This window comes from Mytilus edulis, chromosome 6, assembly GCF_963676685.1.
Source record: "Mytilus edulis chromosome 6, xbMytEdul2.2, whole genome shotgun sequence".
Taxonomy (NCBI): Eukaryota; Metazoa; Mollusca; class Bivalvia; order Mytilida; family Mytilidae; genus Mytilus; species Mytilus edulis.
This window is the reverse complement of record NC_092349.1, coordinates 7,843,502-7,973,112: the sequence shown is the minus strand read 5'-3', so window position 1 is coordinate 7,973,112 and position 129,611 is coordinate 7,843,502. Positions and strand designations below refer to the sequence as shown.

General features: G+C 32.3%; 7 protein-coding genes and 1 long non-coding RNA gene across 8 annotated transcripts; 5 read left to right on the top strand and 3 right to left on the bottom strand.

Annotated features, from left to right (window-relative positions):
• The first annotated feature begins 66,005 nt into the window (after positions 1-66,005).
• Positions 66,006-66,581, top strand: LOC139529044 (tyrosinase-like protein). Its single transcript, XM_071325280.1, has one exon. The coding sequence runs from the start codon at positions 66,006-66,008 to the stop codon at positions 66,579-66,581; it is 576 nt and encodes a 191-aa protein (XP_071181381.1).
• A 122-nt stretch (positions 66,582-66,703) lies between these two features.
• Positions 66,704-67,360, top strand: LOC139529043 (uncharacterized). Its single transcript, XM_071325279.1, has one exon. It carries the CDS (start codon positions 66,704-66,706, stop codon positions 67,358-67,360), a length of 657 nt encoding a protein of 218 aa, XP_071181380.1.
• An 8-nt stretch (positions 67,361-67,368) lies between these two features.
• On the top strand, positions 67,369-67,929 carry LOC139529042 (uncharacterized). The gene has a single exon (XM_071325278.1). The coding sequence runs from the start codon at positions 67,369-67,371 to the stop codon at positions 67,927-67,929; it is 561 nt and encodes a 186-aa protein (XP_071181379.1).
• A 4,672-nt stretch (positions 67,930-72,601) lies between these two features.
• LOC139527043 (sulfotransferase 1C4-like) lies at positions 72,602-82,982 on the bottom strand. Its single transcript, XM_071322294.1, has 7 exons — positions 82,883-82,982; positions 81,439-81,492; positions 78,932-79,141; positions 77,236-77,553; positions 75,562-75,671; positions 74,700-74,877; positions 72,602-72,872 (listed from the first exon to the last, which is right to left on the bottom strand). Exons 2-7 carry the CDS (start codon positions 81,470-81,472, stop codon positions 72,748-72,750), a joined length of 975 nt encoding a protein of 324 aa, XP_071178395.1. The 5' UTR covers positions 81,473-81,492; positions 82,883-82,982; the 3' UTR covers positions 72,602-72,747.
• Positions 82,983-84,630: 1,648 nt separating this feature from the next.
• Positions 84,631-86,191, top strand: LOC139527042 (uncharacterized). Its single transcript, XM_071322293.1, has 2 exons — positions 84,631-85,447; positions 85,963-86,191. The coding sequence occupies exons 1-2, from the start codon at positions 85,045-85,047 to the stop codon at positions 86,082-86,084; spliced, it is 525 nt and encodes a 174-aa protein (XP_071178394.1). The 5' UTR covers positions 84,631-85,044; the 3' UTR covers positions 86,085-86,191.
• A 1,041-nt stretch (positions 86,192-87,232) lies between these two features.
• LOC139529041 (kinesin heavy chain-like) lies at positions 87,233-88,438 on the bottom strand. The gene has a single exon (XM_071325277.1). It carries the CDS (start codon positions 88,436-88,438, stop codon positions 87,233-87,235), a length of 1,206 nt encoding a protein of 401 aa, XP_071181378.1.
• Positions 88,439-104,581: 16,143 nt separating this feature from the next.
• LOC139525965 (uncharacterized) lies at positions 104,582-112,621 on the bottom strand. The gene is made up of 4 exons (XM_071321156.1): positions 112,431-112,621; positions 106,813-107,382; positions 105,764-105,864; positions 104,582-105,060 (listed from the first exon to the last, which is right to left on the bottom strand). Exons 1-4 carry the CDS (start codon positions 112,567-112,569, stop codon positions 104,974-104,976), a joined length of 897 nt encoding a protein of 298 aa, XP_071177257.1. The 5' UTR covers positions 112,570-112,621; the 3' UTR covers positions 104,582-104,973.
• Positions 112,622-120,419: 7,798 nt separating this feature from the next.
• LOC139527041 (uncharacterized) lies at positions 120,420-123,389 on the top strand. Its single transcript, XR_011665248.1, has 3 exons — positions 120,420-120,530; positions 121,456-121,606; positions 122,977-123,389. It is a non-coding gene; the product is annotated as an uncharacterized lncRNA (long non-coding RNA).
• Positions 123,390-129,611: the final 6,222 nt, after the last annotated feature.

Below are 129,611 nucleotides of genomic sequence, written 5' to 3'. Positions count from 1 at the left end.
GATTATCCAGATTACGAACTTGTAGATTTAAAAACTGATTTGGCTTCTGAGCAAAACAATTTATCGTGTAAAATTAAAGAAGTCGGTATCAAAGTCAAGAAAGAAGGGAACAGTATTCAATATCCTTCCAACGATGAAATTCTGACCGGGCTCCATGATACAATTCAAAAAAAGGACCCCTCTTTAGATTCTCCCACTAACAGTATTGTGTCTGAGCTTATAATTAAAGTAAAAGCTAGGAATAGGTCGATAAGGATCGCCGATAGCTCTGCAGGGGGCTGGACTACAATGCGCGAATATGAGTCAAATACCTCCGCTGATAGCTCTGACGATGAAAAGAAGATTAGACAAGCCAAAAGTCGTGCAGTTAAGTCAATTAAAGAGAGGACCAAACTAACCATTCTCCGTACAATATTAGCAACAGAGCTACCCAAATTGCTAGACCAGCTGAAACTGCCGAATCCTACTTACCAGTGTAACCAGTTTGGACATTGGCACAAGAACTGCCCACTTAACAGGGTCCAGGCATTTCAGCACAACGCTTAAGGACAACATGGACAAGCAGCCCAACGATGTTAAACCGGTATTTAATGATAAGTATTTAGATTGTGAATCATATTTTCTGAATGGGGTAATGAAAACAATATTAATTTTAATCTTTATTTCAAAATTACACCCATAAGAGTCAAGAAATACAATCAAACAATTTTATACAATACAATGCAATACAATGTAATACAATACAATATATAGAATAATAGAACATATTTTAATAGTTCAATTATAAATTTATGTAAAAAAACACCATCATAAGCTTTTCTGACATGGGTCTGACTCCCTCAGTTCTAAAGACTGTTTAATAATGACTCTTATATGACAAACAAGTTCATGGATGGGGTTTAGAATGTGTTTTAGTTTATTAAATGCATCAAGATGTTGAAATAATGGTACATAGTCTTTTAGATAAGCAAAAAGATTAGAACGCAATGATATGTTAATGTCACAATACAGAATAAATGGAATTCGTCATCTAGGACTCCACATTTTTTACATTATCTTTGTGCTCTTGGAATGTTTCTGTACCTTCCTAATTCAATGCCTAGGGAATTATCACTTAGTCTAAATTTAGAGAGTAACTGCCTATGTATAAAATTATTACAATTTAAATTTTCCTCAGACTGACAGTTATTTTTTAATTTCCCATAAAGACAAAGATTGGATGAGGAATCCATTTTTGAAAGTTTATTTAAAGTAGTTTTTTTCATATTTCTCTGAAACACACTTTTTTATATTACATTTTAGCACGTTTTTTGATTGTTTAAAAGATACATTACTGAGTGTTCTAAAAAGTTTAGTATGTTACAATTTCCCAAAGTATGCTTATTTTTTTAACATCTAAGTTATCGAGCACACAAGTCTGCTCTTGTCACTTGTAAATTCAATAAAGAACTATTCTTTTTTGTGAATATAAACATTTGAAAGTATGTCTTTGCCGGTTAAAAATATTAAGATAACTTTTATAAAAAGTAGTTATCTTTCTACTATTTCGTACACAATTTTAATAAGAGGTCATCTCGAGTTTTGTACATTATTTGCGGTCTTCTCGAGTTTTGTACATTATTTGCGGTCTTCTCGATCTATTTACATTCAATGTTTACATCGAGATAATGTCTGTTTGATTTTGCTTAATAACTTTATTTAAAAAGTGTCAATCTTTGCAGCATATCAAATCGATTTCTTTGGAATTTCGTTCCAGACTTTCTCGGCTGTAGCTGTATATATTTATATATATATATATGTTGTGTATAAGTTATCATTTTGTACAAATTATAATTTGTATTTTGACTTTGTACAAATTGTAAATTGTACAAAAAGTGCCTGTACAACTTACAATTTGTACAATATTTGACGAAAATTCACTTATAACTTGTACAATTATTAATACTATGGATTTTGGTGAAAAAAGCATTGATACACGTCATTGTTATAGAATTACCATACAGTACATCTTATTCAAAAATACAAAATTGTTCTGTATGATTGGTTTGGGCAGGTAATTCAATTATGACATCGGGATTTGCATCTTTTGACTTTCACATCTCTTCTTAAACACTTTGCAATGGATAATTACGTTGGGGTTGATTGCTTTAATAAGTTGCCAAAAGTATATATCCTAATATTTATTATTTACACTCTTTTATATATTTAGTCGTTTACTCAATTGATGTATTAGTCTAAACATGGATGGTATTGTTGATCACAATACACAAGAAGAAATTTGTTCAAAATGTTCTGGATCTAGCATGGAATGATAAGCGAAAGAACAATTGTGTGTACACCAAGGACAAGCAAATGGGCTTGTAGTGACGTTACGCGCGATGTTCGTACCTCATTGAAAAAATTGACGTGTTCGGCAAGATACAGGTCTCAAAATCGCAATTTTGTTACTTAAAATAAATTTCTGTTGTAAGCATTTTAAAATATAAGGTTTTTCAAAAGAAAAACGAAGAAAATAATTGTATATACTATGTTTTATGTTATATGCGACAAGCTTCAATTTAAAAAAACGGGATTTTTTAGAGTGTCCCGTGTTAGGTAGCAATAAACAGTTAGGACAAAATACTAAAATTTGCCCTTATGAATTTTACCATCCCCTTTTCATTGCTTTCTTGCAATATCAAGCTTACTGTTTGTGTCATATATGGGCATATGTATGTAATCAGAATCTTCCATAGATTTTATATCCAGTATATAAAATGGTAAAATATAATTCTTTTTGGTGTATCCATGGCAACAATCTGCATTTATTTGTTATTAAATATTGCAAAAAGGGGGGTAAAGATGTCACATTTCCCCCCAAAATTTGGCTAAAAGTAGAATTTCAATCGCTTGAATTAATACCTTTTCTGAAACTGTGTACATATATCATTCAGCAAATCCAATGAAAATCATATGTCTTTCGTCTCATTTTTTTGTAAAATTGCGTCAAAAACTTCGCGTAGAAAAAGAGTGTTTGTAAACAGTACATTAATTTCTGGACCGATGGCCGGTCTAGCTATGAAAATACGGATTGTCAAACAGAAAACAGCCCATAAAACATGTAAAAAATAATCTTGATGCACTTATAAACCATCTTTGAAGGCTAAATTAGCACTCATCTGTCTAAAAATGAATTTTATTACACAATAACTTTCCTATTTGAAAAATCCACAGGGGCCAAAATGCGAAACTAAACTCCTAACTGTGTATTGCTACCTTAATAGTAAATATTTTTTTCAAATTCTCCCTTCCAAATTATTTTCTGAGTTCTACTAGCTAATACGAGTAAAATGGCCTTTTATTTTTGAAAATTGGTTGAGTAATGAATATTTTCTGAAGGTTAGCAGTTGACACTGAAACGCGACAAAAACTGATTTTAAAGAAAGGTGCCAAGTCAAAGTGTAAAATCTTGTCTCTACCTCAATTTTTAGCCAAATCTTAAAAACTGTACCTCTTTTGTCAGTTTTTTAATGTTGAATATCTTAATAAGATCTCTGATGATGCAACATTGTATAAAATTTAGCAAGTTCAAGCATAAACATGTTAATCTTTATGCTTATTGCATACCAAAGACTTGATTAAAAAACTTGGTGATAGGGAATCAATTTCTTACATTTGATTTAACTTTACATTTAATATATGCCAAAATGTAACATGAAATCTTGATAAAAACAATAATTTGATATATTCGCAAGAAAAAAAACAACACGTTCAATACTTAGGCTACTACATGCAGCCCAATCCATCAAAAGCAAGAGTTAAGCCGATAGAGTACAAATATAAGCCTTGTGTCAAAATGTCTAATTTTGGTTGCTAAGGACTGTAAACAATAAAATTGACATATATTGTCATTCTTAAACACTTAATTTACTCAGAAGTTGATTTAGAATCTAAATATCAATAGATTTGTGGCATGAAAAGTCTTTAATTATACAATTCTGAGCTTGGTAAGTATGCCTTAATAGTAAATATTTTTTTCAAATTCTCCCTTCCAAATTATTTTCTGAGTTCTACTAGCTAATACGAGTAAAATGGCCTTTTATTTTTGAAAATTGGTTGAGTAATGAATATTTTCTGAAGGTTAGCAGTTGACACTGAAACGCGACAAAAACTGATTTTAAAGAAAGGTGCCAAGTCAAAGTGTAAAATCTTGTCTCTACCTCAATTTTTAGCCAAATCTTAAAAACTGTACCTCTTTTGTCAGTTTTTTAATGTTGAATATCTTAATAAGATCTCTGATGATGCAACATTGTATAAAATTTAGCAAGTTCAAGCATAGACATGTTAATCTTTATGCTTATTGCATACCAAAGACTTGATTAAAAAACTTGGTGATAGGGAATCAATTTCTTACATTTGATTTAACTTTACATTTAATATATGCCAAAATGTAACATGAAATCTTGATAAAAACAATAATTTGATATATTCGCAAGAAAAAAAACAACGCGTTCAATACTTAGGCTACTACATGCAGCCCAATCCATCAAAAGCAAGAGTTAAGCCGATAGAGTACAAATATAAGCCTTGTGTCAAAATGTCTAATTTTGGTTGCTAAGGACTGTAAACAATAAAATTGACATATATTGTCATTCTTAAACACTTAATTTACTCAGAAGTTGATTTAGAATCTAAATATCAATAGATTTGTGGCATGAAAAGTCTTTAATTATACAATTCTGAGCTTGGTAAGTATGCCATAAGGTAGCAATAAACAGTTAGGAAAAAATACTAAAATTTGCCCTTATGAATTTTACCATCCCCTTTTCATTGCTTTCTTGCAATATCAAGCTTACTGTTTGTGTCATATATGGGCATATGTATGTAATCAGAATCTTCCATAGATTTTATATCCAGTATATAAAATGGTAAAATATAATTTCTTTTTGGTGTATCCATGGCAACAATCTGCATTTATTTGTTATTAAATATTGCAAAAAGGGGGGTAAAGATGTCACATTTCCCCCCAAAATTTGGCTAAAAGTAGAATTTCAATCGCTTGAATTAATACCTTTTCTGAAACTGTGTACATATATCATTCAGCAAATCCAATGAAAATCATATGTCTTTCGTCTCATTTTTTTGTAAAATTGCGTCAAAAACTTCGCGTAGAAAAAGAGTGTTTGTAAACAGTACATTAATTTCTGGACCGATGGCCGGTCTAGCTATGAAAATACGGATTGTCAAACAGAAAACAGCCCATAAAACATGTAAAAAATAATCTTGATGCACTTATAAACCATCTTTGAAGGCTAAATTAGCACTCATCTGTCTAAAAATGAATTTTATTACACAATAACTTTCCTATTTGAAAAATCCACAGGGGCCAAAATGCGAAACTAAACTCCTAACTGTGTATTGCTACCTTAATAGTAAATATTTTTTTCAAATTCTCCCTTCCAAATTATTTTCTGAGTTCTACTAGCTAATACGAGTAAAATGGCCTTTTATTTTTGAAAATTGGTTGAGTAATGAATATTTTCTGAAGGTTAGCAGTTGACACTGAAACGCGACAAAAACTGATTTTAAAGAAAGGTGCCAAGTCAAAGTGTAAAATCTTGTCTCTACCTCAATTTTTAGCCAAATCTTAAAAACTGTACCTCTTTTGTCAGTTTTTTAATGTTGAATATCTTAATAAGATCTCTGATGATGCAACATTGTATAAAATTTAGCAAGTTCAAGCATAAACATGTTAATCTTTATGCTTATTGCATACCAAAGACTTGATTAAAAAACTTGGTGATAGGGAATCAATTTCTTACATTTGATTTAACTTTACATTTAATATATGCCAAAATGTAACATGAAATCTTGATAAAAACAATAATTTGATATATTCGCAAGAAAAAAAACAACGCGTTCAATACTTAGGCTACTACATGCAGCCCAATCCATCAAAAGCAAGAGTTAAGCCGATAGAGTACAAATATAAGCCTTGTGTCAAAATGTCTAATTTTGGTTGCTAAGGACTGTAAACAATAAAATTGACATATATTGTCATTCTTAAACACTTAATTTACTCAGAAGTTGATTTAGAATCTAAATATCAATAGATTTGTGGCATGAAAAGTCTTTAATTATACAATTCTGAGCTTGGTAAGTATGCCTTAATAGTAAATATTTTTTTCAAATTCTCCCTTCCAAATTATTTTCTGAGTTCTACTAGCTAATACGAGTAAAATGGCCTTTTATTTTTGAAAATTGGTTGAGTAATGAATATTTTCTGAAGGTTAGCAGTTGACACTGAAACGCGACAAAAACTGATTTTAAAGAAAGGTGCCAAGTCAAAGTGTAAAATCTTGTCTCTACCTCAATTTTTAGCCAAATCTTAAAAACTGTACCTCTTTTGTCAGTTTTTTAATGTTGAATATCTTAATAAGATCTCTGATGATGCAACATTGTATAAAATTTAGCAAGTTCAAGCATAGACATGTTAATCTTTATGCTTATTGCATACCAAAGACTTGATTAAAAAACTTGGTGATAGGGAATCAATTTCTTACATTTGATTTAACTTTACATTTAATATATGCCAAAATGTAACATGAAATCTTGATAAAAACAATAATTTGATATATTCGCAAGAAAAAAAACAACGCGTTCAATACTTAGGCTACTACATGCAGCCCAATCCATCAAAAGCAAGAGTTAAGCCGATAGAGTACAAATATAAGCCTTGTGTCAAAATGTCTAATTTTGGTTGCTAAGGACTGTAAACAATAAAATTGACATATATTGTCATTCTTAAACACTTAATTTACTCAGAAGTTGATTTAGAATCTAAATATCAATAGATTTGTGGCATGAAAAGTCTTTAATTATACAATTCTGAGCTTGGTAAGTATGCCATAATAGTAAATATTTTTTTCAAATTCTCCCTTCCAAATTATTTTCTGAGTTCTACTAGCTAATACGAGTAAAATGGCCTTTTATTTTTGAAAATTGGTTGAGTAATGAATATTTTCTGAAGGTTAGCAGTTGACACTGAAACGCGACAAAAACTGATTTTAAAGAAAGGTGCCAAGTCAAAGTGTAAAATCTTGTCTCTACCTCAATTTTTAGCCAAATCTTAAAAACTGTACCTCTTTTGTCAGTTTTTTAATGTTGAATATCTTAATAAGATCTCTGATGATGCAACATTGTATAAAATTTAGCAAGTTCAAGCATAAACATGTTAATCTTTATGCTTATTGCATACCAAAGACTTGATTAAAAAACTTGGTGATAGGGAATCAATTTCTTACATTTGATTTAACTTTACATTTAATATATGCCAAAATGTAACATGAAATCTTGATAAAAACAATAATTTGATATATTCGCAAGAAAAAAAACAACGCGTTCAATACTTAGGCTACTACATGCAGCCCAATCCATCAAAAGCAAGAGTTAAGCCGATAGAGTACAAATATAAGCCTTGTGTCAAAATGTCTAATTTTGGTTGCTAAGGACTGTAAACAATAAAATTGACATATATTGTCATTCTTAAACACTTAATTTACTCAGAAGTTGATTTAGAATCTAAATATCAATAGATTTGTGGCATGAAAAGTCTTTAATTATACAATTCTGAGCTTGGTAAGTATGCCTTAATAGTAAATATTTTTTTCAAATTCTCCCTTCCAAATTATTTTCTGAGTTCTACTAGCTAATACGAGTAAAATGGCCTTTTATTTTTGAAAATTGGTTGAGTAATGAATATTTTCTGAAGGTTAGCAGTTGACACTGAAACGCGACAAAAACTGATTTTAAAGAAAGGTGCCAAGTCAAAGTGTAAAATCTTGTCTCTACCTCAATTTTTAGCCAAATCTTAAAAACTGTACCTCTTTTGTCAGTTTTTTAATGTTGAATATCTTAATAAGATCTCTGATGATGCAACATTGTATAAAATTTAGCAAGTTCAAGCATAGACATGTTAATCTTTATGCTTATTGCATACCAAAGACTTGATTAAAAAACTTGGTGATAGGGAATCAATTTCTTACATTTGATTTAACTTTACATTTAATATATGCCAAAATGTAACATGAAATCTTGATAAAAACAATAATTTGATATATTCGCAAGAAAAAAAACAACGCGTTCAATACTTAGGCTACTACATGCAGCCCAATCCATCAAAAGCAAGAGTTAAGCCGATAGAGTACAAATATAAGCCTTGTGTCAAAATGTCTAATTTTGGTTGCTAAGGACTGTAAACAATAAAATTGACATATATTGTCATTCTTAAACACTTAATTTACTCAGAAGTTGATTTAGAATCTAAATATCAATAGATTTGTGGCATGAAAAGTCTTTAATTATACAATTCTGAGCTTGGTAAGTATGCCATAATAGTAAATATTTTTTTCAAATTCTCCCTTCCAAATTATTTTCTGAGTTCTACTAGCTAATACGAGTAAAATGGCCTTTTATTTTTGAAAATTGGTTGAGTAATGAATATTTTCTGAAGGTTAGCAGTTGACACTGAAACGCGACAAAAACTGATTTTAAAGAAAGGTGCCAAGTCAAAGTGTAAAATCTTGTCTCTACCTCAATTTTTAGCCAAATCTTAAAAACTGTACCTCTTTTGTCAGTTTTTTAATGTTGAATATCTTAATAAGATCTCTGATGATGCAACATTGTATAAAATTTAGCAAGTTCAAGCATAAACATGTTAATCTTTATGCTTATTGCATACCAAAGACTTGATTAAAAAACTTGGTGATAGGGAATCAATTTCTTACATTTGATTTAACTTTACATTTAATATATGCCAAAATGTAACATGAAATCTTGATAAAAACAATAATTTGATATATTCGCAAGAAAAAAAACAACGCGTTCAATACTTAGGCTACTACATGCAGCCCAATCCATCAAAAGCAAGAGTTAAGCCGATAGAGTACAAATATAAGCCTTGTGTCAAAATGTCTAATTTTGGTTGCTAAGGACTGTAAACAATAAAATTGACATATATTGTCATTCTTAAACACTTAATTTACTCAGAAGTTGATTTAGAATCTAAATATCAATAGATTTGTGGCATGAAAAGTCTTTAATTATACAATTCTGAGCTTGGTAAGTATGCCTTAATAGTAAATATTTTTTTCAAATTCTCCCTTCCAAATTATTTTCTGAGTTCTACTAGCTAATACGAGTAAAATGGCCTTTTATTTTTGAAAATTGGTTGAGTAATGAATATTTTCTGAAGGTTAGCAGTTGACACTGAAACGCGACAAAAACTGATTTTAAAGAAAGGTGCCAAGTCAAAGTGTAAAATCTTGTCTCTACCTCAATTTTTAGCCAAATCTTAAAAACTGTACCTCTTTTGTCAGTTTTTTAATGTTGAATATCTTAATAAGATCTCTGATGATGCAACATTGTATAAAATTTAGCAAGTTCAAGCATAGACATGTTAATCTTTATGCTTATTGCATACCAAAGACTTGATTAAAAAACTTGGTGATAGGGAATCAATTTCTTACATTTGATTTAACTTTACATTTAATATATGCCAAAATGTAACATGAAATCTTGATAAAAACAATAATTTGATATATTCGCAAGAAAAAAAACAACGCGTTCAATACTTAGGCTACTACATGCAGCCCAATCCATCAAAAGCAAGAGTTAAGCCGATAGAGTACAAATATAAGCCTTGTGTCAAAATGTCTAATTTTGGTTGCTAAGGACTGTAAACAATAAAATTGACATATATTGTCATTCTTAAACACTTAATTTACTCAGAAGTTGATTTAGAATCTAAATATCAATAGATTTGTGGCATGAAAAGTCTTTAATTATACAATTCTGAGCTTGGTAAGTATGCCATAATAGTAAATATTTTTTTCAAATTCTCCCTTCCAAATTATTTTCTGAGTTCTACTAGCTAATACGAGTAAAATGGCCTTTTATTTTTGAAAATTGGTTGAGTAATGAATATTTTCTGAAGGTTAGCAGTTGACACTGAAACGCGACAAAAACTGATTTTAAAGAAAGGTGCCAAGTCAAAGTGTAAAATCTTGTCTCTACCTCAATTTTTAGCCAAATCTTAAAAACTGTACCTCTTTTGTCAGTTTTTTAATGTTGAATATCTTAATAAGATCTCTGATGATGCAACATTGTATAAAATTTAGCAAGTTCAAGCATAAACATGTTAATCTTTATGCTTATTGCATACCAAAGACTTGATTAAAAAACTTGGTGATAGGGAATCAATTTCTTACATTTGATTTAACTTTACATTTAATATATGCCAAAATGTAACATGAAATCTTGATAAAAACAATAATTTGATATATTCGCAAGAAAAAAAACAACGCGTTCAATACTTAGGCTACTACATGCAGCCCAATCCATCAAAAGCAAGAGTTAAGCCGATAGAGTACAAATATAAGCCTTGTGTCAAAATGTCTAATTTTGGTTGCTAAGGACTGTAAACAATAAAATTGACATATATTGTCATTCTTAAACACTTAATTTACTCAGAAGTTGATTTAGAATCTAAATATCAATAGATTTGTGGCATGAAAAGTCTTTAATTATACAATTCTGAGCTTGGTAAGTATGCCTTAATAGTAAATATTTTTTTCAAATTCTCCCTTCCAAATTATTTTCTGAGTTCTACTAGCTAATACGAGTAAAATGGCCTTTTATTTTTGAAAATTGGTTGAGTAATGAATATTTTCTGAAGGTTAGCAGTTGACACTGAAACGCGACAAAAACTGATTTTAAAGAAAGGTGCCAAGTCAAAGTGTAAAATCTTGTCTCTACCTCAATTTTTAGCCAAATCTTAAAAACTGTACCTCTTTTGTCAGTTTTTTAATGTTGAATATCTTAATAAGATCTCTGATGATGCAACATTGTATAAAATTTAGCAAGTTCAAGCATAGACATGTTAATCTTTATGCTTATTGCATACCAAAGACTTGATTAAAAAACTTGGTGATAGGGAATCAATTTCTTACATTTGATTTAACTTTACATTTAATATATGCCAAAATGTAACATGAAATCTTGATAAAAACAATAATTTGATATATTCGCAAGAAAAAAAACAACGCGTTCAATACTTAGGCTACTACATGCAGCCCAATCCATCAAAAGCAAGAGTTAAGCCGATAGAGTACAAATATAAGCCTTGTGTCAAAATGTCTAATTTTGGTTGCTAAGGACTGTAAACAATAAAATTGACATATATTGTCATTCTTAAACACTTAATTTACTCAGAAGTTGATTTAGAATCTAAATATCAATAGATTTGTGGCATGAAAAGTCTTTAATTATACAATTCTGAGCTTGGTAAGTATGCCTTAATAGTAAATATTTTTTTCAAATTCTCCCTTCCAAATTATTTTCTGAGTTCTACTAGCTAATACGAGTAAAATGGCCTTTTATTTTTGAAAATTGGTTGAGTAATGAATATTTTCTGAAGGTTAGCAGTTGACACTGAAACGCGACAAAAACTGATTTTAAAGAAAGGTGCCAAGTCAAAGTGTAAAATCTTGTCTCTACCTCAATTTTTAGCCAAATCTTAAAAACTGTACCTCTTTTGTCAGTTTTTTAATGTTGAATATCTTAATAAGATCTCTGATGATGCAACATTGTATAAAATTTAGCAAGTTCAAGCATAAACATGTTAATCTTTATGCTTATTGCATACCAAAGACTTGATTAAAAAACTTGGTGATAGGGAATCAATTTCTTACATTTGATTTAACTTTACATTTAATATATGCCAAAATGTAACATGAAATCTTGATAAAAACAATAATTTGATATATTCGCAAGAAAAAAAACAACGCGTTCAATACTTAGGCTACTACATGCAGCCCAATCCATCAAAAGCAAGAGTTAAGCCGATAGAGTACAAATATAAGCCTTGTGTCAAAATGTCTAATTTTGGTTGCTAAGGACTGTAAACAATAAAATTGACATATATTGTCATTCTTAAACACTTAATTTACTCAGAAGTTGATTTAGAATCTAAATATCAATAGATTTGTGGCATGAAAAGTCTTTAATTATACAATTCTGAGCTTGGTAAGTATGCCTTAATAGTAAATATTTTTTTCAAATTCTCCCTTCCAAATTATTTTCTGAGTTCTACTAGCTAATACGAGTAAAATGGCCTTTTATTTTTGAAAATTGGTTGAGTAATGAATATTTTCTGAAGGTTAGCAGTTGACACTGAAACGCGACAAAAACTGATTTTAAAGAAAGGTGCCAAGTCAAAGTGTAAAATCTTGTCTCTACCTCAATTTTTAGCCAAATCTTAAAAACTGTACCTCTTTTGTCAGTTTTTTAATGTTGAATATCTTAATAAGATCTCTGATGATGCAACATTGTATAAAATTTAGCAAGTTCAAGCATAGACATGTTAATCTTTATGCTTATTGCATACCAAAGACTTGATTAAAAAACTTGGTGATAGGGAATCAATTTCTTACATTTGATTTAACTTTACATTTAATATATGCCAAAATGTAACATGAAATCTTGATAAAAACAATAATTTGATATATTCGCAAGAAAAAAAACAACGCGTTCAATACTTAGGCTACTACATGCAGCCCAATCCATCAAAAGCAAGAGTTAAGCCGATAGAGTACAAATATAAGCCTTGTGTCAAAATGTCTAATTTTGGTTGCTAAGGACTGTAAACAATAAAATTGACATATATTGTCATTCTTAAACACTTAATTTACTCAGAAGTTGATTTAGAATCTAAATATCAATAGATTTGTGGCATGAAAAGTCTTTAATTATACAATTCTGAGCTTGGTAAGTATGCCATAATAGTAAATATTTTTTTCAAATTCTCCCTTCCAAATTATTTTCTGAGTTCTACTAGCTAATACGAGTAAAATGGCCTTTTATTTTTGAAAATTGGTTGAGTAATGAATATTTTCTGAAGGTTAGCAGTTGACACTGAAACGCGACAAAAACTGATTTTAAAGAAAGGTGCCAAGTCAAAGTGTAAAATCTTGTCTCTACCTCAATTTTTAGCCAAATCTTAAAAACTGTACCTCTTTTGTCAGTTTTTTAATGTTGAATATCTTAATAAGATCTCTGATGATGCAACATTGTATAAAATTTAGCAAGTTCAAGCATAAACATGTTAATCTTTATGCTTATTGCATACCAAAGACTTGATTAAAAAACTTGGTGATAGGGAATCAATTTCTTACATTTGATTTAACTTTACATTTAATATATGCCAAAATGTAACATGAAATCTTGATAAAAACAATAATTTGATATATTCGCAAGAAAAAAAACAACGCGTTCAATACTTAGGCTACTACATGCAGCCCAATCCATCAAAAGCAAGAGTTAAGCCGATAGAGTACAAATATAAGCCTTGTGTCAAAATGTCTAATTTTGGTTGCTAAGGACTGTAAACAATAAAATTGACATATATTGTCATTCTTAAACACTTAATTTACTCAGAAGTTGATTTAGAATCTAAATATCAATAGATTTGTGGCATGAAAAGTCTTTAATTATACAATTCTGAGCTTGGTAAGTATGCCTTAATAGTAAATATTTTTTTCAAATTCTCCCTTCCAAATTATTTTCTGAGTTCTACTAGCTAATACGAGTAAAATGGCCTTTTATTTTTGAAAATTGGTTGAGTAATGAATATTTTCTGAAGGTTAGCAGTTGACACTGAAACGCGACAAAAACTGATTTTAAAGAAAGGTGCCAAGTCAAAGTGTAAAATCTTGTCTCTACCTCAATTTTTAGCCAAATCTTAAAAACTGTACCTCTTTTGTCAGTTTTTTAATGTTGAATATCTTAATAAGATCTCTGATGATGCAACATTGTATAAAATTTAGCAAGTTCAAGCATAGACATGTTAATCTTTATGCTTATTGCATACCAAAGACTTGATTAAAAAACTTGGTGATAGGGAATCAATTTCTTACATTTGATTTAACTTTACATTTAATATATGCCAAAATGTAACATGAAATCTTGATAAAAACAATAATTTGATATATTCGCAAGAAAAAAAACAACGCGTTCAATACTTAGGCTACTACATGCAGCCCAATCCATCAAAAGCAAGAGTTAAGCCGATAGAGTACAAATATAAGCCTTGTGTCAAAATGTCTAATTTTGGTTGCTAAGGACTGTAAACAATAAAATTGACATATATTGTCATTCTTAAACACTTAATTTACTCAGAAGTTGATTTAGAATCTAAATATCAATAGATTTGTGGCATGAAAAGTCTTTAATTATACAATTCTGAGCTTGGTAAGTATGCCATAATAGTAAATATTTTTTTCAAATTCTCCCTTCCAAATTATTTTCTGAGTTCTACTAGCTAATACGAGTAAAATGGCCTTTTATTTTTGAAAATTGGTTGAGTAATGAATATTTTCTGAAGGTTAGCAGTTGACACTGAAACGCGACAAAAACTGATTTTAAAGAAAGGTGCCAAGTCAAAGTGTAAAATCTTGTCTCTACCTCAATTTTTAGCCAAATCTTAAAAACTGTACCTCTTTTGTCAGTTTTTTAATGTTGAATATCTTAATAAGATCTCTGATGATGCAACATTGTATAAAATTTAGCAAGTTCAAGCATAAACATGTTAATCTTTATGCTTATTGCATACCAAAGACTTGATTAAAAAACTTGGTGATAGGGAATCAATTTCTTACATTTGATTTAACTTTACATTTAATATATGCCAAAATGTAACATGAAATCTTGATAAAAACAATAATTTGATATATTCGCAAGAAAAAAAACAACGCGTTCAATACTTAGGCTACTACATGCAGCCCAATCCATCAAAAGCAAGAGTTAAGCCGATAGAGTACAAATATAAGCCTTGTGTCAAAATGTCTAATTTTGGTTGCTAAGGACTGTAAACAATAAAATTGACATATATTGTCATTCTTAAACACTTAATTTACTCAGAAGTTGATTTAGAATCTAAATATCAATAGATTTGTGGCATGAAAAGTCTTTAATTATACAATTCTGAGCTTGGTAAGTATGCCTTAATAGTAAATATTTTTTTCAAATTCTCCCTTCCAAATTATTTTCTGAGTTCTACTAGCTAATACGAGTAAAATGGCCTTTTATTTTTGAAAATTGGTTGAGTAATGAATATTTTCTGAAGGTTAGCAGTTGACACTGAAACGCGACAAAAACTGATTTTAAAGAAAGGTGCCAAGTCAAAGTGTAAAATCTTGTCTCTACCTCAATTTTTAGCCAAATCTTAAAAACTGTACCTCTTTTGTCAGTTTTTTAATGTTGAATATCTTAATAAGATCTCTGATGATGCAACATTGTATAAAATTTAGCAAGTTCAAGCATAGACATGTTAATCTTTATGCTTATTGCATACCAAAGACTTGATTAAAAAACTTGGTGATAGGGAATCAATTTCTTACATTTGATTTAACTTTACATTTAATATATGCCAAAATGTAACATGAAATCTTGATAAAAACAATAATTTGATATATTCGCAAGAAAAAAAACAACGCGTTCAATACTTAGGCTACTACATGCAGCCCAATCCATCAAAAGCAAGAGTTAAGCCGATAGAGTACAAATATAAGCCTTGTGTCAAAATGTCTAATTTTGGTTGCTAAGGACTGTAAACAATAAAATTGACATATATTGTCATTCTTAAACACTTAATTTACTCAGAAGTTGATTTAGAATCTAAATATCAATAGATTTGTGGCATGAAAAGTCTTTAATTATACAATTCTGAGCTTGGTAAGTATGCCATAAGGTAGCAATAAACAGTTAGGAAAAAATACTAAAATTTGCCCTTATGAATTTTACCATCCCCTTTTCATTGCTTTCTTGCAATATCAAGCTTACTGTTTGTGTCATATATGGGCATATGTATGTAATCAGAATCTTCCATAGATTTTATATCCAGTATATAAAATGGTAAAATATAATTTCTTTTTGGTGTATCCATGGCAACAATCTGCATTTATTTGTTATTAAATATTGCAAAAAGGGGGGTAAAGATGTCACATTTCCCCCCAAAATTTGGCTAAAAGTAGAATTTCAATCGCTTGAATTAATACCTTTTCTGAAACTGTGTACATATATCATTCAGCAAATCCAATGAAAATCATATGTCTTTCGTCTCATTTTTTTGTAAAATTGCGTCAAAAACTTCGCGTAGAAAAAGAGTGTTTGTAAACAGTACATTAATTTCTGGACCGATGGCCGGTCTAGCTATGAAAATACGGATTGTCAAACAGAAAACAGCCCATAAAACATGTAAAAAATAATCTTGATGCACTTATAAACCATCTTTGAAGGCTAAATTAGCACTCATCTGTCTAAAAATGAATTTTATTACACAATAACTTTCCTATTTGAAAAATCCACAGGGGCCAAAATGCGAAACTAGTCCTAACTGTGTATTGCTACCTTAATAGTAAATATTTTTTTCAAATTCTCCCTTCCAAATTATTTTCTGAGTTCTACTAGCTAATACGAGTAAAATGGCCTTTTATTTTTGAAAATTGGTTGAGTAATGAATATTTTCTGAAGGTTAGCAGTTGACACTGAAACGCGACAAAAACTGATTTTAAAGAAAGGTGCCAAGTCAAAGTGTAAAATCTTGTCTCTACCTCAATTTTTAGCCAAATCTTAAAAACTGTACCTCTTTTGTCAGTTTTTTAATGTTGAATATCTTAATAAGATCTCTGATGATGCAACATTGTATAAAATTTAGCAAGTTCAAGCATAAACATGTTAATCTTTATGCTTATTGCATACCAAAGACTTGATTAAAAAACTTGGTGATAGGGAATCAATTTCTTACATTTGATTTAACTTTACATTTAATATATGCCAAAATGTAACATGAAATCTTGATAAAAACAATAATTTGATATATTCGCAAGAAAAAAAACAACGCGTTCAATACTTAGGCTACTACATGCAGCCCAATCCATCAAAAGCAAGAGTTAAGCCGATAGAGTACAAATATAAGCCTTGTGTCAAAATGTCTAATTTTGGTTGCTAAGGACTGTAAACAATAAAATTGACATATATTGTCATTCTTAAACACTTAATTTACTCAGAAGTTGATTTAGAATCTAAATATCAATAGATTTGTGGCATGAAAAGTCTTTAATTATACAATTCTGAGCTTGGTAAGTATGCCATAAGGTAGCAATAAACAGTTAGGAAAAAATACTAAAATTTGCCCTTATGAATTTTACCATCCCCTTTTCATTGCTTTCTTGCAATATCAAGCTTACTGTTTGTGTCATATATGGGCATATGTATGTAATCAGAATCTTCCATAGATTTTATATCCAGTATATAAAATGGTAAAATATAATTTCTTTTTGGTGTATCCATGGCAACAATCTGCATTTATTTGTTATTAAATATTGCAAAAAGGGGGGTAAAGATGTCACATTTCCCCCCAAAATTTGGCTAAAAGTAGAATTTCAATCGCTTGAATTAATACCTTTTCTGAAACTGTGTACATATATCATTCAGCAAATCCAATGAAAATCATATGTCTTTCGTCTCATTTTTTTGTAAAATTGCGTCAAAAACTTCGCGTAGAAAAAGAGTGTTTGTAAACAGTACATTAATTTCTGGACCGATGGCCGGTCTAGCTATGAAAATACGGATTGTCAAACAGAAAACAGCCCATAAAACATGTAAAAAAATAATCTTGATGCACTTATAAACCATCTTTGAAGGCTAAATTAGCACTCATCTGTCTAAAAATGAATTTTATTACACAATAACTTTCCTATTTGAAAAATCCACAGGGGCCAAAATGCGAAACTAAACTCCTAACTGTGTATTGCTACCTTAATAGTAAATATTTTTTTCAAATTCTCCCTTCCAAATTATTTTCTGAGTTCTACTAGCTAATACGAGTAAAATGGCCTTTTATTTTTGAAAATTGGTTGAGTAATGAATATTTTCTGAAGGTTAGCAGTTGACACTGAAACGCGACAAAAACTGATTTTAAAGAAAGGTGCCAAGTCAAAGTGTAAAATCTTGTCTCTACCTCAATTTTTAGCCAAATCTTAAAAACTGTACCTCTTTTGTCAGTTTTTTAATGTTGAATATCTTAATAAGATCTCTGATGATGCAACATTGTATAAAATTTAGCAAGTTCAAGCATAAACATGTTAATCTTTATGCTTATTGCATACCAAAGACTTGATTAAAAAACTTGGTGATAGGGAATCAATTTCTTACATTTGATTTAACTTTACATTTAATATATGCCAAAATGTAACATGAAATCTTGATAAAAACAATAATTTGATATATTCGCAAGAAAAAAAACAACGCGTTCAATACTTAGGCTACTACATGCAGCCCAATCCATCAAAAGCAAGAGTTAAGCCGATAGAGTACAAATATAAGCCTTGTGTCAAAATGTCTAATTTTGGTTGCTAAGGACTGTAAACAATAAAATTGACATATATTGTCATTCTTAAACACTTAATTTACTCAGAAGTTGATTTAGAATCTAAATATCAATAGATTTGTGGCATGAAAAGTCTTTAATTATACAATTCTGAGCTTGGTAAGTATGCCTTAATAGTAAATATTTTTTTCAAATTCTCCCTTCCAAATTATTTTCTGAGTTCTACTAGCTAATACGAGTAAAATGGCCTTTTATTTTTGAAAATTGGTTGAGTAATGAATATTTTCTGAAGGTTAGCAGTTGACACTGAAACGCGACAAAAACTGATTTTAAAGAAAGGTGCCAAGTCAAAGTGTAAAATCTTGTCTCTACCTCAATTTTTAGCCAAATCTTAAAAACTGTACCTCTTTTGTCAGTTTTTTAATGTTGAATATCTTAATAAGATCTCTGATGATGCAACATTGTATAAAATTTAGCAAGTTCAAGCATAGACATGTTAATCTTTATGCTTATTGCATACCAAAGACTTGATTAAAAAACTTGGTGATAGGGAATCAATTTCTTACATTTGATTTAACTTTACATTTAATATATGCCAAAATGTAACATGAAATCTTGATAAAAACAATAATTTGATATATTCGCAAGAAAAAAAACAACGCGTTCAATACTTAGGCTACTACATGCAGCCCAATCCATCAAAAGCAAGAGTTAAGCCGATAGAGTACAAATATAAGCCTTGTGTCAAAATGTCTAATTTTGGTTGCTAAGGACTGTAAACAATAAAATTGACATATATTGTCATTCTTAAACACTTAATTTACTCAGAAGTTGATTTAGAATCTAAATATCAATAGATTTGTGGCATGAAAAGTCTTTAATTATACAATTCTGAGCTTGGTAAGTATGCCATAAGGTAGCAATAAACAGTTAGGAAAAAATACTAAAATTTGCCCTTATGAATTTTACCATCCCCTTTTCATTGCTTTCTTGCAATATCAAGCTTACTGTTTGTGTCATATATGGGCATATGTATGTAATCAGAATCTTCCATAGATTTTATATCCAGTATATAAAATGGTAAAATATAATTTCTTTTTGGTGTATCCATGGCAACAATCTGCATTTATTTGTTATTAAATATTGCAAAAAGGGGGGTAAAGATGTCACATTTCCCCCCAAAATTTGGCTAAAAGTAGAATTTCAATCGCTTGAATTAATACCTTTTCTGAAACTGTGTACATATATCATTCAGCAAATCCAATGAAAATCATATGTCTTTCGTCTCATTTTTTTGTAAAATTGCGTCAAAAACTTCGCGTAGAAAAAGAGTGTTTGTAAACAGTACATTAATTTCTGGACCGATGGCCGGTCTAGCTATGAAAATACGGATTGTCAAACAGAAAACAGCCCATAAAACATGTAAAAAATAATCTTGATGCACTTATAAACCATCTTTGAAGGCTAAATTAGCACTCATCTGTCTAAAAATGAATTTTATTACACAATAACTTTCCTATTTGAAAAATCCACAGGGGCCAAAATGCGAAACTAAACTCCTAACTGTGTATTGCTACCTTAATAGTAAATATTTTTTTCAAATTCTCCCTTCCAAATTATTTTCTGAGTTCTACTAGCTAATACGAGTAAAATGGCCTTTTATTTTTGAAAATTGGTTGAGTAATGAATATTTTCTGAAGGTTAGCAGTTGACACTGAAACGCGACAAAAACTGATTTTAAAGAAAGGTGCCAAGTCAAAGTGTAAAATCTTGTCTCTACCTCAATTTTTAGCCAAATCTTAAAAACTGTACCTCTTTTGTCAGTTTTTTAATGTTGAATATCTTAATAAGATCTCTGATGATGCAACATTGTATAAAATTTAGCAAGTTCAAGCATAAACATGTTAATCTTTATGCTTATTGCATACCAAAGACTTGATTAAAAAACTTGGTGATAGGGAATCAATTTCTTACATTTGATTTAACTTTACATTTAATATATGCCAAAATGTAACATGAAATCTTGATAAAAACAATAATTTGATATATTCGCAAGAAAAAAAACAACGCGTTCAATACTTAGGCTACTACATGCAGCCCAATCCATCAAAAGCAAGAGTTAAGCCGATAGAGTACAAATATAAGCCTTGTGTCAAAATGTCTAATTTTGGTTGCTAAGGACTGTAAACAATAAAATTGACATATATTGTCATTCTTAAACACTTAATTTACTCAGAAGTTGATTTAGAATCTAAATATCAATAGATTTGTGGCATGAAAAGTCTTTAATTATACAATTCTGAGCTTGGTAAGTATGCCATAAGGTAGCAATAAACAGTTAGGAAAAAATACTAAAATTTGCCCTTATGAATTTTACCATCCCCTTTTCATTGCTTTCTTGCAATATCAAGCTTACTGTTTGTGTCATATATGGGCATATGTATGTAATCAGAATCTTCCATAGATTTTATATCCAGTATATAAAATGGTAAAATATAATTTCTTTTTGGTGTATCCATGGCAACAATCTGCATTTATTTGTTATTAAATATTGCAAAAAGGGGGGTAAAGATGTCACATTTCCCCCCAAAATTTGGCTAAAAGTAGAATTTCAATCGCTTGAATTAATACCTTTTCTGAAACTGTGTACATATATCATTCAGCAAATCCAATGAAAATCATATGTCTTTCGTCTCATTTTTTTGTAAAATTGCGTCAAAAACTTCGCGTAGAAAAAGAGTGTTTGTAAACAGTACATTAATTTCTGGACCGATGGCCGGTCTAGCTATGAAAATACGGATTGTCAAACAGAAAACAGCCCATAAAACATGTAAAAAATAATCTTGATGCACTTATAAACCATCTTTGAAGGCTAAATTAGCACTCATCTGTCTAAAAATGAATTTTATTACACAATAACTTTCCTATTTGAAAAATCCACAGGGGCCAAAATGCGAAACTAAACTCCTAACTGTGTATTGCTACCTTAATAATAGTAAATATTTTTTTCAAATTCTCCCTTCCAAATTATTTTCTGAGTTCTACTAGCTAATACGAGTAAAATGGCCTTTTATTTTTGAAAATTGGTTGAGTAATGAATATTTTCTGAAGGTTAGCAGTTGACACTGAAACGCGACAAAAACTGATTTTAAAGAAAGGTGCCAAGTCAAAGTGTAAAATCTTGTCTCTACCTCAATTTTTAGCCAAATCTTAAAAACTGTACCTCTTTTGTCAGTTTTTTAATGTTGAATATCTTAATAAGATCTCTGATGATGCAACATTGTATAAAATTTAGCAAGTTCAAGCATAAACATGTTAATCTTTATGCTTATTGCATACCAAAGACTTGATTAAAAAACTTGGTGATAGGGAATCAATTTCTTACATTTGATTTAACTTTACATTTAATATATGCCAAAATGTAACATGAAATCTTGATAAAAACAATAATTTGATATATTCGCAAGAAAAAAAACAACGCGTTCAATACTTAGGCTACTACATGCAGCCCAATCCATCAAAAGCAAGAGTTAAGCCGATAGAGTACAAATATAAGCCTTGTGTCAAAATGTCTAATTTTGGTTGCTAAGGACTGTAAACAATAAAATTGACATATATTGTCATTCTTAAACACTTAATTTACTCAGAAGTTGATTTAGAATCTAAATATCAATAGATTTGTGGCATGAAAAGTCTTTAATTATACAATTCTGAGCTTGGTAAGTATGCCATAAGGTAGCAATAAACAGTTAGGAAAAAATACTAAAATTTGCCCTTATGAATTTTACCATCCCCTTTTCATTGCTTTCTTGCAATATCAAGCTTACTGTTTGTGTCATATATGGGCATATGTATGTAATCAGAATCTTCCATAGATTTTATATCCAGTATATAAAATGGTAAAATATAATTTCTTTTTGGTGTATCCATGGCAACAATCTGCATTTATTTGTTATTAAATATTGCAAAAAGGGGGGTAAAGATGTCACATTTCCCCCCAAAATTTGGCTAAAAGTAGAATTTCAATCGCTTGAATTAATACCTTTTCTGAAACTGTGTACATATATCATTCAGCAAATCCAATGAAAATCATATGTCTTTCGTCTCATTTTTTTGTAAAATTGCGTCAAAAACTTCGCGTAGAAAAAGAGTGTTTGTAAACAGTACATTAATTTCTGGACCGATGGCCGGTCTAGCTATGAAAATACGGATTGTCAAACAGAAAACAGCCCATAAAACATGTAAAAAATAATCTTGATGCACTTATAAACCATCTTTGAAGGCTAAATTAGCACTCATCTGTCTAAAAATGAATTTTATTACACAATAACTTTCCTATTTGAAAAATCCACAGGGGCCAAAATGCGAAACTAAACTCCTAACTGTGTATTGCTACCTTAATAGTAAATATTTTTTTCAAATTCTCCCTTCCAAATTATTTTCTGAGTTCTACTAGCTAATACGAGTAAAATGGCCTTTTATTTTTGAAAATTGGTTGAGTAATGAATATTTTCTGAAGGTTAGCAGTTGACACTGAAACGCGACAAAAACTGATTTTAAAGAAAGGTGCCAAGTCAAAGTGTAAAATCTTGTCTCTACCTCAATTTTTAGCCAAATCTTAAAAACTGTACCTCTTTTGTCAGTTTTTTAATGTTGAATATCTTAATAAGATCTCTGATGATGCAACATTGTATAAAATTTAGCAAGTTCAAGCATAAACATGTTAATCTTTATGCTTATTGCATACCAAAGACTTGATTAAAAAACTTGGTGATAGGGAATCAATTTCTTACATTTGATTTAACTTTACATTTAATATATGCCAAAATGTAACATGAAATCTTGATAAAAACAATAATTTGATATATTCGCAAGAAAAAAAACAACGCGTTCAATACTTAGGCTACTACATGCAGCCCAATCCATCAAAAGCAAGAGTTAAGCCGATAGAGTACAAATATAAGCCTTGTGTCAAAATGTCTAATTTTGGTTGCTAAGGACTGTAAACAATAAAATTGACATATATTGTCATTCTTAAACACTTAATTTACTCAGAAGTTGATTTAGAATCTAAATATCAATAGATTTGTGGCATGAAAAGTCTTTAATTATACAATTCTGAGCTTGGTAAGTATGCCATAAGGTAGCAATAAACAGTTAGGAAAAAATACTAAAATTTGCCCTTATGAATTTTACCATCCCCTTTTCATTGCTTTCTTGCAATATCAAGCTTACTGTTTGTGTCATATATGGGCATATGTATGTAATCAGAATCTTCCATAGATTTTATATCCAGTATATAAAATGGTAAAATATAATTTCTTTTTGGTGTATCCATGGCAACAATCTGCATTTATTTGTTATTAAATATTGCAAAAAGGGGGGTAAAGATGTCACATTTCCCCCCAAAATTTGGCTAAAAGTAGAATTCCAATCGCTTGAATTAATACCTTTTCTGAAACTGTGTACATATATCATTCAGCAAATCCAATGAAAATCATATGTCTTTCGTCTCATTTTTTTGTAAAATTGCGTCAAAAACTTCGCGTAGAAAAAGAGTGTTTGTAAACAGTACATTAATTTCTGGACCGATGGCCGGTCTAGCTATGAAAATACGGATTGTCAAACAGAAAACAGCCCATAAAACATGTAAAAAATAATCTTGATGCACTTATAAACCATCTTTGAAGGCTAAATTAGCACTCATCTGTCTAAAAATGAATTTTATTACACAATAACTTTCCTATTTGAAAAATCCACAGGGGCCAAAATGCGAAACTAAACTCCTAACTGTGTATTGCTACCTTAATAATAGTAAATGTTTTTTTCAAATTCTCCCTTCCAAATTATTTTCTGAGTTCTACTAGCTAATACGAGTAAAATGGCCTTTTATTTTTGAAAATTGGTTGAGTAATGAATATTTTCTGAAGGTTAGCAGTTGACACTGAAACGCGACAAAAACTGATTTTAAAGAAAGGTGCCAAGTCAAAGTGTAAAATCTTGTCTCTACCTCAATTTTTAGCCAAATCTTAAAAACTGTACCTCTTTTGTCAGTTTTTTAATGTTGAATATCTTAATAAGATCTCTGATGATGCAACATTGTATAAAATTTAGCAAGTTCAAGCATAAACATGTTAATCTTTATGCTTATTGCATACCAAAGACTTGATTAAAAAACTTGGTGATAGGGAATCAATTTCTTACATTTGATTTAACTTTACATTTAATATATGCCAAAATGTAACATGAAATCTTGATAAAAACAATAATTTGATATATTCGCAAGAAAAAAAACAACGCGTTCAATACTTAGGCTACTACATGCAGCCCAATCCATCAAAAGCAAGAGTTAAGCCGATAGAGTACAAATATAAGCCTTGTGTCAAAATGTCTAATTTTGGTTGCTAAGGACTGTAAACAATAAAATTGACATATATTGTCATTCTTAAACACTTAATTTACTCAGAAGTTGATTTAGAATCTAAATATCAATAGATTTGTGGCATGAAAAGTCTTTAATTATACAATTCTGAGCTTGGTAAGTATGCCATAAGGTAGCAATAAACAGTTAGGAAAAAATACTAAAATTTGCCCTTATGAATTTTACCATCCCCTTTTCATTGCTTTCTTGCAATATCAAGCTTACTGTTTGTGTCATATATGGGCATATGTATGTAATCAGAATCTTCCATAGATTTTATATCCAGTATATAAAATGGTAAAATATAATTTCTTTTTGGTGTATCCATGGCAACAATCTGCATTTATTTGTTATTAAATATTGCAAAAAGGGGGGTAAAGATGTCACATTTCCCCCCAAAATTTGGCTAAAAGTAGAATTCCAATCGCTTGAATTAATACCTTTTCTGAAACTGTGTACATATATCATTCAGCAAATCCAATGAAAATCATATGTCTTTCGTCTCATTTTTTTGTAAAATTGCGTCAAAAACTTCGCGTAGAAAAAGAGTGTTTGTAAACAGTACATTAATTTCTGGACCGATGGCCGGTCTAGCTATGAAAATACGGATTGTCAAACAGAAAACAGCCCATAAAACATGTAAAAAATAATCTTGATGCACTTATAAACCATCTTTGAAGGCTAAATTAGCACTCATCTGTCTAAAAATGAATTTTATTACACAATAACTTTCCTATTTGAAAAATCCACAGGGGCCAAAATGCGAAACTAAACTCCTAACTGTGTATTGCTACCTTAATAATAGTAAATATTTTTTTCAAATTCTCCCTTCCAAATTATTTTCTGAGTTCTACTAGCTAATACGAGTAAAATGGCCTTTTATTTTTGAAAATTGGTTGAGTAATGAATATTTTCTGAAGGTTAGCAGTTGACACTGAAACGCGACAAAAACTGATTTTAAAGAAAGGTGCCAAGTCAAAGTGTAAAATCTTGTCTCTACCTCAATTTTTAGCCAAATCTTAAAAACTGTACCTCTTTTGTCAGTTTTTTAATGTTGAATATCTTAATAAGATCTCTGATGATGCAACATTGTATAAAATTTAGCAAGTTCAAGCATAAACATGTTAATCTTTATGCTTATTGCATACCAAAGACTTGATTAAAAAACTTGGTGATAGGGAATCAATTTCTTACATTTGATTTAACTTTACATTTAATATATGCCAAAATGTAACATGAAATCTTGATAAAAACAATAATTTGATATATTCGCAAGAAAAAAAACAACGCGTTCAATACTTAGGCTACTACATGCAGCCCAATCCATCAAAAGCAAGAGTTAAGCCGATAGAGTACAAATATAAGCCTTGTGTCAAAATGTCTAATTTTGGTTGCTAAGGACTGTAAACAATAAAATTGACATATATTGTCATTCTTAAACACTTAATTTACTCAGAAGTTGATTTAGAATCTAAATATCAATAGATTTGTGGCATGAAAAGTCTTTAATTATACAATTCTGAGCTTGGTAAGTATGCCATAAGGTAGCAATAAACAGTTAGGAAAAAATACTAAAATTTGCCCTTATGAATTTTACCATCCCCTTTTCATTGCTTTCTTGCAATATCAAGCTTACTGTTTGTGTCATATATGGGCATATGTATGTAATCAGAATCTTCCATAGATTTTATATCCAGTATATAAAATGGTAAAATATAATTTCTTTTTGGTGTATCCATGGCAACAATCTGCATTTATTTGTTATTAAATATTGCAAAAAGGGGGGTAAAGATGTCACATTTCCCCCCAAAATTTGGCTAAAAGTAGAATTTCAATCGCTTGAATTAATACCTTTTCTGAAACTGTGTACATATATCATTCAGCAAATCCAATGAAAATCATATGTCTTTCGTCTCATTTTTTTGTAAAATTGCGTCAAAAACTTCGCGTAGAAAAAGAGTGTTTGTAAACAGTACATTAATTTCTGGACCGATGGCCGGTCTAGCTATGAAAATACGGATTGTCAAACAGAAAACAGCCCATAAAACATGTAAAAAATAATCTTGATGCACTTATAAACCATCTTTGAAGGCTAAATTAGCACTCATCTGTCTAAAAATGAATTTTATTACACAATAACTTTCCTATTTGAAAAATCCACAGGGGCCAAAATGCGAAACTAAACTCCTAACTGTGTATTGCTACCTTAATAATAGTAAATATTTTTTTCAAATTCTCCCTTCCAAATTATTTTCTGAGTTCTACTAGCTAATACGAGTAAAATGGCCTTTTATTTTTGAAAATTGGTTGAGTAATGAATATTTTCTGAAGGTTAGCAGTTGACACTGAAACGCGACAAAAACTGATTTTAAAGAAAGGTGCCAAGTCAAAGTGTAAAATCTTGTCTCTACCTCAATTTTTAGCCAAATCTTAAAAACTGTACCTCTTTTGTCAGTTTTTTAATGTTGAATATCTTAATAAGATCTCTGATGATGCAACATTGTATAAAATTTAGCAAGTTCAAGCATAAACATGTTAATCTTTATGCTTATTGCATACCAAAGACTTGATTAAAAAACTTGGTGATAGGGAATCAATTTCTTACATTTGATTTAACTTTACATTTAATATATGCCAAAATGTAACATGAAATCTTGATAAAAACAATAATTTGATATATTCGCAAGAAAAAAAACAACGCGTTCAATACTTAGGCTACTACATGCAGCCCAATCCATCAAAAGCAAGAGTTAAGCCGATAGAGTACAAATATAAGCCTTGTGTCAAAATGTCTAATTTTGGTTGCTAAGGACTGTAAACAATAAAATTGACATATATTGTCATTCTTAAACACTTAATTTACTCAGAAGTTGATTTAGAATCTAAATATCAATAGATTTGTGGCATGAAAAGTCTTTAATTATACAATTCTGAGCTTGGTAAGTATGCCATAAGGTAGCAATAAACAGTTAGGAAAAAATACTAAAATTTGCCCTTATGAATTTTACCATCCCCTTTTCATTGCTTTCTTGCAATATCAAGCTTACTGTTTGTGTCATATATGGGCATATGTATGTAATCAGAATCTTCCATAGATTTTATATCCAGTATATAAAATGGTAAAATATAATTTCTTTTTGGTGTATCCATGGCAACAATCTGCATTTATTTGTTATTAAATATTGCAAAAAGGGGGGTAAAGATGTCACATTTCCCCCCAAAATTTGGCTAAAAGTAGAATTTCAATCGCTTGAATTAATACCTTTTCTGAAACTGTGTACATATATCATTCAGCAAATCCAATGAAAATCATATGTCTTTCGTCTCATTTTTTTGTAAAATTGCGTCAAAAACTTCGCGTAGAAAAAGAGTGTTTGTAAACAGTACATTAATTTCTGGACCGATGGCCGGTCTAGCTATGAAAATACGGATTGTCAAACAGAAAACAGCCCATAAAACATGTAAAAAATAATCTTGATGCACTTATAAACCATCTTTGAAGGCTAAATTAGCACTCATCTGTCTAAAAATGAATTTTATTACACAATAACTTTCCTATTTGAAAAATCCACAGGGGCCAAAATGCGAAACTAAACTCCTAACTGTGTATTGCTACCTTAATAATAGTAAATATTTTTTTCAAATTCTCCCTTCCAAATTATTTTCTGAGTTCTACTAGCTAATACGAGTAAAATGGCCTTTTATTTTTGAAAATTGGTTGAGTAATGAATATTTTCTGAAGGTTAGCAGTTGACACTGAAACGCGACAAAAACTGATTTTAAAGAAAGGTGCCAAGTCAAAGTGTAAAATCTTGTCTCTACCTCAATTTTTAGCCAAATCTTAAAAACTGTACCTCTTTTGTCAGTTTTTTAATGTTGAATATCTTAATAAGATCTCTGATGATGCAACATTGTATAAAATTTAGCAAGTTCAAGCATAAACATGTTAATCTTTATGCTTATTGCATACCAAAGACTTGATTAAAAAACTTGGTGATAGGGAATCAATTTCTTACATTTGATTTAACTTTACATTTAATATATGCCAAAATGTAACATGAAATCTTGATAAAAACAATAATTTGATATATTCGCAAGAAAAAAAACAACGCGTTCAATACTTAGGCTACTACATGCAGCCCAATCCATCAAAAGCAAGAGTTAAGCCGATAGAGTACAAATATAAGCCTTGTGTCAAAATGTCTAATTTTGGTTGCTAAGGACTGTAAACAATAAAATTGACATATATTGTCATTCTTAAACACTTAATTTACTCAGAAGTTGATTTAGAATCTAAATATCAATAGATTTGTGGCATGAAAAGTCTTTAATTATACAATTCTGAGCTTGGTAAGTATGCCATAAGGTAGCAATAAACAGTTAGGAAAAAATACTAAAATTTGCCCTTATGAATTTTACCATCCCCTTTTCATTGCTTTCTTGCAATATCAAGCTTACTGTTTGTGTCATATATGGGCATATGTATGTAATCAGAATCTTCCATAGATTTTATATCCAGTATATAAAATGGTAAAATATAATTTCTTTTTGGTGTATCCATGGCAACAATCTGCATTTATTTGTTATTAAATATTGCAAAAAGGGGGGTAAAGATGTCACATTTCCCCCCAAAATTTGGCTAAAAGTAGAATTTCAATCGCTTGAATTAATACCTTTTCTGAAACTGTGTACATATATCATTCAGCAAATCCAATGAAAATCATATGTCTTTCGTCTCATTTTTTTGTAAAATTGCGTCAAAAACTTCGCGTAGAAAAAGAGTGTTTGTAAACAGTACATTAATTTCTGGACCGATGGCCGGTCTAGCTATGAAAATACGGATTGTCAAACAGAAAACAGCCCATAAAACATGTAAAAAATAATCTTGATGCACTTATAAACCATCTTTGAAGGCTAAATTAGCACTCATCTGTCTAAAAATGAATTTTATTACACAATAACTTTCCTATTTGAAAAATCCACAGGGGCCAAAATGCGAAACTAAACTCCTAACTGTGTATTGCTACCTTAATAATAGTAAATATTTTTTTCAAATTCTCCCTTCCAAATTATTTTCTGAGTTCTACTAGCTAATACGAGTAAAATGGCCTTTTATTTTTGAAAATTGGTTGAGTAATGAATATTTTCTGAAGGTTAGCAGTTGACACTGAAACGCGACAAAAACTGATTTTAAAGAAAGGTGCCAAGTCAAAGTGTAAAATCTTGTCTCTACCTCAATTTTTAGCCAAATCTTAAAAACTGTACCTCTTTTGTCAGTTTTTTAATGTTGAATATCTTAATAAGATCTCTGATGATGCAACATTGTATAAAATTTAGCAAGTTCAAGCATAAACATGTTAATCTTTATGCTTATTGCATACCAAAGACTTGATTAAAAAACTTGGTGATAGGGAATCAATTTCTTACATTTGATTTAACTTTACATTTAATATATGCCAAAATGTAACATGAAATCTTGATAAAAACAATAATTTGATATATTCGCAAGAAAAAAAACAACGCGTTCAATACTTAGGCTACTACATGCAGCCCAATCCATCAAAAGCAAGAGTTAAGCCGATAGAGTACAAATATAAGCCTTGTGTCAAAATGTCTAATTTTGGTTGCTAAGGACTGTAAACAATAAAATTGACATATATTGTCATTCTTAAACACTTAATTTACTCAGAAGTTGATTTAGAATCTAAATATCAATAGATTTGTGGCATGAAAAGTCTTTAATTATACAATTCTGAGCTTGGTAAGTATGCCATAAGGTAGCAATAAACAGTTAGGAAAAAATACTAAAATTTGCCCTTATGAATTTTACCATCCCCTTTTCATTGCTTTCTTGCAATATCAAGCTTACTGTTTGTGTCATATATGGGCATATGTATGTAATCAGAATCTTCCATAGATTTTATATCCAGTATATAAAATGGTAAAATATAATTTCTTTTTGGTGTATCCATGGCAACAATCTGCATTTATTTGTTATTAAATATTGCAAAAAGGGGGGTAAAGATGTCACATTTCCCCCCAAAATTTGGCTAAAAGTAGAATTTCAATCGCTTGAATTAATACCTTTTCTGAAACTGTGTACATATATCATTCAGCAAATCCAATGAAAATCATATGTCTTTCGTCTCATTTTTTTGTAAAATTGCGTCAAAAACTTCGCGTAGAAAAAGAGTGTTTGTAAACAGTACATTAATTTCTGGACCGATGGCCGGTCTAGCTATGAAAATACGGATTGTCAAACAGAAAACAGCCCATAAAACATGTAAAAAATAATCTTGATGCACTTATAAACCATCTTTGAAGGCTAAATTAGCACTCATCTGTCTAAAAATGAATTTTATTACACAATAACTTTCCTATTTGAAAAATCCACAGGGGCCAAAATGCGAAACTAAACTCCTAACTGTGTATTGCTACCTTAATAATAGTAAATATTTTTTTCAAATTCTCCCTTCCAAATTATTTTCTGAGTTCTACTAGCTAATACGAGTAAAATGGCCTTTTATTTTTGAAAATTGGTTGAGTAATGAATATTTTCTGAAGGTTAGCAGTTGACACTGAAACGCGACAAAAACTGATTTTAAAGAAAGGTGCCAAGTCAAAGTGTAAAATCTTGTCTCTACCTCAATTTTTAGCCAAATCTTAAAAACTGTACCTCTTTTGTCAGTTTTTTAATGTTGAATATCTTAATAAGATCTCTGATGATGCAACATTGTATAAAATTTAGCAAGTTCAAGCATAAACATGTTAATCTTTATGCTTATTGCATACCAAAGACTTGATTAAAAAACTTGGTGATAGGGAATCAATTTCTTACATTTGATTTAACTTTACATTTAATATATGCCAAAATGTAACATGAAATCTTGATAAAAACAATAATTTGATATATTCGCAAGAAAAAAAACAACGCGTTCAATACTTAGGCTACTACATGCAGCCCAATCCATCAAAAGCAAGAGTTAAGCCGATAGAGTACAAATATAAGCCTTGTGTCAAAATGTCTAATTTTGGTTGCTAAGGACTGTAAACAATAAAATTGACATATATTGTCATTCTTAAACACTTAATTTACTCAGAAGTTGATTTAGAATCTAAATATCAATAGATTTGTGGCATGAAAAGTCTTTAATTATACAATTCTGAGCTTGGTAAGTATGCCATAAGGTAGCAATAAACAGTTAGGAAAAAATACTAAAATTTGCCCTTATGAATTTTACCATCCCCTTTTCATTGCTTTCTTGCAATATCAAGCTTACTGTTTGTGTCATATATGGGCATATGTATGTAATCAGAATCTTCCATAGATTTTATATCCAGTATATAAAATGGTAAAATATAATTTCTTTTTGGTGTATCCATGGCAACAATCTGCATTTATTTGTTATTAAATATTGCAAAAAGGGGGGTAAAGATGTCACATTTCCCCCCAAAATTTGGCTAAAAGTAGAATTTCAATCGCTTGAATTAATACCTTTTCTGAAACTGTGTACATATATCATTCAGCAAATCCAATGAAAATCATATGTCTTTCGTCTCATTTTTTTGTAAAATTGCGTCAAAAACTTCGCGTAGAAAAAGAGTGTTTGTAAACAGTACATTAATTTCTGGACCGATGGCCGGTCTAGCTATGAAAATACGGATTGTCAAACAGAAAACAGCCCATAAAACATGTAAAAAATAATCTTGATGCACTTATAAACCATCTTTGAAGGCTAAATTAGCACTCATCTGTCTAAAAATGAATTTTATTACACAATAACTTTCCTATTTGAAAAATCCACAGGGGCCAAAATGCGAAACTAAACTCCTAACTGTGTATTGCTACCTTAATAATAGTAAATATTTTTTTCAAATTCTCCCTTCCAAATTATTTTCTGAGTTCTACTAGCTAATACGAGTAAAATGGCCTTTTATTTTTGAAAATTGGTTGAGTAATGAATATTTTCTGAAGGTTAGCAGTTGACACTGAAACGCGACAAAAACTGATTTTAAAGAAAGGTGCCAAGTCAAAGTGTAAAATCTTGTCTCTACCTCAATTTTTAGCCAAATCTTAAAAACTGTACCTCTTTTGTCAGTTTTTTAATGTTGAATATCTTAATAAGATCTCTGATGATGCAACATTGTATAAAATTTAGCAAGTTCAAGCATAAACATGTTAATCTTTATGCTTATTGCATACCAAAGACTTGATTAAAAAACTTGGTGATAGGGAATCAATTTCTTACATTTGATTTAACTTTACATTTAATATATGCCAAAATGTAACATGAAATCTTGATAAAAACAATAATTTGATATATTCGCAAGAAAAAAAACAACGCGTTCAATACTTAGGCTACTACATGCAGCCCAATCCATCAAAAGCAAGAGTTAAGCCGATAGAGTACAAATATAAGCCTTGTGTCAAAATGTCTAATTTTGGTTGCTAAGGACTGTAAACAATAAAATTGACATATATTGTCATTCTTAAACACTTAATTTACTCAGAAGTTGATTTAGAATCTAAATATCAATAGATTTGTGGCATGAAAAGTCTTTAATTATACAATTCTGAGCTTGGTAAGTATGCCATAAGGTAGCAATAAACAGTTAGGAAAAAATACTAAAATTTGCCCTTATGAATTTTACCATCCCCTTTTCATTGCTTTCTTGCAATATCAAGCTTACTGTTTGTGTCATATATGGGCATATGTATGTAATCAGAATCTTCCATAGATTTTATATCCAGTATATAAAATGGTAAAATATAATTTCTTTTTGGTGTATCCATGGCAACAATCTGCATTTATTTGTTATTAAATATTGCAAAAAGGGGGGTAAAGATGTCACATTTCCCCCCAAAATTTGGCTAAAAGTAGAATTTCAATCGCTTGAATTAATACCTTTTCTGAAACTGTGTACATATATCATTCAGCAAATCCAATGAAAATCATATGTCTTTCGTCTCATTTTTTTGTAAAATTGCGTCAAAAACTTCGCGTAGAAAAAGAGTGTTTGTAAACAGTACATTAATTTCTGGACCGATGGCCGGTCTAGCTATGAAAATACGGATTGTCAAACAGAAAACAGCCCATAAAACATGTAAAAAATAATCTTGATGCACTTATAAACCATCTTTGAAGGCTAAATTAGCACTCATCTGTCTAAAAATGAATTTTATTACACAATAACTTTCCTATTTGAAAAATCCACAGGGGCCAAAATGCGAAACTAAACTCCTAACTGTGTATTGCTACCTTAATAATAGTAAATATTTTTTTCAAATTCTCCCTTCCAAATTATTTTCTGAGTTCTACTAGCTAATACGAGTAAAATGGCCTTTTATTTTTGAAAATTGGTTGAGTAATGAATATTTTCTGAAGGTTAGCAGTTGACACTGAAACGCGACAAAAACTGATTTTAAAGAAAGGTGCCAAGTCAAAGTGTAAAATCTTGTCTCTACCTCAATTTTTAGCCAAATCTTAAAAACTGTACCTCTTTTGTCAGTTTTTTAATGTTGAATATCTTAATAAGATCTCTGATGATGCAACATTGTATAAAATTTAGCAAGTTCAAGCATAAACATGTTAATCTTTATGCTTATTGCATACCAAAGACTTGATTAAAAAACTTGGTGATAGGGAATCAATTTCTTACATTTGATTTAACTTTACATTTAATATATGCCAAAATGTAACATGAAATCTTGATAAAAACAATAATTTGATATATTCGCAAGAAAAAAAACAACGCGTTCAATACTTAGGCTACTACATGCAGCCCAATCCATCAAAAGCAAGAGTTAAGCCGATAGAGTACAAATATAAGCCTTGTGTCAAAATGTCTAATTTTGGTTGCTAAGGACTGTAAACAATAAAATTGACATATATTGTCATTCTTAAACACTTAATTTACTCAGAAGTTGATTTAGAATCTAAATATCAATAGATTTGTGGCATGAAAAGTCTTTAATTATACAATTCTGAGCTTGGTAAGTATGCCATAAGGTAGCAATAAACAGTTAGGAAAAAATACTAAAATTTGCCCTTATGAATTTTACCATCCCCTTTTCATTGCTTTCTTGCAATATCAAGCTTACTGTTTGTGTCATATATGGGCATATGTATGTAATCAGAATCTTCCATAGATTTTATATCCAGTATATAAAATGGTAAAATATAATTTCTTTTTGGTGTATCCATGGCAACAATCTGCATTTATTTGTTATTAAATATTGCAAAAAGGGGGGTAAAGATGTCACATTTCCCCCCAAAATTTGGCTAAAAGTAGAATTTCAATCGCTTGAATTAATACCTTTTCTGAAACTGTGTACATATATCATTCAGCAAATCCAATGAAAATCATATGTCTTTCGTCTCATTTTTTTGTAAAATTGCGTCAAAAACTTCGCGTAGAAAAAGAGTGTTTGTAAACAGTACATTAATTTCTGGACCGATGGCCGGTCTAGCTATGAAAATACGGATTGTCAAACAGAAAACAGCCCATAAAACATGTAAAAAATAATCTTGATGCACTTATAAACCATCTTTGAAGGCTAAATTAGCACTCATCTGTCTAAAAATGAATTTTATTACACAATAACTTTCCTATTTGAAAAATCCACAGGGGCCAAAATGCGAAACTAAACTCCTAACTGTGTATTGCTACCTTAATAATAGTAAATATTTTTTTCAAATTCTCCCTTCCAAATTATTTTCTGAGTTCTACTAGCTAATACGAGTAAAATGGCCTTTTATTTTTGAAAATTGGTTGAGTAATGAATATTTTCTGAAGGTTAGCAGTTGACACTGAAACGCGACAAAAACTGATTTTAAAGAAAGGTGCCAAGTCAAAGTGTAAAATCTTGTCTCTACCTCAATTTTTAGCCAAATCTTAAAAACTGTACCTCTTTTGTCAGTTTTTTAATGTTGAATATCTTAATAAGATCTCTGATGATGCAACATTGTATAAAATTTAGCAAGTTCAAGCATAAACATGTTAATCTTTATGCTTATTGCATACCAAAGACTTGATTAAAAAACTTGGTGATAGGGAATCAATTTCTTACATTTGATTTAACTTTACATTTAATATATGCCAAAATGTAACATGAAATCTTGATAAAAACAATAATTTGATATATTCGCAAGAAAAAAAACAACGCGTTCAATACTTAGGCTACTACATGCAGCCCAATCCATCAAAAGCAAGAGTTAAGCCGATAGAGTACAAATATAAGCCTTGTGTCAAAATGTCTAATTTTGGTTGCTAAGGACTGTAAACAATAAAATTGACATATATTGTCATTCTTAAACACTTAATTTACTCAGAAGTTGATTTAGAATCTAAATATCAATAGATTTGTGGCATGAAAAGTCTTTAATTATACAATTCTGAGCTTGGTAAGTATGCCATAAGGTAGCAATAAACAGTTAGGAAAAAATACTAAAATTTGCCCTTATGAATTTTACCATCCCCTTTTCATTGCTTTCTTGCAATATCAAGCTTACTGTTTGTGTCATATATGGGCATATGTATGTAATCAGAATCTTCCATAGATTTTATATCCAGTATATAAAATGGTAAAATATAATTTCTTTTTGGTGTATCCATGGCAACAATCTGCATTTATTTGTTATTAAATATTGCAAAAAGGGGGGTAAAGATGTCACATTTCCCCCCAAAATTTGGCTAAAAGTAGAATTTCAATCGCTTGAATTAATACCTTTTCTGAAACTGTGTACATATATCATTCAGCAAATCCAATGAAAATCATATGTCTTTCGTCTCATTTTTTTGTAAAATTGCGTCAAAAACTTCGCGTAGAAAAAGAGTGTTTGTAAACAGTACATTAATTTCTGGACCGATGGCCGGTCTAGCTATGAAAATACGGATTGTCAAACAGAAAACAGCCCATAAAACATGTAAAAAATAATCTTGATGCACTTATAAACCATCTTTGAAGGCTAAATTAGCACTCATCTGTCTAAAAATGAATTTTATTACACAATAACTTTCCTATTTGAAAAATCCACAGGGGCCAAAATGCGAAACTAAACTCCTAACTGTGTATTGCTACCTTACATGTTTCGTTTATTGTTACAACGGAACCATGATTTGTATCTTAACCATTAAATATCTAAAAAAACGGATTTTTCCATTGTCTTACAGACATGTTTCTTCAGTCATTTACGTAATATTTTATGATTTTATTAAAATTCCATAGGAAAAAATGCGTTCCATACAACTAAGACATTTCTGTCCCACTGGGAATTTTTAGGGGGATTACAGTTTTCAGAGTTCAAAAAAAATAATAAAGAATTGAAAAAAGTTAGAATTTTTATTTCTACGTCAATGTTATTTTGCTTAATTAAAATTTTTTTTAGACAAATATTCTAAAAAATATAAAATGATGATTTATGGGCGATTTTTCAAAGGCTTACAATGTTGTCGCACTTCCATTTTTTGGCATAAAAACGAACTAAACTCAAATTTACGGCAATTTTTTACTAACCCGTCCTCTGATAAAATCGAATTGAAATGAATTTTCGAAATTTTATCATTCTCAATTTTCCAAAAATCTAAAATACATCAATTTCCTATTATTAATTCAAAATCACCGTCCATTTTTTCGGAGTCTTACTAGAATGTCGCACTTGCGTAAAAACGACGTTTCAGACTCAATTTTGACGTAGACGTTACAAATCATTTTCCTGATTATTCAAAAGATTTTGAAAACGGTTAAAATATACGACTTTTTTATATTCTACCACATGCCGTTGCATTTTGTATTTAAAATATATTGTTTGACCGAAACCCTGGCATATCTTAACCTAAACGACACAAAGTCTCATTATTGAAGGAAGCGGATATTCAGGTTTGTAGACACAACAAATCTTGATTCGGTTCAAATTTTTTAACCTCCTAGTGGATACAAACTTCACATTAAGTTTTTACTCACAACCGGACAAGTTAATAAATATTTTATGTTATTCATGCGACGAATGTATAATTGAGAATTATGACACGTATACTAGTTAAAAACTCAATTGCATGGTAGCAATGAGGTCGTGCCTTTATATATTGATATTTGACCTGATGAAAAACATACTGATGCAGACGACAAAACTGACACTAAATATGCAATGACTGACTTAATTGCAGAGAGAACTCTACTGCCCTATAAACAGATGAAGAAAATGCAAAGTACTATTTATTTTGCGCATTTACTTGCCCTGAAACTGTCAGAAAAATTGAAGATGACGATTTCGCGGGGCGTTTCTTTTACAGAAAAAATCCTTCATAGACATTTGAAAAGATACGAAATAGTCGTTATTATGCTATCACAGCAGTTAGTCTCCAGTTAAGAGTTAATTTCCGATTTTTACCTACGTCCCGCAGCCGTCCGTTTGGACTCTCGTATTAGAAAAAATGGAACTTCAAGATAAATTATATATGCAATAAATGTTGCTATGACAAAATATGATTTATGATCAATACAGACATAAAAAAAACCATCAAGATTAACATAGACTTATAGTTTCTAATACATATCCTTAGGAATGTCATTGTTTTCAAAGGTGAAATAGAGATTGAAAATATAAATGCGATACAAAGCAATACGTTCCAACAAATAAAGATACATTTATCAACCAAGCTCCAGATTCTTGATATCGTTTTTGTTATACCGAAACGCTAATAAACAGTGAAGGAATTAAAAGACTTATTTAGTTATTGGTCCATGTACACACCAATAAAATGGAATGTATTGATCACAAACAATTAAACAAACACGCATTAATCATTTGTAAATAACATAAACGTTAGTAAAGTTTAACTTTTTTAAAAGATAAGCTTGTTTACTGAAAAAGTCGCGACGTCGTGTTACACTTGTATGTACGAAGATCGCGCGTAACGTCAGTTCAATTGGGTAAGACAATGCTATTGAAACTGCAATGTGTGGACAACAGATCCAAGACTAATAGCTTACCACGAAAACAACCAGTAACTATCATAACTTGTTGTTTAGGGTTTATGACATTATACATATTCTCAGTATGATCGTGTCCAAACCTATCCTCGATACATCTAAGGCGTAATTGGTGAATCTGGAGATTTGGTGACGAAATCGGAAAAGCTGTATAAATGTTAACAGGATATTCATGTCTTAGATTTAAATTTAAGCTCTGAAAGACAAATGTTTATTCACAGCAACAGGTTCTTGGGCTAAACTTTCGCAATGTGAAGCAGTTAAACAGCCTTTTAAAAAACAGGTTTTCTTTCATGTAAATGCATAGACGTGTATAGTACTTTTAAATGTAAAATGTGAAGGTCAAAAGATGTTGTGCAATTTTCGATGCCATCTCAAGCAAATGATAAAGAAATATTTTTGTATTTGATAAATAAGGTGAATTGTGTGGTCATTAATTGCAATTCTGTAGTGTGTATCAATGTTTTTTTCCACCAAAATACATATTATATAATATTGTACAAGTTATAAGTGAATATTCGTCAAATATTATACAAATTATAATTTGTACAGGCACTTTTTGTACAAATTACAATTTGAACAAAGACAAAATACAAATTATAATTTGTACAAATTTTTTGTTCAACTTGTACACAACATATATATACGAATAATTAGCATATTCCAGAGAAGTATACAGAGAGTAAACAATTTTTTTTTACCCCATCTATAGCCTGCTGTAATCGTCGTTTGAAATTTAAGGAGGAAAATGATAACATTGAGTGGAAGTTCTGTTTTTATGTCAGTTTATTTCTATTTTTACTATTTACCAGAACATTTTCCCTTGAATTCATAATTGATAGCGTCCTTGCTAAAATGAGACAAACATTGAACAGATCTAGTTTTCAGTATTTACAGGGGAGGTAATATTTTGTCACTAGATTTTCCACTGTATAAAAAGCACATATCAATATATAAAATAAATGTTACAAAAAACCTTATTATAAAGATAACAATACAAAACATACAATGTTCAATTGACATGATTATGGTATATACCTTTATATCTTACAAGCATAGGAAAATTAAAGGATAAGTTCTATAATTATATAATTAATAGTAAAAGAAACAATATGTGAAAACGTTCCTTTACAAGGAATCATAAGGGACGACATCAAAAGATCGATGTAGGATAAAAAAAAACTTAAATCAAATAGTTTGGGGGTGGGGGGTTAAAATTCTACAAGTTTTGTAAATCTAAAATCGATTTTTACATATATCCCTATTGGAAATTAAGTTAAGAGAGGGAAAAGGGGGGGGGGGGGGGTGTTCAGTGAAAAAAATATGTGAATCGAGTTTTTTTTTATCCTACATTGAAATTTTGATGTCGTCTCTAAATTTTTAACTTCATTCAATTTCTTTATTTCTTCTGTATGCATTTTTTTAAAAAGCTTAATTTGCGTCGCGTTTTTTGTGATATTTATATACATATACAGAAGACTAACAAATAAGTCCACAACAAGCCTTTTACAAAAACAGCAATGTGAATTAGATAATTATAAGGTAAGACTATAACTTAAATTATGTCTACGTTTTTCAAATAATGATCTGCATTGTAGTTTCTTTCTTCCGCTGTGTGATTTTATTTGATCAAAGATTGGATTAGAAAGATTGACGTTGATACTTAAGCAGGAACTACTAGTTTATTCAGACAACCTAGATCACCTTGTTTAATTCGGAACTGTTCCTGCTACAGAATCTTTAATTGTTTTATGCGTGGTAATGTGACTGTTTTTGTATTTCTTTCTAGTAGTATTGTATATTTTTTGATTAATTTTCTTTTACAATTTTGGTCTTTGTTTGATTACTATTGAAATAATGATTATAATGTGAAACATACCGTCAAAGTGACGAGTGTTTGAGGTTGAAAAGTAATCAAAAACATTATGACATTTACAATGTTATAAGCGACATATGGTGTTTGACATATATGCTTCTAATATGAGAACCTTGTTACTGAAAGTTTAAGAAAAAAACCATATGTTTTTGAACTTCAGATCTTCAGTACCAATAGTATTGCATGTGACCACATTCTGGTAAAATAGAAAGTAAAACCATATATGATTTTAAATTCCTTATTCCAAGATCAAAATTAATAAGCTGGCGGAACATAATAATGTTTCAATATTATTATTGTAAAATAAATGGAATGGATCTTGATTTTTTTTAAAGAAATAATTTTGAATAAAATGTCGTTGGTATGTCATTCAGTACTTTCCCGTTTACATTAGTCATTTTTGGGACCTTTTATAGCTTGCTGTTTGGTATGAGAATATACTCCTTGTTGAAGACCATAATTTGACCTAAACTAGTTGTCTCATTGAATCTCATACAACATCTTCTTATATCTATAAATAGTGTTAGTGAATTGATTTTTCAGACATATCTAATGTTTAGAAATGCGACATAAGTTTGTTTGAACATCGAATTACACACATTGAGTTGAATAATTGGGAATAAAAAGAACAACGACAATAGATACTCGTTTGCATTTAACACAATACATATTATTATGTGCCTTCTTAACTACTTAATGTTTTTAATTGTTCGATCAGTCGTACTCCACAGCTGATGGATACTCGATAATAGTTGTCTATGGGTCGGTTATCTGTGCAGATAGCAACAACGCTGTTATGTCATAAATGATATGTATTTCTTTTATATTAGCACATTTGAGTAATGAATGTTTAATTCCCTCTACTGAATGAAATTCATAGATGAGATAACTTGTATTTCCCAAAAAAGATTCAACGAGATTGTCAACCAACTGTGATCCACTCCTTGTCGACTTTTCCCTTCATTCATAAGAGACAGACTTCAAACAGAAGCTTTTCAGAAAGAATGAGAAGAAAATAGCAATTTCATGTCACTTTATGCTCCGCCATTTAGATGATGTTCTCTCACTTAATGATTCGAAGTTCGATAATAAGGTGGACAGCACGAATTCTATAGAACTTAAGACAGACTTGAACCTATAGTTTGTTTGTCGCATATTGATTTACTTAAAGACATTAATAATAAAGGTAGGAGAATCAAAGCGTCCGAAATACTTAAATCATCATTGTTTTATTTTTGATATTTTTTGGGGATTTCATTTGTTTGTTTGACTGTTAGATATAAATTCATGTCTATTTTTCCACAGGTTAATTTCTTATCATGATTATAAATATGTTTAACTAAAGTTCCTAGTGGGTGGTGAAGTTAAAATCATCATTTCCTAAATTTTATGGACGAGACCACGATTTTGTTTTCCGTTATTGAATACCTGTTTCATAGATTACGATAGATATGTTAACATTATTATACTCCCTTTCCCCAGAAAAAAAGACCTACGGAAGTAGAAATTCAAAAATGTATCACTGGATATATACTTACATTTGCAACACGAGATATATTTGGAACATGATCTGATTTTCTTTACTGAGCACCTTCGATTTCTGTCGGTTTTTGATTGATTTTGTCTTGTTAAGTCTTTAGTTTTTTTTCTAGTGTGATTTGTGAAAGACATGAATGCTTGTAACATATCTTATTTGCTAATTTTTCAAAGATGACTTTTTGTGGACGTTGGCGACGTTTCGTACATTTTACTTTTTTTAAGTGAATTCTCCATCTGTTGATATATACTATGAACGTTTTGTATATATTACGATATACTTATCTAAGATGAGAGACGTGTCAAATCATAAAAAAGTAAGTAAGATTTCCGCTTCTATCTTAGCTATATAAATAGGTGCATTTTGAGTACTTGGTGCAATTTGGTGTATAAGTAAATAGCATCAAAATTCAAGACTGATTTTAACTTTTATCATACAACACCATACACGACAACCGTAAGTTGAATTTTATAAAGATGAACTTCTATTTGTATCCATCTGATGAATTAATATAAAAAAGAAGATGTGGCATGATTGCCAATGAGACAACTTTCCACAAGAGACCAAAATGACACAGAAATTAACAACGGTTCCCGTCATATTGGCAACTAAAGGTTTCTTGTTCGATTGGTCGTACACCACAGCTATTGGACGATACAGTCCATCTTTCTGGGATTAAAGTTGTCTATGGCGTTGATCATCTGTAGATATGACGACCACATTGTGTGCCGGCTACATATACATTCCCATAATTATCGGCATATATAGGATAGGTCAGAACACTGCTTTTTTGAATGTCCGTATAGGGTGCAATCAACAGTTTTTTTCTATGACGTCATATTTTGAGGGACCATATGTAAGTGACCCTTAGTGGTGGACTGATTAATAAAGATACATGTATAAAACTAGATATCATTGGAATCAGAATGTTCTCTAGTTTATAATGGAATAAAAAAAGTGTACTTTTGATAGCATAAAATAGTTATCAAAAGTACCAGGATTATAATTTTATACGCCAGACGCGCGTTTCGTCTACATAAGACTCATCAGTGACGCTCAGATCAAAATAGTTAAAAAGCCAAATCAGTACAAAGTTGAAGAGCATTGAGGATCCAAAATTCTAAAAAATTGTGCCAAAAACGGCTAAGGTAATCTACTCCTGGGGTAAGAAAATCATTAGTAAATTTTATCCAGAGAAACTGGGAAAACATTGCCTAATTTAAGCGTAAAAAACCTGAAATCAGGTCATGTGCACACTCCTGAAGACATGACACCTGCACATTTTTCATAATCAAAATTGAATGAATTTCATAGATTTTTACCTGGTCTTTCAAAAAATTCAGGGTACGTTTGCCTGCTCCGAAAAGAGCTACAGTTGCTGCAAATAAGTTTGAAATTTTCACTGCTAAAAAAACAGACTGTTTACAGTGTTGTCTCCCCTCAAAACATGTACGAAACTGTTTATAGCACACATAGTGTCTTACCATGGAAATCACCATATATAACATCGTCATTGAAAATGTTTTTGTAAAACAGCTTGTCATCGTGATTACCTCAGAGGCGTGTTCTGACCTTGTACTAGTTCTAATAATGATTCTAGATCCGTTGTCAAGACTCTAGTCCCTGATATTTGCCACAATAAGTCAACTTTACATCTTTGAATGTTACTCCGTAATTGGCGGAATTTACTTTTAAAGTTTTCTACGTTTTTCTGTTTTAAACATCTATCATAATGATCTGATTTAAATCTGAAGTCACACTTGACGTTACAGCTACAGAATTATCTTCAACATAAACACGTCCCAAACTATTCCAATATTTTTCAAGTCGAAATCACCTGAACCGTCCGGTTTAATAACGCTTACTTGGTTGCCATAACAAGTTGTGAACACCATTCTACCATCAGGGAAGAAAACATCCTTTGACTTGTGACAGCTTTGTGTGTATTGTTAGCTTTAACTTTAGACTAACATTATCGAAATGTTTAGTTGACGGAGGTACAACTATCTGAGATTGTATTTTTCTTCTTTTCTGGCTGAACAATAATCTCTCCGAACGTCTTTCAGAAAGTGGCTAATTCCTGCAATGCTATTTTCATCATATATGATATATCTTTTTGATGAATTTGTTCGTTTTCACTGATCGATTTGATATAACAATTGAATTAATAATTTATAAAAGTAAACAATTATTGGTCAAGGTACGGTTTTTAACACGGAGCTTTGGCTCACACCGAACAGCAAGCTATAAAGTCCTTTTTAAATGTCCTATAAAATTTTCTATATTGCTAAACCATGAGGTAATACACTGATCACTCAATATTCGATGGATATACTTTTTTATTCACAAAAGCCCTCATTCAGTATCCCGTCAGTACCAGAGGCTTTACCATATTTCAAGTTCTTAATGGCATAATATAACTTGAATAGAAAGTAAAAATTCATCTAAACTTGTATAACAAATTTATTATATTTCATTAATGAATTACCTGTAATCAATTAGTAGTAATGGGTGGAGGCTTGTTTCATGTCGATATTTTTCTCTGCGTGTTCGGTTATGGTTCAATGACTTTTGAATTAATTTAGTTCTAAACTATGCGATTAAGTTAGTATTTTCGAAAACACTAATGGTTAGACAATGCTATTTCATATTCTATAGTTTTAGCGTTAGTTGATCTCGTTTAAATGTAGAATAAATGTTCTTCATCAGTTAGAGTTCATTAATGCATTCATTATAATTATAAATTATGGTTAGATTTGCTTTTAAGGTACAAACAGGCAAGCCGTGTTTCTTTTGTTAAGGCTAAGCATTGACAAGCTTAGCTTCACTGATGAGTCTTTTGTAGACGAAACGCGCGTCTGACGTTAGTACAAAATTTAAGCCTTGTATCTATGATGAGTTTATTTATAACCACTCGGTCGATGCCACTGGTGGTGGAGTTTTAATTCCCCGAGGGTATCACCAGCGCAGTAGCCAGCACTTCTGTGCTGACTATATTATAATTGATATGTTCATATTTATAAATTAACTGTATAAAAAACTTTTGAATTTTTTAAATACTTAGGCTTTTCTACATCTGTATTTGATTACCTTAGCTGTATTTGGCAAAACTTTAACTTTTTTGGACTCGAGCGTCACAGATGAGTCTTTTGTAGACGAAACGCGCGTCTGTCGTTAGTACAAAATCTTAACCCTGATGAGTTTATTTCTATACTCAATGGCTTGTCTTATTTTTTGAAAATGTTTGTTTTTTTGCTTATTTTCATTTTGTATATTTCTCTTTTGTCTCTATTGTAAAATGTACAATCTAGTACTTATATTGCATAATACTTTTTTGCCCATTGTTCCCATTTAAGAAGAAAGATCAAATTTTTACTCCATCGATTCGCATCAATACCTATTAGTGAATTGTTTCATCGTACAGCTATCATTATGCTTGACCATGAACTGAATAAAAAGAAAATGATTTTTCTCTTTTATATTAAAAACTTGGATAATGAATTTTCAATATCTTCCAGTAAAAAAACATCATAGATGAGACAACCTGTATTTCACCAAAAAAGCTTGTGAACTTACGTGCTCCTCTTCTTTCCGACATTTTCTTTGTTCATTAGGGACAGACTTCACTCAATAGATTCTGGGAAAGAATGCAAAGTGGCAAGTATTTAACTGTATGTTGTGCTGTATAGCTGATGTTATCTCATTTAACAATACAAAGTTCGATGACTGTTTTGACAACATACTTTCCATAGAACTTGCTGTACATGAATATACTGTTTTTCTGTCGCATACTTTGATTTACACCAAGAAAATGATAATGAAGGTCAGAGAATAAAAGCTAAAGGATCAACTGAAACTTTAATTGTTTAGTTGGCTGGTGTGTTACACTTGTATTTATCAGTCTTTTCTTAATTTTGCTGACATTGCTTATGCATTTATGTTTCTTTATATATATTTTTCATTAAATATATTTTTTTATGTCTTTTATAAAAAAAATCGTGTTTTATAACGCTTATAAATGATTACATATTTAACAGAGTCTTTAATTGAAAAAAAAGATGATGAAAGATACTATCCTATGAACAAATGATCAGAATGCTGGTGTTTCATACTGACATGTTTGTTGAATTTGGGGGTCGACTCTTTCAAACAAATTGTCGGAATTCTTATGAGAACAAACTGTGCTACTCTCCCTGCCGACATCTTCTTATTTTCATATAAGTCGACGTTTACTCAGACACTCAAAGATGAAAGGAGCAAGGCCATTTCTTTTCACATTCAGAAACAATAATGATTTTTCCATTAATAGTTCGAACTTTTCCTATTTGGTTACATAAATATATCCTCCAGAATTAAAAATTAAAAGAAAATCAGATGCGACTTCATTTGCCTTATTTTTATACTAATACACCTCAGGAACTGGATCTATAACAAACGAGACGATTTTCATGTGGAAATAATTCAATTTTGGATGTAACGTGTCTTCTGACTGGATGACGTTGTTATTTTATCAGCTCATAGACACAATTTCGGGAGGTGACCGTGACCGTCATCAACGTTTTTTCATGGTTTACTCCGTTTTTAAAATTAATCTTAGAATCAAATTAAAAGAAATGACTGTAATATTTTGTCTGCCTATTCGAAATAACATAAAAAAGTGGTGCACACTTTAAAATAACCTGCTAATCGGGTTATTCAGTGTGCACCACCTTTCTGATGTTATTTCCTCATAGACAGAAACAAAGATTACAGTCATTCCTTGAATAATAAATTCCTCCACCTTAGCAGCGACATATATTGGCTTTGCATACATATAAATATATATATGGTTTATACATTTCCAAACTCATTCGGTATTCATGAGCTTGCATTTGCTACTCATACTTTATGAAAGGGTTTGAGCAGAAGGTAATTTTCCTTAAAAAAGAAAATCGTAAGATACCTAGACCTTATTGATAGGTATACAGTATCAACTTTACAAAGGATATATGATGGTCTTGAAATATTGAGTCAAGGTACTTACGTTGTTGATCATCGTAAATTTGTGTCAAAATGTTCTTTTCATTTGCCTTTTTATAATCTTAACATTAACCGTTCAGTCAATTTTTTGGTAATCTTCATTGTGGCTCAGTATTTATACATCTCGCAATTTCTTTATTGTACCAATTCATGCGATCAATTATTGTATTCTCGCTATTCTTTGTTTTGGTATGAGCTTTTTCTATAGAGTGTATATGTCGTGTACAAGTTATAACATGTACAAAAGTACCTCATACATGTTATAACCTGTACAAAATATTGCTTAAAAATGGTTTTAACTTGTACAAAATATTGCTTAAAAATAGTTTTAACTTGTACAAAATCGAAAAATAAGGATATTTTCTTCTTTTATCGCAACATGCAGATGATATTGACCTCAATAACATTTTCATAACTTTTGTATTATGCCTTCATGTTAGTGTGTTTTGTCCTTTTTTGATACAGTTAATGTCCAGGGGTCGGTATTACGAAGCATTCCTAAGACCCGTCATAAGATATATATCTTAGGACATGTCTTATGATCCTCTTAAATGACTATCTATGGACATATCTTTATTTGATGAATTATAATTGTAAGTGTCCACTTTAAAGGCAATAGTAAACTACTTTCTTTCTAGTTGACACTAAAAGACATAAGAGGATAGCCAGGATAGATGTGTCTACAAATAAAATTGGGAATTGAAATGGGGTATGTGTCTAAAAGACAACAACCCGCCCATGGAGCAGACAACATTCAAAGGCCACAAATACATGTTTTCAAAGAAGAGGATATATTTAAAACATCAAAACGACATTCGCCTCATGCAATGATCTTATAGTTTATAAACAAAAATTGAGTTATAAATTTACATAAGTCATGCTGAAGGCCAAAAATGTTGAAGAGTAGATCAAAAGATATTGATAATGAAGCGTGGTCCAATGAAAACTATTTCAGCTCTCTCTTGCTTTTACAGAGTAAGTATGTAAGATATTGTTTTAGTCTTTGCATGCTATAAAAACAAGAGGGAGGAGTATTTCCCAAAATTATTAGGAATCGTTCTTAATTTTTTTTGAAGAATTTAGTTACTAGTATCTAATGTAATTGTCATTGAGGAATGCAAGCTTTTAGTAAACAGTTTCACACTTATTTAAGCCATGACGGACTGCATAAAAGATACAATTACATGAAAACACATTTTGCCAACATAAGTCATTAAACATATATTTCCGAAACTTTGTGAGCATTGTCCTCTACAGAAAAAGACACGTTCTGGCCTATTTATTGTTGTTCTTTATGCATTGGTGAATTTAAATGTATCTTTTACTTCATTAAGATTTATTTTAAATTTTGTACAAGTTAAAACCATTTTTAAGCAATATTTTGTACAAGTTAAAACCATTTTAAGCAATATTTTGTACAGGTTATAACATGTATGAGGTACTTTTGTACATGTTATAACTTGTATTTTTGCATTATACAAGTTATAACATGTACAATATTTTTGTAATGTTATAACCTGTACAAAATCGCAACTTGTACACGACATATATATGTTATTTTATTTTTCTTTGTTCTACTAGCTTGATGTAAGAAGTGTTTAAGATTGCAAAACAATGTTGACCACTGTCACCCAATTATTGACGTTGTTACTTAATATTTTTGTTCGTTTTACTCACAACAGTTATGTTCCAATATCATCAATAATGGAATTGTTTGCGGCTGTAATAAAGGAGAAAGGTTTAGCGTAATTTCAAACCAGGTTTAATCAACCATTTCCTACAGATCGAAATTCCTGTGCAAAGTCAGGAATATGACAGTTATGTTCCATTCATTTGATGTGTTTCAGTACTTAATTCTGATAAGGGAAGTATCCTTTTAATCTTCATTTGCGTTCTGCATTTTTGTTATTGTACTTTTCGTAGCGGTATTTGAAATATTCCCATTTAATATTTAATATATGGATCTGGGATACTGTAAATTTAAGCATAATTGCGAAAAAAGACAGCTGATTTTATCATGTTTGATAAGACATTTTGGAAAATTTTCAATATTTAAGTGTTGGAACCCTTTGTTGACTTCCCTCTAAAATCTGTTACAAAGTCTATACCGCCTCTTAAAACAAAAAAAAATATACTGAACCATAACAAATTTTTATATGACATCATTCACATAAGCTTTTTTGTTCATTTATGGGACTGTTATATAATTGAGAAAGCATTACAAAAAGTTTACTGTCATACTACATCATACACAAAAGCGATTCCGTTATAACTAGCAACTAAAAGTTTATTGTTCGTTCGGACGTACTCAACAGCTGATGGACAGTCAAGTCCATCTTTCTTCGATAGTAGTTGTCTATAGCGGTCACCATCGATATATATAACGATCACATTGCGAGAATGTGCTCCCGCCACAAATACGTTCCCATTATTGTCGACTGATAAACTGCATTGATATTTCAGTGCACTGGGTTCGCTGAATGTCCAGAGTGTTTTACCTTGGAAATCACAACAGGCGACTAGTATGACGGTCGTCATTTGTATAGAACAACTTGTCCTTCGAATCAACATTAGCCTGACTTGACATTTTAGTAGTGGTGATACTGGTTATGGATTCATCACTCAGACTGATCATCTTCAGTCCCTGCTTTCCGAAACAATAAATCAACTTTCAATGTCTGAATGGTACTCCGTCATCGCCGGAAGTGACGTTCAATACGTTTTTCACATTTCTGTTTTTGACATTGATTATATTGATCTGCTTTGAATTTGTAATGTCTTCTATATATACAACGTCCCAAACATGTTCTCTTGTGTTTAGATCAAAATCAGCTGAACCATCTGGCTTTAACACGCTAACATGGTTGTTAAAAAAACTTTTAAATATCATTTTATTATCAGGGAGGAAGGTACATCCTCGGACGTTTGTCAGGTTTGTTTGTATTGTATGTTTCAAATTAACACTTATCTCATCGAGCTTAATTGTTTGAGAAGGTACAATTATCTGAGCTTGTATGATCCCTTTGTTCTGATTGGATACAACACATGCGTTGGAATTCACTTAAACCTTTCCATTCGTCTTCATTGTTGCAATTGATCCCTGTAATGCTGTATTTATCCTGTTATTAGTTCCCTGTAATGCTGTATTTTTACTGTAATTAGTTCCCTGCATTGCTGTATCACCTGTAATTAGTTTTACTAATTGAGTGTTTTTAATGACATATAAATAAATAAATGACATGATTATAGTTTTGACAAATTACAAAATTGTCATGACGGCGACTTTAACAGCACTTTCAGGTCCGGGCTCATTAAATTGACGGAAAATATGACGATAAAATAACCGGTGATGCGTAATCTCATGACTAAATAGGATAACATATTTCCAATCGATATGAATAATTACATTATATATAATTTACAATTTAAATAACATGTAAACATGTTGGAGAAACCATAAAGGTTTTCGGCACACAACTTCCAAAAGTGGACCGTACTTTATAACGCAACACAATACAACGAATTTGATTACATTTCGTTATAAAGCAAATTCATGCAACATTGTCCAATAATGTGCCAAAACAAAACCCAAAGCCCCTGCAATAGAGTCAAATTTTGTGATTACAGAATTCACGCAATAGTGCCACAAGCTGTGCATACAAACATTAGAATAAGCCAGTAGTATTATAACACAAATTTTCAAATCTATCAAGGGTCTGTCAAAAACAATAAAAACCCTAACCTTATGCTTATAATAAAACTATCATCTGAAACATTTGAACAAGTCAACTAAACATTTTCCAACTAATTTTATAATTCTCCAAATATTCTCAAACTCTTTGTTCCAAAACAAAACATAAAAGTCATATAAAAGTATATACTACATGACAAAGAAAAAAATGCTTATGTTATCTTTTATTGCAGGATAGCCAGTTAACTTAAAGACTTTAATAGACACATTTTATAATTGATTTACATAATGTGACCTAATTATGGTTTCAGATTTCATGGTTATGTTGTTATATGGCTACACTTTCTGTTAAAATGTATTATCGAGGCAGAATGAGAAAATAGGGTATATCTTATACAATTGACATATATAAATTTTATCATAAAGAATGAAGTATTATGCCCAACAATTTTACTTGTTTAATGTACTTATACATACATAATAAGCTAACTATTTTTTTGAAATGCTTATAAATTGTTTCTCGTGAATAGGTTATAAAAATGAAGATATGGTATGCAGTGGTATGATTGCCAATGATACAACTCTTTACAAAATACCAAATGACACAGAAGGGTTAACACACTTCAGAATTTTTTCTTCAGCATCTTGCAATATTGCACAATACAGCACTCTGTTTTATTTGGCTTATTTATATACATGAGCCGCGCATTCAAGAGTAATTAACCATCATGCTGTTTGAATAGCCTGTGATAAAAGCTCACTGCGCGACACTGACACAGACAGTGGTTGGACCAGGAGCCAATGCTATTTGTTTGTATGGCAAAGGTAAAATGTCTATTTAGATAGATACCATGTTTCAAGACAACATTTCTCCCCAATCTATCATGCCATCAAAATCTAGTTGCAGTTAAATGCCCTATATTCATTTTGTACAGACTCTTTTATAATTAATATGTTTCAATTAAAAATATACTGTTAAAAAAATGCATACAACAGATGTTTTTTCAAAATTCAAAATGCAAAATATAGATTTTACAAGGTAAAATGAAACGGACAATTGCATCTTCAAATTTTTACAGGTAAGTGAAAAAAATGTAAATGCTCGTTATTTAAAATTTTAAATTTGCGACTCAGAGTTCATATGACCTTTTTCGCAGCAAAAGTTTGCTATCGTTTTTTTCACAAGAATTGTGAGGTCAACTCAAAAGAGGGATGATACCAGAGGAATAGTCAAATTCATAGATTGAAAATAAACTGCCAACACCATGGCTAAAAATAAAAAGACAAACAGACAAATAATAGTACAGAAGAAAAAATATGCAAACTAAAGACTAAGCAACACGAACCGCACCAAAAACTGGAGTTGGTCTCAGGTGCTCCGCATGTGACACACGTCGCACTATCATTAGAAAATTGATAGCACTGTTTAAATTTGCGCACATCAGGACCATGTTTGAAGATTTAATTCACCACAACGTTAAAACGCTGCCATTTCAAGGTTTTACACTGCTATTTGAAATAATAACATCGACAGTCTCTAGACCGGAGTGTCCCAAAGTGAAGTATCAATAACTGAAATTGTAAACCAGAGCACAATTTCGCAATTTTGGAACAAATACAAGCAAAATAGCTGTACTGAGGACCACCCGAGGAGAGTTCAATCTCTCCTTACAAATCCTGGACAAAATCGTTACATACGGGTTTTTAGTTTACAGAATAGAATAATTGCCGCAACAGAAACTGAAGTTGGGATACCAGAAATTAAAAAAATCAGCTCACTATCAGTTCGCAATCGACTGCGACAACATGACATTATATACAGGAGGCCGTGTTATGCACCCGTTATGTGGCCGTTAAACAGACGAATTATAGTCCGATTTGACATGAACATCAATTATATGGTCATAATTATAAATTTCATGCTACAAAACTTTAAACTTTTCGTAAAAAGTAAGGATGTTCTTATCCCAGGAATAGATTACCTCAGCCGTATTAGACACATTTTTTTTTTAAATTTTGGTCTTCAACGCTCTTCAACTTTTTACTTGTTTTGCTTTATAACTATTTTGATCTGAGCGTCACTGATGAGTCTTTAGTAGACGAAACGCACGTCTGGCGTATTAAATTATTACCCCGGTACCTCTGATAACTGTTTACAACAGATAGAGGAAGTGGACATTGCGCAAATGGCACAAAATTCGCTTCAATGATGAGTTCCCTTTTTATACTTCAGAAACATGACGAAAGAACTCGTGTATTCCGGTGCATGTATGAACGTTTTGCTTCCTCGTGTGTCCATGAAGTGGACAGCTTCCGAATCGTTGGAAGTGTCATGATATTGGAGGCTAACTATAACGGTGGTGAAATGGAATTGGTACATGTGCCGTATAATTTAATGGCTCAAAGGTACAGAAGAGAAAGTTTTTAACCTTCAACATTATGCATCTATTTGACAGACACAAGGAGTTGTTTCAGAAAAAAAATACTAGGCCTCAGGCAGGGCGTTTAACAATGAGGTACTCTAAGCAGAAAAAAACCAATGCGCTACATTACCCACCCAAATCACCGGACTTGAATCCTATTGAATATATATGGGACCAACTTGATAAACGTGTGCACTAGCGTCTACCTCAGCATCAGACCCATGATCAGCTCACACAAATGTTGCCACAGGAAAGGCGAGCGATTCCATGCACTAACATTAGAAAACTGATAGCATCTAGATCTGTTTCGAGGATATGTGTATAGGCATCGATAGTTGTTCATACACGGTACTTTTATAAACGTCATCGGACGTTACCGTAACTATGACAAATTGCCTTTTGTTCATTAATCTCGAAGGAACTGACTGTCCTCTCCTCAATCAATCACGTTTTAATTGAATATCTTTATTAGTAGTAATTGTAAAATTTTACCATCAAAATACATGTATTAAAATTCTTAAAAATTTATTATGAGTTTCTATTTTTGCAGAGTATATTATATATATATATATATATATATATACAGCTGAATATATGTCACTTTGCATGATAAAAATAATAAGTAATCCATCTAATCTCTATAATAGAATTCTTTAAATGCTGAAAATTATCTTGCCACTGAACCACACATCGTCTTTTTTCATCATTTCATTTAAGCAGTGATTAGAAGTCGCATACCAATTTTCTTTACTACTGGATACCAGAACAAATTGTTTAATGCATTGCAACAGTCACCTGAAAGATAATTTGAACGAAAATTTATGAAATGATAAATTTTCATCAGAAGTCACAGTAAAAATGATTTAACCCCAATAACCATATCCTTTTTCAAAGATGTATGTAGTTGTTATTTAAAGCTTAATTACTTTTTCAAACATTTCTGGTTTTATGTGCAATATAGAAAAAATAACCAAATTGTAGAGCGAAACAACTGGTCATAAAAGTAACGGGGACTACAAGGAGAAAATGGTACCCACAAAACTAATTTAACTCTAGAATTGTCTCTCGTATTTGCTTAACTATGTGCGTGAATATCATAACATGCCGAATATTTACGAGGAGTACCAACTTTAAGTATACAAATAAACTGCACGCAAACATGTCACGGTTTTCTAAACATAGTCATGAATTCTCCGAAATTTTCACATAATTGGACATCCTTGATGAAATTCTTGAATCATTCTTTTTCAGTCTTGTGGTTTAACCCTAACTTTCTAGGAACTGGTTTAATATTGAAATGCTCCAGATTATAGAAAAGATACCGGTTCCATGATCAAAACTGTATATATAAAAATATTTAATAATATGTTATTTTTGTCATAAATCAAAACCTTGTTTTCTTCCAATTCGGTGTCCGGGTTATATAATAATATTGCTGGTACTTTTTATTAGTACTAGAACTATATATACTGAACCGCAAAAGAAACGTCGAAGACGAATTTTATGCAAAAATGATGAAAGAATAAATAGTATTTTTATTATTGAATGGGCGTATAAATACCCTTGTTTTTTTTAACCAAATCACATCATTGCAGTTCATTAACTGTTCATTAATAAAGTTTTCCACCACCATATCACAGGATTTATTAATACAGGTCATCAGTCAGTAGCGTGTGTATCCCCAACTAGCGTTCATTATGGGCTGATATTTCATGTACATGGAATGAATTAGACGGTTGATAAAGTGCATAGGAATGCTAGCCCATACCTGCAGAAAAGAGATGCCTGTAGTTTCACAGCAGTTGTCGAACTTTGATGGACGCCATTCAGTTTTCTGTGAATTTCGTCCCAGATATGTTCTATGAATCTGAAGTCCAGACTAAGAGCATGCCTAGGCATAATTGTAATGTTGTATTGCTGTAGAAAGTCCCTTGTAGCTCTTGCAGTATGCGCAATTGCATATTCAAGCTGTGCAGGGTTGTTTTGACAGTGCGCAAAATGTGGCACAACATGTGGTCGCATAACTTGATCGGTATACCGGGCTGCATGAACACCATTTCCTCTACATGCTCTACCTGCTCAAAAATTCTGAAAGACAACAGTCCCTAATGTATTGGTCAAGCCTATTCCGCCCATTCCATAATGCTTGGACATCTACATGGTTCTCTTTGCATCATACAGCTATCTGCATATCTTTCGCCCTGTCTTCTCCAGTTCCGTGTCATGCTATCTGCATTTGAAATGCAGTACCGGCTTTTGTCTGAAAAGATAACCGTTTTTCACTGCTGATGTGTCCAATTTTGTCGCTGGGTGGTCCACTGCAGTCGTTCACGGCGATGACGTGGTGTGAGAATAGGTCCTCTGGCAGGACGACGACAACTCAGGTTACGAGATTTTAATCGACGCCGACTAATTGGTCTCTGGTTCATTAATATTGTCGACAAGCAGTATGAGTTGCACAGAGGAACCGGTTCTGCAGATGATGTCGTAAGATGTAGCTATCCTGACGCAATGTTGTTACACTAGGACGAGCAGTACGTGGACGGTCATATATACTGTTTGTTGCATTGTAGCGTTCACGATGACGTTAAATGGTGAGTATATTGCAGTTAAATGCATTTGCAACGCCTTGAGGTCACTGTCTAGCATTCAAACGTTCTATTACCTGTTCTCTTTGTCGTGGGTTTCAGTCGTGTCATTAGTACTGCATCCAACAGATTATGATGACACAAAATCTTTGCACCTCTTAAATACCCTTATAGAGGCATGGATTCAACGAGCATCTTATCATCACGAAATTTGACTACGAAACGTGTCCCACAAACCCAGCAAAACCAATATTAGGACGACCAAATTAATGAACGCTGTCAGCCGTAACGGAGATTTAACCATAATCTTAAAATCATTTGAAGGTAATTTACCTAAACTGAAATAAATAAACATTTTTTTTCAATGTACTGTGGACTCATTTTTTCCCGTTGGTATCAATTTTAGTGGATTGGGGAAACCTTGAGGATATTTGATTTCGTGGTTTTACCGATCTCTGCACACAAAGCCTATAGAAAATTTGTAATTCGTTGAACATTTGAATTCGTGGTTCACTTATACCCTCGAAAGCCACGAAAATTTGTATCCAACGAATAATAATGAATCCACAGTATTTGAAAATTTCAGTTTTCGAAAAATACGACGTTTCTTTAGCGGTTCTGTATATTAAGTATAAGCATGAAATCAATTTACGTTACAAAACACATATGTTTTCCAAGAATATACTCACTGTTTAATTAGTCAATTAGATTTAATACATGTACCACCGTCATTTAATTTAGCTTTTGGTATATAAATTGTTGAAATCAGCGTTGTCTTAATTAGTTTTATAACCTGGAAGTAAGGTAAAGTACTTATAAATACATTTTCTTCTGTTTTAAACATATAAGGTAAATATCAACTTAAATATCTTTACCAATAATTTAATTACTAAAAAAATAGAGCACTCGACTATTTGTAAATCATGTGAATAGAAACACAATTTATGTAACCTACATTATAGTTGACGTTATGGTATGGGTTTGTCTATTTGTTAAATGCCGTACGGATGCCACTTGTTACTTACATCCACTTTATGAGAATGGTGGTAGATAGTTGTCTCATTGGCAATCATCTTATTTTGATATTATATATAGGGTCTTCTTAATCTGATTTCTCCATTATTTGAATATATCATGTATTAAGAAAGTTCTTTTTCAAAGTCATTGTCAAAACAGCATGACAAGTATAACACTGCATTTGAGTTCCAGGATATCTTAATGTAATATGAATATATACCCTGCTCTATACTACATTTTGAACATGCAGTCGTTAGGAATGTAAATATATATTGTATGACCTGTAGTAGCCGTCTTTCGTGGATGCACCACAGTGGTGTATGATGTAAAAGAGAATATCCAATAAACTGTATCTGCTAAGATTATTGTGAGCATTTGTCTTCCAAGTTCTCAAGCCTAGGCGTAACAAAACCTACTGTCAGTGAACTTCATCAAGTCTTAGTAATAAATAGTTGTCCACTATAAGTAACGAAACTAACCTGAACATTTAAATTATTATACCACATTTTTAATAACAAATACTGCCAAACTGATCTTCGTCTTTTAGGTATTGTTTATGTTTTACAGACAATGACGTCTTATTTACTTTTGCTGGCTCTTATACCGGCGTCAGCGCTTATTATGGAAGATGTGTTTCCACCAAGGTTAGCAGAATGCTACTTGGAAAAAGCTGATAAGAACATCACTCAATATGATATTCAAAAGACCTGTTTAGAAAGTTTTTGGGAACATATATACACCAATAAATGCTCAATAAATTTAAGGAATGATGCCTTCGACTGGCTCGATTCGCTCGGCAGAAAATTACATAATCGCCTGAGACGACAAACACGGTACAGAGTAAAAGCCTTGAAAAGTGACACGGTAAGTTTATTAGTAAACATGGTAACGATCAGAAAGTTCGACTTTTCTATAATTTTTCTTCGTTCAATTTGTTTGATAAATACCAAAATTAGATATATTCTGGTGAATCTGTAATCAAACATTAAGGCAAATCCAGCGTTAACAAATGGTGCATACGCCTGTCTAATGATGAAAATTTATATTGTTTGATAACCAACGAGGTCTGCCTATCTAAAACAAACTAACCAGATTGTAATAACAAATTTCTAAACTAAAGACTGCTACTGTCTCATAAAGGTGAACTCAATATTTCCTTGAATGTATTTCTTATTTCACGATCCTTTACGGTCCTTTTGCTAAAAGATTCCATTTAATGTAACGAGTTATGTCTTCATCAGTGTATATAGATAAATATCTAGTATTCTTCAATTAAAAAAGAACATGCATATAGAATAACATTTTATTTTACAACCTTTTGACCAAGGCTGTCCGCTTTCTTCGTTACTTTTTGTTCTTGCCGTAGAAATAATGGCTATAAAAATTAGAGAAAATAAAAATATTAAAGAATTAGAAATTAAGCTAGAAAGCAGCACCAATACACTAAAAATATGTCAACTAGCAGACGATACCACTCTGTTCCTACATTCTAAACAGGACATTACAATTGCATTAAATTTAATTGAAACATTTGGTAACTTTTCTGGTCTTAAACTTAATAGAACTAAAACTGAAGGAATATGGCTTGGCAAATTAAAGCACTGCAAAGAAAAATATGAGAATATTAATTGGAGTGATAAACCTATCAAAAGTTTAGGAATTTATTTTGGACACAACAGATTAGAATGTCAAAATCTTAATATTGAAAAACAAATATTGAAATGTGAAAAAATAATAGCTAACTGGAAGAAAAGAAAACTAAGTATATTAGGAAGAATAGTAGTAACTAAATCTTTAATTCTACCAAACTTAACATATATAGCATCAAATACTGTAATACCAAAAGATTCGCTACAAAAATTTAAAACCCTCATATATAATTTTATATGGAATGGTAAAAGAGACAAAATTAAAAGATCAACTCTTTCAACAGAGTACAAAAAAGGGGGACTTAAAATGATAGACATCGATAATTTTATAAAATCCATACACATAGGCTGGATAACAAAATTATTTAATACTGAAACAGACAATTGGACAGTTATACCAAGATATTATTTAAATAAATTTGGTAATAACTTGATAATATTTCTAATGAATCTGAGAAATATAAATGATCTAGATAAATCAATTTTCAAGAGTGTTCCAGAATTTTACCAAGAATTAATTAAAACTTGGATTAGTGTTAAAGGAGGTGGGTCATCATACCCACATGACTTTCTACAAATAAGAAAACAATTTCTATGGGGAAATAACTTTCTCAGACTAAATGGAAAATGTTTATTCTTTGAAGAGTGGGTAAAAAGCAATTTGTATTTCATAAATGATATTATAGATGATAGAGGTCAAATTTCAGAAACATATATACTTTCTAAACTAAAAAACAAACAAGATTGGATCAGGCAGATATCTTGCATTAAAAAAGCTATACCAAATCAATGGCTTACAATAATAAATCAAGATAATTCAATTAAAACTAAAGTTAATATTCATAATACTATAAATAGTCTAAAAATCATGCTTAATCAAGAAATCAATTCTAAAATGAGTACAAAACAAATTTATAACATTATTATAAATGAAAACAAACTGGACAAACCTATAGGAGTTATAATGTGGGAAAAAATGTTTGCCAAAAACCTGTACTTCAAACTAGAAAATTGTTTCAACTTCATTCTTAACTACTTACCTGACAATAAATTGAAAATGTTTAGATGGAAATTAATTCACTTTATACTTCCATGCAATGATTTATTAGTTAAATGGAAAATACTCACAAATAATAAATGTAATCATTGCAGTATAAAAGAAGATTATGAACATCTTTTTTTTTCTTGCAGTTACAACAGCAATTTTTTATCAAAAATATCCAACCTTCTTAAATTTATAGGTTTCAATGAAAGTATTCTTAATATAGAAAATCTTGTAGTAGGATATAAAATAAATGATGAAGCTTACTATGAAATTAACTTTCTTTTGACTGTAATATTTTTTTCTATCTACAAATCATATTACATCTCTGACTCAAGAAGAACAAAAGTAGATATCTTTAAAATATTCAAGGCAGAAATAAAATCTATAGTTGAAATCAATAATATAATTAAAAGAAAAACCAGTAAATTGATTTTAAAAACCCTAAACTACATAAATGATCATAAATAATAACAAGGATTTGTACAAATATCCCTGAGATCACATGACCCAAGTATTAAGTCACATGACTTGAGCATGTCAGGTGACATTAATGTACTTTAATACCACGTGTTAAAAAAAAGATAATAATGTATCATTCAATATTGTATAATACACACTTTTTTGTCTTCTTTTTTTACTTTATACCTTATGTGTTTATCTTTGACAACTATGTGTAGTGCACTCTGATGTCGTGTATAATCATGTTTACCCGAGTAGTTTAGATACATCAGTCTAAAATACAACAGGTTTCAAATAAGTTAACAGTTGCACTTTTATTATGATTCAAAACATCACGAAAATTATGATCAACTTACCTTTTAAATTAGACAAACTGTCTAAGTATTGTGAATTAAATTTATCCAAATCACAAAGATGATGATGGCAAAACGATGCACATTTATCTAATATTAAAAAACACTATCGGACGGAAGTGAAATATTCTCCGGTAAACATGAAATCATTTAAAATATTGTAACATTGTAATGTAACATCAATTTACTTTTATTAGATATTCTCCCTGTATACCTAATAACTAATATATCAGGGATACTTAGTGCAATGCTGTACACTAAGTAAATTGTTAACAGCAATAGAGTGCAATAAAGTATATTATCCCAAAAAAAAAAAAACAACCTTTTGACCAATTTCAATACAACCATAGGTGTAACCGTCCTGTTTGTTTTTACCTGTCATGTTCACTTAACAAATATCCTCTCTTTTTTTTATAAATGAAGCATCCGCTTTCAGTCCGTATTTTTCTTTATTTAACATGTTTAATGCAAACAGATAATTTGGTTACATATGTCAGAATGTAAATTGTTCGATCGCCATACTATGCGAAATTTTTTATTTACATAAAGCCAACAGTAGTATACCGCTGTTCGAAATTGATAAATCGATTGAGGAAAAACAAACAAATCCGGGCTACAAACTAAAACCGAGGGAATCGCATCAAATATAACAGGAGAACTACGACACAACAAAAACACAGAATTTAAATGTAACACACACATAAACGAACTATAATATAACAATGGCCATTTTCCTGACATGGTACAGGATATTTTAAGAAAACAAATGGTGGGTTGAACTTGGTTTAGTGGCATGCCAAACCTCCCAATTAAATGGCAATGTCTAATATAATATTAAAATGACAACATTACATGACAGGACTACAATACAAATAAATTGGAGAAAGTATAGGACAGAGAAATACACGCCTGATAGCTAACAAAAGGTACCAGGTTTAAAATTTAATACGCCAGACGTGCGTTTCGTCCTCACAAAACTAACAAGTGACGCTCAGATGAAAAAAGTTCGAAGGCCAAAACAACTACAAAGTTGAAGAGCACTGAGGACCAAAAGTTCCAAAAAATTGTCACCAATACGGCTAATACATAGGTCATTAAAACTGTAATTTGTCAATGTCATATTTTTATGTTACATATGTCATTCAGACTGTAATTTGTTCAACCGCCAATGTCATATTTTTGGATTACATATGTCGTTCAGATTGTAATTTGTTCAATCGCCAATGTCATATTTTTGGGTTACATATGTCATTCAGAATATAATTTGTTCAATCGTCAATGTCATTTTTGGGGGTTACATGTGTCATTCAGAATGTAATTTGTTCATTCGTCAATGTCATATTTTTATGTTACATATTTCGTTCAGACTAATTTGTTCAATCGCCAATGTTATATTTTTGGGTTACATATGTTATTCAGAATATAATTTTTTCAATCGTCAATGTCATTTTTTTGGGTTACATGTGTTATTCTGAATGTAATTTGTTCAATCACCAATGTTATATTTTTGGGTTACATATGTTATTCAGAATATAATTTTTTCAATCGTCAATGTCATTTTTTTGGGTTACATGTGTTATTCAGAATATAATTTGTTCAATCGTCAATGTCACTTTTTTTTGGTTACATATGTCACTCAGAATGTAATTTGTTGAATCGTCAATCTCATAGTTATAGGTTACATATGTCATTCAGAATGTAATTTGTTCAATCGCCAAAATATCATTTTTGTGGATTACATATGCCATTCAGAATGTTATTTGTTCAATCGCCAATGTCATAGTTATGGGTTACATACATGTATGTCATTCAGAATGTAATTTGTTCAGTCGCCAATGTCATTTTATTAGTTACATATATCACTCAGAATGTAATTTGTTCAATCGTCAATGTCATAGTTATAGGTTACATATGTCATTTAGAATTTAATTTGTTCAATCGCCAATGTCTAATTTTTGGGTAACATATGTCATTAAGAATGTAATTTGTTCAATCGCCTATGCAATATTTTTCAGTCGGTCTCACCCAACAAGTATGATTTGTTCGCACTTATGCAACAGGGAGGCGCCAGAAAATCTGCACATGATGGTCCAAACTTTGTAAGCTGGCATAGATATTATTGCGTATTGTAAGTATAAGTTGCATACGATGAAGACATAATATTTCTATCAGTTTAATTGAGTTCTTGAGGTCTGAAGCTCGCATGTCAGTAACTGCTAGTAGTCCTTTGTTAATTTGTGTTGATCATTTTCATTTCGTTTTGTTTCTTTTGTTACCTAATCTAACATCGGACTCTGAGTTCTTATATATCTGAGTTTTCTGTGCGTATCGCTGTTTTGTTATTGTTTATTCTTCATTGGCTTGAAGTATAGGGGGGATGTTGAGACCTCACACCCATCATGTTTAATCCCGCTATATTTCTGCGCCTGTTTTACAAGTCATGAATCTCTGGCCTTTGTTAATTTAGTATTTTTGTTATAATTTCGGTTCATATATATGATTTGGAATTTATTGTGACGTCCATTTTGTCTGCACTAAGGAAACTTATTGTTTGGGGCCAGTTTATACGACAATATTATATCCTTTGTCATCTGTGAAACAAATATTCCATTACGGCCAACCAACTAATGGCGTTGGTAATATTAACAACGCGATGCTTTCAATTTCAAACCACGTGTCACTCTTGATTTAGAAGCTTCCCTTTGAGCAACAACTCTCTATCAACGAAATCATGATAAGAAATACAAGCCCTGAAATACAATATCAACTGGGAGGTATGAAGTCCGTATGCAGGCGCTGCTGGAATGTTGCTATATAGAAATCTCATCTCTTTTGAAATTACGTGTAAAAGGTATAAAATGAAATCGTATATATGTATACATGCATATAAAGAAAATAGCGTATATTTAAAAAAATAAATAAATAAGAAGACGCAACCCATTTGTTGTTGGTTATTCCTCTCAAGCTTTGCCCTTGTATATATGTTGTAAACCCAGGATTAACAAAAACAAAAATTAAAGATAAATGAATGACATTCTATTTACATCAACTAATTTACACATTTTGGTCCTGTTGACTGAAATGTTGATATTACTTTGATGAACATTGTTGCTGTTTACAAAATATCTTTATCTATAATAATATTCAAAGTAATAACCAAAAAAACCCTAATATTTCCTTAAAATTACTTCTTTAGGGGTAGTGACCTAACAACCGTTAGTCTGATTCGTGTGAAATTTTCAGGACAAATATATATCTCAACCTGATGAACACAAACGTGCTCTAAATGCTTTAGTTTCAGAGATATAAGCCGAAAACTCCATTTTACATATGTTCCCTTTTAGCTACATGTATGTCGGCCATGTTGGTTGGCATGTCGCGCACATTTTGAAACTAGATACCCTAATAATGATTGTGACCAAGTTCGGTTAAATTTGTCTCAGTAGTTTCAGAGCAGAAGATTTTTGTAAGATTAAAAATTTTACAAAAAATTGTTAAAAATCTACTATATAGGCCATGTGAGCTAAAAATGTTGGTGCATTACACATGTTACACGGATAATTATCAATCACTTGTTTTCCCCATTTTAACGGATAACTTGAAGTTTCAGTAGAATTTGTTTTCAAAATCTGAATGCCTTTAGAAGAACTTTTTTAGTTTTTGTTTGAGTTGTTTGGTTGCTGTGTCGCGCAGAAATGAATAATATTGGTGTGTGTTTATACAACATATTAGTGGCTATGGTTTTATGAAAAGACAACGGGGTCAAAATTCTTAATTCTTAACTTGTCAATTCGTAACTTGTAGATGTGTATTTTCATAATTCGTAATGCTTAAATTGTCAGTTTGTAACTTGTATATTTGTAATTTTCAAAATTGTTAATTCGTAAGTTGTCAATCTGTCGTCATAATGATCGTTAACATAATACAACGACAGCATTTAATACTTTGACATTTCACACAATGTCATATACATTTCACGAATCGACAAGTTACAAGTTACAAACATCAATATGAATATTGACAATTTACGATAAAGAATTTCGAAATCACACAGTTACAAGCTACAAATTGACAATTTACGACTTAACAATTTTGAAATAACAAATATACTAGTTACAAACTGACAATTTACGCATTACGCATTATGAAATTACACAACTACACGTTACAAATTGACAAGTTACGAATTAAGAATTTTGACCCCATTGACTTTCCATATGGTTTAAGTATTGAATACACTTATGATGAGTTTATTTTTACGTAAGAAACTATAATACTGTTTACTGTTTGGTCTGACATGATCTTGCATTATATTACAGTTATCTTTTATTTCTATTTTCTATATGTATGTGACAGTTAAGATACAAAAAAAACAACATCAGCTACTTCATTATATATGATTTTAAGTTTAAAGCAACTATACGCACAGGATGTTTTTTTTTTGTTTGTGTTGATACACAGTTTTGATTTAAAAGAAAAACCGATATGATTAGAAAAGAAATTAAGTGACACAATTAAAAACTCTCTCCCAATTAAAGATTCGTGTTAAGTGTCCATAAATAAAATAACCGAATTTTTATAATTGTACCTTGTTGTCAATGGTTGTGGCGTTGATCAATTCATGTGACGCGGGGTTTTAATTCGTTTGTGGTGTCCTGCATAGTGTGCTGTCGTAAATTCATGGGAAGTGTCCGTTGTTTTTCTGCGGTTTATATGTTGTTATGTACTATAACTATATCTTTCATTTATGTATTGCTTCGTGTTGAGTGTTCTAACGTTTGTTTGTACTGTATTCCTGTCACGTAGTGTTTTCGTTTTAGCGCTATTTTGTTTCTACCATTGTCATGTAATGATGTAAGCGGGAGGTTTAGTTAGCCATAAAACCAGGTTCAACCCACCATATTTTCTGAAAATGTCCTGTACCAAGTCAGGAATATAGCAGTTGTTATCTACAGTCCGTTTCCATGTATGTTGCCCTTTGCTTTTGTTGTAGTTCAGTGTTTCTGTTGGTGCTTTGTTTTCATTTTATAGTTGATATGTTTCCCTCGGTTTCCGTTTGTTACCTGGATTTGTTTTGCTTAATCGAATTATGACTACTGAACAGCGGTGTACTAATGTTTCTTTTATTTTTATAAAATATATAAAATGTTGTACTTATAATATCAATCATGATAATGTAAATTTGGATATATTCATAATGTACATTTTTGAAGAATTGACAAAAATGCGAGCGAAATTATGTTAATTATTCCATTAAATGCTGCATACAAAGTGATACCTATTTCTTCGCAATTTTCGCAAGAAGGTAAACATCGCAGAATTTTTTTATTTTGCAGTACATAATCAATATATGCAAGTGACTTTACCTACTTATTTGTTTCTTTGAATCGATTAATTTTGACGACTCGCTTTTATATCCACATTTCTATTGAGACAGATTCGCGGAGGCTCTTCGGAAATATAATAGCGGAGTGACTCTTCCATACTGGGATTCAAGACCAGATTATTTGATGGACAACCAAGAGGATTCTATCTTATTTACTGAAATATTTTTGGGGAACCCAAAAGGAGTTGTATATACAGGTCCATTCGCATATTGGTCAACTCCAACAAAACCAAGTACGTTGTTACGACGTGAACTAGGAATAAAAGGCTCTCCCATTAACCCAGACAGATTGAAAGCAGTGTTTAGAAAAAGATACCACCGGGAAATTCTAAGACCAACAGCTCCAAATAGTGATCATGCCAATCTAGAGTCACACCATGATAGTGTTAACAGGTGGGTTGGAGGAAATACTGGACATATGGACCCAATTTTCTGGCTTCACCACTGCTTCATAGATTACCTATGGGAAAAATTCAGAGAATGCCAAACCAAATTAGGAATTAATTCAGAAACAGAATATCCACCAACTACTATATTACAGCATATGCCAAATAGACGTATGGATAATTTGAGACCTCAAAAAACAAATATTCAGGGATTTAGTAATTCATTTACAAAACAAATTTATAGATATGCACCTGCCCGACTTGTCGTAACAACTGCGGAGGAGCATTTAATGGGTTTTTGTTCTGTGATATAAGAAAACAGGCGTGTGTTTCCAGATCTAGGTATGAGTTTATTGGTCTTAGAGGATTTAAAACAGTTCATAATTGGTACCCGTCAAAGGAAAAGGGGAAAAGGGTCACCATTCCAAGATTTTTCATGAATTTTAACCAACTTTTGGACCAACAAGCAATTTCATCATTGATCAAGATAGGAGGCAGACAAGAGTGGGTATCAAAGATAGGAGGCGGACATGGAGATGCAACACAAATAGGAGACGGAATGGGAGCTTTAACACAGATAGAAGGAGGACATGGAGATGCATCACATATAGGAGACGGAATGGGAGCTTCAACACAGATAGAAAGAGGATATGGAGATGCATCACATATAGGAGACGGAATGGGAGCTTCAACACAGATAGGAGGAGGATATGGAGATGCATCACATATAGGAGACGGAATAGGAGATGCAACACAGATAGGAGGTGGACATGGAGATGCATCACATATAGGAGACGGAATGGGAGCTTCAACACAGATAGGAGGAGGATATGGAGATGCATCACATATAGGAGACGGAATGGGAGCTTCAACACAGATAAAAGGAGGATATGGAGATGCATCACATATAGGAGACGGAATAGGAGATGCAACACAGATAGGAGGAGGACATGGAGATGCATCACATATAGGAGACGGAATGGGAGCTTCAACACAGATAGAAGGAGGATATGGAGATGCATCACATATAGGAGACGGAATGGGAGCTTCAACACAGATAAAAGGAGGATATGGAGATGCATCACATATATAGGAGACGGAATGGGAGCTTCAACACAGATAGAAGGAGGATATGGAGATGCATCACATATAGGAGACGGAATAGGAGATGCAACACAGATAGGAGGTGGACATGGAGTTGCATCACATATAGGAGACGGAATGGGAGCTTCAACACAGATAGAAGGAGGATATAGAGATGCATCACATATAGGAGACGGATTGGGAGCTTCAACACAGATAAGAGGCGGACATGGAGATGCATCACATATAGAAGACGGAATAGGAGATGTAATACAGATAGGAGGAGGACATGGAGATGCAACACAGATAGGAGGACGACAAGGAGATGCATCACATATAGGAGACGGAATAGGAGCCTCAACACAGATAGAAAGAGGACATGGAGATGCATCACATATAGGAGACAGAATAGGAGATACAATACAGATAGGAGGCGGACATGGAGATGCATCATATATAGGAGACGGAATAGGAGATGCAACACAGATAGGAGGTGGACATGGAGATGCAACACAGATAGGAGGAGGACATAGAGATGCATCACATATAGGAGACGGAATGGGAGCTACAAACAGATAGAAAGAGGACATGGAGATGCATCACATATAGGAGACGGAATGGGAGCTTCAACACAGATAGAAGGAGGATATGGAGATGCATCACATATAGGAGACGGACTAGGAGATGCAACACAGATAGGAGGTGGACATGGAGATGCAACACAGACAGGAGGAGGACATAGAGATACAACACAGGTGGAGATAGACATAGAGGTGCCTCATGGATAGGAGGAAGACATGGAGATGTGACACAGATAGGAGACGAAATGGGAGCTTCAATGCAGATAGGAGGCGGACAAGAGTGGATATCACAGATAGGAGGCGGACATTGAGATACATCACAGATGAAGGGAGGCATAGAAGTGCCTCATGGATAGGAGGCGGATTGGGAGCTTCAACACAGATAGGAGGCGGACATGGAGATGCATCACAGATATGAGACGGAATGGGAACTTCAACACAGATTAGAGGCGGACATGCAGATGCATCGCAGATAGAAGGAAGCCATAGAGATGCCTCACAGATAGGAGGCGGATTTGGAGCTGCATCACATATAGAACAAGCACTGGGATCTTTACCAGACATATCAGCATTTGGAGCTAAAGAGAACAGTCAACTAACTCGAACTTCAATAGCGCCAACAATTACGAGAAGATTTAGTTCGCACTTCGATAATCCTGGAACAAGGGGTTGCAGATCTGTTGGTTTCAGTTTAACAGGCAATAATGTCAAAATTGGATTTGATATAAATCTGTGCCTGATACAAGAGATGAGAAAATTTAGTTCTTTGAGTAGTACTAAATATAAATTCGACAATTTTGCAATCACCCCAATAATAATCATAAACAAACACAAGAGGAATCGAAACTCAGGACAGGATGAAATTAAAAACAAAAGAACTTTTAACATTACATTTCAAACTGATGGATTTTCCTATAGTGGTAGACATTTGGACTACATTTCTATAGATGAGCTTACTCGTTCCTCTGAATCTTATTACCTTCGAGAAGTCAATATCTGGTGAAACAAAAGCATACGTTAGAGTGTACGACTCAAACGGTGTAATGTGTCAACCGAGTTGTCTGGTATCGCAATCAGCGTATAAGGAATGTTCGGGGCTGATAAAGATCACGTCCCATAATCCTCGTATGTACGTTGATTCATATAATGATGCTTTTGATTCCGAAATAACGCCGTTCCTCAGATTATGTTGATTAACATAAAAAATGTCCTTCACAGTATATTTTTTGTAAGCGTTTTTTTCCAGAAATGGTGTGAAGAAAATGTTTAATTTGTAAAAATCGAACCTATTGTTATTGAAAGAAATAAAAAAATTTCAGAAAAATCGGAATTTTGAAAATTGTTTTCCGTAGTTTTCAGTCATACATTATAGTCGCCGTCAGCTGAAATTCGTAGCGGTTATCGGTAAAAATAATCTTAACTATCAATCGCGTTCACTCGAGATATAGTTTTTCACATTCCATTCATAAGTCGTCAAAAGAAAAACCACTACTGACCTTCCTTTTGAGTGATCGAACTGTAATAATCCTGACCTTCATATTTTCCAGAAGGTTTTCCATTGTATTTCCGCCATCTTCGTTTCTATGAGGATCATTTGTTTACATATGACACACGTCACTTTCGGAGTTTCCTGTAATGTTATTCCACCATTCAAAATCGTCTTGGAAAATGTGAAGGTCAGGATTATCACAGTGCTATCACTTAAAAGGTAGGTCAGTAGTTGTTTTTCTTTTTGCGATTTATGAATGGATAGTGAAAATTTGATCACGAGTGAACGTGGTTGATAGTTTAAATTATTTTTACCGATAACCGCTACGAATTTCAGCTGACGGCGACTATAGAAAAAGTTCGATATGTAGTTTTTATCAATGAGTCAGTCACCCATCAACAAAATAAATTTAGACGGCAGTATACAATCTTTAACAATATATAGAAATTGAAAAAAAAAACGCTTTAAAAATCACATGCGTCCTTAATGCTTTTCTTAATTTAACTTCATCGTGTTCATCAGAAACACCAACAGACGAATATTTAAAAGCAAAGGATGTTTAAGAACTGAAACATTAAGACCAAAACTAACCTTGAAAATAACTGCCTTATCTTTTTAAGATCTACTTTGTATGAGGAAGTAAAAACTTATAAATTTCTTAGAAATCTTTAAATTTATGAACCGACAGTTGACGAAATGTTTACTTACAATTTGTGAAGATCAAAATCGTTTCGTGTTTGTAAAAAAATTGGATAATTATAAAAGAAAATATCTTAGTTTTGTCAGTAAGGCAAACTCCCCGGCAGTTCCAGCTCCGATCCGCTTATAGTCTACACTAATTGGTGGAGTAAAGGAAAATAGTTCAACTTCATCAAAAACTACCTCGACCAAAAACCTGCAGCGAGACAGACGAACGGACGAACGAACGAACGAACGCACAAACCAGAAAACATAATGCCCATAAATGTAGCATAAAAACTACTGACAAGGATCATAAATTGGGAGAGAGACACACTACCTTTTTAGAACTGAACAATCTTGATCATTAAATTAACAACGAGTACACAGAAGAACATACTGTTCATACTGTAAAAAACAAGAACAGACAAACAACATACATTTAAGGGCAAACGATAACTTTTGATCCTTATAATGTGCATGCCAAACAAAACGAGCTCGAAGGAAAATTCAAAACGGTGAGACCCTTATCAAATTTATATTAATCGAAAGCTCAAACACGTCAAACAAATGTGAAAACAACTGACATATTTCTAACTTGGTACACACATTTCCTGTTGAAGAAGGTGATGGATAAAACGTGGTTGTATACCGATCGAAACCTCTCACATGTATAACAATTGCATGGAATTCTACTATCATTGACAACAATGTGTGAACAAACCAAACAGACGTAATAGGCAAACATGTCAAAAATAGGGGTACAGCAGTCGACATTGTGTTATAATCTTAATCTCTTTAACAATAAACAAATATGTCAAGAACATAAAAGGAGACAGATTTGTAAATGCAAATTGCTTGTTTCTGAATCCTAAATATTTATTTCATTGTATAAAATTGTTTGTATAAACATTGAACGGCAAATTCATGTGACGTATAACATTTTCTGACGTCAGACACGCGAATCAATGAATGTGTTTGTAGATACTAATGGATGTTTTTGTGTTCTGTTAAATTGTTCCTTTTAAACTTGTTATATAATTACACGATGATGACTGCTGTACCCATATTTTGACTATTTTATTTATTATGTCTGTTTAGTTCACGCATCATTGTAAATATAACGGAATTTGATGAGACTATCATCAAAGTGAGAGGGTAAGCGCTATAAACCCAGGTTTAATCCACCATTTTCTACATTTGAAAATGCCTGTACCAAGTCAGGAATATGACAGTTCTTGTCCATTCGTTTTTGATGTGTTTTGTTGTTTGATTTTGCCATATGATAATGGACTTTCCGATTAGATTTTCCTCTAAGTGCACAATTTTTGTGATTTTACTTTTTAATGATGATTAATCTGAATAAATATAGTTTAAGCTAACAACAAAAAAGGCACATAAATAAGCGCATAAGGAAAACCGAGAATACAAAAATTACCGCAGCAAACAAGTAGCACAATGACGAGATGTATAAGTACCGAGGCACGCCTACAAATTTTGCAAGAAATAGACTAAATAGTAAAGGTAGATAATTTACAAATACAAAAAAAAAAAACCAACCAAAAACACACTTTAACAAGTTATTGAGATAATAAACAACGTCAGTGCTAGGAATTTATAATACAAGACCATCATATATTATGTATAAGTTGATACGGAATATGTATTAACAAGATCTTCAGATGAAGTGTTTCAGAAAAAAGACGTGACCTTCTTTGACATAACATTAGTTCGTCAACTTTCTGCTCAGACTCTGGTGACGTTTATAGTTGAGTAGCATCTGCATGCAAAAACTGTATCGCCTACATGTAGGTAGAGTTTGGATAATTTTGTAAATATATTATGGGATGTCTTAATTCACAAAATTATGGAAATACACAAGATAAGAAACATTTTAAAATAAATTTGTCTCATTGGCACTCATACCACATCTTCCTATATCTAAATAAATTTTAATGTATAGAAAAAAAGGTATAACAAATCATTATAATGCATCTGACCTCACTCTTTGTTCCATTTATTTAGGTGGTTCATATTACATTTAGTTGAACCTTTATCTCCGTTAAAGTTTGTATTTGAAATTATTTTGTATACTAACAATCTCATTGGCATCAATGCCTTAGGCGAATTTTAAAATACTTTATGGAAGACGTGTGTTTAAATATTCATCTTCAACTTCTTTTTCTGTTTGACCTTTCAACTGTTTTGATTTGAGTGCTATTGTTTTATGTTTTATGCCTGAAACATGGGGGTTGGGGCGATTGATGGGTTAACAACTACTGTTTTATGTTTTATGACTGAAACATGGGGGTTGGGGCGATTGATGGGTTAACAACTACTGTTTTATGTTTTATGACTGAAACATGGGGTTTGGGCGATTGATGGGTTAACAACTACTATTTTTCTCAGTAAAAGACCAAGCTTTTCAATATAATAGTAGTTTGTGAAAAAAGGCATATACGCATTGAATGGGTCTATTAATAAATGATTAATAAAACACATAATTATTTGGAAACATGCATGAACAGTACAAAACCATCAGTCGTTTCTTTATATTATTGTATGAAACAATACTTGTTCAAACTTTCACTATATTGCCTTGAATATGTAAAACAAAACATTTAGAACGATGCGAGGATGTTGTATTGCTCAATCGACTGTTTTTAATGTATATTTATAAGTGAACTTAATGTCTTTCATTCTTTCGTTGTAAATTCTGTCAAATTCTTCATTTTCAGCAACAGTAAAATGGTTCTTCCAGTCTCCAACTTCACCTGCAATAACAAAATATAAATAGTAGTGTACCAGTACAAAATGACCAGATACCTCTTGCTTGTTAATTATACTAAGCAACGCGATTAAAATGTGATATGTGCTGACTCACGCATGGATTTTCCAACTTATATACATTCGTCTTTGGAGTGGAATATAGGGTCTTTGCTGGCCAAGTGGTGTCGTATATCATCTACATTATCACTAGCTTGTTATCTTTGAGGTGATTATATCGAATCCCACACGTTGCAAGTGCGTGTGAATCCAATCTAAATTAACTATGATTGTCAGTTTTCCTGTCGAAGGTCTGTGTTTCTTTCAGAGTACTCCGTCTTCCTCCACAAATAAAATCTGACAGCCACCATATAACCAAGAGTGGTTAAAGTGGCTTTAAAGACTAAAAACGAGTTATCATATCGGGATATAATGATGATTTTAATTATTGTCACATTGTGCAAACACGATTTAAGGGAACAGGGTTGCATTCAATATCGTAGCAGCTACATAGATCTACATAGGGCTACGTAGTCTTTTGACTACTGAACGTGTAGCTGGCCTAACTACTAAATAGATCTAGATAACAGCTAGGTGAAACCGTTCACGTTCAGTAGTCAAAAATCTACGTAGCCCTGTGTAGCCGCTACGATATTGAACGCAACCCAGTGTAAAGCATAGTTTCTGTAAAAAAGCTGTATACTAAACATGTTTGTGTTCATTGCTTAAACTGATTTAGTATGAAATTGAAATGTTAGATACGTATAAAATGCATTTTAAAGAAATGGGGTTTAAAGAAATCCATGTTTTATCTAAAACAATGAGCATACAGTATATACAATTATAAAAGTTATTTTATCTGTTAATAACAGGTGAAAAAATAAAGGAGCATGCAGGAAAAGGCAGCCAGAAATAAAAACATACAACCATGAAAAACAAAAGAAGACGACCAAACATCAGTCTTTTAAAAAACAACACGAACAATGCATAATCATGATTGAGTAAGATTGATGATAAAAAAACAACTTTTTAATTAAATACATGAGATAACAGGTTTTGTCCAATATGCGTAATGTATATTTATTGATAATGATCGTTGATCATCTCAATGAGATTGATTTTCTCTTTTTAGCCGGTACCGCCAATTATAATCTGTTTATCGAAATTTTACCTATGACGAAGTTGTTAATTTAATTGACATTGGGCATGTGCTCACATAGTATCTAGGCGAATATTTTTCATATCCACTGTGCTGAGAAAGGAAATTATCAGTCAGTAAGATCAAAGGAAAATTTCGTAAACTAGCGATAATTACAGGATATCATGCTTTTTGTTCCTTTTTGTTTTATTTTACTTGTTTTTATTCAGAGCTATCAAATTAAAGCATGGTCTAATGGCACACTACTAAATTATAAGTGTAACATGTATTAAAGTATATTTGAAAAAAAGGAAGATGTGTGGTATTCTTTCGGTTTTCAGGCGAGCGGATCAGTTTTCCTTACATAACCATGTGTAAATGAAATTTTGCAGAAGACACAAAAGGGACAATAAAACTCCTTTTGTCTAAGATAAACCGACAAAAGGTTTGACAAGAATATTAAGCAAATTCTAAAAGAGACATGTCTAGAAATCGTGATTTTAAATAATACTACCCCTTTTCACATGTCTACCTCATAAAGAAACAAAGCTTATATCACTTTCATGTTACACCAGTGCTTAAGAAGCATTGAGGGAACCTTACTACTAAAACGCGTCACTGAGTTAAAGATTTATCTTCCTTCACCCGACCCATTCAAACAATCTGTACATTTTGTATTTACTGTCAATAACTTTACCTTTTCTATACATAAATGAAAATGCTTGCTTCGGAACTCCTTCAAGAGCAGCTACTTTGGTGTCATCAGCTTTCTTCAGATTATCAAAGCAACATTTATCCACAACTTGATGTATAAAGTCGTCAGCTCTGTTAATATCTAAATACTCCACGATTTTCTTCACCTCATCAACTGGGTTCTTTATAAAAGAAGAATGTGTATATACACATACACACTATTTATACACATACTTGAACATATCATATGCAAGTGATCGAAAGTCGGTATTTGGGAGCATTAATTATTTCGAATTGATTTCGTCATCATGGCAAACTTTTCAAATGTTTTCAGGTCTTATAGATGATACCTCACATTGAATCTATAACCCTTTTTTGTTTTTTTGTGTTTTAAATATTTAACTTCAGGAACGTTCACTTAACAATATACATGGCAGTCATGTTAGGTTAAACAATCTTTCTGCCATAATGTTTGCATCGCAAGATTACAAAACGGTCGAGAGGGCTTTCGGTACAGTGTCTCTTTAATTTTTCTTTTCGATTTACAACGAACGTAACCAATGTAAACAAGATGGCTGTGATAACTCGACGTAGAAAATATTGTTTTCATCCTTAAATTAAATAATAAACACAAAACATTCATTTAAATGATACCAAGATATTGTTATAGATTCAAATTAATCCTATAGTGTAAAATGATATGCCTCAGTAAACATTCAGAGATAGAACAACTCACGCTCAGCCAATAAACATGAATAACAGAACAATACAATGCATTACCGAAAGAATTCCCAATACTTGTTGAGTTTTGTATTTTTACATCAACTACTAAAACCTGTAAAAATGGTGTATTCAAAATGCCTTACAGATTTCGTATCTTCGTAGTAAACGTTGTGTATGGGTAAATCGGTCTGGTCATATAACATTTTTTGCAGTTTCTTGGTATAATAAAACCAGTTGTGGTTTGTGTCTGTTTCTGAAAAAAATAATAAAAAGGCTAATTATAAGTACATTTATTTAAAAACAAGCATGAGTATTGCATTGAAAGTCAAAAGATACCAAGGGCCAATAATAAATCAAAAATTGAAAAAATACGGAGACGGGACATTCTAACGCAGACAATCGTCCACAAAACACTACAAGGAACAAGAATGTGTTCATAGAATAAGGATACCCCACTCGCAATAATATTTCTATTTTCAGCGGAACGTAAAATTTTGGGTCAAAACTCTAATCTGGCATTAATATTAGATAGATCATATCATAGGGAACATGTGTGTACTAAGTTTCAAGTTAACTAGACTCCAACTTCATCTAAAACTACCTTGACCAAAACATTAACCTGAGGCGGGACAGACAGACGAACAGACGGACGGACGGACAAACGAATGGACGCACAGACCAAAAAACATAATGCCCCTAGGTAGGGGATAAAAATCAAAATTCAACAGCATGTGTCTTGCCACAAACATAAAGTTATGCTTAGGTGCACCAAAATGAGTAGGTCAGTTCCGACTCCAATAATTGCACCCGTCGTGGTACCCCGTTAAAATCTGTTTTGGAGATAAGATATAATCAATAATTAGATTCTGTAATGTCTCCTATCTCGCTAAATCATTAGAAATTGTATAAATTGAGCTGAGTATTCCCTTTTTGAGTCGGTATAAATGTTCATGGAATATTTTCTGTTTTGAAGAAAAGTAACTTTGTTAAAAGTGAAAAGTTGACATAGTGTCGTACCACATTTTTTTACTGTTGATGAGAAAATTTAAGGCTTATAAGACAATGAACATTGACAAATACGACATATTAACAAAACACATGACACAGAATTTTTGTCGATTGTTCTCTAAAAATTTCTGGGCCCTGGTAGTAGCCAAGTGGTCTGAGTATAGTTTTCAGTATCATTGCGTCAAATATTCATTCAATTAATATACTGTCAAAAACATGAAATAGGCCTTGTAGCACCGACGCGGTATCATGATTTGTCAAGCCGTTAAACATATGTTTCAAGCAATAGAAATGCCTCGATATTTCCTTGTTTGCTCAGCACACATATTCATATTGGGGGTGAACTTTTGTTTTTACAAAACACCCAATAACTTGTGTATATTATGTCTATGATCTCATAAATCAAGGCAATTTCGAAAGAACCCGGCAATCAATTGTTAAATTCCGAATTTTGGGAAAGTTCGAAAAGCCGACAATCATGCTTCGTATTTTTTTAATTAAGGATATTTGCTGACGATCATTTTTAAATTAAGGATATTTGCTGATGGTCATTGGTCGGGTTGTTGTCTCTTTGACACATTCAATTTTCATTCTCAATTTTAACAGTAGTTTATCTTAACCTAGTAAGCCAATTTCCGATATACACTGTGTAATCCACTTCAATATATATATGAACCTAGGATCCATCTTCTAATACGCTTGCATCAATTGTAATGTGAATCCAAACTCAGTCAAAATGTAACGATTTGAAAAAAGACACAATCAATCAATTAAAAGATGTAGCACATTGTTAATTATAAAATTCTCACCTAGCTTCAACCATGACGACAGGAATTCACTAAATGTAGTTTCAGCATCAAACGACCCGGAAGCCTTCATGTGGTAAAACAAAGACACAACTGTATCTTTTGGATTTCTCTGAACCATAATCACTTTACACTTCTTTTCAATAGCTTGCTTAGGAATATGATGTAAAAGTAGATGCGAATTGAAGACACGAGGTCTCGGCATGTTTTGGAATTCATCAGGGTAGTGAAATTCGAGCTGTCTTCTTGCTTTCGACATCTTTTCGTAGTCTGTTGAACCTTTCATGAGCATGTTAACAATCTCCCATGTCCAATGAGTTCCTGAATAGAGTATGAAAAAAGTAAAATCACAAAAATACTAAACTCCGAGGAAAATTCAAAACGGAGAGTCCCTAATCAAATGGCAAAATCAAATGATAAAACACATCAAACGAATGTTCAACAACTGTCATACTCCAGGCATTTTCAAATATAGAAAATGGTAGATTGAACCTGGTTTTATAGCACTAAACCTCTCACTTGTATGACAGTCGCATCAAATTCCATTATATTTACAAATATGCGTAAACAAAATTGACAACATACAATGAATACAATGTTTCAAATTCATTTTGTATCTGCGTTTTCTATCTTTATTACGAGGTGTATATATATATGACCAAACGGGATATGTAATGTTTTTACAGAGTGGAATAAAATCCCATATTTAACGTGTCAGATTTAGACAAATCAATACAAGTTAAAAGTTGACAATGCAAACAAATCACATGGGTCTAAACATTATATTCATGAGATTAAAGCTGATATTTGTATTCGAAATGTTAAAAAATACTTGTCTGCTTGGAAGGTCCAATGCAATCTATGCTTATCGTTCTGATAATCTACCCGAAAATGTATGTAATAATTATAATATACTTAAGATAACATCCAAAACAGTCACAAAAGAAGCACTAAATACTCCAAGAAGTATATATAAAAAAACAACGGAATATCGAAACCGCATATACTACCAATACCTTTTATCTTGATCTACTATTATGCAGATACAACATTTTGTACAAGTTTGTATTTTTACCCTGATTAACCAACCAGGTCAAATGGCTCCTTGACCCTGACTATTATGGCAATGCACAGATGGTTGTCGTGGGTTGCTAGTTATCATATTTGGTTTTCGTTTATTATTTTGTCAGATATCATGTTCGTTGTTTTCGAATTTGAATTGTTTCAAACGTTGTCATGTCGGGTCCTTTAATAGCTGACTATACGGAGTAACTATATTGCTGACTATCTAATTAATAACGTTATAACCGACGCCGCCGTTCAAAATACAATACATTATTCTAGCGTGCGCAACTATTTTCGCATGCAGACATTAATCTAATAAAGGCTTGTTTTTATTCTTCACCGGCATAAACTACTTATGAGAATCAACAACTATAGCATTGATACAAGTGGATACCAACAGTTGTTTGTTTTTGATTGAAACTTGGTTGCATTTTAATTTTTTGACTTCTTTATTATTTCCTTTGGTTATGTGTATTTTAATGATTCATTTATATTCATATAACATTCCAAAAAAAAAAACCCAACTTTGAAAATTGATCTATTTTCACTGCAAATAGTAAAACAACAAATATGTTAAATTTTACGTCATAAATAGAACGCATGATACATATTTTTTGTATAAGTTATAACTTACCTGTTTTAGCATGTGCAATTATAAATACATCGTCATCATAAACCGGCATGTCCTGTATAAGAGGCAGTATTTCCCGGATGTCAGGTAGGAAGCTGCTATCTTCTGATCCTGGTGCTAAATGTTGAATAGCATCTCCTACTTGAAGGGACTTTACTGTATTTCTTGGTGTTATTGCAAACTCAATCAATGTGTCTTTCTCTGTTATTGGTCCTGAGTAATAACGTAATAATTTTCTTTTATTTGAATATATCTTTACATAATTTCGATCAATACAATATTTAATATATAACAAAACGATCTTCAAAGAGTAACTCAATTAAAAGCCATTTATATTGGCCTTGGCATATATAAATCGTGTGATACAGATTTCCGTGGGTACACGACGTGCTTTTAAAAACCCAATCGGCAAACATCGGAAAAAGAAAAAGATCTACATTCAGTTCCACAGTCTCAGTTGTTGAAATGGGCAATTGCAATCAAAATATGAAAATAAGAACAGAGAACATGAGAAGTCAATACTAATAAGAGTTTAGGAAATTTTTTTCCAAGCCTGTCTTCTTGACGTAATTAACTTACTGTTTATTAATACAGTAAAACTATTATTCGTTAATGTCATGTTACTCTGTAACAACATATATTTACGTTCCAATTGTATATCGACATACTGATGGATCGGTCATGTTTCTCTATACCGACTACATTTACGTACCAATTTTATATCGACCTACTGGTGAAGTGGCCATTTTTTTTTCTATAAATCAACTTACAATTACGTAGAAAATTTGTATAATCCTACTGTTAGAACGGCCACGTTTCTATATAACGACCCACATTTTCGTTCCTTTTTTTGTATCGATCCACTGGTGGAGCGGTCATGTTTCTCTTTAGCGACCTATATTTTAGGCCATTTTTCTCTATAACGACCTACATTTACGTGCCTATTTTATATCGACCTATTGGTGGAGTGGCCATGTTTTTCTATAAATCAACCTACATTTACGTAGTAAATTTGTATAATTCTACTGTAAGAACGGCCACGCTTCTCTACAACGACCTACATTTACGAACCTATTCTATATCGTGGTACTGGCAGAGCAGCCATGTTTCTCTATAAAGACCTACATTTCGTACCTGTTTTGTATCGTCCTACTGGTGGAGCGGTCATGTTTCTCTTTCACGATATACATTTTTGGCCATGTTTCTCTAGAACGACCAACATATACGGTTCTATTTTGTATCGACCAACTGGTAGAGTGGCCATGTTTTTCTATAAGTCAACCTACATTTAGGTACCAAATGTGTATCATCCTACTGGTAGAGCGGCCATGTTTCTCTATAACGACCCACATTTACGAACCTATTTTATATTGACCCACTGGTAGAGCGGTCATATTTCTCTTTAACGACCTACATTTTATGCCATGTTTCTCTATAACGACCCATATTACGTACCTATTTTATATCGTCCTACTGGTAGAGCGACCATGTTTCTCTATAACGACCTACATTTACGAACCTATTCTATATCGTGCTACTGGTAAAGCGGCCTTGTTTCTTTATAACCACCTATATTTATGTACCTATTTTATGTCGAGCGGCCATGTTTCTTAATAACGGCCTAAATTTATTTACCAATTAATATTGTGCTACTGGCAGAGCGGCTATGTTTCTCTATACAGAGCTACATTAGCGTATCTATTGTGTATCGAGCCACTGGTTAAGCGGTCATGTTTTTTCTTGAAAGATCTACATTTTTGGCAATGGTTCTCTATAACGATCTACATTTACGTACTTATTTTGTTTCGACCAACTGGTTGAGTGGCCATGTTTTGTTTTGTAAATCAACAAACATTGACGTACCTATTTTATATGGACCTTTTGGTGGTGCAAACATGTTTCTCTATAGCAACCTTCATTTACTTACCGTTTTCTTATCGACCTACTTGTTGACCGGCCATGTTTCTGTATAACGACCAACAATTACTTCTGTTTTATATCGAACAATAAGTACAGGTAGGGAGGCCATGTTACTCTATAACGACCTGTATATATTACGTGCCTATTTTATATCGACCTACTTGTTGAACGGTCATGTTTCTCAAAAAGGATCTACATTTATGTACTTTTTTCTATATCGAACTACTGGCGGAGCGGCAATGTTTCTCTATAACGACTTAAATATACGTACCTATTTCATATCGACCTTCTGATGGAGCGGCATGTTTCTCTATAACGACCTACATTTTCGTACCAATTGCATATAAACCTACTGATGGATCGTCCATGTTTCCATATTACGTTTAACATTTACATACCTATTTTTTATCGACCTACTGACGGAACGGCCATGTTTGTCTATATTGACCCACTTTTACTGACCTGTTTTATTTCAACCTACTCGTGGAGCAGCCATGTTTCTCTATAACGACCTACATTAACCGGCCTTTTTTATATAGACCTACTGGTTGAGCGGCCATGTTTCTCGAAAATGACCTACATTTACGTACCTATTTTGTATCGACCCACTGGTGGAGCAGCCATGTTTCTCTATATTAACGACCCTGTTGTAAAAAAATACAAATACAAATATAACACAACTTCTTCTGCACGTCTTATAGTTCTTATAAGTATTTCGAACTAATGAACTGTGAATAGCTATTGTTATCTTAAAGTTCGTTTCTGTGTGTGTTGCATTTTAGTGTTTCTGTTGTGTCGTTGTTCTCCTCTTATATTTTACGTGTTTCTCTCAGTCTAATTTAAGTTTATAACCCGGATTGTTTTTTTCTCGGTCGATTTTCGAACAGCCGTATACTACTGTTGCCTTTATTTAGTATATCATTCACAGTGCTAGATTCGAATTAAAAATTTGAATTATCCGTTTTAACTCGGTAGTGTAGATATATTGAAGATACAAGACATACTTAGTTCTTCCTTTTTGTACTACTAATATGCTTCACTAATGTTTTTTGGTGAGTTTAATTAATCTCTGAAGTTATTCTTTTTTGAAATGATAACAATGAGATTGCATATTCCCTGGTATTGTGTGATAAAAGACGTTGCACCCCCATCTTGGTTTTTTGTCATTGTAAAATAAAACGATTGTGTTTGATAACCAATGAGACAAATTTATATTCACCAGAGGCCAAATGATGTAAAGTTAAACGTTCAAATCCAGTAGGGATTACTAAATTCTGTTGAAATCTTATCAATGAAGACAACATTAACTTTTTATTGTATGGTTGTCACAATGGGTGTCATAACTTTCTTCATTTTAGTATTTTTTGATTTCTAGGTAATTTTTCTATATTCTGTATTTAATTTTAATTGTTTTTGTCCATTATTCTCTGTTCTTTATAATTTAAGACTCCGTTAATCTCTATTTTTTTTTCGTTTTTAGACGTATTTTATTTCTTTTTTTTTCTTTTTTTTTGCCATTCATTCTGCATATTTTACCCACTATTCTTTGATTTGTAAACTCCAACCAGACCCTCTTTTATAGTAATTGATTTCAAAAAGTATCTATTAATCCGTATTATCGGCAAATGCAATCATTATGGAGGTTTATCGTGTATGGCAGATTTTGTCTACTCTTGTGTACAGATTTTGAACTGTGTTTAGTGTTATCCATATACATGATATAGTCATATGCCGTACGGAAAACTGGAAATACTCTATTTAAAAATAGATATTTAATCTAAAAATAAAACATATGTTGTACGTGTCTTTTATATTTAGGTGAGTGACCTATCTGTCATTATCTAGGATCAATACGACAAGCCGACAATTTACTTTATTTTATTTCTACATTAATTTGTTAATTTAACCTGGATTTATGGTTTTTTAACTGACATATTTTGATGAAAAACTGGTGTGATTTTTCTAAAATATAATTCTGCCGCCTTATTCACTCTGTCAGAAACGACGAATTTCAATTTGAATGTGCATACTTACCAAAAACAGTCTTTCAAACTCGAAGTCATGTGGTGATGATAATATTATAGAGTTCTTCCCCCTTGAAGATTATATAAAAAACATTATGTGAAATTAAATCCATTGTATCCTAATAAATTAAGGCAACAGTAGTATACCGCTGTTCAAAATTCATAAATCGATTGAGAGAAAAAACAAATCCGGGTTACAAACTAAAACTAAATTGATATTGATAAATAAAACACATTTGTTGGTTGAAGCTATATAGTGTGACCGTTCGTTGTGAAGTATCATGCAATGTATCGTCTTATGCTAGTTGTACTAAGTCTAGTTTAATATTTATCATAAATCTTATGCATGTATGTAGGACTTAAATCTATGGTAGGTTCCAAATCTATGGCAGATTCCTTATCTATGGCAAATGTGGCGTCATGCCGTCCCAAATCTATGACAGATTCGGTAAAATCCTAATCTGGTCATTTTTTGTAATTTCCTAATCTATGGGGGATTTTTGTCGATTTCAAATATATGGCAAATTGTGTGCAATTGCAAAACCATTCAGCACATATAAGACCAATGACTTGCCTCAAACAAGTGTAAATGTACGACATGTATATAAACATTTGTCAAATAAACATTCCATAATCATGATAATGGTCAACCAAATCGTGATGGTAAACATTTTTTTGGTAAATGTTCATTTACCTCAATACAGACTTCAGGATTGAAATGATGTGCCCCATAAAATTAAAAAAAATTATGTAGGCATTTTTTTTAATATAAAATAAATAAAAAAAAAAAAAAAATGAACAGTTTGAATTTTCAAATACTATTTATTTCATCCTCAATACATCTTTTTTGTTCATCGCGGGTTTAAATTTTTGTCGAGGGAATTACTTTCATCTTAAATAGTGTTCAAATCTATATGAGCTCCGCAATCGTTTGTGGCGGCGACGATGTCATATTGCGTTATTCACTTGAATCTGCCATAGATTTGAAAAAAAACAAAAGTCAGCCATAGATTTGATTTGTTTGACGTTTGTAACGTCATATTTGCCACACATACGGAATCCGCCAAATATTTTGAACCCACCATGGATTTGAGCTCTACATATTCGGGACTGATACCAGGATACTGGTTACTCGTGGTGATACAGCATGCAACACGGATTTTGTCATGTATTATCATATATATATAAGAACAGATATAAGTAATATTTCGGCGAAGAAATTATTTTTTTTACAACACAGACTGTGTAGAAACACACGTCAATAATGTATATATTTTTCTTTTAACATGACATTTTATGTTAAGCTTATTATTCATTGTGCTAAGAATTCTTACGATTTAAATTGTCGTTTGATTTTACCTTATGTTATCATCATAATTACTTTAAGTAAAATAAATTTTAATTACAAATATTGTTGACAAATGTTGAGTTTAGGTTTGCTGCAAAGACATATTTACACTGGTATTGGGATTTTGTTTTATTATCAATATAATGGATCGATAATACTAAAAACTCAAAGAAAAAATATCCTTTTGAAGAAAAAGAACATTTCTTCAATGCTTGCCATTTTAAATTTTCGTTGTGTGTTTTTTTTTAATTCAAAGTACGTTTTATTTATTTAATTGAGAATTGAATGCTCTTTTTTGTAAATTTATTGGGGTGTAAAAGCGTTGACCGAAGTACATTTTGTATGAAGCGTGGAAGCGCTTCATACTTAAAATGTGCGCACGGTCAACGCTTTTACAACCCTTTATTAACCAGTTAGTATAATTATAAGCTTAACTGTCCTATCATTATAATAGGTGTCAATACATTATTTTACCCAAAATAGTCACCCCGGTCCATTATGACTTTTACCCGGTCCATTATGACTCATATCCGGTCCATTATTGATTTGTTGCCAGTCCTTTATGAGCACGTGCAATAATGTTGAAAAACCAAAAAAAAAATGGCTGACATCAGTGTCCGCTTCGATTTCAATTTTATGTTTTGAAAAGATCTGTGCAACTTTTCTGTGGAATTACCTACAAGTCCAGGACTGCGTAACTTCTTTTAGCAACATTTTGCGTGCTATATTTAGAACCGGAACTCTATAGACGCAGACGACAGTACAGTATGGCAGGCCTTGTTCCTGCAAAAATATCGGACAGATACGCCTAGAATGGCGAAGACATGCTTGATGTTTTGTCTCATGACATAATGAGGTACGAAATGCTTGCAGAGAAGGAGACGTTCGACGCTCTTACCTCCGTCCTGCAAGGGGAACAATCCCATGACAATGTCGAGCTACATGAAATCGAAGTAAACCGCTTGAACAATGACAACAACAACAATGACGAAGGTGATCCGACGGAAACACACGAGCAGCGTGACACAGGAAGCAGTAGATTTAGATCAGTTTCCAATGAGGACACAGACGAATTTCTCAGGAAAAATGTAAATAAAAACACGGACTACAAAACAAGATCAGATGTTAAAACTTTCTACACCTGGGCACAGCAAGTAGGAGAGTTTAGAGAGCTGCAGATGATTCCGTTTAAGGAACTAGATGCTATTTTAGCCCGGTTTTACTTAGGTTAGTTTAAAAGTTTTTTACTTCAACTTAAAGACTCCTAAAAATATGTTATTATGGTAATGATTTTTGATAAAATAGATTTGTACATGCTTTAGCCAGCTTCGTGACGGCTTACGGATAGGAACATGTATACTGAATTTTTTAGTCTGTCCAATATCATTCAGGACATCTTGTTTATATTTTGTAATATCAGTCTGTCCGTCCTATACTAACTTTTGAATTTCAGCTGAAGTTACGCTTGTATGTAGGCTGAATCCTTGCAAACAGCTAGTCAGATCTTCATTGAATTTTGTACACTCATTCAAAATAAGAAAATTAAAATGAAAATTCAATACAAGTTAACAATTTCATAGCACAATTTACCGTGTGAGACATCTGTGTTTTCTTGTTGATATCAATTGATTTTTGTATGATACATGTATATTTTTTGTATTTCATGTAAATTTTGTACATACAGAGTGAGGATACAGGCTGAATGGGGTTAATGTTCACTTTTTTTATGTTTCTATTTAAAGGTGTAAGGAACAAAGAGGGACAGGAGTATGAACCAGACACGCTTACAGGATTCCAGAATAGTATTGAGAGACACCTGAAAAACAATAAAGTTCATATTTTCTGGGAAGAGGAAACGGGATGACTTTTCCAGCTCTCAAGAGTCTTAATAATTATCAGACAAGTTCCTAATTCAATCTGTATTTGTTGTCCTTGTTGAAAAATTTTGTTATCAGTAAATAATTAAGAAAATATACAATTCCATTTTTATTGCCTCAGAACTGGTTAATAAAAGTATTAAGAAATGGGTAATTTAATAATGGACTGGTTATATATCCTCGGTCCGTAATAACGGCCCGCGGATTACTGTAATGGCCCTCGGCGTTGCCTCGGGCCATTACAGCAATCCTTGGGCCGTTATTACAGACCTTGGATATATAAGCAGTCCATTATAAAATTACCCATTTATTAATACTATAATAACGTTACAAAAAAAAAAGCATTCAATACTTATAATTACATTTTTACCTATAGGATCATGAAAACACGCCTTTTATCAAGTTTTTATTTTATTTACCTGTGCACTTTATTGTGGGACCTCGTGTCATCATGAATGAGAAGTTTTATTGAGTGATACAACTGCTTAAGGAATAACACATGATGTGCAGTTAGCCAATCAGAATAACGTATTGTAATGAAACATACCTCTAATGTAATTATTGAGATGTAAAAAGATCTTAACGTAAATATATGTTGTCGACTGATAGAGAATTCATAAGCATTAGTACGAGGGCTACAATATTAATAAAATGGTGTTGAATAAAACTTTATATCATATATAACATCATAAACGAAGGCTTCTCCATTATTATTAGCAACGTACTCTACAACTGATGGATAATCAAGTCCATCTTCCGTCGATAAAAGTTGTCTATGGATTTGACCGTCGTTAGAAATAACCACCACATTGTGAGAAATATATCCAACTACGTACACATGTACATTCCCATTATTGTCTACAGATATACCGAGCGGATAACGGAGAACACTACTATCACTGAAGGTCCACAATGTTTTACCATGAAAATGACAACAAGTAACACTGTCATTATTTTTTTGTGTGTAGAATAAGTTGTCACCAAACTTGCTACGTATATGTAAGCAAGATTGGACATTTCAGTTGTTGTTAAATTGGTGATAGATTCGTCTATGAGACTGATCATCTTTATTCCAATGCCTCTGGCGCAATAGATTAACCTTCCTTTATTGAATGCAACTCCAGTATTGGACGAATCAATTTCTATTTTTTTCAATTCTTTGATCAATATCTACTATATGTATCTGCCTTGAATAGCTAGTCCCGCCTGATGTAACTGCTGAAGAACCATCTCCTATATATACCACGTCAAATACGCGACCAATATTGGAAAGTATGAATTCTTGTGATCCATTTGGCATGAAAACCTCCAATTCTTTCCTATTCAAACAAAAGAACACCATTTTACCACCTGGAAGGAAGGTACATCCTCGGATATTTGTCAACGAATCTTGTATTTTTTGTTTCAACCTGAGTGTAATGCTATCAAAATTTCTTGTAGATTGTGCTACAATTATTTGAGCTTGTTGAAACTTTCTCTTTAGGATGGTTATATTACATGGACTTGAATTCACTAAAACATCTCCAAACTTCTTCATGCTGGCGGTAAATGTTTGCAATGATGTATCAACGCTGCAAGTTATATCGATTTGATTCGCATGTTCCTCTTTGATAATCGACTGTATAAAGTGATCTTCGTTTGCGACATACTTTTCTATTTGTTTTAAAGTCAAAAATGATTGGTACTCCGAGGCATACTGTTTTGTATTTTCAAAATGACCTTGGTATTCGAAGATCTCTTTTTCTTTCTGTATCAATGAACTCAAAAGTTGTCGGATCTTATTACTTTCTCTTTCCTCCACCGTCTTTAGTTCACCCATTATATCATCCTGAAGTTTATCTAGACGTTCATTTATCATGGTACGAATATCTTGAATTTGAATTTCAATTGCCTTTCTCTTTTCTCGAATTGATGCCAGATTTTCCTCTCGATTGATGCGTATTCTTTTGAAATTGTCGGCAACTTCTGATAAGGTGTGGTCTATTTCCAGAAATGCTGCAGAAGATTTGATATTCCCTATCATGTTATTTATGTCAGTTAAATCTTTACACTTATTGTGCATCTCTACACATTGCTTACAGCATGGAGAATCATGTTTCCTACGGAAAAGTTCATATTTCTCGTTATGAATTTGGCAGAACTGAGCTACTCGCAAGACCTCGGCTGGTAGCTTTGTGTATTTGGCGATGGGAACTGTTTCATGATTTGTTGTTGCGTTCGAAAGGCTGTGATGTTCTCTATAATCTTCACATAGTCCTTCATTGCATTCTGAACACCAGACTACTGATGGTTTAGTAATTTTGCGTTGGTTACATACACTACAACCAAGTTTACTGGCCATGATTCTGTAGTATAACGTAAAGTAAATATTAGATTTAAATATTTGAAAAAAAATATTTAATCAAATCTTTGTTTGTAGTTGTTTAAATGTAACAATTACTTGCCCAAATTTCAATTTTACAAATAATATTATATGTTTCAGAAGAAGGTTTATTTAGACGCGCTTCGAACAAAGATATTTGTTTAGAGTTTTATTAAAAAAAAATAAGCATGTTGAAAAACGCAATATTCATTTTTTTTAAATGTTTATTTGTTGCATTCTTGGAAAACACGATGAGTTTACAAGAAAATCTATCAATGAGTATAATGACTAATAGAAGGTTTTATGTATACCTGTATAAGCTCTCCATCTAGGAGTTGGCAATCGAATGATACCGAAACAAATTTGTTTAATGGTCTGACCTGTTTGTACTGAAGCTATATACAGATTATTATCCGCATTACACAATATCATGTCTTCCAATACTGTGGATGACCTTGCTTTATGAAATGTTATTTACATCCCCCACCTCATTAGATCGTAAGAATATATGCTTTCTTTTGTTAAGTAATTGAATCGGATTCAGTGTAATTTTGAGAATCTTGGAAAAGATATAACTTTGAGTCTAATTGATTTATTTGTTTTTATGCTCTTTGTTATAGTAGGGCGGCTTAGTACCGAAATTTGACAAAATCATGCAAATAGTGATACAAGCATAGGATTTGGTACAGACGTTCTTTAGGGTGAAGCTTATCATATTAGAGGGTTAGCCAACATGTTTTTGATTTTTTTCACGGCGGCCATCTTGAATCAAAAATTGACATCATTTTGCTGAATAGTGGAGATTGAAAAAAATATCCTTACCATTTTCAACGTAATATAAGTCATGAAAACTATTTGAAATACAATAAAATGACATGAAAATATTCACCACTTTCGGTTAGGGTCGTAAAAGTTTATACACTTGAGTGAAATAATATTGGTAAGGATATGCGATAAAAATGTCGGTTTGATATATTGGTAATTATATAAGACATGCTGGAGGATTGATCAATGTATTAAAATTGAGAATGGAAATGGGGAATGTGCCAAAGAGACAACAACCCGACCATAGAAAAAAAAAAAACAACAGCAGAAGGTCATCATCAGGTCTTCAATGTAGCGAGAAATTCCCGCACCCGGAGGCGTCCTTCAGCTTGCCCCTAAACACATATATACTAGTTCAGTGATAATGAGCGCCATACTAATTTCCAAATAGTACACAAGAAACTAAAATTAAACTAATACAAGACTAACAAAGGCCAGAGGCTCCTGACTTGGGACAGGCGCACAAATGCGGCGGGGTTAAACATGTTTGTGAGATCTCAACCCTCCCCCTTTACCTCTAGCCAATGTAGAAAGTAATCTAACATTTTTTTCGATGTATTCCGTGTTAAAAGCTACAGGAACACAATGTTGTACAGGTCAAGCCAGCTTTGTAACACTTACATCTACCAGAACAAGTTTTCTTGCAGCCACATTTGTGTAACTCCTGGCAAGATGCAGTAATTGCTGCTAATTGTGTCCAATGGGAAATCCACAACCCATCTGCGTTCTCCTTAGTCCATCCCCAATCACCAGAACTAGATAGATGTTGTTCTTGTGTGACTTCCTGTCCCAATACATGGCCACCTTGGTATGCAGCTCGTTTGCTCAAGCAGTGCATCTCTGGTGGGTGGAATTGTGTCATACTGTCTGTGTTTGCGTGCAAATGTTGGTGTAATTCTGTCGTACATTCTGTTCACTGACCAATAGTGGTTTGTTACTCAATTGCCAAAACACCTTGGTTACATCATTGATTATTTCCCACAGCTGCCATGCCGATTTCTTTCCCGTTCCATGAAAAGCGGAGACAGTGTCACATCCAGTGAAAGCATGAAAAAATGGTAAAGTTCTGGTTAAGGACCAAGAGTATGATAAATTTCGTGAATCTCCTTTTCCTTTTCCAAATGCAACCCAAAGTTTTTCTACTTGCAGTGTTTTGAAAAGAGACAACGACAAAACCACTACATCAGTGTCTGAACTTATTACCAATGAAAACTTGCACCCCTTTTCAGGTGCACTTTTGATATGAACAAATATCCTTGTGTCTGCTTCCTGGTGATTACAAGGACTGAGATCATTATGATCATCATCAGAATTGGTCACAACATTTTCACCTTTTGACACAAAAATCATTTTGTCAGATCGAATCCAGCAAATTTTGACCGCAAAGAAATGAAACAATTCCGTTGTTTTCTTCCACTCGAATTAAGCTTGACCAAGCTATCTGAGTATCACAATTTTATGTCTGGTTCAAGCACCCTCGCTTTTGTGTGTTCTTTAAGACTGTTTCAATGTAAATATCATAGATCACGTCTACTCCTGAATGATTTGCAGTAAGGTGGATAATGTACGGTAAAATCACATCTTTTGCGTATTCATCAAAAGAGTATGTTCCACGCGGTGATTTCAAATTGACCATAGCCGCTCCATCAACATTACCATGTATGTCTGAGGTTCTTATCTTGGTAAATCTCCGTTAGCTTCTAGATCTTCCAAAAGCTGTGCCTTAACGCAATATTGATTTTTCCACTTTGAGACAAAGAAGGAGGACATTTCTGATTTTCGTGACTGAAAAACTCTTCCAAGTCGCATTGTCTGCTTTGACAGGATATGAAAAGCCTTGAAAAAACAGACTGCAATCTTCTAGGGTGAGGTCAAGCTTGCTTTTTGATTCACAAGAACTTTTATTTGGTTGGCGATTGAACAACAGAAAAGTTGTTTTTCTCAATAGCTTTATAAATGCTTGCCGTGTTCTGCATTTGGGTTCTGTAGTCAGAATACAGATTGCGTCCAGTTTGTTTAATTTGTGACAGTTTCCCTGTGCCTGCTTTTAGATATCTTCAGAATCCTCAAGTAATGGATATCCATAATCATTTATGACATAAAGCATGTAAATAATGACATTTAGCAGGTAAGACTCACTTTAACAGTTGATCCACATTTTTCTGAAAGAAAGAAATGATGACCATGAAATATGTTCAGATGTAATATCTTCACTCATTAACCTCACCATATTTAACCACTCATACTCATTTTGCCAACTCATGAATAGATAGTCGTGGTTAAGTATATTAATAGCATCGTCAGGCAGAATGAGTGGTTCTGGTTTTGTTTTAAGATATGCAGGTTTCATATTCATATAAGCAGCAGGAAGTTCAGGTACCTTTTAAGATTTTGGATTATTTGTAGGTAATATTAACTGATCCCTTCTAACGCCGATATTATCTTTCATTGGATGTTGGAAAATAGAGATTCCAGTCCCATGAAAAGATGATTTTGATGTTGTTGAGCTTGGGTTGGGGTCTATGTTGTCGACTGCAGCTGTAGTAAACACTGTGCACCTTCATTTAAATAACGTTTAACAACAGCTTTACATAGTTGAGTTGATATTTCCAGTACCCGATCGTACGAGATACATTACCTGTGTTGAAATAATGTATCTATTAGCTGTCTCTTCCTTGTTTTTGCAAAGAGTAACAGTCCAAGATACACACAAAATGGTGTCTCGCGATCAGCTGAATGTTTGTGTTGTACTATAACCTTTTGGCTGTTTGGATGATAATTAAACATTAAAAGTTGGGCCAGAGCTACGTCAGACTTAGAAGAAACGTTGTCTTACTGCGATTTAATATCAGATCCATGCTCTATCATTTTCACCAACTGTAACTAAGGAGGGGGTATGCTATCATCAATATCTTCAGAGAACAGGATCAAGAAAAATGTTGTCTTCTAAGAAGCTAACTGGCAGCGAATCATTTCGGCCGTCTTTGCCATATACATGGTGTCATTATAATCACAAGCAAACGCAATAGCTGGTCCTATATCTTTTACAAACATCAAAAATATATCTCCGGCCTTCGTGTGGGCTTCTAGTTCTGGCATCTTCTGCAAAAGCTTGTCCTTCGGGCGAGTAGAATCTACCTGTGCAGAAGAACCCATCTTCGCTAGCCAAGGGTTACGATCCACTCCCGCTCTCTTCACCCTTGGCGGATTGAGCCAACATTTGTGATAACAATGTTGCGCCATCTATCGGAAGATAAAAATCACGCCCATTCCGAATACCGTTATTCTTGACCAATGGTAGCACTTGAACTCTTCAATTTGGAGGTAAAAACACGGTAGCATTTAGATTCTGCATACTTGGTAAAGCCGGAAATGAAAATATACGTCAACATTCATGCATTTGTGCATGAAACATACACAGGAACTTCTATTGGTTGATTAAAAACATTCAAGTTGTCACTAAATATAGTCGTATGTGTAGGGATGTAAAGACTTGTTGCACAATAAACACGTGGTAATTGTTTACAAACACTTTATGCATTTACATGTGATCATGTTATAGGCGCTTTTTGATTGGATGCAGCGAGTTTTGACTGCAACCAATAAAAATCCTTACCTTGTGTCTCCGAAATTTTATCTCAATCCGCCAAGGGTGAAGAGAGCGGGAGTGGATCGTAACCCTTGGCTAGCGAAGATGAGAAGAACCAAGCTGTGTCAATCTTTCTTCGTATAGGTTTGCCAGGTCTGCTAATTGAAACACCACCGACTCTTCAGAGTTTCTTTGAGTTTCAAAGATGTATGTAACAAGCTCAGCTAATGCAGTTTCTTTCATTATATTTTCTTCCTGTATACAACTGCTTTCAATCTATATTTGTCTCTTTGATCCCTCTCTGTTGTATACAGCTGCGTGACAAGACGGATGAAACTAGTGGATTGTGCAACAGTTCGTCAGGATAAACAACTGTTGGCAAATTTTGATGATCGTAGTGCGATCGTGTAGATCGCAGTAAGGTCGTATCACGGTCGTGGTGAGGTCTTCAAGTTCGTGATGAGCGTGACCAACTTTGAACATGTTCAAAACAATCGTGGTGCGGTCGTGGCGAAATCAGGTCGTAGTAGAAGCGTAGTGAGAGCGCACTAATGTCGTAGTAAGATCGCAAAGGTCGCTGTACCATCGTAGCGAAAGCGTGATTCTCTTCGGAGAGACTGCGCTACGATCTTACAGCGACGTTATTACGACCTCACTACGACCATCACGTTCTCATCGCGACCCAACTACGCTTCCACTACGACTTTCCCCCGTTTACACCACCCTATTCAAGACCATAGTACGATTCTAGCACGCCCTTGCCGTCCTCATCACGCTCTTCTTACGACCTGACTTCGTTCATACTATGACAATTATTCTCATTGTCATTTTCACATAAAATATATTATATATCTCTAGGTTTTGTTTGTCTGTATGAAGTTCTTGTCCATTTTCTCAAACAGCTCAGCCATGCTTCTCGTTTATATAGATTAGACCGTTAGTTTTCCCGTTTGAATGGTTTTACACTATAGACGTTATTTTTGGGGCCCTTTATAGCTTGCTGTTCGGTGTGAGCCAATGCTCCGTGTTGAAGGCCGTACCTTGGCCTATAATGGTTTATAAATTGTTACTTGGATGGAGAGCTGTCTCATTGACACTCATACCACATCTTCCTATATCTATTAACATATCTGTGTCATCTCTGCTATCGCTCACTAAAATATCGTCATTTGAGCTTTATGGACCCGCAACAAGTTGTAATTTGGATTTGATTGATCGGTCCGAAAACTCTGCTTGATCAGGATTCGTTACTGTCAGGGCTCCCTCTGCCTCTGCATCAACGTGTTCTAGCAGATTTTGGTGGCATGACTGTATTGCTTCCGAGAAATCTATGTATTAATCAGAAATAGAAGGAATGGAATTGTATTGATATGGAACACGATGTTGACGTTATTACTGATAATCGCAGTAAAAGCGTGGTAAGATCGTGTTGCAATCGGATAACTCGTGGTATGGTCGTAGTGAGAACGTGATGAGCGTAGAAAGATCTTGATAAGCGTAGTGAGGTCGCAGAATAAGCGTGGTGAGAACGTGGTATAATCGTAGCGGGATCGTTGTAGAAGCGTAATGAGGACGTAGTAGCATCGTGAAAGCAACGAAAATGTAAATGTTGATGCCGCTCATACCGCGACCTCACCACGATCTGAATTTATTTTAGATCGCGGTGAGCGTAGTGCGATCGTGGTCTAGTGGGACTGGGGCTTAACTAAAGGTAACTGAATACGCACATTTTATAAAATAATTTAAATAATTTAAACTATTTATGGTTCAGATTTCAAGGTTATGTTGATATGTGTTAAATGTAAACTGTTAAATGTATATTCGAGGCAGATACATGGTTAAGTGATGTTTGTGCTTGAATACGCATGATATATAAAAACAAAAGTTACATGCTGCTAGGATTTAGATATACATATAACCTGCCTCTATATATTTTAATAACTATTAAGAGTCTTACATCTCGGCAAAGACACGATGACTGAGGTTAAAATCGCATTTTAATAAATGAAAAAAAAACCCGAGGTTAAATAAACAGAAAAATCTTCAACTCCCCGTTATCCTATATAATAAGTTGCTCGCATCATTAGTTATCTGCTTCCCCGTCTGGAGCACCTGGGATCACTATCAGTTCTTGATGGGGTTCGTGTTGCTCAGTTTTTAGTTTTTAATGTTGGGTCTTGTGTATCAAGTTTGTCTGACGGTCTTGTTTTTTTTTATCATGGTGTTGGCAGTTTATTTTCTACGTATGTGTTTGAATTTTCCCTTGTTATCTTTCGCCTCTCTTTTACAATTTATAAATTACTATGAAACCAAAGGTTCCATCTCCCTCATAAAAGTTGTACTTGCATAGATTTTTGTTATTCTGTTTCGGTAACTGCATGTTGGACAAAACAAAATCAGGGGTTTGGGCTTTCTAGATAAAGGACAATCCAGAAAAACTTGAAAAAAGAAATTTATAAAATGTTATTTTCTTGTACAGTATATGCACCAAAACAAACATTAGATATTTCTAATGTAGGCAAACTAGATTTTTATAATAAGTTCCCGTAACTTCTAAAATATTTCTATTAGTTGTTTATTCAAAATTTTATTCTGCATCGCGTTTTAAGTTGATACGAAATGTGTGGTGGATCTAGCAATGATAAAAAATAACAATGTTAACATGTTGTTCTGTTAAAACGCATATCATAGAGTGTGATTTATTGGGGGTCTTTATCGATAGACATTTCAAGTGGCATTTGAGGTAATAAATCTCTGATGGTTACAGATGCTAAAATACACTTATATATTTTATTTTAAGGGGCACTAGGTACGAGATATGAAAAAAATAAGATTTTGTGTGTTTCAGTCCTTTATAAAAGTGAAATATTGAAATAATAAATCGTTTTTACAATTTTGTAAAATTTACCAAAGAAACAACGGTTTTTAACAATTTTCTCTTGCAAGTGAATAATTCGACCTGAGTTTATCCGTATTCATATGACCTTCAATTTATCAATGAAAATAACAAAAGTTCCAAACTCCAAGGAAAATTCAAAATGGAAAATAAAGGCAACGAGGTGTTCAAAAGTCATGAATCGATTGAGAGAAAACAAATCCGGGTTTAAAACTAAAACCGAGGGAAACACATCAACTATCAGAGGAAAACAAAGTCACAAAAAGAACACTCAAGGGCAACATAAACAAACGCCAACATACATAGAAACGAACTGTTATATAGCAACTGCCACATTCCTGACTTGGTTTAGGACATTTTAAGAAAAATGGCGGTTGAACCCGGTTTAATGGCTAATCAAATATCCCGTTCCATGACAATCATAAAAATATCCCTAAAATGACTTCACTATGTGACAGAAATACAACATAAACACTCACAAGAACATTCATTACAGAGAAATGAACAAACAAAATTTTAATATTGACACAACATGCTAACCAAAGAACAACAACGATTATGTGGCATCAACGACAGACACCACAGGAAAGTCCGTAATCAAATGGCAAAAGTTCAACACATCAAACGAATGGATAACAACTGTCATACTCATGACTTGGTACAGACATTTTCTTATTTGGAAAATGTTTCATTAAACTGTGTTATAGCCAGCTATACCTTTCACTTGTATAAAATTCCATTTTATTTACAACGATGTGTGAAAAAATAAACAGAAATAATGGGTAAACATGTCAAAAAAAGGGGTACAGCAATCAACATTGTGTTATAATCGCAATCACAATAAAAACAAATAAGTAACAGACAAACACAAACATGCATATAGACAAAGCACATTAGAATAAATATAAGACATGAATACAAAAAAATAGCATAGCACGATAACACAATTACGGGATGTAAAAGTACAAAGCCACGTCAAATGTAAAAAAAAAAAAAAAAAAGCATACAGAAATTGGCATATGAAAACGAAGCACATTAGCAAAAATGAAAGACAAGAATACAATATTTTTTTATTACCATACACAATAACACAATGACGGGATGTCCAACGTCAAATGGATATCACAAAAAAATAGACTAACCAGTAACAGTTCTATTTATAAAGACAAATAAAAGAAAAGCATAACACGTTATCGCTATGATAAACAACGTAAGTACCCATAGAATCTATACTTTAAGACCATCGTATATTATTTGTAAAGTTGATACGAAATGTTTATCAACAAGGTATTGGTACCTTCTGATGACGTTTTTAAAACAAAAAGAACGAGATTTTCTTCGGCATACCCCCTTTGTTCGTCAACTTTCTAAACAGACACTGGAGACATTTTACAAAGTCGGAGTAACAGCTGCAAGCTCTTGAATACCGAATAAGGGGATACATATATATCAATGTGCAGGTGAAGTTTGTATATTGATAAAAAGGTGGGGGAAATTGATTATTTGAAAGTTAAAATTGTCTCGTTTGTCATAGATTCTTGTACTGAGATGACTGTGAATGTCAAATTCGAGATATAAGTCTTAAAATGAGGCGAGGGAAACCGTGTCTGTTGTTTTTTTAATGTCTAGTTCTGGATGATATTTTAATGGAATCCAATCAGAAAAGTTTTGATTGTTAATGAAAGGAACATCATCAATATATCTGAATGTGAAATTAAATGATTTGGCTTATTTGATTTTCATGTTTTAACAAGTGTCTGAAGGAACTTCGACTCATATGAAAGTACGAAGAGGTCGGCAAGGGGAGGTGCACAGTTCTTTTTTATAGGAATGCCGACAATTTGTTGAAAAAAACACTTCTCGGATTGAAACAAATATGTTGTCAATAAGAAACTCCAGCACACTGATAACGTGTTCCTCTATGTACCTTGTTTTTGTTCACTATTAACATAATATGCCGTATGTTATCCCAAAGTAACAAATTTATAGCATATGCTACAATTTTTATGAAGACAACCATTGTTGATTATTTCTTTTAGACAATTTTTCAATTTCACATAGGGAATGGTGAAATATAAATATAGATAGAAGAAATTTCAGAAAAAGATTGAGATTTCAAATTATCCATAAGTTCTTCAGAGTATTTTAGAATCAACATATGGTTAATACAACAAAGCTAGTAAACACTTTCAAAGTAATTTTTTTTAAAACTTTTCCCTACATATTGGTTACTCTTTTAATAGTTTTGTTCAGTCATTAAAAGAAAAAAGAATTTCAATATAGAAAGTAAAACAAAGGTAAATCATATCGTTGACTGATTCCATCAATAAATGCACGAGGTCGTTTAACTTATCTATTCATATTTATATCGGATTATTTGACTGTCGACCTTTTTCGGAGATCGTCTCAATAGTTACATGTATATAGATGGCGTCTAAACAAAATTACACACGACATTCGGATATATTTTATCGAGTACATACACTTTTAACTGTTTATATCAGACTTATTTTAATTACGATATACATTTCAGTATGTTATATAAATCAAATATGAGAATTTTAGTCAAATCGGGAATATGAATTTGACAGCTAGTGTCCCTTTAAAGGTGTTCATGTTTATAAGATAGTCTCTGTAAAATATACGTTAAAATAATCTTGGTAAATAATCAACAATTATAGTGTTAAGGTTTGGCTACAGATATGGTAACTGACTTGTTTGCGCCTGTTTGTTTGACAACTTGCGCACACGAGTTACTTACTAACGTATGTACGCACAAGTTACTTATATATATATATATATATATATATATATATATGTCAGGAGTGTACTTAATTGGAACATCTACGGTTTTAAATGAGTATGCATATGTTTAAATGTTTCTTTCACTTCAAATTGCTTTTTAAAAAGTCAAAGTTTCCTAATTGATTCGTCTCATAGAAACTATTTACATTATGTGTAAAGAATGACTGCTATTGTGTTAATGTTGGTTTGCCAGGGTTCATCTATCCATAGCCTCATTTTAATGGTTCAATAGTCATTGTTAATTTGTGTTTCGCAATTAGGTCAGTTTCTGAGAAACCTTAAGCAATAAATCAACGATATTCGAAAATAAATGTTCTATGTTGAATCATACCAGTTTCGTCCCCATTGTTGTTTTTTTTCTTCTTAAATCTCTTATTTTTCAAATATAATGTGATAGGGGTATTGCTAAACGGCGGAAACGGAAAACGGAACGGAATACGGAACGAAACGGAAAACGGAAACAAGGAATTAACTTCTTTTCTTTTTGGTCATTTTATCTACATAGGCATGTTTTGTATAGTATTACACATGTTAACAAGAAGAAAAAACAGAGGAATGAATTTAAAATAAAAGATTTTAAAGCATAAAGTAATGAAATAATTACCAGGAGATGACGAAGACTATTTTTTACAAATATTTGATAAGGTCATATGTACGTCGTTCATGCGATTCAGGATAGTCTGTTCGACTTTTCTTTAAAAAAAAAGTTTGATCAATGTCAATAAGATAGCAACCCAACAACACAACAAAACAATCTTTATAGGCCTAAAAAAGATTGACATCGGCCTGGATTAGGTTGTGAAGTAATAAATTTTTGGGCAAATCCTTTGAACCATTTTTTCTTTGTTTTTTTTTAATAACCTTGATGTGGTGTATCTTGTTGCGATGTTCAGCATTGGTGATTTTCGTTGTATCTTTTCTTGTATAATGGAAATAAAACGTAGAAGAAACCTAAGCGGACAATAGTGTTTGGACAAAATCCGATATGGAAACAAGGGAACTAGAATAGAAACTTGTATTAACTTTATTTTTATGAAGAAAAAAAATGACAAAATCTCTCGCTATACAAAGCCTTTCTCACCCTTTTACAATACTCAAGGGTTTGTATAGTAAATCCTTGCAATACGAAAGTATGCCATTTGGTATTTACATTATTACATAGGAAAAGCATTATATATCTCCTAGAATTCAAATCAATAAATACGAATTGATATGCAAAAAGTGGCGAATAATAAGTAGCGTACATGGATATATACGATTTGCACAGTGTTCTGACCAAATAAGTCGTAGTCATGTCCTAAGGTTTTGAAAATCAAATTGTCCACGCTGCTTTAAATACCATGCCGCTTAATTCTTCTCTGAAAATTCAATTCCTCTCAAGCATCCGTAAATTTTGTTTCATAATATTACAATCGCAAATAGTGTAACTCATTCAGTATGCTGTTTTACTATAATAATAGAAAACATTGAAATATAGGCGAAAAATACCAAAGGATTATTTAAACGCAGAAGTCGAAAACAAACCGTCAACCCCATGACTTTAAAAAAAAGGCCAAAAAGACCAAAAGACAAACAGACAAACAATAATTATTGTACACAAAACACAACATATAAACTAAAGGCTGAGCAACACAAACCCCAACAATAACTTGGGGTGATCTCAGCTGCCCCTGTCGTATGATTGCCGATAAGACAACTCTCCACAAGAGACCAAATTGACACAGAAATTAACAACTATAGGTCACCGTACCGTCTTCAACAATGAGCAAAGCACATACCGCATAGTCAGCTGTAAAAGGCCCCGAAATGACAATGTAAAACAATTAAAACGAGAAAACTAACGGCCTAATTTATGTACAAAAAAATATGTAACGCAGAAACAAACGCCAACCACTGACTTGGGACAGGCATACACACAGAATGTGGCGGGGTTAAACATGTTTGCAGGATCCCAACCCTCCCCTAACCTGGGACAGTGGTATAACAAGACAACATAAAAACGAACTATAAAAATCAGCTGAAAAGGCTTAACTCATCAGATGGACAAAAATACAAGTGGACGTGGTCGGGTACTTGTACATCCCAACAACAAAAAGACACTAGGTACAGATCTGAAACTACTGGGTCAAATATTATTGAACATACGTCTTTTAGGGATAGTTTTGGTTAAACTTTGCAACAATTATCATTTGTGTTTCTATTTAATTTTTAAAAAACTGTGTTGAATAACCCTGCCTGTCAGCCAAGTTAGTCGACATGGCGAAAATTAAAACATTGGAGTAAAATGCAAGTGCTGCCTATTAAAAACGATATGAATAACGAAAACCTGATGTGAAAAACATGTCTAATCAGATATCGGACTTCTTTTAAAATGAGGTTTACTGCGTGTATTGCTTCATATGTGTTTCTTTATTCTACATTGGCTAGAGGTATAGGGAAGGGTTGGGATCTCACAAACCATGTTAAACCCACTTCGCATTTTTGCGCCTATCTAAAGTCGGGAACCTCTTGCCTTTGTTAGTCTTCAAAGTATATTTTTTCAATTAAATCTAATTCATATGTTTGGAGTTTAGTGTGACGCCCATTTTCACTGAACTAGTACACAATTTTATTTAGGGGCAGCTGATACCATGCAACTCCGGCTGCGGGATTTTCTTGCTGCGTTGACTGAGACCCATTGGTGGCCTTCGGATGATGTCTGCTCAATGGTCGGGTTGTTGTCTCTTTGACATATTCCCTGTTTTCATTCTCAATTTTATTCGAATGTTGAGCTCTATCTAATGTCCATTCATGTCAAAACGGTCAAATGACTTCTTATAGGAGTTATCGACCTTATATGACGATTTTTCTCACTTGCATGTTCGCCTGTTATATTGAAATAAATGATAAATAGATAGAAACTTTTAATAGTAAAAATTACCAGCAAGACAAGATCTATTGATTGCCATAGTTCTTTATCCCCCCTTAAATTCCGTCTAGTATATTAAAATTTCTTTCCGTTTCCGTTTCCGTTCCGTTTTCCGTTTCCGCCGTTTAGCAACACTCAATGTGATAGATATGATAGATCTAAGACATTTGTTAGTATAAACAATAGAGTGCGTCCGTTTTTATATCATTCGCTGTTATACCACTCGTTGCCAAGGATGAGTAGTACTAATAGTATGGTACTGAGGCTGAAACTAACTTTAATAATATAATTATCAAGGATGAATTGGGCTAAAAATTGTAATGGTCGGACTAGAACAAATCTTTTATACCATTATGGTTTAGTGGGGTATCTGTTTGTCTACTTAAGAAGCAGCTTTTTTAATTATTTGAAAATCGAATAAAAATAAAACAGTTTTAAAACGTGTATTTTATTTGATTAACGCGAATTGCACCTATTTTGACAGAATTTGTACCTACGTTTATTTACGTTTATTTTATATATTGAACGACATCGTTCCTTCCACCAATTCAATTTTTAATCCATACTAAATCTTAGATGTGCCATGGTATTTTCTGTTTTCATTGCACTATGGTTTCTTCTTTCCTTAATGTAGTTCGAAATCTAATATTTTAAATGATTTAAACGATGGTTGTGTGAAGGCTAAAAACCAGCTACACGCAACTTGATTGTTCCATGAAATGAACTCTAAATCTATACAAAGGCCGATTCGAAAACAGAGAGTTATCATGCCCATGGGTTGTAACTAAGCTCATAGATGATAGAAGGACTGATGGAAATTTCCATATATCATTGTCAATTATCTATAACAAAATTAAATTCGGAATAACGTTGCAACTACATATTAAAATGTGTATAGTGAAGACCCTGTTTCATTAATTCTAACGCCATATCTACCTTTATTTATTAGTGTGGCTATAGAACTAAACTTAAAACTAATATTTTCAGAAAAATAACTGTAATAATGACACAAGCTGTCTATCTGATCATGAAGATCGGAGCAAATATTGTGGGGGTACCCCTATTTGTGATATTTTCACTTATTATGTATGTTTGTTTTGTTCACACATCGTTGTCAATATAATGAAATTTTATGCGACTGTGTTACAAGTGAGAGGTTTAGCTAGCTTTAAAACCAGGTTAAATCCACCATTTTCTACATTTATATAAGAAAATGCCTGTAACAAGTCAGGAATATGACAGTTGCTATCCATATTCGTTTGATGTGTTTTCGCTTTCGATTTTTTTTTAACCATACAGTTCCATGATTACAAGCTCAATACCTGATACCTTTTACGAATATCGATAAAATCCACTAAAAAAAAGTAGAATAAAATGCTCTGCAGCTTGAAACGACAGCAGAGGTTGAATTCTCAACAGTTGAGGCAAGTATGGATCGATACAAGTAAAATCTTGATACAGCTCTGAATTTGGATTGTGATTAAATCTTTTACACAGCATAAGTTTCTGACACAGAATAAATGTGGTCTAAGAACTTAAAAAAATGAAATTAGAACCAGCTTGAAAAATGGGTAAATAAAAAAATGGGTCCAAAACCAAAAATACAAGTTGCGATTCAGAATATAAAAGAACCACAATAATTCAATTTTTAATGGACCCTTTCGACTACAAAATGGACCAATTTTACAACAGGGCACAAAACCAAATCTAAAATCTAAATACACGGTTAGATTCAGCATATCAAACAAAAAGTTACATTTTGTAACCTGATTTGGACCAACTACAAAACTGTTTCCAAAATCAAAAATCATTTAGATTCAGCACATCACAGTTTTAGTTCATTTTTTGTTGTTGAAATCAAACAAAGTTTTATGACACTTTGGAACCAATCGGTACCAATTAAAAAACCGGGCCCCAAATCCCAAAACTTAATATTCGATTAGATCCACACATATGATAGAACCTAAAAAAAATCAAGATTTTAAACTAAACCATACTGAAAATGTTAGCAAAAAAAAAAAGGTATAAGAAAACTGTTATGTTCGTGACTCGTTTTTTTCTAAACGGTTAGAACCGTAACTGTAGGTATCAGTTTTGATAAAATGAAACCGTCCTTTTTTTGTCTGGAACATTGTGGTATAGTTTCATAGAGATTCATGCACTCATACTCAAGTTATTGTCTGGAGACCAAATATCTTCTGACGACGACGATAACGTGATTCCAATGTACGCATAGAAAGGCTTCCGTTTATTTTACTTTATTTAATGATATTAAAAGGCTATCGAGTAATTAAGGTACATGGAAGAAATGAGAAATATAGTTTTAAAACCATACAACCTAGATTTTTTGTAAGGATGGTTTAGGCTAAAGTGTATATAAAACCGTAAATTGGTTTCTAACAATGTTTATAATTACAATGACAATAGTTATATAACCTAAATAAACCAACGGAGGTAAAGAAAAAATCATCCACATCTGTCGAATAAAGAAACCAAGCACATTTTATAACTTTGAATATTTTTATATAAAAGTATTAAAAAAAAAAAGTCTCATGCATCTCAACATCTACGTATCCAAATTTTTTCAGTCTTTGTATATTTTCTTCAACCGGGAAATTATAACTTCCGGTAACGGTTCCTGATAGTCGTAAACAAAGCTGCATTCCACTTGTTTCCGTGGAATTGAATGAGGGAAATATATGGGATCCTCAATCCACTTAGTGTCGTATGTTCCACATAACCATACAACCTTGACATTTCTCGTACCGATCTCCTTGAGTGAAGCAATCCATGGGCGTCCGGGTTTATAATCTCTCTTGGTATATGGCCTCACGGCGACTATATTTCCAACCTTCAATAGATCATCTTTGTAATTTATCTGAGCAGCCTCGTCTTGATTTTCATCCATTGCTGTGTTATTTATCTTGCAATATTCATCGTGATTTTCGTCTATTCCTCTGTCCATTCTTTGGAATTTAGACTGCTCAGAGATATTCTGGCACTCTTTTCTTTTAGAAGAATGTTCTGAAATATTAATCATCAACTATTTCTTTTTTTGAAAGTTCTTCAAAGGTATGTTTCGATAAATAAAGCCATGGCAATAAGGGCCGTTGAAAGCATGTATAATTTCTATGCTTAAAACATACAATGTACAAGGTATATTAGGGACAAAATATCTTCTGTATAGACGATGATACTGACAATTCTACTGACCCTCAATCTTATTCACATACCCCATGAATAAATTGGGAATGCTTTTTTTTAAATATTCAGACTCAATTTGATCAAGTTAATAAAATTTATAAGTCATGTTATTCTATACACACAGCTCTCTGTAAAGATAAATGCAATCTGAATTTGTAATGGGTAGTGTTTAGGAGAAAATTGAGTGTGTATTGCTTTAACATATAAATGTGTTTTTCCTTCTTGTTTTTTATACAGAAATCAGAAACTTATATATATTCAATTCAATTCAAAGTTTTATATAAAGATTACTTGCCAATGGTACTGGACAATCCGTGCTCGCTTATAGTGTCTGGGTTTATTCCCTTTTCACTACTCAGTCTTTCATTTGAATTCTAAATGACAAATATTCTAGCATTACTTAACATGAATATTCTTACATTTGTTTTATAAATAGTTCCTGATACTGTCATGATTATTTCAACAATATTAATAAAATGTAGGATGAAACAGAGAGGTAATGCTTTCCTATGTATTTAATATTTAACTAAAACGAGCCCGCATCATACATGTGCGTTTGACTCCTATATCTTAATTGACGATCGCAAGGATGCGCAGCTTTCCTGCTGCATGTATGTGGTTCTCCCTGGAAACTCCAACTTTCTTCACCAATAATACCTGTATGCCATGACATAGACAAGACTTCCAAAAGTTGCGTTAACACCAAAAAAAAAAAAACCCAACCAATCAATCAATCAATCAATCAATCAATCAATCAATCAATCAATCAGTAAACGAGCGGTTCGTTTGCTACAAATGGTCTCTCCGCCGATAAAAAGCATTGTCATTGACAAAAGCGCACATTTGTTTTTGCAGAAGATGAGTTTAAATTTAAAAAAATACATTTAATAAGGGAAAAGTTTGTCTTTTTCTAATAATTTAAAAAATATTCTGACACTGGTGCGATACATTTATACGCTCGACTGTGATTCAAATATATTAACTTTGCAATTTGAAAAATAAAAAAAAAATAAAAAAAAAATACACGTATGTCGTATGAAACTGAATGAATTTGTTTAGTTAACTATATTTAGCTACCTTTTGCTCTATTGGTCCTGTATTTTCAACCTCTATTAAAACGTTAACTACATCCTCCTTCATCTCACCATTAAAACTTTCTTCTAGGTTAATTTTGCCTTCTGGAATAAACAAGACATTAATAAACTTTTCAGTGAATTTAAACATACCAAGACGACTTTATTGCTCAGATTATATTTATTGTAAACTGTGTGTATCCTGACCTTCATTAGATAACAATAGAAAACAACGATAGTGAATGTCAAGCAACAAGCAAACCGGGCCTTTTAAAGCTTACTATGCGGTGTGGGCTTTGCTCATTGTTGAAGGCCGAAATTGACCTATAGATGTTAACTTATGCATGTTATGTGTCAACTTGGTCTCTTGTGGAGAGTTGTCTTATTGGCAATCATACCATATCTTTTTTTTTTAAATTAATCAAATAGATATAGTAGACATAATTTTCAGCTCTAACATTTGCCACTGCAATACAGAGAAACAGTTTTTACTGGTACCGAAAACAGAATCGTCTGTTTCAATTTAGAATAAATCTGAACAGTAACACAAATGAAACACTTCATTTTTGTTGCGTATCTTTCATGACTTTTTAAAAACTAGGAACAATCGCATTCATAATAAACTCATCATAGATACCAGGATTAAATTTTGTTTTTACGCAAGACGCGCATTTCGTCTACAAAAGACTTGTCAGATACGCTCGAATCCAAAAAAGTAAAAAAAAAATTAAATAAAGTACAAAGTTGAAGAGCATTGCAGACCAAAATTCCTAAAGTTCTTGCCAAATAAAGCTAAGGTAATCTATTCCTGAGGTAATATATTCTTTAATGCTAATAGGGCACTACTTAATTATATAAATCTCATTACCGACCGTGCCAAACTCACGTGAGAAGTCAATGTCGTTAAACCACGGGTACTTGTCTCAGAATTTTTTCCCCTATATCCCTTTATGTTAAATTACCATATATAAGTGGGGGAGACAAGTGCCTGTGTGTTTACACACCCTCAGTTGTAAATCACTTATTTCGGGTCACTGGTGCTAGTGGATTTACCTGTTTGACATTCATTGTCATCTTTCCCCTGTCCTCGAAGAAACTCAGTATCAGTATTTACATTAGTGTTACTGCTATCACAAGCCTTGTCTATCGTGCCGTGAATTTCTGCCTCGTTCACATTTCCATATGATTCTATAATTTGGAATGGTAGTGATCTGTGTCCATCTTCAGTTATATAAACGTTGTCCTGAATTTCTAATGATCTCCGCAGTTTTTCTGCTTTATTTTCGTCTGTTTGTTGTGCAACTTCATGAAATATTTTTGCACAAATTGTGTCTTGCTTTTGAATCTTCTGTGTTGTACTATTTTCATCTTCGCCAATTACATAGCGCGTCTTGTTTTTTAAGGCACAAACGTTGTTTCGGAATTCTGATGATTTCTGTACATTTTCAGTTTTATTTTCGTCGGTTTGTTGTGCAACTTCATGAAATATTTTTGCACAAAAGTTTTTGTGGTTATTAGACTTTTGTGGTGCTGTAGCATTGCTTCGACAGTGGTTGTTGTTCATGAAATCAGACTGTTGGTATTGAGGACAGATCGCTGCTATTGACTTCTCTTTTTCAGGTTCTGTAAAAAATATAAAGCATAATATTAACAACATGAATTACATACATTTTCACAAAAAGATAAAGTCAATCCCACATTCTAATAATATGGTAGCCACGATCGGTAAAACATAAACGCGAAATCGTGTGAGGAAAAATCAAATTCATTTCGCAATTTCGCTTTCTGCAATAACCTCTTTGTCATTCACTGCACACTACTATCAAATTTCTTCCGAACTCATTCAAAGTATTGCTGAAATAAACCTATGATATAAGTTACAGTTTAGTTTCATCAAAATCTGAAAAGATTTGTACACATGATTTCGCTAACGATGCAATTTTCTGTATAAATAATGTTTCAAAGGCCCATAACTCTTTTGAAAATAATTGATGGGTACTGATTTTCGAACTCGTTCAAACATTGCTGATATGAACCTATGATATAAGCTTCATAAAAAATGTGGCAAGAATTGTACACATGAGAGCGCTTACATGACCAGACGGACAGACTGACGCCCGGTATTTCTATGTCCTTCTCAACGTATCGCGTGGGGACAAGAAGATACCTACTTAATAACAAAAGGCTGTCACAACGACAGCAAACCGGATTTATTAACATTTATTTGGCAATATCACAAGAACCATAACTGATGAATGCTGAAAGTGAATATCGTCAATATCAAATTTGACCTCCATTTTGTAGTCAGTATCAACATATTAAAATTTGAAAAGCTTAGATTGAATTGTTCATTAGTAAATGCAACAACGTGAATGGAAACGCCATTTTACGATCTTTCAAGAACCATAACTCCTGAACGGTAAAAGTCAAAATCGTCATTATTGAACTTGACCTCTATTTTGTCATCAGTAACAACATATAAAAATTTCAAAAGCTTTGGTTGAATGGTTTATGCGAAAATGCACGGACACGACTGGAAACACCATTTTTCAATCTTTCAAGAACCATAACTCCTGAACGGTAAAAGTCAAAATCGTCATTATTGAACTTGACCTCCATTTTGTCATCAGTAACAATATATTAAAATTTGGGAAGCTTTGGTAGAACAGTTCATGCGTAAATGCACGGACACGACTGAAAACTCCATTTTTCAATCTTTCAAGAACCATAACTCCTGAACGGTAAAAGTCAAAATCGTCATTATTGAACTTGACCTCCATTTTGTCATCGGTAACAACATATTAAAATTTGGGAAGCTTTGGTAGAACAGTTCATGCGTAAATGCACGGACACGACTGGAAACTCCATTTTTCAATCTTTCAAGAACCATAACTCCTGAACGGTAAAAGTCAAAATCGCCATTATTGAACTTGACCTTCATTTAGTTGTCAGTAACAACATATTAAAATTTTAAAAGCTTTGGTTGAACGGTTCATGAGTTAATGCACGGACAACATTTGATTGCCGAGACCCGCCCGCCCGGCCGCCCGGCCGCCCGGCCGCCCGCCGTACATCCCAAATCAATAACCGACATTTTTGTCACAAAAATCCGGTTAAAAATATTTACCTTTAATTTTTGAATCTGCACAGACAAGACTTTAAAATTGTTATAATCTCGAAAAGACAATATTTTTATATTAAATGTTCAAGTGACAAGAGCTAACCGGTGTATTCGTAAACTTAAATGTAAAAATAAGTATACATGTTTTTTTGGAAATTGTAAAATGCTAAGGACTTCGTGGAACACTCTGAAAAGTGGTGACAGAAAGATCTTTAGATTTTGTATCATATTTAACCCCACCGCGTGTGTGTGCCTGTCCCAATTCAGGAGCCCCTGGTCTTTGTCATTCTTGTATGGTTTTTTTAATTTTTATTAAAGTTCATTTATATGTTGCGGAGTTTAGTTTGACGTCCATTTACACTGAACTAGTACACATTTTGTTAAGTGGACAGCTGAAGCCTCCGTCTGGGTGCGGTATTGTCTCGCTAAGTTGAAGACCCATAATGATTGGTGGACTGTGGTCGAGTTGTCGTTTGTTTGATACATTCCCCACTTTAATTCTCAATATCTTAGTTCCGTTCACTAGCTTTCAGCTTTCTACTACATGTAGTACTAGCGTACGATACAGGCAATATAATGTTACTTTCATCATGAAGCAGTTTATGAGCCTATACAAGAACATTCTTTAAACTTGAAATGCTTTTTTTCAAGGTACCTGGTTTGATCCTTTTTAGTCGGATCAGTTATCGGACAACCTATATCCGATAAATTCGGAACAAACGAGTCGTTTTTCAACAATATTGTCTCATAAATATCGACCTCAAATTTCTTCAGCTCACAGATAAAAACAAATAATTAATTTTTAACTGGCTGTCACTTGTGAGATGTTTACGACACAGAGACAGTTGTCATTTCCAAATATCAATTTAAAAATTAACAATTAAATTTACAATCCCGAGTAGAAAGATATCATATCACAACCGATGTTATGGAAAAATGATGAAAAATGTATGTATTGCTATGTGTTTCTTTATTCTACATTAGCTAGAGGTATAGGGAGAGGGTTAAGATCTCACAATATATGTATATTTAACCCCGCAGCATTTTTGCGCCTATCCCAAGTCAGGAGCCTCTGGGCTATGTTAGTTTTGTATGTTTATTAATTTTAGTTCATTTATATGTTTTGGAGTTTAGTGTGTCGTCCATTTTCACTAATACATAATTTAGGGGCCAGCTGAGGACCACCTCCGGGTGCGGGATTTTCTCGCTGTGTTGAAGACCAATTGGTGGCCTTCGGCTGTTGTCTGCTCTTTGGTCGGCTTCTTGTCTCTTTGACATATTCCCCATTTCCATTCTTAATTTTATTGTTGTTTTCTTTCTTCAATGAATCTAAGGCTGTTGATGAATGTTTTCATATTGAACAATTGATTGGTAGTTGGCGTGCTTTATATTAAACGATTTTAATATTTTTGACACAAAACTGATTTATATTGGACAAATCAGTGCAGTTTCAGTTCAACATTGTTTACAGACCGTTAATTTCAGCTGCTTCCACATGGCTGTTTATCTGACATATTTTACGATCAAATGTCACACTGGTAAACTGATATATATATATTTTGTAAGGGGAATGTGCTGATAAGTTACATGATAAATTTGTTGTAATTTAATTGAGAGGAAACATCGTTTTCTAAAGGTTACATAAGTCATAAACAATTTCATTAACTTATTTACACAGTTATGATTCAAATCTTTTGCCTACTCGATAAAAAAATTCTATCTTTACTAATATATAGTTGTTTTTATCTTTCAAAATAATATGTTATATGTCCAACCGTCCGTGAAAGACTAGCTATCATTGCAATTTTTGTAAGTGTTTCCTATTGTCTCTTTCCCTATATATGCCACATGTTGTGGACGACTATGATTGTTTTAAGAATAAGTATTTTCTCTTATTTCTATAATTTTTGGATTTTAATTACGGTATTTGAAATCTTTTGCATAATATTATGCATTTTATCGTTTTTAACTTTCTGTGGAATGTTTGATACTGATATGTTGGATTCACGTACATAGCAACTGTTGCAGTTATTCAAAAGCAAACCACAAGGGTGATTGGGGAATAGAAATAAGGTCACCATTGGTCTTCCTCCGACTGACAGAAAAACTCTCACCGAAAAGTGGAGTTTGTTTTGGCTGTGCGGGATGTACAACTTTGCAGCCACATCCTGACAGAATTGGAAAGTTTAATCCAATGCATCGTGTAAAGAGATGCCACGCTCTCTTGACGTTACGAACTCTTACAACAACTCTTTGAGGGGTTCAAAGGTCGCTTAGCTGTTGTCAGGTTGAATTTCTGTCCCTATAAAATATACCATCATTTTCCCGTGAAAGTCCAAATTTCTCGAACCTTCTCTCCAGAAGGCCTCCATTTAAGGACCAACTTACCTATTGTATTTATTGTAAGTTTGTTCTCGTCCTGAACATGCTTGAAATATTTTCCACTGGACGTTAAGCAACCAACACTCAAACAATCAAAGGCAAACACTATAAAAGTCTTGCAGACATAATTTTCACATTGACAACTCTTTTGGCCCCGACGTGTTCATGTGTATAAATAAGCATCATATAAAAATGGTGGAGAAGGTGGGGGGGGGGGGGGGGGGGGGTACAATAAAGAAGGACGTGTAGTAAGTAGTAATTACAAAACTGGGGATATTTTGATCGGCAAAGTGGAAAGTATATTGAAAAGGCGATGTTTTAATAGACAAAGAGGTCTTTGTCAATACATGTGAATGTGCCGAGCCCTGTCTTATGCACTTTGTGTTTTTATGTCTAGCTTGAGTCAGTAGTAATGCCGTTTTTATTCCATTCGTTGATGTGTTTGAACTTTTGATTTTGCCATTTTAGAAGGGACTTTTTGTTAATGATTTATTCTTGGAGTTTGGTATTTTTTCCACGATAATGGTTGACGTTTTTAATCTATAGTTCTATTTGATATGTTTGGAAATTCCAGTTATTTTTATTTTGTATTTAATATCCTATAATACATTGCAGCAGGAGCACCATCTTAAAGGTCTGTATCAGGACCACCAATTTGGGTATTTAAATTATAACGACATATTTTTTCACATTGTGAAACAAGCTGCACAACTAACATAACTAATAAAATAAAACTAACAACTAACCACATACAGTGGCGTGGCGAGGATTGGGGTTCCGGGGGTTGGAACCCCGGCCCTTTTTGTCGATTAATGCTTTTGAATTGGGACATATGGTTGGAGCCCAACTATATCCTGGGTTTCAACCCCGCTTTTAAAAATGGCTGGATCGGCCCCAGCCATAGCTGTGGGTAAATAAAAGATTTTTCTTGAAAATATTCAAAGCATGCAATGTTATATATTTTATATAATTATTTATATATTCCATCTCATGAATTTACAAATAATAGTATAAATCAGCAAATTTTAAAGCCTTACACCATGTGTTTGAATAATCTTATGAATATAATGGATATTTTGTTAGAAAATGCATCGCGTTATTTTATCAGATATTTATGGTTTTAAATGTAACACACGTGTACTGAAGATACAATTCATCATGTACTTACCACTAACAAAACGTCCAAATATTTTGTACTCCGAGATCTTCAGATCTAACCATATAACAAACTTAGACAAATCAAACGGAGGTAACGAAGATATAAGTCGGTTGAAATCTTCTTGTGCAGAATAAAAGTTTGTCGTCATTTTGTTGGTATTTTAACTTCCAACATTTGTAGTGAGAATCTCGTGGCGTAGACAATCACTTTAGTCTATATAGCTATTTATAGATTTTGGTTTTCTTGTACCACGTACAGTACTATAATACTGTTTTGTTTAAAATTAGGCTGCTAGTTTTCGCAATTGAAATGCTTTAAAAAATTTCGTGGCGGATCCAGAAATTTTCATAAGTGGGGGCCCACTGACTGACCTAAGAGGGGGCCCGCTCAAGTCACGCTTCAATGATTCCCTATATAAGCAACCAAATTTTTTCCCAAAAAGGGGGGGGGCCCGGGCCCCCTTGGCCCCCCTCTAAATCCGCCTCTGAATTATATCGTGTCAAAGGCCATACGTTTTAAATTTCTATAATTGCTTACATCCACTTTATTTGAACTCTGGTGGATAGTCGTCTCATTTTAATCATACGTACTCGGTCTCTTCAATTTTACACATATTTTTCCCCATATGGTAAAACTTTATCAATATGAATAGAACATTTGATTGATCATGTTGATATTACGTTCAGTGGCAAATATTGCATGCATACCCAGGTCGTATTACCAATAAATGCAGCAGATAGGTGCTTGACCGAGATTATGAAGTTGAATTTCGACTGTAACCGAAGGATTAGCATGGTTAGGGTAAGTTGAATGTTTTGCAGAAAGTTTTTTTCAGTGCGAAAAGCAACCTGACAGTCTGTTTGTCCCAGACGTATCTATTAACAGCTCATTAAAGTACTCGGTAGTCAGGCTTTCGTTGCGTAACTTTCATAATCCACGACTTAATACATCATATTCAAAAGATGGATACAAGATTCATTTCGCAGAGAAATGTTAAAGAAAATGTTCAGGTCACCAGAAATAAAGTGCCGTACAGGATAGTGTATTATTTGGGAGGTAGTCTCGAATAGCCCGTACGAAATAAGTAGTAGGATTCCACCTAGACACTAGTAGGAATGAAGTAGGAATCCAACTAGATTCAAAGATTCCATATAGAAAGTAGGCGGACATGGAAAATGAACAAAATTCTGACTGGATTTTTTAATATTCCTACTTCCAAAATCCTACTACCTAGGTGGAATTGTAAAAGTCTGTATGGATTTTTTTCTGTTTTGAAAATCTGATTTGATAATTTATTTTCCTACTACATGTTTAAGATTCCTACCAGAATTAATTTATAAATTCCTACCAGAAAATCTTTCTATCTGGAAGTTATCTTGAACTGGATTCCTGTTTGCTAATGACACACATTTTGCAATGTTAAATGCAAGCAAGTTCCAGTTCACAAATTCAAAAGTTGGAGGGGAAAGAATGAAAAGTTGTGTTGGAATACAATGCTGCATGCTAGGGTCACACAACGTGACAATATAGAAATGTAAGAAAATATGGCTAATCAAGACTAAAGGTAATTCGTACATACATTCAAGATGATTTTTTTATCTGCCTGCCAAAAATATTTAGTAATCAATTAATAATTCATTAATAGTGCATAATCTTACTCATTATTTGTTCATTAAACTTATCTAGATCTACATGTTTATGTATAACACTTTTTATAGCGTGCATATATCATGTATATTGCAGTTTCCTTAAAAATTTCAAAAGTCCATTTTTTTAAAAAGGAATTTATTCCATGAATTTCCTTTGTTCTTTGTTGTTGAGATTCAAACTTATCATTGACCCAGTTGTGTATTTGAGAATATACACTTACATTTTGTATATTTTTAGATTCCTACCAGAAACTATTTTTTTCTGGGTGGAATTTTGAAAAATTTCTACCAGGTTTTCTAGTAGGAATTTTATTTTCCTACCAAATTATTCCTGCTAATTTGCATATTCCTGGTAAGAATATACAATATTCCTACTAAGAAATTCCTGCTATTTTCCGTGTGGATTCCTACTACTGTCTGACTAGAATGTCACTCTTTACTGGTAGGAATTCAAAGCAATTTTCCTACTGTATTCCTTGTACATTCAATACGGATTGTTTCATACAGGTGGTGCAATCATGTAGGAGGTTTAGATATAATGTAAATGTAAGTATCAGTCAATATTGTGATTCCTAGGTCTCAGACAACACAATTATTATTCCCCTTGGCTACAATGCATTTTTTGGTTAAAGTCAAGTTGAATAAAAAAATTGCACCGTTACAAACATGAAATAAATTCAACTGCTTATAAACCATCATTATTCTAATAAAATACGCTTGTCCCAGGAGAATCCATCAGTGCTTTTTGTTTTGAAAGCCCTATTAAAATGCCAATGGTAGATTTGAATCTTAAATAAATGACGAAGGCTACTTTCGGAACACCTGAGATCACCCCTAGATTTTGGTGGGATTCGTGTTGCTTATTCTTCAGTTTTCTATGTTGTGTCATGTGTACTATTGTTTGTCTGTTTGTCTTTTTCATTTTTAGCCATGGCGTTGTCAGATTATTTTCAATTTATGAGTTTGACTGTTCCTCTGGTATCTTTCGTCCCTCTTTTCTATCCTACTTTCATTTTGGCCAAATCACATACTTTCACTTTCAATAATAATTGTTTTTCACATGTTTTACTTATTTCAATATATATGCTGATTGGACCACTTAAGTAGTAAACATTTAAAAACAAAGGGAGTTAATTGTGGTCTGATGCCAACTAATGGTATTTTATTTTTCAGTGGCAGTCTAATTTTCCCGTTTTTTTCTGGTATATGCAGTCAGAATCAAGAGCAACGTTATTATGTTCCTCCAAAATTGATTTTACGCTTATATACATTCTTAGTGGTGTATAAACATTGGTAACCCCTGTTTTAATGTATTCATTTAAAATCTTACTGTTAGCTGTTATTTATGCAGAAGGAAAAAAACTTTATAAAAATAACAATTATTATAACAAAAATAAAAGATATGCAAATGGCAAATGGCTTGAAAATAAGGAAATTGAGAAAAATAAATGTGTTTTTGGTAAAAGTTACATTTGACTGTGTTTGCATTTACTGCTGAACGAATTGTTTTTAGCATTTTTTTTAAACTCTCAGCTTTATTTCTATATTTCGGAATGACTAATCTAAAGGTCGTACAAATACAAATTTGCCGAGCCTTTCTCTTGTTTCGAGGCGAGTACGATTATATATTTTTTTTCTACAATACACATATTATTTTTTTTATCCTGTAATTTTCACCCGGCATTTTAAAATTTAGATGTTAAAATCCTATAGTTTGCTCTGATTAAAAAAAAAATAACCTTCATCAGACTGTTACACAAAATAAAAATATTCAGAATATCGTCTGTTAACCTTTCAGTTGGAGTAACAGGAGAACTTATTTGCATAAGCACAAGTGAACCTGCAATGTATTTGTGAACTTGTTGTTAATATGCGGTTTGTCATTATCATATAAATTATAGCATACGCTCCTTTAAAAAATTATACATTTTTATCATCGTATTCCAATAAAATATAATTGGTCATTTCCAAGCTGTAAGTTCGACTTTTTGCTTATATTTTCATTTTCATTCGTGTTGAGATTTAAATTTGTATTGTATTTTTCTCGCAGATTGTTGATCTTGATTTTGTTTATTGTTTATTGTTTGTTGGTGGGGTTTCTTTTTAAAAATTTTTAAGGGTTTCCCTTACGTGAGGAAAGACCTTATTGTTTTTCTAATGTTTTTTTTCTTCCAACATTTTTTTGACATGCCCTCCCCCCGTTTCTATTGAAGTCATCAAGACCAAATATTGACCATCGAAAACCCATTATGACGTATTACCAGATGAGGCTGTGTAGGTTTTCATCATTCCCTTTGAGAGTTATATCTACATTTTATACATTAAGCTAAAAAAATGTCCGACTGTCTGTTCAAAAGTTACAACAACATAATTTTTAAAACTATAGTAACAAGTGTATATCTTTTAAAAGGTAATAGATATCAACCTACTATAAACCGCAAAGATGATCAGTAATTCAAGACCTTCAATTTGAGGTCAAGGTCAGGCCATGATGAAATTTAACCTTGACCTTCAAAGTGTAGTATGACTTTGACCTTGTCACATTTGAGAGACCAAGTAGTCCTGAGTTGATTGGTGGTAGTCCCATGTCTCTACCACTTCCGGTTCTCAGGTTTGTTATTGCATTATATATTTGATGATTCATTGTGACCTTGATGAACCTTGGAAGTGTCGAAATCTTGTTCTACAATGTTGTCCTTCAACTGCAGATCATTTATCATTTAACAGATTTGAGATATCTGCTGTTGTTTTAGAGATAATGCAGTGTGAAATTTTGCGAGCGGAGGCATGTATTTCTGAATCAACAACAGATTACCACCTAAAATGTTTTAGAAATTGAAGAGCGTAACATAGTTATATGTTTGACCAAATACCGAAAACATTCCATGAAAATAAACACCCAAAAAATCAATTTGAAATATTCATGTTTTGCATTGACTTTGTAAGTTGCGTCATTTTTGGCACTTTGCAAAATGTGGTCATATGATACATCAAATTGAAGGTCTTAATGAACTCTACTCAAAAATGAAAATTTCAAACCCCTTTTTCATCCCAGTGGGCAGGGTGGGGTCATTTAGTGCAAAACTTCAAACTTCTCAAATTGTTAGGTTGTCGCATATCAAATGAAAGTCCATAAAGCGTACATTTCGAATATCAAATTGACGTCCCCAAAATATGGGTCGGGTGGGGTCATTGAGTGCAAAAAAACATTTCTTTGAAGGTAAGGTTGTTATATATCAAATGAAAGGTCATAACGTGTACATTTCAAATATCAAATTCCTGTCCTCCAAAAATGAGTTGGATGGGGTTATAAGTTACAAAAACCAAACTTTCTAGAACATGGCGTTGTCGCATATCAAATGAAAGATCATCAAGTCTTAAATGGTACATATATCATACTTCCGATCTCGAAAATGTAGGCATATGGGGTCATTAAGTGTAAAAAGCGAAAAGTTTCAGAAGGTATGCTTGTCGTATATCAAACGAAAGGTCGTACAAAGTACAAAGTACATTACGAAAACATCACTTTTACAGGAAAGACCTTTCAATTGTTTTACAAACAATTGAGATACTAGTTGTTTTATTGTTTTTAATATTCTGTTTTAGTTAAAGTTTTTTTTTCAAAATTGTTTGTGCATGTTTTTTTTTTTTAATTTTCTTGAATGTTTCTTAATTGGAATATGTTGATTTGTCGTGTTCGAGTCTTTCATTGTTAGTATATAAAGAGTGAAAATTAGGTTAAGTCAATGGTTGAGTTTTCACAACCGTAACTAATGTCAAATAGGAACTTTTTACCCTTCCGGAACACCTAATTTCATAAATTTAATTCAGGAATTAATGTAACATATTTTATATTTTAATTAAGATGGTATATGAGTGTCATTCGCCATCTTGGATTGTAAATAACAGAGAACCTAAGGTCTATTTTTTCAATCAAATTAGCAAAATTTGATGAGAAATGTAGATAAAAAAATTTGAATTTTCATTTAATAGAATAACAATTTAAGTTATAAATATTAATATTATTAGAAGCGTGCTCGATTTTCAATGTTTTAAAAATTTTATAATTTTATAAACTCCAAAATAGTGCAATTTTGACGAAATCTACATGAAATTTTGCTATTTTAGTTGATAAACTAACAGTAACAAACGTTAATAGACATATTAAGAAGATGTGGTATGATTACCAATGAGACAACTCTCCATCCAAGTCACTATTTGCAAGAAGTAAACCATTATAGGTCAAAGTGCTGCCTTCAGCACGTAGCTTTGGCTCACACCGAACAGCAAGCTATAAAGAGCTACCTACTTTGACAATTTCTTTTAAAATAATATTTTAACGAATACATTTTTGACCCTATTAGATTAAAATTCATAGAGAGGTTATACTCGTGTTTATAAACAGGATACTACTCTAACTATTGATTATAGATATATATTTGACATAATTGGAAATTCGTTTTTTAAAAGTTGTAGTAAATGATAAAATGAACATTTAACAAGGCAAGTCAATTCAATGTCATTACGCATTACAAAAGCAAGGTCTTTAAATTTCAGTGATGCTGAGAATAATGGTAAGTGTTTTTTTATTTAGAAGAATTTACTATAAAAATCTGATTGTACACAGTAATAACAATATCAACAGAGAATAAGCTCCGATTGTCGAACTTTCTCTTGATTAGATTTCACACTGGATATAAAATATGTTTTCATTGTTGTTCCGTGTTAACAATGTATAAACTTTTGAGTCTGTACTAATACGATGATCTTAATCAACTTCATAAATAGCTTGTTCTAAAGTTGAGGATATTCGCTACTCTTGTCTTTAACTTTTTTGTCAAATATCCGGAGTTAAAAAAAAAGTCATTTTTAAAAATCTTTGTAATTTTTGGAAGAAAAAAGATGCCAAATTGATATATGAAAATTCTAGAGACATAAGTTCCCGCCAAATTTTCAATGGCTTATATCTCGAAACCCAAGCACACTGATCCAAACTTTTTGCTGCATCTTTAGTTGCTCTATTTATATAATATCAATTAATAGCAGTCTTTAAAAAAATCATCATTTTGAAACAGAGAAACAGTGGCGGATCCAGAACTTTTCATAAGGGGGCCCGCTGACTGACCTAAGGGGGAAAGGGGGCGCTCCTGTCATGCTTTAGTGATTTCTTATATAATCAACAAATTTTTTCCAACGAAAAGGGGGGAGGGGTCCGCCAGGCCCCCTGAATCCGCCTTTGAGAAGCGAACATCATTACATTACTTATAAGTACCCTTATGCATGCCCTTTACATGTAAATAATAATTGTTCCTTCATACTGAAATCGAAATTACAGAATTTATACGCTCACCACCGCTAATTTGTTGACTGCTACAATATGTTTGTTTCGCAACTCACAGGCTACATGTTTTGACGGTGATTTGTTTTTCATAAAGCCAATAATAGTGCATTGATTGACATGACACCTATATAAGTATAAGCATAAAAAGGGGGAAAATGTGAGGCTCTGCATGTCGAATATGTTTAGACCGTTTTGTGCCGAATTCTTGTATTGTTATTCCCTTAAGTAAAATTAATGCACTATTATTGTCCATATACTGCAACATAATTTCCTTTTTTTCTTGTTTAATGTTATTTATTTTGTTTCTTTAAATGATTAAAAGAAATCTTGCAAAGGCCAACCAATTAATGAACAGGCGTCTTATAGTCGGAGTCATATCATTACGATATTAAAATCGGATTTATTGAAAACAAAACAGCTAATCCGACGATGAACGAATTCAGCTGATTTTATATAAATTCAAACAACACACAATGGGAAACAATGAGTTATAGAATTTTATCAACAAAAATGTACAAAAAAATATGTTTATAAAATTTTTTTGAGAAATGAGTTACATTGAGATTCAATTTCACGATTTTTTTTATGTGCAGTTGATCGTGATTCCCGTTTGTAGGTGTGGCTTAGTAAATACAGGCAATATACGGCTAGTTACTATATATCACATAAAATTATACATTTTCACTGGTCAGATAGAACGACTGCAGTATAAATACCAACGAGTCACCTGTAAATTCACTGATTGTGTCCTTTTCCTGATTATGTGGCTTTTTTTTTTTACTGAGTGCGAATTATCTTGACGGTAAACGACTGTTTGTCTCAAACACTGTTACATACACGATCGCGAGGAAATCAACCGTGTATATTTAATACTCAGGCTTGAGGTTTGTGTACTTAGTAGATACAGTACTACTTGTTACGTACACACTGAGAGTACAAGTTCATAATAGATTAACACATCTAATCTTTCGATATGCATATTTTCCTTTTAAAATGTACATCTTTAGAAAATAGCTACACATATCTATCCATACACATGTTTTTCTATTTATTTCCAAGGAATACTTATAGAAAATGAGAATAATCAGAGAGTAATGGAGACCAAGGAAAAAGACGAAAGTAAGATATAAATGTATAATATGCAATTTGTGGTTTATCTAAGAAAACAAGAACAATACGTGCATTTATGTGTTTGTGGATATTGGTAATAAATAGGAATATATATACATATCTATTCATTTGTCATAAAAACCAGGTTCAACCTACCAATTTTTCTCAAATGTCCTGTAACCTAGTCAGAAATATGACAGTTGTTATCAAATAGTCCTTTATATTTACGTTGGTGTTTGTTTTTGTTCAGTGGTTCTGTTATTCCGTTGTTTTCCTCATATAGTTGACGTGTCTCCCTTGGTTTTTGTTTGTGACCCGGATTTGTTTTCGATTAATCGATATATGCCTATTGAACAGATGTATATTACTGTTGCTTTTATTCATAATTTGTTTTATATAATTGAATAATTTATACGCATTAAATTATGTACTGTCAAGTTCAAAAGACATCAACATCCAAAGTGTTTTGTCATACACTCACAGTATGTTTACATATTCAGTTGTCGTTTGAATTCAGCTGTTCCTAATGCATCTGTTGCTTGCACGGTCCGATTTCTCAGATGACGTACCTACATGTAGCGATTTTGGAATGATTTTGTGATTCTATGTCGAATTGAACGTTGGCAGTCAGTTGTTGAACCGGTTAGCTGGTACCTTTACAGTAGTATGAAAATCATGCTATATGAACATAATAAAGTCTAGCAATTGTAATCTGTGGTTCGTAGACTGTAGACGACCAACAATGATGTTACGGTATGACCAGTTTTGGTGGCAGGTTCTAAAATCAATTTAACGTCACCATTAAAAAACCGGTTAGGTGTCTTGCCACGGAGTAACTGAGCGAAAGCATTTATTACATTTGATATTAAGCAAATGCTGTTTCAAAAGACATTGTTGCTTGCATCAATGAACTTGTTATTTTCTCCTTCTCTAGATGGCATGGTAAAAGCAACAATGTTTCCAGATGATGAAAGTAAAAGACTGAAAGAATTGAAGATATATCAAACAAAACAGTGTTTGCTTACAATCATGGAAATAACAAAAATTGAGCTGAACGGAAACGAATTACCATTCATTTTAAAAATGTAAATTTTGTGGTCAATTTATCAGTCCTTGTTTAGTAACCTTTTCAAATACTTTGAATTTAATAGTCTTCAATGTCCACCCAAATAAATAAAAAAAAATCTTGTCATAATAAATCTCGTAGATCAAACTATTTTTTAAAAATCTTTTTAAAGGTTATTAGTTAAAGACCAACATGTACAGAAGCATGTGTGTTTGTCAGAGATTTTGCATTACATTATACACGAACATGGCGTGTAATATGTATGGAGGTGTCATGAAATTGACGTTTCATATTAACATCCCTGGTCTTGTTTATGTACAAAATCTATTATTACAGATTATATATTTGTAGAACGTAATCCTTTGATTTAAATGTCAGCATAGAGCAATATCGTGGTACAGTGGTTACGCATATATTCTTAGATTCGTGTGGAACTGCGTATAGAAATAAGTTATGGTCAGTTATGCACAAAGATAACAAATAATCTAATAGAGGGTACAATATGACAGTTGTTATCCATTCGTTTGATGTGTTGGAATTTTTGATTTTGCCATTTTATTAGGGACTTTCCGTTTTAAATTTTCCTCGGAGTTCAGTGTTTTTGTGATTTTACTTTTTACGACATTGTTTATTATGTTTTATCTCTTTGTTCTCTTACGCATTTCTTTTAAAATTTTACATATAGGAAATAATACAGGAACAGGAAAGAAAATAAGCACGGGACAGTGAACAATTAGCAAAAAAAAAAAAAACAATGTGTGCGAAAAACACACATGTATAACTTTAAAAAAACCTTCCGTCAATACATATCCTGTAAGTGATATTTATATTCCGAAAGCGTGACATTTCTTACGATCAACTGTTTTTTTTTATAGCAGTCGTTAAAACTACAATTACATTTGGTTTGAAGTTGTCCTTTTTCATGGATTCATATTATGAGCAGTAACTCTTTAGAAACAATATACTCTTTTGTGTATACACCAAATATAGATTAAGTTATGTTGCATGTCGAAAAAAAAGGAACTACAGTTATAATCAGTTATCAAAAAAGTACAGTTCAGATGTTATTGCTAGTCTGATGATTCCAGTATTATAACCGACGCTGTGCATTGAAAACATTGAAATTGGAAACTCATCTATTGAGGGAAAGTCGATAGAGTATAAACTTATCAATCTTGAAATAACTATGTATGATTTATTTGGTCTCATTTCACCGGCTGAAACTGCCTTCAATGCATACTAAGTGTCAAGTGGACTGCAATCAACTTCAAGTACCACCAAGCTTTTTATTCGATGCGTAAAATAATTCCAATAAAACATACATGTACATATAATAGTAAAACAAATGTTTTTATATCTTTTGAACCAATTGGTTTGTTTGTATTTCAGCTGGAAACCTAACAGGTATCAGTATGGGATTTGGAACATAAAAACCAAAACAAAACCTTCGTCTCTAAGTTACCAAATAAAAGAGGAAAATCCACTGGAATATAAGGCAAGATATTACGTATTGGTAAAACACAACAACATAGAAAAAGCAGAATACATTGCAAAAAAGTGTTATTAACGCATGATATCCGCTAAAAATCAAGCGTGTACAGACTTAAGAAAGATGCAGTCGGGAATTAGGATATAGGATAGCAATTTTAAATTCAAGTCACTAAAGTACTTCGATTATATATACCGTATTCAAAAATAATTGAAGGTGAATAACACGAGGCGACATATCATTGAACTTATTTGACGTAAATTTCTGTAAAAGGACTCGTCTTTAATTTTGTAGACTTTGAAGACGTAACTGTTTTAATCGTTGTATACACACAAGGACATAACTCTATATCAAATGTTCCCGTGACAAACATAGACCGTCTTGCTTCAAAAACATACAATTCTAATTGTGACTTATTGATGTATCTTAGGTGCAAAAACTTTATTAAGAAACATCTACCGGAATGTGATACCTGTATCGTGCTGAGAACTCTGTGAAAAAAAATCGAAAATTCCAAAAATGGTCTTGTATGGATAAGGTGATTTATTCCTGGTTTAACAAAACCTATAGATTTCGCGCTGTTATAATCAATTCATCAAAGTTATGGCTTTATATACAGACAATTTATTGGCATTGGTGATACAAATTGGGACAAAATGTTCAAGAAGCAAGACTGGGTGCATCGAAAAGGAAAATCATCTCCTGCTTTACATGCACCGGCCACCATGCGAATCCAAACTAAATTAAAATTTTACAAATACATGGACAAAAGTAAAAAAAAAAAAAAAATACAGATCAGTCACCCCACCCCCCCCCCCCCGCCCCCCCTGCTATTTCAAAATATAAGACAGCGATAAGACATATAAAAATGTTAATTAATGAATGCAAAGTGAAAGTTTATTATTTACTTTAAGATAGTACATGTAAAATACAAGCCATATGTAATTGCACGGATCGCACATAATAGACCAAATATTACGTTTTATACAGTACCAGGTAATTAGTATTTTAAGAATCCTACCTTTTTGAGAATTTAAAAGTTGTTTTCCATCTTTTATAAGCCCTCTGTTTCATTGAAAGGGTTGAACTGACATATCTTTTAATCTACTGTGAAAATATTGGTGAATAATTGAAAAAATATTTCAAAAAGAATACAAAGGCAAGTTTTATTGAAGAAAGGAATGAAAATGTTGTTAATAAAGTCAACTTGTATACCGCTGTTCAAAAGTCATAAATTGATTGAGAGAAAACAAATCCGGGTTACAAACTAAAACAGAGGGAAACACATCAACCATAAGTGGAAAACAACGGAAGTGCAACAAAAACAAACGCGAATGCAACATACATAGAAACGAAATATTTGATAACAACTGCCATATTTCTGACTTGATACAGGACATTTTCAGAAACATAAAAATGGTGGGTTAAACCTGGTTTTTAGCTTAATCAAACCTCGCGCAATTTTAAAGATACTGCTAACATAACAACATTACATGACAGGAATACATTACAAAAAATAACACTCTGGACAGTGAAATACATAAATAAATAATACAAAAGTACATTTTGACATGCTAACCTCACAATAACAACGAGCACCTACATTGAATTTACGATAGTACACAAAAACAGTATAATAATTACGGACAGATGTATCAACGCCACCAAGGTTTAAGGTTTGCTTAGATTTTATCAAATATATCTCGAATATACTCCAGAATAACTGCAGATATAGTTTAATGTTTTACAGATAAAGAAGGTAGAGAAAAGCCAGTTGATTTCGCGGATAGAATAGCTATGACTATTGTTGCAATATTGATATTAAAGACAAAAAAGAAAGAACGAAAATTGATATGTCGCACTATTTTAGTTTATATCAGTGTGTGCTTACTTATAATATTAGCTGTTACCCTTTTTACATCATGGAAATGGTAGATAAACCAGGTGGTATTGATAAAAACAACTGGAACACTATTTTGGAACAAGTTGAATTCGTTTAACATAGTTTTTTTGAAGAATAGTTTTGTTTAATGATATTTAAGATTTCGTATTTAGAGCATACTCTACCATGCCAATTAGTTGTGTATATGAAAAACTGCAATTGATTGTAATGCTAATTGTACAATAAAGATTCCGAATATTGATTATTTTCAACTCTCTCACCCTTCCTTAGCACCTGATATCACATTTTAATTTTTATTTGTAACTTTTGCACAATTTTGATTATTGGTGTAGTATTCTTTTGTGTGTCTGTTTGCACATTTTGTCTGCTTTTTATTGACTATATTTGTCATTGTTGCCTTTAAAATACAGTGGTTCTTTATCATTCTCAAGTGTATCATTTAAATAAACCATCCTTAAACTTTCTGTATATAAACTTTACTAGGTGTTCCCCTAAAAAATATCACTCTCTAAATTTCGTGCATCCCAAGTATTTGTCGGGGTGTTCTTACATCAGGAACATGCTGCCGCAACATTTGACAGACATTGATATATGAATACAAATATACATGAACATGTAAGGAACTTTAAAAACGAAATTTCAAATGAAAAAAATAGCCAAATCAATCTTAAGTAAACTCTGCCCGAGGTAGATGGAACCTTGTTTTTTTAATAATATCTTCATTTTACAACGTAGAACAAACAGACGAGTGACAACAAACCAACAAAGTTAATATCTTATTCACATTTCTACAATTAGGCAAGTGACAATAAATCATAAAATTTAATATCTTATGTACATTTCTACAATTTAACTAAACCATATACCATTGGCAACCACTTAATCTGTCTCATCCTTTTTGTCTGATACCCGTACTATGCCATTTCCACGAAATCAAGATAAAAAGAAAAAGACCGACATTATTTCAAATTTCAAGTTTTCAATAGTTTTGCGCATTATATTTTTAGAATAACAAAACAATCTACGAAAGCTATTAACACGTTAATAGTTATCAAAGGTACCAGGCTTATAATTTAATACGCCAGACGCGCGTTTTGCCTACATAAGTTTTATCAGTGACGCTCAGATCAAAATAGTTAAAAAACCAAACAAGTACAAAGTTGAAGAGCATTGATGACCGAAAATTCCAAAAAGTTGTGCCAAATACGGCTAAGGTTAAGATTATGGATTAAACTATTAGCAAACGCACTATGAAACATTAATGACATATCGTTAATGAAAAAAATTTGTTAAAGTGCAATAGCGCTGTCAAAATCATATTCACCGATTGACTCAAATTCTCATATTTGATTTATATGATACTAAAAAACATATCCAAATTGTAATAAGTTTTAAATAAAAGTTAACAATGCATTTACTAGACAACATAATACAGTATCAAGGTTAAATCTATACTTTTCCACAAAACACAATTAATCCCGTAGTGATTTCTTTAATCTCTGGGCTTTAAACAAACTGTATGACTCTTCTTTTTATACAAAGGGGCTTCGTAGGCCGATTGGTATAAGTAGTCGAGAGTAAAATCACAAAAATACTGAACTCCAAGGAAAATTCAAAAAGGAAAGTCCCTACTCAAATGGAAAAATCAAAAGCTCAAACTCATCAAACGAATGGATAACAACTGTCATATTCCTGACTTGGTACAGGCAATTTCTTATATAAAAAGTGGTGGATTGACCCTGGTTTTATTTATATCTAAACCTCTCACTTGTATGACAGTTGCATACCATTCCATTATATTGACAACGATGTGTGAACAAAACAAACAGACATAATAAGTCAAAATACAGTTGTATCACTAGCCAGTCACCACGGAGAATGTGAGTTCGACTGACATGTGTTAATTTGTGTTGTGTTCTATTTATATGAACTTCATGAAAAAAAAGATTTCAAACTAAAAGGTTTTACTGAAACAACCAACAGTTGCAATAACGCCTATTTGACGCAACGCCATGAAAACTCACACATGATATAATAACAGACTTCCCACAGTTTTGGTTTGAAACCCGGATTTGTTTTAGTCGGGTTTGTAACCTGTCGGCTATACTGATCATACCGTTGTAATATAACTCATACTTAATGATTCCTCAACAAATATACAACGCAATGTAATGTTAATCAATATGTTTTTCTGTATACCTTTGTTCAACTTAGGTAATACCAGAATAAAATGATATATCAAGTCAAATTGATTTATGACTATTTAACATTGGTATGCCACTAGTGCTTTTATTATCCAAGTCCTGTGGTGGACGATGATACTTTTGATTGTTATTCTATTTCAAAGATTAATACATAGGAAAATAGACGAATTTCGTTTCTTTACACAACAATTCACCACAGTAACGACAAATATAGGCGTAAATGTACCTGTAGAAATTGTAGTAAAACAAAATGAGTCGGGGGATTATGCCTATGTTATGTGTTTGCATACATGCTTCTTCTGATAGTATCAACTTGATGTTTAGCAATGTGAAGCATAATGAGAACTTGATGAAAAGTAAAATAAAAAAAATACTGAACTCCGAAGAAAATTCAAAACGGAAAGTCCCTAATCAAATGACAAAATCTAATGATAAAACACAGCAATCGAATGGAAAACAACTGCCATATTCCTGACTTGGTACAGGCATTTTCAAATGTAGAAAATGGTGGATTGCACCTGGTTTTATAGCGCTAAACCTCTCACTTGTACGACAGTCGCATCAAGGTTCATTATATTGACAATGATGCGTGAACAAATTGTCACAAATGGGGGTACAAAAACAATACGGACCCCACCGAAACCTAGGGGTGATTTCATGTGCTCTGGAAGATGAAGTGGATCCTGCTCCACATGTAACACTCGTCGTGTTGCTCATGTTGTTACAAAGCCGGCAAGTAGTCTAATTTGGTAGGTCACATTCATGAAAAGGGAAGGGATTGACATTAGGAACATATCCGATATCATCGGTATCACGAATATTCCATAACGGTCCATCAACTCTTGATGGCGTCCGTAATATTTACGAAGTGATGATTACAACTTCACCATTTGGATCTCTTGGTTTAAAAATTAAAAGGTCACAACGATCTTTAACTGGATGTGTCGGTCGAATAATAGGTATTTGAGTGTCTAAACATGCTCAACCAAGAATGCTATTTACTCATTTGTAAAATAAGGTCTGTCCATCTATTCGGGAATATGATTCGACTCAACCTCAATCGAAACATTAAAAAAATTCTAAAAATTCTGACAGATTATGTTTTACGTATGACATTATTTAAAGTATCATTTTTATAAGTTAAAGCAGTTAAAGCATTTAAAACATTAAAACACTTTAAATTACTTTAATTAACATTGTATGTTTGCCTAAAAATTTCCAAATAGGTAAAATCTTATTTCATATCTTGCATTTATGGCTTTAGAATTTTAAAATTGTGGTATATAATATTAAGACTGATTATTATGATATCACTTATTCATGTTGAGTACGCAGTTTTATTTCAAAAACCATTAAAAACGTTCTAAACATATGGGCATATTAACACAATTTAACTTTTAATGTATGTTTATCTGGAGGATTTAATTCATTTATCTGTTTGCAGGATTTTTTAGTAGTTATTTGAATGTTTCTAATCTAGTCACTCAAAACCAGTGTTGTCGAATTATTGTTTGTATAAATTTCACCTATAAATCAAGATAAACATGAGTATGTCACGGTGCAAATTTGTATCAACAATTAAGGTTACCCCTTTTCTCAAGAAAAATTCACAACCCATCCAGGAGGTATGATTTTTTCACATAGTATTTATTTTTGGATTATAATTTTTATCTTCTCACAATATAAATCAAAATCATACTTTCCTACACTATAGTCCAGAAGTACCTATGGCCTATTAAAAAAAATAACCTAACAATACAACTATTTTTAAATTACAAATTTTGATTCCGGTAAGTTCCCACAAAATCGAACATAATTATAAATACAATTAGAACAGGTTTTCCACATCTTAAACAAATTCTTGACCTATATGACATCGTCTTTAAAGGAGACACTTAAGTGCAAAATGGTTAGATTCGATGTTATAAAAATATAACAAAATGGCACTTAATCCCTTACTATAGAACTTACTGTCTAGTTTTATCACAAACGATATCACAATATACTATTATTCAAATAAAAAAAACTATATTTTCATATTCTTTCGCTTATTTTAAAATAAGAAGATGTGGTTTGATTGCCAATGAGACAAATCTCCACAGGAAACAAAATGACACAGAATATAACAAGTATAGGTCATCGTATGGCCTTCAACAAGGAACAAAGCTTATACTGTATAGTCTATAAAATGCCTAGAAATTATATTAACTTATTGCATCATAGTCTTTCAACCACACATAACATTGGAAATGTTTACATGTAACAATAAAGCTCTGAATTTCTGATTGCGCTTGTGCATCGTACTTTTACAAATATCGTTCCGCTCACCAGTTTACAACTGGAGTTTTCATTATAGTTTACAATATCCAAAATTAGACATGCATAAAGAAGAATTTCAGGGTGTCGACAAATATAGTTGCAATCATTT

What these genes read in the sequence shown, in the direction of transcription:
- LOC139529041 (XM_071325277.1), bottom strand. Translation starts at nt 88,438, where the DNA reads ATGGCCAGTAAACTTGGTTGTAGTGTATGTAACCAACGCAAAATTACT.
- LOC139529043 (XM_071325279.1), top strand. Translation starts at nt 66,704, where the DNA reads ATGAATTTTAACCAACTTTTGGACCAACAAGCAATTTCATCATTGATC.
- LOC139527042 (XM_071322293.1), top strand. Translation starts at nt 85,045, where the DNA reads ATGCTTGATGTTTTGTCTCATGACATAATGAGGTACGAAATGCTTGCA. An exon ending in TTTAGCCCGGTTTTACTTAG is followed by an intron (nt 85,448 to 85,962) that starts GTTAGTTTAAAA and finishes TTCTATTTAAAG; the next exon opens with GTGTAAGGAACAAAGAGGGA.
- LOC139529042 (XM_071325278.1), top strand. Translation starts at nt 67,369, where the DNA reads ATGGGAGCTTCAACACAGATAGAAGGAGGATATGGAGATGCATCACAT.
- LOC139529044 (XM_071325280.1), top strand. Translation starts at nt 66,006, where the DNA reads ATGGACAACCAAGAGGATTCTATCTTATTTACTGAAATATTTTTGGGG.
- LOC139527043 (XM_071322294.1), bottom strand. Translation starts at nt 81,472, where the DNA reads ATGGCTGCTCCACCAGTGGGTCGATACAAAATAG. An exon ending in ACTACGAAGATACGAAATCT is followed by an intron (nt 74,878 to 75,561) that starts GTAAGGCATTTT and finishes TCTTTTATAAAG; the next exon opens with AACCCAGTTGATGAGGTGAA. An exon ending in TTCATTTATGTATAGAAAAG is followed by an intron (nt 72,873 to 74,699) that starts GTAAAGTTATTG and finishes TTGTTATTGCAG; the next exon opens with GTGAAGTTGGAGACTGGAAG.
- LOC139525965 (XM_071321156.1), bottom strand. Translation starts at nt 112,569, where the DNA reads ATGACGACAAACTTTTATTCTGCACAAGAAGATTTCAACCGACTTATA. An exon ending in ATTTGGACGTTTTGTTAGTG is followed by an intron (nt 107,383 to 112,430) that starts GTAAGTACATGA and finishes TATTTTTTACAG; the next exon opens with AACCTGAAAAAGAGAAGTCA. An exon ending in TGACAATGAATGTCAAACAG is followed by an intron (nt 105,865 to 106,812) that starts GTAAATCCACTA and finishes TGTTTATTCCAG; the next exon opens with AAGGCAAAATTAACCTAGAA.